We start from the raw sequence: 141,861 nt of genomic DNA, 5'->3' as shown, positions 1-141,861 counted from the left end.
TTTTTTGTAGGCAATCTTTTATTCAAACTTGATGCCTAAAATTTTATATCTACGTTTAATTCCATTTTTTACTTTCTATTTTTTTTTACATAACAATTTATTTATCTCTAGTTTATACCACTAGATATTTAATGTTTGATTTTTTAAATTATTTATTGTTTTGGAATTTCCTTATTGATAGTTTATACTACTTGCCTATTTATTTAATGTTATGGGTTTTACCTTTCCATACATTTATTATTATATATTTTTTGTTATTATCATTTTATTTTTTATTTATTCTTTGATATTATTTATGATTTGTCTATTTATTATTTTTTATTTATATTATATATTTTTTAAGATTTTGTGTTGTTAAAATTTTTATTTATAAAAATAAATATTTCGGGATCTCGAAATCGAGGCTCTCCCATCGTATTGGTGGAGCCTTAATTCAGATTCCGAACCTAGAGAAAATGGGCCCAGGATTGCGACTTCTCGCGTCCCGACCGACCATCCCATCATCGGTATATTATACTTGTAGTTAATATCATGATATATTTTTAGAGTTAATTTTCTGAGATTGATTCTCATACCTATTTTATTATAACTATTCTAATAGTTAATCTAATAATTTCCAATTTTTTAATTTAATATATATATTTTAGCCTATCATTTATTTGTTTCATTTATTTTATATTCATTATTTATTTCCATCTACATTTCTCTAAAAACACATCCCAATTTGCAATTTATCATTATTCTTTCTTTTTTTTATATATATATGTATATACTTCACTTACCTAACTCCATATATTTTTATAAATAAATATTCATCTAAGTTTAAATTCTCTTTATGGCTAAAACATATTTAAAACATTTTTTTGTTATTTTGCTATTATTATTATTATATTATTATATTTGTTTTAATTTCTTAACCCTAAAATATCACCTAAAATTTTTAAAATATTATATTGGAGTAATTTAAATTCACACTATATCATCAAATAATAGATCTTTCACAAAATAAAAATAGGTCAGACCTAAATGGCTTAAATCACAACTAGTCCACAAACATAAAGAGGAATGATTTACCTCTCTGAGCTAGGACTGGCCCAAGTTACACAACTTGCAAAAAGGCACCCAAACTTGTAGCATCGACCCACCAAGCTTCAAACAGTTTGTTCCAACTGCACCCTTGGAGCAACAAACGGCGTCGTTGGGCTTAGTGGGGTTCTTCTTTTTTTTTTTTTTTTTTTGTTATCTTCACTTCTCTTTCTTCTTCCCAACCGACAGCTCCCTCTCTTCCCTCTCTACCGTTGCTCGGCCTGTCTCTCCCCTCTCTTCCCTGCGCCGACACCTACTCCTTGGCCAGACAGCCCTAAAAACAAGACCCCTCTTGTTGCAGCCGATCAGCTCTTCAACTCTCCTTTTTTGGGGGACCGATCAGCTCTCTCTCTCTCACTCCCTATCCTATGATGGCACAACGCTCCTTTAAACCCACTACTGCCGCTGGTCGGGGACTCGCAGGCTACCCAAAATCCCTCCAAAAAACTCCCAAAAATCCACCCTAGAACAAACAGACTCAAAAAAAAAAAATCCCCAAAACAAAGAAAACCTCTCTCATCCCTCACCCATTGTGTATTTTTTTGTATATTTTTTTGTTTTTTTTTGTATTTTTTTTTTATTGTGGATGGGTTTCTTGGTTGCTAGACTAGGGATTTGCTTTGCAGGTTGCTAGGGATTTTTCTAGGTTTTTTTTTATTTGCAGGTTGTGGCCCTCCTCCGATGGGTGCTACAGTACTCCCTTTATATCGGGTTAAAGGGGGCATGCTCCCACTACCCTGCCGATGCGAATTTTTCGCGTCTGGCAAGGTGAAGGTGGCTCTTGGCAGGGTGCGGACGCACCCTGCCAGTTGTACATCTCCTTTCCTTTTTTTTTAATTATTTACATATTTTATATAGTTTATATTTATATATTTATTTTTTATTTTATTATTATTTTTTTAGTGACTACAAACATATGCAAAGGAGGGGATGGCAACCTTTGGACATGAAAAGAAAGAGTTAGAGAAACTAAGATAAAGATATGAAACAGGTAGAAGAATAATTCAACAAATGACAACATAATTTATGTATTACCGTAATTACATGTTGAAATTGTAAAGTGATCATGTAGGGTTCATGAGTAATTCATTTTATTTCTAATTTTTAAGATTTTGCATTGATTTTATGTCATGTCTTGAGTGACAAAAGCTTTTATATTTTAACGTAAGAGATGATATCTTCAAATTAATCTTTATATCATCAACAAAATACTAAAATACCAGTCCAATTAAGTAAAGTTTGATCTTATGATTATTCCTTTATATCTTTTCGCTCCTTTTTGTTCTAATCTCATTCCAGCACTACTGTTATTTTCTTTGATTTTAGTATCTTTTGTTTATTTGGATTTACATGTTTGTAGTGTATGAATTAATCAAAATAGAATTTTAAAATTTTACCTTTACCCCGTTTTTTTTTCTCGAAAAAAAAATTATGATCACGTGATTTTAAATCAACCCCTGCATACAAAAAATTATATAATTTTACTATTGAAAAAATAAATTGATGAATAAAATATTTTTATTTTAATTAATTTAATTAAAATTCTTATATCCTAATACAATTTTAATGAAGAAAATAAGAAAAAACAGAAGAAACTGAACTTTTTGAGGTATTAATAACGTGTCAAATATTGGCAGAAAAGGAGAAAAAGCTATAAACTTCACAACTACGTGACCATTATAACGTCACCTTCCCTTCCCCCACCACCTTTCATTGTCTTCAACTCTTGCTTTCCATTACCGGTACTTGACTTTGTGTATTCCATTTTTCATTTTTATTTTCAATTATTTTTTATTCATTTATACCCTAAATAAAAAATATATTTACACGTGATTAAAATGATATGTCAACGAACGAAGAAAAAAATCATGAGAAAAGATCGAATTTCGAACATATAACACGAGTTGCTGCGTTACGATTTTTCTTGTTTTTCTGGTGGAAAATACTTATAACTCAATTGATAATCTCCTTAGTTTGCTAAATCATTACATTCATATTAACTTTCAGCATAATAGTTATAGCATTAATTTGTTTGCTTTCCTCAAAGGAAGTAAAAAAAAGTACCCTTGATTATATGGATGGCATGTTTTCAAAAGAATGCCCTAGAGATATTGAGCTAGTCAGCTTTGCATTAATCAATTTGCTGCCTGCTTTCAAGAGGGACTTAAAGCTCATGCATGTAATCTATAATGTATTTTATTTCTATGATTAAAAACAACTTATTTCTAGCAAAAATTAAGTACAAAGACGGTCGGTTAAACAATTAGATAACTTACTTAATTTCAAATCCTTCATCGAAGTTATGGAAAAAAATGAAATTTAAATGTATTTAAAGTATTCATATTGAAAAACAAGCTAGGGTACATGTTGATTTTGATTGCAATGATCTGTATGGTTTATATTGTGCTACACTTTTTGTAGATATATGTCATCATATCATGAGTCTTATTCAAAAATAAAGTAGGAAAAGAATAGAAGGGTCTCTTTCTTTCCTCGATTTTCTTACATAGAACACCAAAATGATGCTAAAAACTGTCGATTTCCTTGTCCTTTTAACAAAATTATTTCAATGGGATTTCAATGTCTCGAAAAGCTGTATGGCACATGAAGTTTCCTCATAGAAATTGGTGGGTTTTGATGCATCATTTTCAGAAGTGAATGCTCCGTCCTTTGCGCAAACTTTTTTTGTCCAAAGTTTTCCTAGAGGAGTAGTGGACGATGAGCAGGGATCCAATCCATTGTGTGATTCTCTATGAAATTAAGGAACTACGTACTAATACATTGTTTCGGAATTGCTTTACGTAGAAAGATATTTCTTCATCAAGAAATGAATGTATCATCTTGTAGAGCATTGTTAAGGTATAAATATAAAATATTACTATTTAAAGTAGGGACCGATAATCCGATCTAATTGATTAATTTGTTCGTACAATTATTCTCTTTTAAGAGTATGCATTGGAAATTAAAAATTCATCAGACAATATAAATTTGACAATTTATTTTCGTTTTTAAGAATTTTTCGATAAATATCTCATCTTATACCGTATGTACCGAGCTCAAGACTCGAAATTCAACTCATTGTATTCTTGCAATTGGATCTTGTAGCAAGCAAAGGAGTGGAACATTTTGCATTGCAAAGGGAAGTCCGACAGTAAAACAAAGCTCTTGGAGTAAAAGTCCAAAGAAGTTTGCAGACAAACAAAAAAGGAAACTCATACAACGTACATGTACTACTATTTATAGTGTCATATATTCTTTTTTTTTTTAAGAATATTTTACGATACAACAGTTAATTAAGAGAGACGAATTGTGTCATTCACTTGAAAGATTTATTTGTTATTCTACAATGTTTTATTTTTCGGGTTTTTGTTATCTTTATGAATCTTAAGATTTAGACTCGATTTCTCTTGAAGATCATTATATGTTAATTGGTTTTTGAAGTAATAAACTCTATTAAATGTAAAGATGTAAACCTTTGACAAATGATAATCTAACTAATTAGGGAAAGAATAGGTATTAAAAGAAAAAGAAAAGCACAGCACTGCACTGCACTGCTAATGTTTACTCTAGCTTCTACATGTTAATCAATTACAAGAACAAGTCCAGACAAGACATATTTCTATATGTTACAAATTCAAAGCTCTCTCTTGTCAAAAGATAAGAGCATCGATTTTTTCTTTAATTTCTAATTAATATGAACATTAGTGAGTATTTTTGCTATTATTGTTTTACAATTTTTTCAACTCTCTTTTTTGACCTTTTAACATTCCTATATCAATATGGTGGACTGAAAATTGGATGACCATGTGGTTGTATGATTGATTCTTGTTTCGTTTACTTATAAATGTATGTGATGAAAATAGGGTTCACGTGTAATTCATTTTATTTCTAATTTTTAAGATTTTGCATTGATTTTGTGTCATGTCTTGAGTTTGATTTTGATTGCAATGTTGATTTTGATTGCAATGATCTCTATGGTTTATATTGGGCTACACTTTGTATAGATATATGCGATCATATCATGAGTCTTATTCAAAAATGAAGTAGGAAAAGAATAAAAGGGTCTCATTCTTTCCTTGACTTCCTTGCATAGAACACTAAAATGATGCTAAAAACTGTCGATTTCCTTGTCCTTTTAACAAAATTATTTCAATGGGATTTCAATATCTCGAAAGCTGTGTGGCACATGAAGTTTCCTAATAGAAATTGGTGGGTTTTGATGCATCATTTTCGGAAGGTGAATGCTACGTCCTTTGTGCAAACTTTTTGACACTACAAAAAAATTGAGTTTTAATCACACTTTTTTAGACGATATATTTTTTTGTATAATAAAATTTTAAAAAGTGTAGCTATTTAAACTTTTAACTTCACTTTTTTTACATTTAGTAGTAATATAAAAAAGTACAACTTTTGCTAATGTATGCAATTCCTATCGTTATATTTTATTCATAATGCATCTAAAAATTTATATAATGAGATTAGATCTACAAAAATGTTCTAAAAAATATAAAAAAAAGTGTTATTAAAAATATTTTTAGTAGCACATTTTAAAAATGTGCTGTCTTAGGTCAAATTTGTTGTAGTGTGATCCAAAGTTTTCCTAGGAGGAGGAGTGGACGACGAGCAGGGATCCAATCAATTGTGTAATTCTAAATGAAATTAAGGTACTACATACTAATACATTGTTTCGAAATTGCTTTACGTAGAAAGATATTTCTTCACCAAGAAATGAATGTATCATCTTGTAGAGCATTGTTAAGGTATAAATATAAGAGTTCTTTTTTTAAATGGATTCCATGCATAAGGTGTTTTTGACTATAAGCTTTTTTATAATTTGAACTGTTTTTTACCAAGAGAATTAAAATTTGGACAAAATTACCTTTAATGAAATCGACCCATTTATTTGGCTCCTCACCTTAACCCAAAACCTATTAATGGGTCAAGTATGTTTAAGTTTGCGTCTCAAGCCGACTCATATTCTTTAAGCTTTCCTTGCCAAACTATTCATTTCTAGAGTATTCTTTACTAAAAAAAAAAAAGTTTAAGCATTTTGAGCATTTTACAGCAGTTTTTGATACACAAAGAAAATCTGTGAGTGTTTTGAGTATTTTTAAGCATTTTGGAGTAATTTTTAGTATATGAAGAAAAACTTTTGAACATTTTGAGCATTATTTGTCAAGTAGGCATATTCGTTAATTATGTTATTAAATGAAATATGGTGTAACGTTTAAAGTTATTGATCTTATTAAATGGAATGCAGTAGTTTTGATGATTTTTAGAATTACGTGATTAGTTTTTAGGTATTGCGTGACTAACTTTAGATATTGCGTAACTGACTTTGGGTATTGCGTGACTAGTTTTTGATATGACATTGCGTAATTAGTTTTTGACAAAGCATTACGAGACTAGTTGATAGACATTACGTGACTAGTTAATAAGGCGTTGCATGACTAGTTAGTAAGGCATTATTTAAAAATTAGTCACGCAATACCTAAAACTAATTACGTAATACCTAAAAATCAATCACGCAGTGATTAAATCACATAATGTCTAAAAATCGGTCTCGCAGTACTTAAAAACCAGTCTAATCAATTTCAACTCCTTAACTTTGGGCTTTTATGAATAAACTAATAAACTCAATAACCTAAAATACATATTTTTTTTTTGCTAAGCCATGAAATTATGCATTTCATAAAAATAAGTTACAAAACTCCATAATCCTCCAAAGCAAGACAAAATAAATCCCTATCATGAGGGCCTTGCTCACTCTCCTTATGCAAAAACAAAATATACTCATTTACAAAATATTTCTTGAACAATTTAAATTCAAAATTTTACAAAAAAAATCAAAATTCCTAGCAAGCATGCTTAACAATCATCTCAATATCAGACACAACAAAACTGTAAACCACCATAAAACCCATCAAACATACTTTAGTTATTTCTTTTCCCTGAGCCCATCACCTTAACCAATTTAATCCAACTCATCAACACAGGCATCTCCATTGCAGCACACGTTTCGAAGCAAGTCATCACCAGAAAGCATCCAATTACCAAATTCATTATGCTGCCTGCAATCACCATAGAAGAGCAAAATCGCTGTTCATCGTCATTGAAAACCCCAAGATTCATCATCTAAAAAAATAAAACAAAATAAGAAAGAGCTTGATGTCATCTTTGGATGGCGAGATAGACAGTATTTGACCAGAAAGAGAAATCAAAATTTAATTTTAAAATTTTTGTCTGCATGGCGGGATAGAGAAAACTGAAATCATTTTAACTTGTCTAAAATTGTTTAAAAAGTATTGTTGTCAACTCATGTCAAAAATTGATTAAAAATAATTAAAATTATAAAAAATAATATTTTTGAATTGAGCTTAAAAAGAAAGTTATTTTTCACAATTTTCTCTCTAAATATAAAATATTACTATTTAAAGTAGAGACTGATAATCCAATCTAATTGATTAATTTGTTTGTTCAATTATTCCCTTTTAAGAGTATGCATTGGAAATTAATAATTCGTCAGACAATATAAATTGGACAATTTATTTTTATTTTTTAGAATTTTTCGATAAATATCTCATCTTATACCATATGTACTGAGCGCAAGACTCGAAATTCAACTCATTGTATTCTTGCAGTGGGAGCTTGTAGCAAGCAAAGGAGTGAAACATTTTGCATTGCAAAGGGAAGTCCGATACTAAAACAAAGCTCTTGGAGTAAAAGTCCCATACCCTTCCATAGTCGTCCTTCACGCACCCCATCCCCAATGAATTTTGCAGACAAACAAAAAAGGAAACTCATACAACGTACGTGTACCACTATTTATAGTGTCATATATACTTTTTTAATTTTGTTAGGATACAACAGCTAATTAAAAGAGATGAATTTTATGATTCACTTGAAAGATTTATTTGTCATTCTATAATGTTTTATCTTTTGGGTTTTTGTTATCTTTATGAATCGTAAGACTTAGACTCGATTTCTCTTGAAGATCATTATATGTTAATTGGTTTTTGAAGTAATAACTCTATTAAATGTAAAGATGTAAACCTTTGAAAAATGATAATCTAACTAATTAGGGAAAGGATAGGAATTAAAAGAAAAGGAAAAAGAAAAGCACTGCACTGCTATTGTTTACTCTAGCTTCTTCATGTTAATCAATTACAAGAACATGGCCAGACAAGACATATTTCTACATGTTACAAATTCAAAGCTCTCTCTTGTCAAAAGATGAGAGCATCGATTTTTTCTTTAATTTCTAATTAATATGAACATTAGTGAGTATTTTTGCTATTATTGTTTTACAATTTTTTCAACTCTCTTTTTTGACCTTTTAACATTTCTATATCAATATGGTGGACTGAAAATTGGATGACCACGTGGTTGTATGATTGATTCTTGTTTCGTTTACTTATTAATGTGTATGATGAAAGTTGAAATGACCCAAGGTTAATCAAATCAAAATGAAGTGATTTGCTTGGAAAACAAATTGCTAAATTTCTTCATGAATCATGATAGCAACCTAGCATGATTAATGTTGCCATTCAAACCATATATGGAATGGGACGACTTTCTCAGTCCAGAAAAAACGCAGTTTTCATACTAATTAGCTTTGAGTGTCCATTTGTGGAGCATGTTTTTCTGCAGCTGATCTTAATAGAGCCAAAGCCAAAGACACCAAGAAGGCCCTTGGTCCCCCAATGAACCAGGGCTCGGGGGAGGTCCAGTGTGGAAATGTGTTGGAATTGTGTGGAAGTGTGAACTCCTGGAAATACTTTTGTTCTTTTTTTTTTATATATATATAGCCAATTATTTCGTTTCTGCTGCGACAATGTTTTCCAGGAGAACCATGTGTGCTTGTCACTGGCCCCTGTAAGAGTCTCTTTATGGCCCTTTGGAAAAGCATTGCCTCGTGATGTTGGACGAAGATAAAGAACTTTTTCTGAAAGGGAAATGGGGTGCAAAAAAGTCGTGAGTGCATGTGAACAAGTTATACAAGTAACCACTAACACTAATCTAGATCGATGACGATGAGTTAAGAATTATACAAGAGCATTTCAATCTTTTCGCCTTCTTAGTGCTTTTGAGTTTTGACCCTTTTCTCTCTTTTTTTTTTGGTTGCTAAAAGTTGCTGTTGAGTATGCATGTTTATCTGAATTCCGCATTGAAAATCTTGGTATTTTGCTCCAAGGAATTCGTCTCAAGCCTCTTACAATTGAAGAGTTAAAGCAAACCAACCAAATCCCACTACACCTTATCCAAAATTTTTTACTGTGTAAACAATATGAGTTGCTTTCAATGATTGACCCGTAAACCATTGACGTATCTCGGGTGTTAGTAGGCAATAGCCCCTGAAACTTGACTGAAGATAAACTAATTATAATTTGTCGTGGTTGTAATTAAAGCAATGATAAAGAAATTCCAAGATGTCTAAATATTCATCTCATTGATTTTATATGATATTAGAACAGATGTTATCTCTATTCATTATTTCTTTTACAAACTCTTTTTATAGTTTATATCATATGATAAATCCGTGTTACAAAATTAATTATGAACGAAGAAGCCTTGTTGGTTTCTATTGATCTCATGCAGAATCCCGCTGGTTACTCAAAGTATTTCAAGTAGAAATTGATGCAAAAGGACCTTCATAGCCAGCAGCAAGGTGGCGACTGTGACTAATGGTATTTGTTTTGAAGAGAGAATTTCGGCAAGTTAGGACAGATTTGGCTCCTTCGATGTTGCTTGCAGTGCATGATAAAGACTTGAGAGGCACAACCTTTATATTCTTTTTGCGGCCTAACAAAGACTTTGAAGCATCTATGCAAATTACGAACAAAGCGTGAGGAGGAAAGATCTGCGTTTGTTCTGCTTGTCTCAACAAACTCCCATCCCTTTCCGCTTCTTTTGTACATTGGATTGCACATGCCTCGAGACGACGTAATATCTTGGCTACAGTACAAGGAAGAAGATTCGAAGTGCTATTATTTACTGCCCACATAGCTGGGTCAACATGTCAACGGTGAAAGCAGAACAGAAGAGAGAATAAAAGAAAAATGCTGGATGGCTTTGGCTTTTGGGTTTTACTGATTTCAGAAGCATCATCTTCATCTAGCGATGCACCAATAATTGTCAACATGTACAAAGTCATCAACATTCACAGCAAGGCAATCAAGTTTGAACCGAGAACTGATTGCAAGTTAGACCTTCCTTATGCCTGCCGTAGGCTAGAAAGATTCGGACAGAATTAACAGTTATATTTAACCTGCCGCTGAATCAACATTGAACCTGCCTACACACAAGAATCAACCTCTGTCGACAACTCTATCGACGCTAACGGAACAGTGGGCAAAAATCCACCTTCCAAGCTAATCTTGGGTTAGATAGATATGGTCAGAACTCTGAATAACGATCAAGCTTGCCCCAAGACCGACCCAAGAGTTAATCTTGGGCTGCAAAAACAGTCAGAATAATGATCAGCCAGCGCCCATCACCAACACAAGAATTAAGCACTGTCGGCTGTCGTTGACTTTTCGAAACCTATGGTCCAGTGGACTACTAAACAGTCTATACTGAAGCTTTATTCGACAATGGGCTGCAATCTGCCTTCCGAGCCGATCATGGACTGGAAAGGTGCGGCCAGAGCCTCCCAAGTGTGACGGCTGTAACGCAATTGGCAAGTGCTGAAATGACCCTACAAAGTGCCAGACATGTCCAAGCATGCCGATGTAAACTTCTATTTGGAACCCCAAACGCAAGAGGCAAGAGACCATATTTTCTTTAGACAAGAATATATTAAGCACTACACAATTCAATCCCATGCTGTCAACCAGAAACAATAATCAAAAAAGGTTGGTAGTGGTAAGAGAGAATCATACACCCCTAACTCTATGGCCACAAGGTGTTTTCCACGATTAACATTAGCAGAGACAAACAAGATGAACTTGGCCCCTCCATAATTCCTTGTAAAACCACCAGGCAAAAAAGACCCCATTCAATGCAAAGAGCCCTCCTCCGCAAATAATCACAAGAGAAAGCAAAGTCCAAAGATATACAAGGAATGATTCGGTACTTTTTCTTGCAAGGATGAACAAAACAAAGAACTGGTATGATGATGCCTACTCGTTCCCCAAGTTCAGAGAACCATCCTTCATCAGCTTCATGCTTAGACTGTTGAATCTCCCTCTTGAGTAATGTCGAGAAGCCTTTCTCCAATCTGTACCAGTTTTCATCATGGCTGTGAATTCATCATAGCTGATGCGTCCATCCTGCATTTACAAAAGAATTGTCAGTCAAATTGAAACATGCTTAATAAATTTATTAGTGACAAAAACATACAGGTCATCACCTTGTCTGTGTCCACTTCTTGGAAGATGTCATTTGCAACATTAGTACAATCATCTGCTCCATCCTCCATTAATGAATCCCGAAGCTCATCAGGCTCAATGTAACCATTGCCATCTTTGTCAAAATAGGAAAAGGCCTTTCGAAGATGCTCATCATTGGCCATTCTTTGAAGATGGAGAGATACAGCAAGAAATTCCCCATAGTCCAATGTTCCTTTCCCATTAGCATCAACCTGTTGTCAACAAACACATTTTTAGCATTCAAAATCAAAAGAAACACAAGCCTAGGCTATGATGCCACTATCAGTGTTAAAATTGGATATGTCAGAACGGACCAAGGGAATTTCAGCCACATTGAGGAAACATCTTGACAAGTAGGAAAACTGTTAAAGGTGTCTATCAAATTCAAAAATTGATCAACAGTTAAGGAAAAGAGATAAAAGGAGGGGAAGCAGCACTACCAATGGCCTCTACTATCAACACCAAAAAATTGCAACCTATAGGAACTACTAAAGTAAAAGCTCTAATAACAACTGTAGAACTCCTGCATAAAAACTAGTATTGGCTGACTAGCTGCTAAATACTCTCTTTTCCTAAAGACAGTCTATTCTTTCAAAAAACTAAAACGCATTCTTGTTTCTCTACTTGGAAAATGTAGTCACACTGATTCTAGGCAACCTCAGCCTCCCCATTATTATAGCTTTGTCTGTGCATGTTTACAATTGCAGGAGGTGATGACATTTGGTGGCCAAAGGCCACCTACTCCTTCGAATTCTTACTGTAAACTATCATCAGATATCCAACTTCTACAAGGCAGCTCTATCAATTGGACAAACATATTTCATAGGAGAAAGAAAAAAGGAAAGCTACACAGACATTACTGTTAATACTAATAAACAAAATCACAGTTAAAGACAATAAGAGATCCATGAATCTTTAAAAGAACTGCATAACATAATATATATATATATATATAAATATATTCTGATACCAAATGATTCAGCGTAAATTAGTTAAAGATCTGACATAGGTAGACTCCAACCCAATTGAAATAAGCTCCAATTATAACAAGTCTTGGTCAACTAGTAGTTCTTATGATCATATTGTAGGACTACACTTACAAAAAGTATATGTACTGAGAAAAAGAAAAAGATTTTTGACTGCTATTTTGATGAGAATTAGCACAAACCAGGAAAATAAAGTATCATAATACTTGTTAATTCATGGCAGAGTATAAACCAAAACACACTCACAGCTTCAATAAGCATCTGCACTTCAGACTCTGCAAGGTGCGAACCAAAATTTCTAAATCCAGCTTTCAGCTCTTCAATTGAAACGATGCCATCATTGTCAGTGTCCATTTTCTTGAACATTTCTTTGATGTCTTCAACTTCTTCAATGGATAAGAACTCAGCAATAACCTAATTCAAATTAACCTTTAAGATAACCCCAGCAAGGAAAGAAATGACAAAAGATCTAGCAGAATTCTTAGCATTAGTGAACCAACCCGCAGGGCTTTTCTTTTGAATCTGTTCATCATTGAAAATTGTTTAAGCCTTGACTTAACAACATCGCCAAGAGGAACATTGGGAGCTTTTGTAGCATTTTGGAGCCAAGGATGCTCTGTGAGAAGAGGCAACACACAGATTAGGCAAACTATCACTAGTTATTAACATTTAATGGAGCAAATTAGTAACATAGGTCTTTGTACAATTTTGAAGTAAACTGGGAAAGCTGATATTAAGAAGGTTTTATATCTTATATTTGAAGGTGTAGAAAAAGCCTATCAGAAGATCAAATAGAATCATCAAAGGCTATGACTACACGCCTACGCACCCCCAGTCCCCATCCAGCTCCCTCCCATGAAACATACACAAGTTCACCTAGGCATAGCACAGAGGAAATGTTACTACCAAGCACTTGCTTTGCAGTGAGACGAAGCTTTGGGTCCGGTTCCAACATTTGCCTGACTAGACTCTTAGCACTCTCTGAAATATTTGGCCATGGGTCCCGTTTGAAATCTATTAACCCTCGAAGAATTGCCTGTGCAACACCTTGTTCAGACTCTGCATCAAAAGCACACTTCAGGTAGGAATAACAATTCAACTTATTTTTGATGCATTAATGCACAACAGCACATCCAACAGATATGCACACACCTGCATACAGACAAAGAAATTCCACAGAAATATACTTACCAGCCCAAAAAGGAGGAACCCCACACAACAAAATATAGAGTATGACTCCTGCACTCCATATGTCTATTTCTGGTCCATAATTTCGTTTCAGCACCTCAGGAGCCATATAATATGGACTTCCAACAATCTCAGAGAATCGTTCACCTGAAATTTACAAATTATAGGCATTAAAACATAATATTAAAAAAAAACACACAATCTACATAATAGAAGGAAACGTGGTCAAACTCTAAGTACGCAGACCTTATCCTACTTATCATAATATGTTCCATCCTTACTATTTCATATCCCCACCAGTGTCCCCATAACACATCCAACCCAACCACACAGTTTTTGTGAACAAAACTGGGAAATTATTGATCAGACAGAGATAATTAGGCAGAAACTTTTTAGCACATGAAACCTTGGACTTATGGCTCCTGCTATACCAGTTTCCTGGAAATGCAAGTATTAAAAGAATTGATACAAGCAAACTCAGCCCCATCTTGAGTTATAGAACATGAAAATCTTCAAAAAACCTGAAGCAGACAGAACCTTTATAGCATACTAAACAATTACAAAAATTGGACCATTCATCGGGGGCAAGGAAAATCTACTTTATTTGAGACACATCCACTATAAGGCTAACCACTGCAGTACCCATGACAGCTCACGAAAAGGAAGCAGGAAACTTGTATCCATTCAATAAAGCTATAGTTCAGAGTTTCCCTAGTGTGACCATGCAAGATAACTTTAAGAGAAAATTCTTGTCACAAACATAACTGAGCATCAACATTGTACTGACAACTCAATGGCCATTGGTGAATGGATCAGTATGAAGAAAAAATTGAAGATTAAAAATCAGATAAAGAGCAGCAATTACCATATCTAAAACTTATAATGTTTCATCCTCAATTTGAGGTAAGTAATCAGTATTATAGATTTAAACCATGGAGAAAGATATATACAATATTCTTTTTTAGGAGAAGAAAAGAGAAAATCAAAAGACTCCAAAGTGTTCAACTGTGACAGATAATGAAAAAGAAAATACATAAACAAATAATAAAAACAAACCTACCAGACTTGCAAGAAAAAAAGTAAGCTTCCACCTTCCACAATAAGAGGAAAGGAACCAATAGTGATTCAAGTTGTAAAAGCACAGACAAAGTACATGAAAAATTGTTGTTAGCAAGGCTGAAACATGCGCAACCACATTCCTCTGTTCGTTCATTTCAGGCAATATAAGTGCCTAGTAACATTGCTTCAAAGGGATTGGACCTACTACAGTAGCTCATAAAAGCTACCTTAAAGTATAGGCATAGCCAAATAAAATTAACCAAAGTGCGTATTTCGTCACTACAAAAACCATAAACAAACAAATAAACAGATAAATGCACACAGGGTACACCACATCGGCATGTCCAATCCCACAAACTTAGATCATTCTTTCATGCACTTTTTCTTCAGGGTCAAATGTTTTCGTGACAAAATCAGAACCCAGCTTGGCAAAATACAATCTTTGCTGCATAATTAAATACTTCTAACCAAGCATTATCACTCATAATTCGAACTAAAGATGGTACATTCTTGAAAAGGCACTCAGTTATTTATACATTCAAACTGTGAACAATTTACCTGGCTTGAAAAATATTGATAACCCAAAATCGATAGCTTTTAACGGCGAATTCTCTTTCTTATTAGCGAACAAAAAATTCTCAGGCTTCAAATCTCTATGAATCACTCCATGCTTATGACAAAGCTGAACCACTTCCACAATCGTCCTCGTCACCGCCGCGGCGGCTCTCTCCGTGTAATGTCCTCTGGCCACGATCCTATCGAAGAGTTCACCACCTTCACAAAGCTCCATCACCAAATGAACCGCATTGTCATCCTCGCAAGCTTCTTTCAAGCTCACGATACTCGAATTCTTCGGCAAATGCTTCATTATCGCAACTTCCCGTCTCACATCCTCGATATCCACGGCCGTCCTCAGCTTCCTCTTCGAGATAGACTTGCACGCGAGCAACTCGCGCGTGCCGCGGTCGATGCAAAGGTAAGTAACCCCGAACTCACCTCGTCCCAGCTCGCGATCCACCAGGTACTTCTCCTCGATGTTCTCCTTCGGAACCCCGTTCAGCACCGTGATCGGCGGCTTCTGCTTGGAAACGGAATCTTTACGGGCGTGATCGTGTGCGGAGAAGTTAGATTTTACGTCCTCCCTCGCGACAGCCGCTGGAGATCTACAACAATTCCCCATTTCACTCCCCCACCCCCACCCCCACCCCCTAACAAAAACGCAGCCTTATCCCCCCCCTCCCTCCCTCCGGATCTCGTCGAAACCAACCACCACCTAAAAAAAAACGAACACCCCGCCCTAACCAAAAATGCTTAGCTAGGGTTTCACATTACAGTAAAAAGCCAAGCAAGCACTAGCTTTCTAGCTCCTATAGACAGGAATCAAAGCTAAGAGAGTGATTGAGAGACTGAGAGAGAGAGAGAGAGAGAGAAATTAGTGAGTACGGCAACGGAGCAGACACTTTAAGTGAGAATTCGTCGTTTGATATTTTTAAAATTTTTTTTATATAAAATAAAAATAATTTAATTTAATTTTAATTTATTTTTTTTAAAGCGTGGATGTTCTTTGATTCTGTGAACTTTGTCGGCTAATCGAAGAGAGAGAAACGGAAACGGGACGGTGGAGTGGGAAAAGAGACGGAGCGCTGAAGGTTGGTGGGGATTGGTTGAGTGTTTTGCGTTATACCGGGGGATTGTGCGCATTTTAACAAACAACTAGAAAACAGACAGAATGATAGGACTTTGAATTAATTAATTTTATTTTTATTATCAAAACCCCTTTTCTTTAATCATAATATTTTCTATTCCCAATGTCTAAGTCTCGTTCTTATAATAATAATATACACGCTTAATGTTTTTTAATATAAAAAATTAGGAAAAATAAGAATTTAAATGTTTTTTTATAAAGTATTATTTTAAATAAAGAAAAAGGGAGGAAGAAAGTATAAATTCGATGGACTATTTATTCAATGTGAAATCTCTTTTTACATGATAAATTATTTTTTTATTTATAACAAAGTGAGAAAACTTGGATTGTATTGTTGACTCTTGCAGTCAGACTTATGCCCATTGTTTAAAAATTTTGGGTAATAATTACTATCAAAACTAGGCGAAGGATAACAAAATTTTGGGTCAAATTTGAAATTCTAAATAATTATTATCAAATTGACATAACCTTTTAAAAAAATTAAGTAAATCAACAAAAGAAATACGAGAGGAAAAAAATACGAATTTAATTCTTTTTTAATATTTTATTTTTAAATTTCGTTACTTTCATAAAAAAGAAATTAGAGAAATACATGCGTATCTTTTTTTATTATTTAAATGACCTAAAATCGAATTTACTTATTAAGAGTAATTAAACAAGAATTATGCAGATGTTGGTGGTCAAAATCACAAATGAAATATGTCAAAGGGAATCATCAAGATTTAGGGTAATGGGTAGGACAATAGGAAAATGTAGAAAGGAAAGAGAACTATACAAGAAGAAAAGATGCCACTTTGTCTCTTTTCATTTGCTGACATTTGATATTGAGAAGGGACCTCTGTGTCTGTCTCTTTTGTGTTCATTAGTCTTTGTTGTAAGTCCAAAGGCGTGGGTCTCATTTTGACCCTCCATCAACCAGCTTCCCCTCCGGCCTGTTCCTTTGTTGCTTGCATTTGTGAGCAGAAACCTTGATAATTAAGAAAGAAAAATTCATCATTGTTTTTGGAATGGGAAGCTTGTTTTGATTGATGGGTCCTGTTTGATTTCACAAAGGCCAACTTACTTTTTTGTGCTAATTTTTTTTTTTAATTTTTTATTATTTCTTTTGTAAATACCGATTATCTTACTCCGATTTGATAATTTTAAACACGAATCATTTACATGACATAAAATTAAGTGAATTTTTTAATTTAAAATTATCGTATTTCATATCTTAAACGAATTTAGACACAATAATTTTCGCTTCTTAAATGAGTTAAGCTCGTTTAATTCACATATGACACATTAATATATTTAATTAATTGTATTATCATGTCAATTTATATAATATGACATATTTAACTTGTTTAATGAATTTATCGTATTATAATCATGTCATATAAAATTTAATTTGATTTGTTTAATAACTTATTAATCATGTTACATTATGTATCCCATATGCATTATACTTATCCGTATACATGTGTAGTATTTTAATTCATTTAATCAATTATATCTTATTTATATTTATTCATATAACTGTTAAATTCTACGTAAACATGAAATACTGGATGCATTCTTACTTGCTTCAAATTAAAATAAAAAAGTTAAATATTATGTATATTTATATATATATATATAATTTAATTAATTATATTTATTTATATTTATTCATATAACTGTTACGTCGTATCTAGAACGTAGACACGAAATTCTAAATTTATTCTTACTTGCTTCGAGTTCAGAGGGCAGAGAAGAAAAGTTAATACCACTAATAAAAACAGATGCAGGCTTTTTTGTATTTGCCTGTGCAGAGATGAAATCTGCTTCACACAACAATATGCTTGCTTTTAAGTTGGCATTCGGCTGATTCCTGGTGCAATAGTTGTCAAGTTAGGTGCCCCATACATTAACTAAAGACGGCCGTGAAGAAAAACTTTTAAGGATTATTTATGAGCAATAAAAGCAACAGAAACACAACCCTGATCCATATAATACTAGTGGCCCCCCAATAATCACATGGCCCAGTTCCATTCTCATTTCTTAACAAAATCAAAGCAAATGCGTGAGCATTTCAACAGCTTCGTCGGTTCGATTTTAAAATTTTAAAAATTAAATTAAATGAATTTTTTATGAAAATAATTAAAATCGATTGAATCGATTAATACCCAAATCAAAAACACGATTCAAATTCGATTAATTATTTCGATTTTAATCAAGTAATACTCATTTTTATAATAGATATGACATTAATTTTCAACCATACTATTCAAATTCGAACATGCTTCAACTTTCAACGCGTTTGTCTATATATTTTGAACAATTTAATTAAAAATTTTATTTATCTTTAATATGTTAAAGTGTAGGATATGTGTTTGATATGAGTAGACATAGATAAAACGGTCAAATGAATTAGTCAGGAATGGAGAACAAAAGGGTCCAGAAGCCATTAACACCCTTTATGAACCTATAGTCAATTGATTTCTCACCTTGCTTATAAAAATACCCTTTGGCCCTACACTCTCATTGAATTTGGGAAAAACCTGTAAAAAGTGAGGCAAAGTTGAGTCGTTACTGTGAAGATTGTAGGGGAGGGGAAATTAAATCAAAGAGAAGAACAAAAGATGGATGTAAGCTCTTATTCTACGTAAGCTAAATTAATCACCAGTCATTAACTGAGTTGATGTTGCTAGCAGCACGAGGTATCGTCACAGTAAAGCTAAAGACAAATTAATTAAAGGTATTGGAATTTCAATTTACTCTTGTCAACCAAAAAAATGAAGAAGAAACACAATGGTTTTTGGGGTGCTCCCTTTCAGATTTGGTGTTGGCATTTTCTGCAACACGTTATCTGAATTTTCGTCTTTAATAGTAGAAAAGGATACAAAAATTCAGCATCTCATCATCTTGGTCTGATTATTTTAATAACCCACATTAAAAAATGGTAGAGAAATTAAGGAGAGCAAAGGACAATGGGCAGCATTTAAGGTCAAGAACGACAAAGGGATTTGACTATTTAAGAGAGTTACAATAAGGTTGAGGGAACCCCCTGTTAAAAGGAAACTCTATAATTGAGATTTTACTTTTACAAAAAAATGGAGAAGTCATTTGTACGAAAGATTTCGGTTCTATCGATCTAACAATGAACGAGTTCGTCTCACTTAAAACGTAATTGAAAGACAAATTAAATGATTATTAGAAAAAAAATTCTTTAATTAGGATTTTTTTAAAAAAAATAAAAAAAATCACTTCCACGTAAGATTTCGGTTTTTACCAACTTAACAATTGATTTGCCTTTCTTTCCTGTAAATATGTGGCTATTCTTCTTTTTCCTTGCTTATGCAAGAAAACTTGGTATACTGTTGGAAGGATTATGAAATCCTGGAAACTAGACGTGCAACAGATGCATTGGTGCAATTATGCTTGTTGAACCAAACTTTTATTGGAATTATGGGAAAAAGACTATTTCAATGTTGAGAATTTGGGATGGCGAATGTTGAAGGGTTGCCAGGTCCACGAGCCAAGGTCTCTCCTCCATTTCCCAGGCAACTTCCAAGTCTATGACCTTTCCCTGTAGAAGAAGCAAACGAAAAATAAAGCCGATATCAAAATCCTGAGAAGATAACATTGCAATGAAATTGCAAGTAAGCTTCTAGCTTGGAGATGAGGATGAAATTTTGGGTTGTTTCAGTTAAAATTGGATTACCATTCACTGCCTTCTAGAAAGGGTCCAAAAGGACAAAAAAAAAGTCCTGATTTTTCCTTTCTTTTCTTATTATTGGGCATGTGCTTGCACATTCCTTAAGACCCATGAGAAATTCAAGGTGATGGAATTTAGCTACACTCTATTGACCACGTGTTGAGAGTATGAATTTTCTATAAATAGTCAAATTTTTCAATGTGGTTTACATTAGGCTAACATAATCTTTAGATATAGACTGATAAATTATTAATTATATGCTAGTGGATATTTAATTAATGTGTAACACATTTAATAATCAAACACTCCTCTCAAAAATAAAATTCAAATTTTCGTAATATAACATATTTTCAACAATTATATTTCATTAAATTTAGAATCTATTTCGTTTAAAGTTATCTTGTTTAATTTTAATTTAATATATTTTTTTTTATGTCGTTACCCATTTATCAAGTTCATTGTATTTATTTATTTTTATTGTTGATAATGAAGTTGTTCTTGTTTTCAATTTTTTTTATGAAATTATTATTTTACTTTTGCATATAATATAATTGAAAAATGTGGCTTACCTACATGATTTACATGGGGAAAACATAAATCTACCTTTAAGGTTGTTGAAAATGGACTATGCAAATCCCCATGTGCCATAAGTTTGATATGTTCTCACCATGTCGATGGAAGAGAATATATAATTAAACAAAAGGAAAATGGCTTCCTTCTAATAGTTCTGTTATAGGAAAGAACAAAGGAAAGTTTCTTTGCTCAACCTTTTTCCTTTTCTACTTGGCATGAATGGCCTCCATTTAATTTGGATTTCCATTTTCCACTAAGATGTTAGGTGTAACAACGATTTCGATTTCCTTTTTAAAATTTGGTCTACATGCTTTTGAAGTCGACTAAAAATCAATAGAGCCATGGAATTCCATAAAATCCAATTTCCTGATATAGTTTATCTTAAATTATACTCTCTTTTTTTTATTATTTGATTTTTAATAAATTAATTAGTTTTACATTCAAAATTAATCATAAAGGCTCCAAACACAACTGGTATTAGATTATTTCATGTTCATATGCGTAGATAAACGTAGCAAGGGATGCTTCGATCGCTCTGCATGCTGCTCTGTTTCATTACCGTTTTGTGATAATTTTTTTTAATAAAATTAAGAAATGAAATCAATTCTTATGCAAGAAGAGAAAAAAAAAAAAGAAGAAGGAAAAGACAGTTTTAAAGCAAAGTCTTAAGAGAAGTTTACATAGAGAAATGCTTTTTCTTTTGGATAAATATAGAATATGATAAAGCAGATCCATCAACTTTCCATTTGGAAATTACGTAATGTTGCATACTCTATATTGACATTGAACCTTTACAAGATTTCCACACCGCCACAAGATACACTCGTATGAACATCTTAAATTTGATCCTGGAAATATTTATATAGATGCTAAAAGATGGTTGATATTTGCTTTTTATCCACAGTTTTGGAATCTCATTCCTGTGGTTAAGAGGGGGGCAGTACAAGATTCAAATCTCTCAAAGAATTTCGCACCAAAATTTGTCTCAGAAAAGCCCTGCACCTGCATATATCCCTTTCACAGCTTATTGATTATAGTTAGATTCAATATTAGTTCCTATTTCTTGTTCACATAACTTAACGACTTGATTATATGATCTTTTGATATCAATTATCATATAACAATATATGTTACGTAAATAGAAAATAAATACAACTGTTGAAATGTCATCTTGTATAAAGCCGAATTGTCCTTTTCTTGCGTGTCTGTTTTAAGCTTACAAGAAAATTGGAACCCAAAGAGTAAATTAGTGATTCAGTTCTGAAAATGAACATGGAGTACACACGTGCCACTAGTGTTGAGACAATTTGCAACAATTCAAAGGGCAAACCGGCGACCATCTCCGGGGGCAGGTGATCCAACTTTGACAGAAACATTGCCAAACGTAAAGAGATAAAAAGGAGAACTGAAGAGAAGGAAAGGTCATCCCCCCACGAAACAAACTGTCTTTCGCTTCAAAAAAGCAAGAGAGAGAAATCCAGGAGACGGTCAACGGGAACGAATTTTACTACCTCCACCAGCCAATGGGAATTGGCAAAATTTAAAGTTGGTCAAGGTCTCAACAATGACTCACCCTTTCTCTATCCACTTCTGCCCCCCTCTCCGGTTCGTCCGGCGACAAACCGTAGCACGGTTCCACGTGTGTTTGCTTCCGGAGGAAATCAACATCAATTAGAAAATGGGAATTTTTTTTCGGCCCTTTTCCACTCGATGCCTTCACGAGTACATCACAATCTTTTCGCAATGTAATTTGGGTTTTGTCAAAACACACAGTGTTAGCCTTCAAAAGCCATTCTTCTTTACTTAAATGCTTGATTGATTTAATTTTCACGAAAATAAAAATAAAATTTTTAATTACAATATATTTTATATTAATTTTTGAAAAAAATTATAATATAAATACTCAATACTCTTTTATATGAAAAATAAATCTATTTAGACCGGTTGGGTTGCGATGACCTTGAATTAGTACTCCTTGAACATTTTTAATCATACAGGGAGTACGGAAAAATAAATATACTGATTAGTTTGATCCTAGTTACAATTAGAATTGACAAGTTTATGTTCATATACACAAACAATTGCCGGAAAGGATTGTTCTGCTCATACTTAATTATCGAGAAAAATTAATGGCCTTCCCCCTAAATTTATGTACACCAATAAATAGTATCAAAATTGGGTAAAATTAAAAAAAATTCAAAACACTAAAAATAACACTTTAATCCCTTTTATTTTAAAATAATATTTTTAGTCTTTGACGTTTAACATGATTAGTAAATAATCAAAAAAATTAAACGGAATACTATATAAATATTTTAAGATACAAATTATCTTGAAGTGTCTTTTTGAAATGTTTCAAAAAAATTCAATTTCGATCACTTTACATAATCAATTTTAATAAAAAAAACTCATAATAAGCATAGAAAAATAAAAAAACAAAATATATCCAAACTCGTTGAATATTAAAATACAAAGTGATGACGTAGCATTTTTGCATTAAGAAATTTCATTTTTTCAAAATTAAATATATAAATAAAAATTTCAAAATATTATAAATTGAAATGTCCTATTAATGACAATTTGGTATCCTCAAAGCAATTGCTATTGAAACTTCATTTTTCCTTTGAAAAGTATGGTGCATACGATGTTGAGATATCCTAAAGCTCAACTGCACACGCATACAAACTCGATCCAAACTCTTGGAAGGTAGAAGAAGGTGCCGGATTGCCAAATTCCACAGTTTTACTATTTTGCTATAAACTTTGATTAATTGTAGGTCAAGTGAAAGAAAGAAAGAAAGAAAGAAAGGAGAAAGGAAGCATGAAAGGAAGATGAGAATAGAAAATCAGCCGTTTAGATAAAGATGAACATTAGGTTTGATTTTATCCATTCAATTGATTTTATTTTAAATTTTGAAAAATTGTATCAATCGAATTTTCACAAAATAAAATCAAAATCTCTTGAATTATAATAAAAAAATAAAAATTTTCATGAAATTTTTTTAAAAAATAATTGATTATTTTCATTTCTATAAATTAATTTAAAAATGAAAATAAAAATATCTTTTTCTTTTTCCACCTTAAAATCTGGGTGCTACATATATAGTAATGATTACCGTGGCCACCCTTTGCATTTCCTTCCCATAAACAAAATTGATCATGTTCATATTACCATGATTATCCCCCAAAAATTTAAAAAAGGAAAAAATAAAGGAAGAAAGGTAATGGGTCAAAATGTCAAATACTTGGGAAAGGGGACTAGAGACTAAGGAATAGGTCATGGGTTCATAGGTGTGAACCATAGGTCAGTGGGTCCCTTCATTCTTTTTCCATCATTAAATATGTGCATGCATGCCACGTGGATGGTGATCGGAGGAGTCTACACGTGGGACATGACTGAATAACGCGTAGATGATGATCATTCAAAAGGCCAAAAAAAAAAAAGAAGAAGAATGAACGGCTTAAAGCTAAAAATATTTTAATTAAAATCATAAAAAATAAAGTAAAAAATATAAATATAACTTTTTTTTTTATCTTTTTCACTTTTAGATTTTTTGCAATCCATGCAAAAATAAAAATGCATTACCGCCTCCACGTACAGTCTTGGAAAGCCGTTCTTGTCACCTTCACACGGGTTCAAAAGAGAATAGACCACAAAGTTGACAATATGTTAATAATAAATAAATAAATAATATAGTAAAAAATTTCACCTACAAATTTTCCCCGTAATTTTAATATTTTTCACGTAATATTCTACGTTTTCAATAAAATAAAAATTTTATTTGATAAAATTATTATGTAAACGTAAATTTTATTTTAAAAAGATTAAGAAAAAAAGAGAAATGAATAAGCTTGTGATGCAAGTAATGTATGACTGGTTGCAGGGGAATAAAGCACCCACCACCAGGAAGACATGGTCGTCCGTCAGCGTGACGCCACGTGAACGCAATGGGAACAAAATGGTCCGAGATGGGGACAAAAAAAATTAAAAAAAAAAAGGGACAGGAGAGAGAGAGTTTCCGCGTAGACAGATAGAGACCGAGGGAGGGGCGAGGTAGGGGAAGAAAAGAGAAAAGAGAATGAGAGGAAAGAAAAGCTTTCCTTGGTTTCGTTTTCTTACATCTGAACGAATAATAAAAACGCTCGCTTTGACACCTAAGCTTAAGCAAATCTATCTTTCTTCCAATCCCTTTATATTTTTTTTTCTTTTTCTTTTTGAGGTTTCTTGAAGGGATTCTTGTGTTTGATCTTCTTGAGGGTTCACACTTGTTGTTCACACCTTCTCCATATAAATCTCTGCTGGTATTTCTCTCTCCATCTTTTCTTCTTTTCTTTTCTCTATTTTTTTTTTGGCTGTTTGAATGATAATCTTTTTGGTGGGTGCAAAAGGGAAGTCTCGGAAATCCTGTTTGCTTTGTCTGATTTGCTTGTGGTAGTTGGTCATGGAGGGACGCCATCACCATCCCCATCCACCTCAGCAACAGACTATGGGTGTTAACGTCGATGTTGATAGATTTCCTCAATGGAGTATTCAGGAGACGAAGGAGTTCCTGATGATCAGAGCAGAGCTGGATCGGAGTTTCATGGAGACCAAGAGGAACAAGATGCTTTGGGAAGTTATCTCTACAAGGATGAGGGAAAAGGGTTATAATCGCAGCGCTGAACAGTGCAAGTGCAAGTGGAAAAACCTCGTTACTAGATATAAGGTAATCTAATATTCGAATTTTCCTTTTACCCTTTTTAGACGCAACGAATTACGTTTCCAGGTAGCTTGTTTCTATTTTTGTTTAGCTAAAATAAATATGTATAACGAAAACCCTATTATCTATATATCACTGACATGGCAAGTGTTTATTTAATTGCCTGGTGATGTTCAGGGGTGTGAAACCATGGAAGCAGACGCCATGCGACAACAATTCCCATTTTACAATGAGTTGCAGGCCATATTCTCGTCAAGGATGCAAAGTATTCTATGGACCGATGAAGGAGGAGTGACCGGGTCGAAGAAGAAGGCAGTGCAGCTATCTTCAGAAGAGGATGAAGATATGGAGGAAAGCGAGTTAGATAAGGGTAGTGGCATTAGGAAGAAGAAAAAGGGGAAAACGGGTATTGGTGGGGGTGCAAGCGGAAGCAGCAATAATATAAAGGAGATTTTAGAGGATTTCATGAGGCAACAGATGCAGATGGAAATGCAATGGAGAGAAGCGTTCGAGGCAAGGGAAAACGAAAGGCGGTTGAAAGAGATGGAGTGGAGACAGACCATGCAAGCGTTGGAGAATGAAAGGATAATGATGGATAGAAGATGGAGAGAAAAGGAAGAGCAAAGAAGAGTGAGGGAAGAAGCTAGGGCTGAGAAGAGAGACGCTCTCATCACAGCACTATTAAACAAGCTCAGAAGAGAAGAACACATGTAGTACTAGTACTCCTCATCAAGTCAGCTTCTGAATCAGGTCACTTGTTTATTTTTCTTGTTTTTTTTGGAGAAGAGGAAGCTTTTCTGAGAGGTTTGTCCTGGAACTCTCATTCTGAGATCGATGTTTATTTTTTTAGTTCTATGGATTTCCCTCCTCCTGTTTTGCCCACCGAGGCTTTCTTTTAGCTAGTAAAAGAATATAGAGCTTCCATTTTCCTTAGTTTTATATTGTTATTTTCTTCTTCAAGCCATCCTGTTATCATTGAGAGGTGACCATGAAGGCGCATTTCAAAAGCATCATGAATAAAAAGCTCCAAGCTCTCTAGATATCTCGGTGGTAGTTAAAAGAAACCAACCTACACAGCAAATGATCCACAAACGATAGTGTTCGAGATAATGGCTAAGGAAAGTAAATATTCTATGGAACATCAAATAGATTCATAGTGGACACTGCTGAAAATGGTCCATTCTTGCTAATTGCCTCTCAACTTCTCCAATGTTCCGTACCTTTCACTTACCTATACATACACCAATCTCTTCATAAATGTCCCTGGTCTGCATGTCTACCAGTGCCACTCCAGCTTGTGTCGTGCTTTCCCTTGACATTCATCAACCCATTTGTGGGAGCTTCCAATCCCACAAATTTAAACCCCAAAGTTGTTAACAGCTAGCTTAGCTTTTTTACAATAACAATTTGGGTTTTTTCGTTACAATATCATCAGTATTTTCTTGCTTGACAAAATCGACCAGAACAGGCTGACCAAGAGTGATGGCTGTCAAAACATGTGCTTGACTTTCTAGGATTATTACATCCTTGTGTTTGTTTCTACATTCTTCTGATGAGGTAGGGTAAAACTAGTGAGTTCAATGAGTGATAAAGAAGGTTACCATATGGGAGCCATACTCACATAAATGATGCCCCTCCACGCAAAACTATAACAGGAAAACATGTCAAATTAGGGAGATTTAGATGAAAGGGTTCTATCTTGATAGAGAGTAGAGCTGAAATGGGTCTAGCGGATTTATAACATGTTGAAGCTCAGCTTCTTTGCTTTTGTTAATTTTTAGTACTAATAATCATTTGATTTTGTGCTTCAAATCACAAATAAAAAAATCATATAGTATACATTAATTATTATTTATTTATATGTTCATACTGAAGCCAGTCGTTATCTCATTTACTATTGCATTTGTCTCATTGTAAGATGAGTTTGAGTGGCTTGCAATGCAAGTTTTCCTGGATCATGTTTGTCACTGTGAGAATAATTCAAGACCAATTATTTCTTATACTCTTATAAATTATTTGATGTGAACCTAAAACCAACTTTAAGCTTTACTTTATATATATGAATATGAATTAGGCATATTTCGTTTGCATTCAATCAAGGTGTTTTAAGGTATGCATGCACTAAAATCAGACCAATACTTACTTAAAATTAAGGGAAAAAAAACCTTAGAATATACATTAATGGACTTCCTTTCTAAAAGCTCTTTCATTTCACTTTATGAATTCGAAAGTTAATATTAAAATGAGATGAGGATCTTATTATAATAATTAACTTTAAGATTTCACTTTTTCAAGGTGTTTAAGTATATTTTGTGTTAGTTGGTAAGATCATGATAGCAAATGTATCAGTATGTGGGGTTGATTTCTAGGGTTATATATGTAGCTGACATTCTGTGTCTAGCTAGCACCTTCAAACATGAAAAAAGAAAGAGAGAAAAGAAAAGAAAATTCAATCCAAAAAAAAGAAAGAAAATAAAATAGCATCATGGGCCATTATGAACAAGAATTTTCTACCGTATAGTCTTTTTGTTTTTGTTGATGAAGACAGTGAATTATGGTTAGACCCTCATGATTTGTATTTTTCAACTGGTGTATCAATTCAGTGAAAGTAGTGGAAGGTAGCTAGCTTGTTAGAGCTGACTCAAGGTTCTATCATGTACCAAAAGACTGATATTCATGCTCAAAATGATGTTTTGCAAAATGTACTAGAAATTATCTAAAAAGGTTTGTCCAATCAAAAATAAGAATAATTTGTTTTCTTATACTTTGTTTGAGATAATGGTTCATTACATGTAAGTTGTCTAAATATAGACTTTTTGAGTATTGTTTCTTGTCACAATGACAAGTTAAGGACTCATAAACTGTTTACTTTTACCATCTTGTTTACTTTATATGATTTGTACGTGGTCTCTTCTTAAAAGGCAAATAAAAAGTCTCGTATTTAAATTTAAATATGTGAAGAATATGAACTCGAGCAAAGAAAACTACAGAATAAGAAGAAATTTAACTTTGATTTGTGGATTATATCTGAAATTGATGTATGTTATGCTAGTAGTACTCGTTTGAATGCAGCAGACTTTGAAGAATTTCTACCATATGAAAAAGTGTGAAAGCAAGCAATGAGTCTTCATGCGGTTGGAATACAAATTGGTATGCTTGAGTTTGCTTTTCACATCTCTCAGCAATGAGTCTTCATGTGATTACATTTGCAAGTGATGATTCAAGTAATTAATGTCATGCTGACTCTAAGATTTCTTGAGTTATGGCTTTTTGTCAAACATTCTTTGCAAAGGTTCTGTGCTAGCATTCATTGCTGCATCTTTGCAAATCCCCTTATGTATGAACACTAATGATTTTGCCCTTTATTGTCTCTTGATCTTTTGCAACTGACTTGATATCATTTCATTCTTTTCCAGTTTACACTTTTACCTTATACCGTATTTATATATAAACAGTATCCTTAGCAAGTTCATAAATCAATTCATTTACAGCCTAAAACTGTTCAATTGACATTTAAAAGGTTCAGGATAGAATTTTTCGAGCATTACCCATTACCCTCCTCGCCATTGACTCTATTTTTCTGTCTGCAAAAAATATGAACTGGTTCCATTTTTGTCTGATTGCAAAGGAAACTATTTTCTCCACTATAGCTTTTTCATCATCACAGACGGATATATACCTTGTTTAGGACAACCAACGGCAAATAATTGTACTGCTTATTTGACTATATGTATCTTCTCTTTGGTTTGATTTTCAAAATGGGATTTCACCTATATCATTGCTGGTTGTCATGTATTGGAGACCACCAAAGTTACAGAAAATTTCACCGCGTTAATCCAGGCAACAGCTAGCTTGAGAGACATATCCTGAAACATGCAGACAACAAGGTGTCCAAATTTGCTGGACAGCTAACGTTGTAACCGTGTTTTTCTCTGGCAGGAGAGGCAAGAGATGATAGTTATAAAATTCACCGACGTATATCTGTATGGTGTCTTGTGCCAGGATTTACCAGTAGAAAAACTTTGCAAATAGTAGCTGCCATTTCCCAATCAGGTTCAGATTGCCATTTCTACCAGATTCAGGCTTGTCAATTTGCCTGAGCAAATGCATAGGAAAAGTTCAGTCGATCCGAACCTATAATAAATATATACGTATATTTCAGGATTTAGTTATCACCAACTTCTGCTGGTTTTCCATACCATGTTTCATTATTCTTGGAATGTTTTTATTTGCATATGCAAGAAAGTCAAAGCCAGCTAAATCTATACGGACTGTGTTGCATTTTAATTAATTACCATGTGAACCAAGAACCCACAATGCAACACTTTCTCTGACCAGACAAAACTACAATTTTGGAGATCACGGTTGTAGTAGAAAACAAATTCAATAAAGTATAAGCTTGGTTAATTAAATTAATTAATCTTTAACTTTGACTCTTCCTCACTCATGTGTTCCATACTACTTCAAAGGAAACCAATAAAAAAATATAATAAATAAAAAAATTTTATATAAACTTTTATTTAAATCAAATAAATTTTTATAATTAATAATTATTTATTTATTTATTAATTAAAATATTAATTATAAATACTAACGTAATATGTCAATATATTATAATAAATAATACTATAACATACTATAACACATAACAAAATAACTATATGATATTTTCACCCGTCATGTTAATGCGCGTAATATAAAAAATAAGTAACAAAAATTTATTAATAGTTAATCATGAAACACATCAAAATCAAATTTTTTATCTTCAATAAATAACAATTAAGCTACGCAAACCTTGACCTTGAAATTACTGGGATTGGCAGAATCATGGTAGCAACTAGCAACCATCACATCAAGGGTCACGGAAAATGATGTCTGGGGAGAAAGAAAGATTCTACACAAATCACAATTATTCAGTTCTAAGATACGACAACCTTTTCTCCCTTCACCAAGTTGACAACCTTTTTAGCAATCTCTAATCCAAATACATGTCCACCATTATCCTCACACATTCTTTTTCTCTCTTTTTTTTTCTTTTTAAATCATTAATTGAAAAAGCATATTATGAAGGATTATCATGGATGTTATTGTCAAATTTCAATCGTTCACACCATATATATATATATATATATATATATATATATATATGTAGTATTATTTATGATGCAATTCTTCCTGTCAAAAAGTTTAATTCAATAATTAATCGATGAAATTACATATATGTATATTTGTAAATTAAATTATGAATAAGTAACATTATCAGATAACGCGTGTGTATATGTATAGATTTTAATGAATTCAATTATATTTTATTTGTTTGAATTTTGACATTTCAACTCAAACATTAAAAGATGTAATTAATGTGTAATTTAAGTTGATTAAGATTTTATTTGAGTGATTATAACATATCTATGTTCTGTAATTAATAAAAATATCAAGTTTTTAAAAAAATTATTTTCTTTTAAAAGAAATCCTTTTATCATACCCTTTAAGAAACAACAATAATTTTATTTTTACTTAAAAAAAAAAAGAAGAAAAAAAGGTAATCACTTATTGCATGAGTCGGTGACCCTACAAATCCAAAGGAAATGTGTTGAGAGTGATTTCATGATTTATGCGGTTGGTGGGTCCAATCCAATGGGAATACATTTCATTTGTGCCCTCATTTTATTAATTATTTCATCATGCAATTCTTGGCTGATTCTGTTTAGGCAAATATATTTATATATATTATAGAAAACAAACAAAATTGGAGGGAACTTGGGCTGACTTTTACGCCCTTTTCCCTTAATGTTATCTATAAATTGGTCAAATATTTGGACTATATCTTTGTTTCCATTTTATTGAATACTATGCGAGACTTTCACTTTCTATTTCTTTATTATCAACATTAATTATATAGTAATATTTTGTTTGTTCAATTCTCAATTTGAATAACATTATATAACTATATAGTAATTGTATTAATTAAGTCTAACGATCCAGTTGATTTCTGATGGAGGAAACATCTCTACCTAAATTTGAATACAATGTTTTAGTTGAGTTTCACACCATGAAAGCACTAAGTGCATGTTTGGCTTAGCTTTTTTTTCAACTTATCTATCTCTTAAAAGTAAAAGTCAAATCAAACATGATTTTATGAAAAGCTCTTAAAAAAAAGTAATTTTTTTTTTAAGAACAAAATTTTTAAAAAAAAAAGCTTAAAAAAAAAGCTACAAATAGGAGCTTTTTCTTCTCTTCTTTTAAAAATATAAAAGAATTTTTATTTTGTTTCAAAAATATCCTCATTTATTAAAAATAATTATAATATTACCCTTTCAAAAAAAAAAAGAAATACCTTCTATGATAATTTTAACAAAAATTATAACTTATAAAAAAAACTTATAAAAAGAAATTTACCAAACAACTTTAATTTAATTTTAAAAGCTATTATTTTTCATAAGAGCTTCATAATAGCTTTTAAGTTAGAAAAAAATCAAGTCAAACAGACTCTAAAACAATTTACTTTGTATTATAACTTTATTAATTAATTACATTGTTAATTTTTTAAAAAAATAATATTTTAAAAAAAATACACAATTTTATTGTTAGGTGTCAAAGCTCAGATTGAATGAGATTTATAATACACTAGAATGAAAAAAATAAAAATAAAAAAACCCCAAACATATCCCACGCCCAAAATTGAAGATACTTGTACCACTAATAAAATAAATTTGAAATAAAATTAATGGTTAAAGATTTAAAATTCATTTTATTGTATATTAAAATTAGGAATAATCTATTGTATCATGCTAACTGACATGATTATTACTTGGTAAACCAAGGTCCCAAAAGCCCGAAAATTCAACTAAGAGCCATTAAATTCATAAAGGGCGAGCAGTTGACGGATTGTTATGCTACCTCACTAGTAAATGTTTGTTTGTAACAAATCATTTAGAGCTGCCCCTATGGCTCGATAATGGCATGTCTTAGTCCCTTTATAATTAAAAATGTAACCCTCTCTGAACTTGTTAATCATTGCACAAAAAGTAAAAATGTAACCGTCTTTGAACTTGTTAACCCTTGCTTCTATGGTTGTGTTTTTCGTAATTCCTTTTCTGTATGCTAAGCTCAGATATGGCAGAAAGAAAATGCGTCTTGATCACCAAATTGAAGATAAGCAACATGAACAAGGAGATTCTCAATGAGGAAGGGGCAAATCCTGTCGGTGATTCTAATGAAGAAGGCCACGACGTACGGTTGTGTTTATCGTAATTCCTTTCTGTGTGCTGATCTCAGATATGGCAGAAAGAAAGTGCGTCTTGAACACCAAGTTAAGGATGAGCAACAAGAACAAGGAGATTCTCAATGAGGAAGGAGCTGATTCTGCCGGTGATTCTAATAAAGAAGGCCATGGCGTAAAATTGAATGTGAACTTGGTAAAACTCGGGACAGATTCATTGAAAAGATATTGCAAGTTCTACAATATTGACAACATCGATTCTGATTCATCAAGGAACAAATGCTCAATGCTCAGTGCTGTGCAGCAGCATTTTGCCTCACAACCACCATTGGATGAGCAACAAGTGATTCCTAACTTCGTTGATGCAGCGAGGAGACTGCACAAGGATGGAAAGCCTAAAGATCGAGTGATTCATCATGCAATTGCTGGACTGATTCTGTTGAGGCAAATATATATATATATATAATTTATGGATTTTGGTGGTTGACGGATGATCTTGCTGCTGTTGGATATCTTTTACTTTTCTATGATGTTGAAATTTCTAAGGATCAGAATGATGCAGGTCCTTTTCTCTTTTTGCCTATCTAAATAGTTGTATAGTGCAGCATCTCTTTACTAATTTTGTGTGATAGTTGTGCCGCTGTGGAATGTTTCTTGCTCTGTTTCTTGAATATGTACAGGGGAGTTGTAGGAATTACTGGGGTATTGGACTCCGAAGGTTATGCTGTCCTTCCTTTTGTACAGGCAAATGTACAGGTTTCTGATGAAATGAAATGAAATTTTTATTGCCTTTAAATTTATATATAGAGATAGATAGAAAAGAAACGAAATTAGAAGAAACTTGGGCTGACTTTTGCACCCTTTTTCCTGTAATTATCTATGAGTTGGTCAAATAGTTGGACTATGCCCATTTTATTAAATATCATGGGAGACTTTCACTTTCTATTTCTTTATCAACATTAGTTAGATCTATATAGTAATATTTTGTTTGTTCAATTTTCAATTTGAATTCGAATAGATAACTATATAGTATTTGAATTAATTAAGTTTAAGTCAAGTTGATTTCTGAATGATCAAACATCTGTACCTTAACTTGTATACAATATTTTAGTCGAGTTTCACACCATGAAAGCAACTATTTTTTTTTAAATCAAAGCACCTAAACAAATTACTTTATATTGTAACATTATTAATTACATTGCTAATTTTTTATACAAAATAAATTAACGTCGCTATCTAGAATCTAGTATTAAATAATGGATGGATAATTTTGGTGAACTTTGAGTCTAACCATGCTGAAGTTATGGCTATTAAAACTGCTTTACCTTATTATGTTTCTTCTTCATGAATTGAAATCTCTGGTTTTAGACTCGGATTCTTCTGTTGCATTATCATGGATTTCTAAACTGGATGACAGGCCATGAGCCTTGTGGAAGATATTTACTGAAATTGACAGGTTGCAAAGGGCGATTGGAGGGGTTACTTACATCACCGCGTCCTCACCATCGCCGCAGGCTTGCATCTTCAACCAGTCGACAGTCGTCCATTCTCATTCCAGCTCAATCAACTGTGGCATTCCCCGTTTAATAAACTTCTATCCTCCAAGGCGCTTCATGGTAGTTAGCCATGTTTCTAGACAGGAAACCTACCCATAAAGTATTGAGGAATTTATGCGCCTGAAGATTGTAGCTTCTTGTCAATATATGTGTGAACAAAAGTAGACATTTTAATTTTAGATCCTAATGTTGGGATAAGGTAGGTTTTCTTCTGACATTCAAAAACCACGTTTTCCATCAAAATGACGATTGTTTTCTTAAGGAAGTATCTAGAGATCATATTCGAACATGTTCTGATCATAACAAAGCACACAGTAACTTGACCTAGACAAATCTTTGGTAATGGGGTTCAAGTTCGGTTTTTAGGTTCTGAATCAAAGTAATGGAAGTAATTTGGTGTTCAGTTTTTTGATTATTAAAATTAGATTGATTGGGTTTCAATTTTTTTAAAAAGAAATTCAATTTTGAGATTTTCAAAACCGATTTTACGGAATAATCGATTGCACAATTTTAAAACTCTCCCAACTCTCTTTCTCTCCCAACTCAATGTGATGTAAGCCTTGGGTTTTCTTGAGAATGTGATGTAAGCCTTGGGTTTTTTCTCTGCATTAGTTGCTTTCTTTGATTTTGCTTTAAAGGGTTTTGACTTTTGAAGAAGTTAGTACAAGAAAAACTAAGTATTATGTTATTTTCTTGCATCTTGGAGCTTTTTGTTATCCCTGGTTTGGTTTGCAAGAAACGTGGAATATATAACAAGAGAATGTTTGAAGGATTTATGTCAATTTTTGCATTGTTGTAACAAAACCTTGACATAAGCTAAAAATTCGCTAACCCTCCTAGACAGTCATGGAATATCACTTTATTTCTCTTGAAGGTTGTGGATTTACCAAATAATTTGCTCAACCTGCCCGAGTATGAACAAACAATTTTCTTGTCGAGCAGGTAAGTCTCCTTTCCATTAACATCCACTTCAAGATCACAGCAAACTGCCATAACGTAAAACAAACAAGACAAAAGGAAACAAAATTTTAAACCCAACTCAAATCAAGAGTCTTTTTATTTCTTTTTGGAACTTGTATCAAGGAAATATAAAAAAAAAAAAAAAAAGAAGAAAAGATTTTTTTAACTACCCAACAGATACAGATATTGAGTTCACATGGATTAGAGTTTGGTATGGATTAGAGAATCATAGATAAAGTCTTAACACCTATGATGAGTAGAATTAGAGTTTCACTAGGATTAGGAATTCACTGTATAGTTTATTATATAAAGGTAAAACTTAAATTCCCTGATAAGGGTTCTGTAAAGTCCAGTATTTTTTTTTTGAAACAACAAAAAACTCACTTATTGGAGAGGAAAAGGAAAATTTTAGTGCATTATCAGTTAATCTAGTATTATGAATAAAGAACCAGAGACGTTTTTATATTTTAAATTTAGTTAGTACATTTTTATGATGATACTGTATCAAATTACGAATAAAAAATTAGTTAGTACGTTTTTATGATGATTTTATATCAAATTACGAAAAAAAAAAATTAGATAAGTGTTTTTATATTCTAAATCTAGTTAGAATGTTTTTAAGATGATTTTGTATCAAATTATGAATAAAGAATCAGATACGTTTTTATATTCTAAATCTAGTTTGTATATTTTTATAATGATTTTGTGTTAAATTATGAATAAAAAATCAAGTACGTTTTTATATTCCAAATCTAATTAATACGTTTCTATGATGATGTTTTCTTTTGATCTTTTGCTTGGTAACTCTCTCAGGTGAATCTTTAGGTTGTGTTTATTGCAAATTTTTTTTCTAATGTGTTGAGTTTAGTAAAATTTTCTACCATTAAAAATTTTGCAGAAAGAATTAAATTGAAGATGAGCGACAAGAACAAGGAAATCCCGGCAAATTTCCATGCAGATTTGAACGTGAACTTGGCAAAGCTCTGGATAGATTCGTATGGAAGATATTGCAAGCTCTTCAAGATTGACAACATTGATTCCGATTCATCAAGGGAACAAGTGCTCGATGTTGTGCAGCAGCATATTGTCTCATAGTCGATTCCTAAATTCATAGAAATGATACATGAATGAAAAAGAAAACTAAAGACTGTTGAGCATTGAGTGGAAATTATCAGATTAAACTCTGTAATTGGATTTAAATCATTTTCTTTTTACTGAATTAATTTCGAGAGGCATCAGCCAACAGCATATGTTTCTCTGAAATCGTTATTGAATCCAACTTTTTCTTCTGGCCACACTCATTTTCACTCAAGTACTTCTTGAATCCATTTATTTATTTATTTTTATCATAATTAGATATAGAATACTTTCGAATAATTAATAATTAGATATGGGTCATTTACTGGCTAATTAATAATTAGAAGAGGCAGACTCACTGGCTAAGGAAGGCGTTCTTAAAGTTGTTTTGGGTCATTCATGCTGACTGAATCATCCATTTGTGTTGATGATTCTTTTTTTGGTTCATTGCCTGTTATCTCTCTCTTGGTTGATAGAATTTGCCAAGTACAGGGTAAAGGTTTCATGTATTGATCAAATGTATAGTTTTTTTGTTTGCTGGTATGCGTTGCTTCGCTGCAGCTTTATTTTTGTATGGGATGCGACTTCACTGCTCTGTACAGGGATATACTTATCCCCTTCTTTTGATATAACAATATACTCAATTTCTTAGCCTCTCAAAAAAAAAATAATTAGATATATAATACTTTCAAAGAACTCTAAATTGAATTGCCATGGTTGATAAAGATTAGCTAACTCAATGTTTAACCAAATTAAATGGTAAAGTCTTGAATTTATCAATTTTGTTTAGTCTTGAATTTATAGAGTTTAGGTGATCAAGATGGACTATGTTAATGGTAAAATGTAAGAATGTGGATGTGTATTTGTATTAGTATGCTTATCAGGTTGGCTTGAGGTTTTATTTTTTGGAATTGATTATGTCCAAGCTTTTGTATTAGGGGCTGTTAAAGCAGCGAATTTTGTGAAGTAGGCCTGTTATAGTCTTTTGCAAGTACTCAGATATCAATTTGCCTAGACCAGGTTCTTCCTTTAAAATAGAAAAGAGACTTAAAATGGTGTTCCTTTCAATAGTAAGAGACTTAGTGCTTATTTGGATTGACTTTTTTTCAGTTTATCTATTTCTTAAAAATAAAAATCAGGTCAAATATAAATTTTAAAAAGTTCTTAAAAAAGAGTAGCTTTTTTTTTAAATAAAATTAAAAAAAAAGCTTTAGGAAAAGAGCTTTTTCTTCTCTTCTTTTAAAAATACAAAAAAAAATTTTGTTTTTGTTTCAAAAATATAGTCATCTATTAAAAATAATTATAATATTACCATTTCAAAAAAAAAAATACCTTCTATAATAATTTTAACAAAAATTATAATTTATAAAATAAAATTTATCAAATAATTTTAATTTAATTTTAAAAGTTATTATTTTTTATAAGAATTTCATAATAACTTTTAAGTTAGAAAAAAACTAAACTAAACATACTCTTAGAATGATACATTGATCCTTAAGACAATTTGACGGCAGAAATCATATAATAAAATCCTTACAAGCCTAAAGGTGGCCTCTGAAGCATTCAAAGGTCTCTTTAATGTTTTTTATCCTTGGGCCGAGTCCTGATCGCATCAACGAATTCAGCAATCACTTGTTACTCGTGCAATGGTGGAGGTCTCTTTAATTTTTTTTATCCTTGGGCCGAGTCCTGATCGCATCAACGAATTCAGGAATCACTTGTTGCTCATGCAATAGTGGCTGTGAGGCAAAATGCTGCTGCACAGCATTAAGCATTTGTTCCCTTGATGAGTCAGAACCCATGTTGTCAATATTGTAGAGCTTGCAATATCTTTTCAACGAATCTGTCCCGAGTCTTGCCAAATTCACATTCAATTTTGCACCATAGCCACCGGTATTCTTGTTGCTCATCTTCAGTTGGTCAAGACACGCCTTTCTTTCTGCAATAAAGACATCCCAACCGTTAATAAAGACAACCCAACCAACTGTATTCACCTGAGAGAGAGTGTCACATCTCCACCTTTTTAGAATTGATTTGGTTCCTATGGTAACCGAGCAAAGATCAAAGGAAACAATATCATCAAATAAACACTTCTAACCAGTCAATACTTTTCTTTATTCCCTTCTAATAAATTCCTCTCTCTCTTATATTTTATTTCTTGTTTACCAAATAGAAAATTACAATTAAACGAAACCAATGTGCCATACATACTAGATCGTTGATCTATGATTTGATAAGAAAAACAATACTAACAATTGGGATTCAAGATGAACTAAGTTTTTCCAATCCCTAATAGTAGAATTTAGGTTTTACCTTTAGATACCTAATCCCTAGTAAAACTCTAATTCTACATTATAGGAGATAAGACTTTATCTATGAAGCCCTAATCTTACTCATCAGAATTTAGACTTTACCTTTACATAGTGAAACTCTAATTCATATGAATCCATATGTGAGGGAGAGTCCTCTCTCCAATGGACTTTTTTATTATTCTAAATCATGTTTTTAGAAACCGGTTGAATGAGTTTATTGGTGTTAATATTGGCTTGCGATCCATGACTACAATTTCATCAGATGGTCATTATTTACTGACCTTACAGTAAGGTCAAATATCATGACCACTGTAGAATTGGCCATCTTTGTGTCCCTTTTCTTTTCTATTTCTTTATCAACATTACTTAGATATAGAACACTCCCATAAATTATATAAAATTTTATAATTTCATAGAGTAATTAGATATATCTATGCATTTAATTACATGTGTTTAAATATTTTTATGCATGCTTTTCGAGAATCTAACGTTTTTTTATAGATTCTCTAGTTGACATGTTAAAAATGTTTTATGCTTTGTTGTAAATTTATAAGTTATAACTTTTTAATATTAACATAATATAAAAAATAAATATATTTATATTAAAAGTACATAATAGATATATAATTATACAATTATACATAATTTTTATAATATAATACATTACTATATAGGTATAATCATTATAATCTATTAATATGTAGGATATCTAATAATTATATATTAATATTAACATATAACTATTTAAAATATATAATTTGTAATTACATATTTCATCATCTTAGTGTATAAGCACATTATGTGTGTCATATATTTGAAAATGAAAATACCTATTATACAAGTATAATTGATTATTGTATTATTATATTAACCATAAAACTTTGCAATATATATATATATATATATATATATATATATATATATATATATATATATAATAGTTATATTCCTTGTAATATGATTTATATTTATTAATTTACAAGAAAGGAAGTTGATTAAGATGATTAAGATTATGTTGAAGGTAACGGAAATAAATGTTTGAAACTCATTACTTACAAAATTTTGTAATATTATATATATAATATTTTAATATTAATATAATCAAGTTCGTATTTAAAGTATTTTAAAGGTAATACCCGAAATTCATCCGAACCCGAATCGAGTATTAAAAATCCTATCCAAACCCATATCAAAACCGATTATATATTATCCAAACCTTATGTTATTGAATTGAATACTTGTGAATAATCAAATAATAACTATCCATTTACATCATATATTTACTGCCAAATAACAACTATCCATTTACGTCCTCATATTTAATTACCGTCCTGTTTGAATCTTCCAGAAACAGCAGCAAGGATCAAAGGTGTTCTCTTGAACACGGTGAGCCTATCAGATCCAATTGCTATGTATTTGAACGTAGACAAATCATCCGATAACAAACATTGGATCAACTTTTCATTACGAGATCTGATATATCTAAAGGATAGAGTGCTCTTTACATATTTATTGCATGCTTTGAAGGTCAGGGTCCAGATTACAAAGCGAAAGCATATCCCCAAACATAATGAAGAACTCTCTCCATTAGGTTAAGAGGTCTCCCTGTGGTTTTGTTCATCGTCCTTGCGTGAATTTCAAGTCGCACAACAGATTCCCCTTTAAACATTACTTTTCTTCAAATCCTGCATTCTCAAGCCAAATCTTCTAGTTTTTGATCCAATAACCTAAACAAGTAATCGAATCCCATCACTATACTGCCTTCAAACTCTTCCCTCAGCCCATCATGTTTTTAACATTATCGTCATTCGTTGTCAATCTCAAACTTAATCATGCATGGTATTAATGTCTACATGATTGTCCAATTTCTTAGAACAAAAGGCAGTCATAGAAATTGATTAATATTCACAAGAAATTTTGATATTTAAAAAAGGAAAAATAATGAAGAAATTAAGCAAAATCACTAATAAAGTACAAAACATTGGCACTGCACAGCATCTAATTCATAACATTTGACTTCATCAAGATGATTCTCAAACTCAATATAGAAAATAATAACAGCTATGAAAATACTAGAACTCAATTGCCTAGTGCCCGCTAAGCAAAACAAATGGCCCCCATATATACATAAAACAACTCTCAAATCTCACAGCATAATGATATACTTGCTACTCAGAGCATGTTTTCCCAATTTAACAACAAGCAGATAGTATTGACATTCAAAAAAGATGACACTTTCAGGACTATGAATCAAGAGGCACTGCCAAGTTGCATGACTATAAAAAGAGGGAATTTAACAATAACTCCAGCAAGTGTTCTTCCCAGACAGATAATCGAAACTTATTCTCTAATAAAAGCAAATATTGATATATTTTTATAATAGGCAATTTTGGATAAGCAATTATGTCTACCATTGCTAATATAGTAAATGGTTTTAATACTTATTTCTTACTCCATTCATTAAAGAAAAGCTTATTGACTGATATTTTTAATTAAAATAATTTTTTATATTTTTCAAATGTATTACCGATGTTAGGTTCATACAGGATTCATCGATCCACCACAAGACAGTAAGCAACCAAAACATTTTTATCACAATGAAAAGAAAAATCAAGCACTGCCATTTGCAGAATGAACTAAGTTCTGATTATTCTACCGAGTTCGATCTCATGATTGCAACGAAAATTCCAAGAGTATTGATGGAAAAAAGGTTGTGCTACTCTTTCTAATATAGGAGCTAACTTCTAAAATGGCACAGATATGTACTAATTCTTAGGGATTAGGTGGCCAGGCAACCCACCCTTGAGATCGGTAGACATGGTCAGCTCCTGCCATGGAAATCTCCTGTAAGCCTGCGAGCTATGTAATATGTGAGTCTAGAAGTATTAGCTGTAGTGGTATGGGTAGCCATGTTCTGCTCCTGCCCTGGAAATCTCCTGTTCAACTCGCCATGTTCAGAGCTCCCTTCCTCCCTATCTTGACTACTATTTTGACCGGTCTTTGCGTTGTTGGCTGTGGGAGGGATCGACGAAAAACTCTTCGAAGCAGAAATCAGTGCCTGAATGATTTTGGGAGGAGAGCCGGCAGAATAAGCACAGGTCAAGGCCGTCGCTCCATCTGAGGAAGAAGGTTTATCCACGTCAACTTGACCAGATTGAAGGATATAGTTTAACACATTGAAACTCCCAGACATGGCAGCAAGCATCAAAGGTGTTCTCTTCAATTCGGTGCGCCTGTCAGATCCAATTTGCCTGCACCCACAAGTGATCTCCTCCTCAATTTTACATCCTTCGTTCTCCACAATGTATATGAACGTAGACAAATCATCCGATAACAAACATCTTATCAATAGATCATCAGGAGAACTGAAAAAACTAAAGGGTTGAGTCCTGATCTCCATGGTCAAACTGACAGGTCAAAGAATTTACGTGAACGGTGAACCCAAAATCCCTTGTACACCTCTCTCTCTCTCTCGATAACCTTCAAGAACACTCAAGAAAAAGTTACAAGGTGTTCTCTTTAGACTCCCAAAGACCCACCTTTGGAATGAAATTAGGACTCTATTTGAGACAGGAAGTTTAAAATCATAAAACTACTTAATGTTATTACACAAATAAGAATCTTACTCAACATAAAACTCAACACTAACATCATGTCTGAGACAAGATGAATTTTTCTCTAACATGAGGTGAATTGTTATGTTTCAGACGTACACATGTTAATACCAGACCTCCTTCGTCTGTGCAATATGTTGTAACAAGCTGATCATTTAAGATCAGATATGCAATAAATTTCTTGATAATTGAGGGAAAAAAAAAAACCTGGATGCGTGATGCAGCATCTTTTAGTTTCATGGATTTTTTTCATTTTGGGTATAGAGTATCTACTAATTACTAATATAGTATATTATTTATGTTATTATGTTTTCAAAGAATAAAGGGGTCTGAATTCGACAGCGAGAGAGATTTGGGAGAAATCCTAGAGGAAGGGTGGGGCATCTCCAGACTTTTTTTTTTTCTTTTTGAAGCTAAATATTTATTAAGGAAAATTAGTTATTTATCCCGAAAAACAAAATTAAAATGAAAGGAAAAAAATAGAAGTGTGAGGTCATATGACAAGCTGTACAGAGGCCAGAGGCAATTTTTTTAAAGTTTTTTTTTGTATTATTTTAATTATCATTTTCATTTGTTCCTTCCCTCCTAAATTGATATTCACTTTATTGGCCAAAAAATTTTGATATTTATCAATTTTTTTTGAATTGTTTCAAAATTTTGTAAGCTACCGACAAATTAATAGAAATTAAATTTGAAACAATAAAAATAAATAAATCAATATCAATTATTTTTGATCGAGTACAAAGTGAAGGGTAAGAATAAATTTTATTATTATAATGATTATTTCCTTTTTACAGATCATTATATATAAAATAAAATAAAAAAAATTCTTAGTGTTTTCCTGTCAAATATGGCTTTATAATCTGCACTTACTTAGAAAATTTATAAATAAATTTTACAAATAAAAATCAGTTTTTTTGTTGTTTGAACTAACCAATGCCAATTCAAGAACCCAACTTAAAATGGGTACTACTGTACTGGGTCAATCCAAAACCAGTTAAAGCTTTAGATCTTGTTTGGGCTTGGGTCACTATTAATAATTTGGTGTTGACTAGTCATTATGCAGCCCAGATGTCCCTTTTCTTGTTTCTAATAAGAAATAAGTACTTTGAAGTATGGAAGCATTAATCCTCTGTATTGCTTTCAATCAATTATAGACAGATTAATTAAACAGTAAAAATAACTTGATTAAATAGTCAAAATGATTGGTTATAGGATTTTATAAATAACTTAGAGTATAAGTTGATTGCTTCCAAACTATGAAGTAAGGAGATATAGTTTGTAGGTGATAAAGAGAGCGGAGAAACCTAAGGGGTAGAGAAAAAGAAAGACGAAAAAACAATGCAAGAAAGTTGAACAGATGTGAGAGGAAGAAGAAAATCTAGAAGCCCCATGGCCATTTGAAAACGGATGGTTTGATAGAAAACTATCTTAGCAGCTGACACAGTGGCCTAAGGCCTCAATGCCTTATGCACCACTTGTAGAATTACAATCATTCTTCTTTTTTGCTTTTCTTTTCTTTTATACTCCTCTCTTTAATCTTTCATATTATAAGCAGCCAATGACTCCTAGTTGGTAGAGAATAAATTACTAGTAAAACTAAAAATCAATGATTTAGGTTAGTAATGTTGGTTAGAAGAAAGACATGAAAATTTTAAAGAAAATGTATATGTGTTAAAAAGTTAGCTGCTACCTAAGTAAAACATAGATGGCATATTTACTTTATCATATTAAGGCGATTTTTTATTTGTTAAAATGCCTAGCTGAAATTGAAAGGGGCAGAATTGGAAGCTCTGTTGAATTGAAAAGTTGAGATTGGAGTTCGCTTCTCAACAAAGAAAATTAGGGACAATATAACTTTTGTGCATATCATGCAGTAATATTAACCGTTAGATTAATAAGTTCAATGTGGATAAGTCCAAAAGGGAAGTGAATTGGACAACTTTGAAAATTTTGAAAGACCTTTTAATTTTTAAGAAAATAAACTCCCTTCTTTTAAATCAAATGCTGAGTTTGAAAATGATCAAGTTAATTGACCTCTTGTTCAATGAAAGAAAATTGAATTTCAAGTAAGAGAAAGAATAGAGAATTGACACAAGTGTTTTATAGAGGTTCGACTTCTTTACCTACGTCTTCTCTCTTAAGTTCACTAAGGAGTTTGAAATCCACTATTCAATCAATACTCAATACAATGCCTTTTGTGGATCAAGCATAACCATTCAATACAATGTCTTTTTATGGTTAAAGCAGAACCACTTTACATTTTCTATTGGTTAAGGTATAACCACCCAAGCAAGTACAATGAAAGCAATATAAGTACAGCAAATGTGCCTCTTAAAGGCTGAATGGAGAATTCGATACAATGGTTAAATGAAAAGATGAGAGCTTAATAAATACTTGACTAGAAGACTTTTTGAATTTGAGAAGAGTACAATGGGTTTTGAATGTAACTTGGTTGATTCTTCTTTTTTGAGCTGTGTTTTCAAGTCTTCTAACTTTCATAAATGTTGAAGAAACTTGTATTTATAGTTGCTAAAACTTCCAAGGTAATTGAGAGTGCATTTAATGTGAAAATAGTTGTTCTTCTCTTCATTCAAGGCTTCAATGACCACATTGTATCGATGCATATGTATATGTATCGATAAATTACTTTTTTTATTTTTGAATTCCTGTTGAGATGTATTGATACATTTGTAAATGTATCGATACATTAACTTGCCTACAAAGATTTTGACATTTGCCTAAAATGTATCGATACATATGTCTATGTATCGATACTTTTGAGACAATAAGCATTTATGTTGAAAATCTATCGATACATTTGTAAAATATATCGATACTTCTAGGTCAGTAAGCATTCAGTTTCAATTCTATCGATACAATTGAGAATGTATCAACAGATTTGAGTTTGACTTTTGAGTTTTGACTCTGCTGAAGAACATGTATTGATAGATGTTGGAATCTATTGATACTTATCTAAATGTATCGATATATGAAGAACATGTATCCATAGATTTGGACCAGAGTGCATTTTTTAGAGTCTTTTTCATTTCTTTTCTTTTTTTAAGCTTACTTGACATTGTTTGGGAATGTGAGAGCTTTGATCTTCTATAAGTAAAATGAATTTTGGTCATTTCTTTTTGTCATTTGAAAATAAGTAAAGAATAATTAATCTAACATTAATAAAAGAACTACCCTATGTCACTGATCTCACATCAGTAAGAGATGGAATGGGTCTTGAGTATATAAGCATGAGCCTTCCACTAGCTATCAGGCATGTCTTTTGGGTTAGTAACGTGGACTTGTGATTTATATGCTTACTTCAATTTTATTTTCAAAATTTAAGGCCTCACAAGATTGGGTTGAAATTTCGGCCCGTAACAAGTGATATTAGAACAAACCCGAATCTTCACTAATGTGAAGCTCCCATGAAAGATACAATGGTCAAAGTAGACTCGAACTAGTGTAAGAGTCCCTCTCTTCTACAGTGGGCGTTGCATAATTAGGTGAAGTAGAACGTCATAGATCGCACATCAGTAAGAGATAAGATAGGTTTTGGGTATAAAAACATGAACCTTCCACTACTTATCAAGCATGTTTTAAGTTCTATTTTTAGAATTTAAGTTTCAGCCTGTAACACCTTGAACCAATAAAAAAAGGCATAACAAACAAAAAAAAAGAAATTACCCAATACCTAGAAAAAGCTTAAAACCCATTTAATCACAAAAACTTCTTCTTTAAATAAAATACAAAAAAGAAGTTAAAACTAAAATATCTAAAAGCAAATAAGTAAAGTTGTGCTCAAAAACTTATTCTTTAAATTAAATAGAAAAAAGAAGTTAAAACTAAAATATTATATTATATTATATTATAATCAAACAAAGTATATTATATAAAGGCTAACTTTACAATAGAAATAATTAAACATAATTTATTGAGATTAAAAAATTATGACGATATCTTACCTTAAGAGAGAAGATCAAGAATTGACTTCTAGAATTGACTTCTTTTTTTCTCATACCAAAACAAAATAATGGGAGAGTCTAAGGGGGCTTTGCCTCTAGTTCTATTACTTTAACATACACATATTCATAAATTACCCATTAACTATGTGTACACATACTGGTTTAAATTATTAATAAAATTAGTACAATTCTTATAAAATTTGTGCAGAATTCGTGCATAATTGTTTTTCTATATGGTGTCATGACATTCGCTTTATGATGGTTATGATGGGAAATATGCAAAGAAGAGACTTGATGGAAGAGTTTTACTATAAATACCGATTCAAAAGAAATTGCACTGAATTTGTCTATTTTTATGCAAATGCACAATTAGAGAGTCTATTTCATTCTTTTCAATATCAAACCAATTATTGTAGATATAAATCCGCATGTGAACGATGGAATATCAATGTCTTCACTCACAATAAAAATGAAAAAACTTTTTTTTTTATAAATGATTTTGAGATTTTAATTACATTCGTGAATCATTTTAAATAAATTGGGTTATATATCAATTGTCGATCAACTGAATGAAACAATAGCCTCATTTACAAACAAATTAGATAATTACAAATATTTATTTTATAATTTTGAATTCTATTGAAAACAAAAGTAAATTTGATGCAAAAATCAAGGCAAAAATTTATAAAAGCGTTTATGGAAAAGAAGATCGAGAAGTTCGTCGGATTAGTTTTCAATCAGGAAAAGGTCCAAATCCATATGACCAATATATACTAAAACCTAACATGTGACCCAAGTGAAGATATTTTATATGCTCGAAAATATGATCTATAGAATATGTATGCTTATTCTTCTATGATGAGTGGTAGTTAAATGGCTAGTGAAATAGCGATTAGGATGATATTATTTGTTAAGACAATTTATAAGAATTGGGGATGTGTAAGGATTAAGTATGCTATAATAATTACTGAAAAATTTATGGATAAGATGTGGTAGCATGTGGGAATGGATGTCTTAATCCACTGAAAGCAGTAGATCTATATAACTTATCTCCTGAAGAGTTCAGAAGATACTTATTGAGTAATGAAGGTGATAAAAAAATATATAATTCGAAAAAGAGATCTTAGAAATAGATCTTAATATAATAATTTTTAGTTTGGTATTATATAAAAGGTCTGAATACATTTTTTTATTGTCTTAGTAAATTTTATAAAACTAAGATGAAAGTTTAGAAAAAAAAGTTCTTACTGTCATTTCTCAGAAAATCTTTGAGAGTCTAAGATTTGCTAAATATAAATAGATAATCGATAAGACATTGACAAATGTAGCTTTTTTTTTAATGTAGTTATAAGGTTGAAATAAAATTACATCTAATATACTTTATCATCAGGGTTGGGAGAATATTACCGGAGATATTCCTAAAGTTTATTGACATTTGTGTCGACACTAATGTGTTAGAATTTAATAATATTGAGTAACAAAAATACTTTACGTTGATAGTAAGAAGTTTAAGTTCACTGAAACAAGGTTGTTGGTGCGAGCAACTTTGACGTGGCATGAATAGAAAGAAAGATATGGAAGCGATCAAGTCTTGTTGTAATAATGAGTCTATGTCTTTGAGAACAGGCAAATGATTCTGTGTTGCTACAAAAGTAACTTGATGAACAAGGAAATGCTGCAACATCAAAAGGAAAATCAAATCATAAGAAAGACATATATGATGTAATTTGAATGCAAATCAAATACAAAGCAGTAACTTGGTAATTTTTTCAAAAATTGTTTAGTAAAAATATATATTTGATGTAATTTGAATGCAAATCAAATATAGTAGTAGCTTAGTAATTCTTTTAAAAAAATCATCAAAGGAAAAACAAAAGGCAATTAAGATATGATAGACTAGTGTGTTTTTTTACCATTAAGTTTTTATATTTTTGAATTTTCAGTACAACTATAAATAACATTTTGTGATTATGATTGTTACCTCATACTAATTTAGGGCACCAATTTTATGTAAAAAATTTGAAAATAGTAAGGATTTTGTTAATAAAAAAATTAGATTATAAATTTAAATGTATTTATTTGATATATATTATTTTTAAAAGATAAATACTCCTAGATTAGTGGATTCAATCCTAAAGTACTATATATATATATATATATACTGGTTTAAATTATTAATAAGATAAATAGAATTTGTGCAAAATTCGTACAAAATTTGTGCAAAGTTGTTTCTTTATATAGTATTAAAGTCTCCTACTAAATGCCACAATATGATACTAGTTTTATGATGTTTAGATATATGGTAAATGTACGCAGTAATGATCATTGATTTTGATATTTTTATTACAATTTTTTGTGGTGAATCATTCTAAATGAATTGAGTCATATCTTTATTGTTAATCAAGTGAACAAGTAGCCATGTAGAAGCTTAAAAATGACGAGTATGAATGGCCAACTAATTTTGCCATATCAATTTCTTCTGTTTCTTCCCTTTTACTCTTGCCGCTATCAAAGCTCTATTCCAAGATTGGCAAAATCGACTTGGTCATCCCTTTTACTCCATTTTACATCACATTCTCAACTAATTTCATTTATCTATATCTTTTATTTGCAAAAATTTTTCATGTAACTCCTGCAAGTGAAAAAAAATGCACAAGTTACTTTTTTATATTTCATTCATGACTACTAATGCTGCCCTTAAACTTATTTATTTTGACATATAGGGTCATTCACTGATTTCTTCTATGGATGATTTTACCAATTATTTATTATTTGTTGAACATTATACAAAATATACATGACTATTTACAGTCAAACGAAAATCTAAAGTTTTCACTATTTTTCTCAGATTTAAATCTATAATTGAGAAATATTTCCAACATCTCATTATTTGGATGAATTTCTTTTATCTTCACTCAACTTTTGAAAAATATGGTATCTTTCTCCATTGTATTTCACCGCTCACACTTCATACTTTCTTCGATGTTGATTGAGCTGGCAACAAAGATGATCACACATCCACAAGTTCATATATTCTATTTTTCGACAATAACCCAATCTCGTGGAGGTCGAGGAGATAGCGTTCTATTTGCACGTTACTCATAAGAAGCTGAATACTACGTCACCATGACTGAAATATACTGGGTTCAATCTCTTCTGCGCAAACTCTCAATTCTGCAATCTCAACAACCGGTAGTGTATCGTGACAATATTGATATTACATACCTGTGCGCCAACCCTGTCTTTCCTTCCCGCATGAAACACATTGAAATTGATTTCCGCTTTGTTCGGGACAAGGTTTAACGTGAACAGCTGCAGATCTCTCATGTTGCCTCTACTTATCAACTTGCGAAATGAAAAAGATTGTCTCAGATTTTACATAGACTCCAAATGAATTTCGAAGAAACAAAAAGATTCCAAATACTGAAACAAGCTAGGAGGAACTCGACTTGGAGCTGTCAGACTCTTCTCTGCTAGAAGAGCAATAGAGAGCACTCTGTTTTTCTGAAAATCCCAGGTTAAGAATCCAATATTTCTTCTCTCAAGGTACGGTCATCTTATCCCATGCTTTCATTTCAATTTCTTGAATTGAAATGTAATATGAAGCCTTGGCTTTTTCTTTGTACTTCCACTTCCTCAAAGATTTTTCGTTGCGTACTTCCCTTAAACCGCAATATTTTTTTGCCCCCTTGTTTGATAAGCCTTTTATATGCAGAGACTAAAATAATTTCCGCCATAGTCGGTTGTGGCTTGCATTGGTTTTGAAACTTTTGTTTCAAACTATTAAATTTCAATACTGTTTCACTTCTTTGTACAAGTTTGATGTAGACAGTAATTCTGGGGTCGAGACAGTTCTTGATTCAATCTTTCAACCTGAAGTATTCTTCTTCTTCATTTTCTTTTCTTTTTTTGTTCTTAATCTGTTGCAGGTCCTGAAAGATTTCATTATTGTACCTCTAAAGAAGCAAGATAATGATGATACTACAAAAACTCGATAGAAAACTAGAAATGGAGTTATGGTTTTATGAAAAAAAGGCTTACTAACTTTATTTCACAGGTTGAAGTTAATCTTTCTTCTAGATATAGCTAAAAGAGGCTTCCTCGTGATCTGAAGACAAGTACTGCATAACTTGGGAGTTGGGGGCGGGGGTGGGGGGAAGAGAGAATAAGTTAAGATACTTGGCAACTCAGTTTCACCATGGCGCAAGCTGCAAACGTTCCTCAATGAGATTTGGCTGCATCATGTATCTTGGATGATCTGACAAATTTCAGACGCATGGTGGAGAATGAAGGATATAAAATTGATGAGGATATAAGTTCAAAAGTGGTGCAATATACACTAGGATATGGTCGTGTCAATGTTGATAAACCTTCTCCTGAAATTATTGAGATGCTGCTTAGTGCTTCGAGGAACCAGGAACCAACCAAACAACCTGGACCAGAACAATGGGAATCGTGAGTTAAAGGGCCCTATATTTATCATGTTTACATACAAGGTAGGACTTTGCAAATAAGGGTGTCAGGTTGAGAATGCCCTTAACTGCATCCAACGGAGAAGGATGGAAGAAGGGACTTAAGGAAGCACTATTACCGGGCTTGTTCCTGCAAGTATAACTATGCAGTGGAGAGTGGAGGTTGGCAGAGGAGATCAATGCCCGTTTGCACATAGAAACTGGGAGAGATGGTACCACCCTTCTGTATATCGCACGACCCTAGGTTGCATCGAAGGACCTTCATGCAAACGACAATTCGGCCACTATGCTCACAATGCAGAAGAAAGACGCAACCCTGATCCCTATGCTCAGATGGAGGAAGAAAACGTAAATTGCGGTCCAGATCTTCTGCAACTCATATTGATGCAAACAACATGACTGTGGTACTAAAACAAGAGGGGCAGGAACTCGACTAGGAGACTGTCAGACTCTCCCTTCAATCTCTCTGCCATATTCTCTGCAACTAAAACTGCAGAGAGAGCTCTGTTTTTTGAAAACCCAAGCTTGAAAATCCAATATTTCTTCTCTCTCTCCATTTTTTGGTCCTAGATGAACTGCTTCATAACGAGCGGTGTTACTTTTTCTTCAATCATCTGTTGTGATACCACTGTCTTCAGGAAATCAGTAAAACTTCTTGACTTTTTACAACCAATCTGACGTTTCAGGAATCAGGGGCAACCCGTGTATGCTCTACTGTTAGATTTTACAATGGGTAAAAACCAACCCCTTTCTTCTAAAGAAATGAGGGCCTTTCCTTTGCCTTTCTCACAATGTACAATCAGTTTTGGCTTCATGCTTTACAATTCCTCGTGAGGTTATAAGCATACATGTCCTTCTCAATCGGTTTGGCTCCACACAAAATAGTGAATCAGTCAAAGATGAGTACACAAGGAAGCACCTTGGGAAAAGAAACTTTGCTGAAATTAGGACCGCAATGCACAACCTGGAGGTCATTGGGAATGGTTTGATTCCTGAGTGGTCCATTATCTATTGCCTGATATTAGAGATTTGTATTACAAAATATGCAAAATCCATCACTTGGCAGCTTCAAATTAAGACCCCGGGAAATTTTAGACATAAAAAAATGACTCGCAAATCAATGTCGAACTCAACCACAAGGAAGAGTGGAAAATGTACATTCTGTGCCTAAAGCTGCAGTATGAAACCCACAGGTAACAGAGTGGAAACATTTTTTGACCAAAAGGAATCTATTACTAATTTATTACTGAACATGGATCACATTATTCCTACACATCCGTACGCCACGTGACACTAGATCCTTGCTGCAATCTGCTTGCGGAGACAACTGGTCCTGTAATCAAAGTCGGCGGACTCCTTTCACACGAGATTTCCCCCTTCAAATGTTATTTTCAGGGTTTACCAGTTAGAGATTTTGCATGGAACAACTCTGCTTTACAAGCCAGTGATTTGCATGTGAAATCCCACAAGTTCATCTGCTACCTGGTGCATCATGAGATCAAGTAATTGCTCCCCAAACTCCGCACAGATATCTTCAAAGTCCTCAAACGTGAAAACCGTCTTGGGTTCTATCCAATTTGAGAATTTTATATCTTCTTCTGTCAACTTGCAAGGCTTTCCCACCAACTCCATGTAATACTCAGTCTCCTCGATACCCGTTGACTCGAAATTCCTTTTAGTATATTCCTGCTTTCCAAGACCTTCAGTGATTGAAATGCGAGCACTAAAATTCATAGCAGGGGAGTCATGTTTCACTGACTTTGATGACCATTTCTTCTCTGACTTCAGTTCCAAGGACCTTGACTCTGCTGTGAGGAAAATGTTTAGAATAATCACGTTAGGTAGCAAGGACAGCACCAATTTTGCAGTATTCACAGAAGCGGAGATGGCTTAGAAGTTTAGAAACACAAACCTGAAATGCCATTTTCTTGGTGGGCAGTAAAATCATCTACATTGAGGACAGAAACAGGGCTTGAACCCTCTGAGTTATTCTCAGAGTACTCAACTTTCTTCAGTTCACGTTGATTCTTTTTCTTCCTTGTCAGAACAGACGCTTCCTTTTGATTTACCATCTTCAAGGGACGTTTTGCCTTTGAATTGGCACCACGATTAATCTGAACATCCTTGGCTCCACTAATGCAGCTACCAGCCTTCAAAGAATGTTGACCAGAGACTCTCCTCCGCTCATTCTTTAGCTTAGCTATCTTCTTGTTTTTCTCTTGATTCTCCCCCTTACAAGCTACTTTCTCTCTCAAATTCTCCTTTTGCTTATCATGCTTACTACTTGATCCATCTCCTTTCTCAGATTTCCTCGGCTTAAGCCCTGCTTCATTACTTTTATCCGCACTATCCAAGTACACAACCAAGAAATCATGATTATGATTATGCTGCAACAGTTGCGGACCTTGCGGTACCTCACGAAACGACGCTGATGTTTTCACACGGCGGTGCTTGGCATTTGCCAAATCAAACTCCAGCATATAATCCATGAAATTGACTGACCTGCTCCGTGTAACAGGGCCTGGATTGTTACCTTTCTGAACCCAGTTTTTCTCTGGCAATGAGTCTAGCCCCATTAGCCTCGCCACAATTCCAGGACCACTTTCAGAAGCTTTGACTTGAACCTTAGCTTCATCACCAACAAACCCGTTTGTAGTTGACTCTTTAATGTCCTCCGATGGATGTGTCTGAGGACTCCCTGAACAAAGAAGCCGGCGGACAACGGCCGAAAAACACCCAGAACTAGAACTTTGTGTGTTGCTCATGGTTCCAACGGGAGAAAAAACAAACAGAAGCAAAAGAATGTAGTGAGAGAGACTAGCTTGGTTGTATACAGTGAGATGATTCTTGCTAGGGACAAGGGTTCAAAAACTAGTCAGCAAAAAAAACCCTGCGAAAGAAACCTAGAGGGGCGGGCTTTGAGTTTAAGTTTTTGTTTCGATTTCATAGGATTAGGAAGGAGGTCGGTCCACGTATCATAGGGAGAAGGCTTTTGGTCGTCGAATTCACAGTGCAAAATAAGCATAATGCTAAGACCTAGGCGCAATTAAGTCACGTATAGAGTGTACGATAAAGTGCATGGAGACAAAATTTGTCTGCACATCTGTCTTCGCTCAGTTTTTTCAGAGTATATTTATTGATTCACGTTAGCCTACGCTCCCATGCCATGCTTAGAGGATAAGAGGATTGCCCAAAGAGGAGGACCACGCTGGCTATCTTAGGCTTATGTTTTTTTTTTCACCATTGAAGAAGGTAGGACAGCAGTTCTGGGGCAGCCGAAGTTGTGGACTTTTTGATGTTCAAATCTTGCTGGGGTACGAATTTTGACAGCCACCGACTCACTCAGGTCCTTGCTGACAACTTCCAGGAAAATTCTTCTCTGTTCATACAGTTCTTTTGGGCCATGATTGGCCTTTCATTTTCATGTAGATTCGGCGTTGTATTTAAAACTTTTTGCAGTTGAAATCTTGGACCAGAGTCTGTCATTAAAAGCCCAGATTATAAGGGCCGGAAGTTCAATCTAGGACCATAAGGGTATTCTTTAATAAAGTATTTTATCTTATTCGACCCGGATACATCAGATTTATATATAATTCCAGTCTGAGTTTGGAATGAATTCGGATTATATTGTCAGACGCATTTACAAGGGCAGTGGGTGAAAGAACTATTTCCAAAAGAAAATTTAGTGTTTTTTATGTGAAATGTAAGAGGAATACTCCATTGTTACCAGTAACATTTAGCTCCAGCTCGAATTTGGGAGTGTCAACTCCATATGTATCTAGCAGGCTGCAAGACTTCACTTTGCCTAAACATTAGAAACTAGTAGTTTATAGTATCAAATAGATTTCAAGTTCGTAGAAATTTGTATATGATTTTCTTTTGGCTGTGAATCAGGGGGCAAGAAAAGGAAGAGAATCTTTCATTTGTTTGCAAGTGATTTCCCATGTAACAATCCCTTTCACGTGCAAAATGAAACTATAACATTGAGACTTGAAGGGTTTTCTGTTCTTGCTTGATGGTAATTAAAGAAAAAATAATCCTTTAAATAGAGATATTTAAATATAAAAAACTGTCCCAACTTGTGACATTAGGTGTATCTAATGGAAATGGGCAACTTTGGACGTCGTCTTATTTTCCTCGTGAATGCACCAAGGAACAAAAGGATACTGACAAATCAGTTGTCAGAGGATTGTAGGTAATGATATTTGATTGTTGATAGTGATTCATCACCAAGAAAAAAGAGAAAAAAAAGCTGCTAATTTCTCATTACCACATCAATAGAATAGTAGAGACTGATAATGATGTATGGTAGTGATTCGCTTGATCACTTCTTCTGATCGGGACCACTTCCGAAAGTAAAGAGGTAACTTGATGTCTCCATTTCTCACATATCCAAGGGTAAACAACAAGAACTCATTCTTTTGTGAACTCCTTTTCTCCATTTTTGTAGAGGATTTAATCAAGCAATCAATGTTTAATTTAGCTTGAGCAATTATTTCTCTTGTAAAGAATAAATATATATTTTCCTTTAGAAGTAAAATGGCAATATAGAAAGAAAAAAAATACCCTGCATTATATGCTTTGCCACCCCCCAAAAAAGAAGGGCTCCAATTGCCCTTGTTAATTCTACTTCACAACTTAAATGGTCTCTTACGCAAGTTCTCTGCTGTTCCAGCTGAGGAATGTTATGAAGAATCATGGCTTACTTAGAAGGGTCTTTAAGCTCTGGGTCACTTTGGTAGTACACAACATCTCCAGTGTCACTAACATAGTGATCTTTCTTCAAGCTTCTTATCAAACTTCCAATCAGGTGAAAAGGTAGAGGACCTGATTTTTCTGGCTCCCGGTAGTATTTTCCAAGAACTGGCTTAGCTGCCTCAGTCTATGAGATCAAAACAGGAAAAAAAAGACAAAGGAACAAATGGATTAGAAATTGTATTCAAAGAAATATCAGAGTCTCAAAACTATACGAGAGAGGTACTCACCGCGTCTACCAAGTGGTAGTGAGGGATCTGAGGAAAGAGATGGTGTATGACATGGGTTCCAATGTCATGGTGGATGTTATTGATCCATCCATAGTCACGGTCAAGTGTTGTAAGCCCTCCCCTCAAGTAACTCCATTCCTGTCAAAGATTGTTTCAAGGAAACATTCAAGTCAACCTTGGAATTCCATACAAAACATTGTCTGAATATCGGAATTTTCAACCTTAAAAAAACACTTCTCTGACGGCATTGCATTAGAGTTTGGTAGGGAAATTATACCTTTCCACGGTACCAAGGAAGCTTCTCCTCATGACCATGGTGATGCAAGTATGTAACGCCATCCAACCACATTACAAATATCTAAACAACAAAGCAAAGACGAGTCAAATTGAATTCTCTAACTGGTGAGGAGATACCTACGCTTGCATCATTTCTACAATGGATGAAATAGATGACCAAAAGAAAATCGAAAGCTACCCAGTAGGGAATGCCGTATAGTTTAAGCAACTGCGTAGGACCCATTGTGAAGCCTAACCCAACAAGAATAGCAGCCATGGCCGTCCAACATAAGGTGGAAGTAATCACATCTTTTCTCTCACTTGGGACAAACAGATCACTGTTAGGGTCAAAGTGAGAACCTGTCTTCCCTGGACTTCTGATCCACTGTAATTAAAATTAACAGCCATTAATTTCTCACCATCTAGGATCAAATTTATCAACCAAGCTCCAACACACTTACAAGGTAGAAAGGATATGCGAGCATGGGAAAAGGCAACATGAACCGCAATATTCGAGTTACATTATCCAAACTCCGGTATATCTTCTCAGATAACTGCAAAAATTAACCAAAGTTTTACATTTTAGACTAGGTGGAAAGGAAGAACAAAAGGGTGGTAATAGACCAAAACCAACACCAGAAAGAACAGAGAAATTTAACCAACCGGGTGCCATGATTCATCATTCTCAACATGCCCATGGTTTTGATGATGAGTCCTATGGCTAATTCTCCTGTAAAGTCAAACAGAATTAAAATGAATTTAATAAAAACTTCCTGATAAGTATAATGCAAACTTGGCTATAAAAAAAAAAGTATAATGCATACATGCTAAAATTACATATACAAATTGAAAAACGAAAAATTTCCAAATCTATAGCATACCATCCATGATAAGGCACAAGAATCGAAGAATGCAAGAGATGCCCCACTACACTGTTTAGCTTGGGATTGTTTGAAAAGCTCCCATGGCCGCTGCACAAAGAAATCCAGAGCATCCCAAATTAAGCAACAATTAATGAAAATAAACATATAAATTCAGAGAGGCAAATCTAATAACAGAAGGCTGTGCTGCAAATTGTGAATTACCAATCATGACCAAGAACAAAAAGACCCCAAAACATGGTCCCTTGAGCAGCCCAGTAAAGAGGCCAAACAAGCCAGTTGTTGAGATAAGCCGCAGCAGCAGCAAGGCCAAAAACCACAGCAACATCCCTCACCACGTAGCTCATAGATTTCCATGGATCCTTTACCCAACAATGCTTTGGTATGGCAGCTCTTATATCAGATAATTTGAACGGTGGCGGCGCCCCTGGGTCGAATCCTGACTCTTCTTCTTGTTCTCCAAACCCGTTAACATAACGGATTCTCTCTTCTCTTTCCTCATCTTCTTCTATGGATGCAACTTTCAATGGAGCACTCACTTTCAGCCCCCAGTTTCTGTCTTCAAAAACCCCAGTAGAGAATTTTATCGAGTTTGTTGTTTTTAGATCTGAAAAGTTCTTGCTTGTATGTAAAAATCTGGGTTTTGCAGAGTTCCTCGAGACGACTCCAGCTCTGGGTCTAGCGTAGATATGAGGAAGAGGCTTTAAACCACATTCTGATATCACAAAACTCGCCATTAAGAACCCCACAGTAAAGGCTCAACCAGGGACAGGTCTAGGCTACAGAGAGAAAAGGAAAACAAAAAAGGAATATGTAACAGAAACCAAATACTACTAAATAAGTTGCCAACTTTAAGGTGAGAGAAACAAAAACAGTTCTTGATGCTATCAATCTTGTTCGAACAACAACCTCACGATTCTTGGATGTTCTCTCTCCTCAGCAACAACAGGTCACAATATTTGTGAGTGTTTCTGTTCCTTGAGAAGAGAGAGAGTTAGGGAAAGTCCGGGACTTTCTGCCCCCTTAAAAAGGAAGGGAGGAAGGGGGTGCCGGAACGAGTGAGAGTCAGCCTGTCAACATTTTTTTTTTTTTTAAGATTTGTGGACTTTGGGTTATGGTTCGGCCGGTGCAGTCCATCTCATTGGAGCGTGTTTCACTTTTCCCATGTGGTAGAATTCGCGTGAAACCACTTTCCAGTGCATATGACAGTGCCATTGTACTTGGACCTGTTCACGCATTCATGTCTTCCATGGTCATGGACGGAATTTCCTTGGTGGTGGGATAATATTAAATATAAAAACATTTACGATTTTTTTTCCCATGAGCTTCGAAAGGTCGGTATTCTACTGAAGCCCATAAGGACCACAGCCACAGAGATTGAAAGAACAAGTACCAGCATGCGTATATCGTGCTGGCTTTGTCAAAAGAGTACGTTTTTAGTTGGATGACTACGATTTCCATTTGCTTCCCCTGTTGGGGTATCCTGGTTCTTTGTGGGAAATCTAAATCTATGAGTGAACGGTCTTAGATTTTCATAAGACATGAAGAACAAACTACACGTATCACGTGGTTTTACCAACAAAATTCTATTCTTTGATGTGAATCTGAAGTACTTTCTCCCTGGGTCTAATTAATTATTTTATTTCATGCCATTCAGAAGGAAAGAGGAATTGCATTTCTCTTTTAAGATAATATTTGGTCAAAGCCAACAATGGGAACCCATAAGTACCGAACTTCCTAGTTTTGTTATTTTAGTGAAAGTTCGAGTCAATAGCCATAGCTTCTCACGTTTTTTATGTTCTTTGAAATTTTATACTACATCCAATGGGACTTGCTAATTGGTTGTTGATTTGTTTTAGACTTTAACAAGTTTACGTGATTAATTAAATGTATCATGTGTGAGTTCAATGAATTTAATTCATTTTAAACGCGAAATTGTCGCTTTCTTGTTCATTAGCTTTTCTGATTCTGTTTTATGGTTCAATCTTTGAAAAAGGGTATAGTCCCAAAGTTCATGCAGACACAGTTCCTGCTTACCATTCTTTGTTATTAATGGAAAGTTCTGATACTAGTAGTAACCTGCCGGGAAATTCTGCATCACTGATATGGATGGTAGATTGTTCCAAAATAATGATTTTACACCTCTATACTTCATCAACATCAATCCTTTTTTACATTCACTCTTCAATATGCATTGCATAAAAAGAAATCTATGATTTTCGACCCCATGTATTTTTATCAGCATGAATCGTATTTAAGCAGCTGCAACATATATTTACTTTACATCGGAAACAGTGAACTCGTGAATGCTGTCGTCTGTCGAAGCTGCAACCCTCAATTTTCCACTAAGCAGATCATATGCTTTGCAGAAAGTTGGTAGTGTGCAATGATAATGGCCATCAAAGATCCTCTTGGTTCAAGTCTCCTGTTCCCGAAAGTGATCAAGACATTGAACATGAAAGAACTAATCTCAAGATCATTAATCCCCATTTGTATCCCCTTATATCTGCCACCACTTTCGATTTTCCATTGCCTTGACAAGCTCATCTGCCAATGATGCAAAGTTTTCAGCCCCACTTTGCAGCTCTTCAGTACGCCTGCTGATTCTCTGGTACAATCACACGTAACCAGAAAGAAGCTAATTTAGAGGTAAGCATTAGAATATGCTACATCAATATTTTATTAAATTAATAGCACTAAAATATTCATCTTCTAGCATAAATTAGTTCTTCAGGGAAATATTTCTCCACAGCTCTGTTCCTTTGGTCTCATTAAGTATGAACAATTAAAGGGTAAGCAGTTCGGTTTCCAAGTCTAATGAGATTTTATCCATACAAATGCTGAATGCATTCTAAAGGAAACCATTTTTACCTCTAGCTTTTCCTGCCTTTCCACCAGTTTATTTCTTGCATGCGCAGCTGCTGAAGAGGCATCCTGCAATAGCAGATAGTGGAGTCTTCTCAGGATGCTGCTACTGCGAAAAAGATGAATTGATAAAACCAAAAGGTGTCAAGAACTGTTACCCCAGTTTTTCTATATTTAGCAATAATTTCTTGAGGTGTTCTAAGTCTGGGCGTTGTATCATCTGATGCACCTAACAGTTTTTCTCTGTCTGTTTCCTTCTCTGCAAGTAGAGAGAATATTCTGACAGTTCATTTTGAGAAGTTTAGAAATCATGAAAAGTGAGTTAGAAAGTCAGATTTACCTCCTTTTGTTTTAACAACTTCATGAGATGAGGAGCTAGTTACAGGTGGCATTTCATCTATTTCAATGTCATCTGTGCCAAAAGAAAAAGCATGCTGTCAGAGAAAAACCAAGAAAAAAGAAAAAATGTGGATCATAGGTGTAGACAGAACCTATATCAAGCTCCACATCTTCCTGCGTATTTATAGCATTCTGGGCTGTGTCTAAGAATGGGGACATCAAAAACTTTCTCTCCAAATGAGAAAAATCAGATTCTGGCGTTGGAGAAGTATTCACTTTTCCTCCTTTGAAGCCTTTGGCTATACCCCTAAGAATCCCTGGTGCTGCACCCTGCAGTAATTTTATAAACTGTATAAGCAAATTTGTTTCTTCAGATATAAAAACCAAGAAAGAGATTTTTCCATGGACCTGTTTTTTGTTCTGATTTGAAGAGAAACTAAAGGCAGCATCAGCAGCCGCAGCAAGAACTTTATCATGGAGACAAGGCAGAGATTCTGGAACCCTAGATCGGCAGAGCAAGTTCTCAGATTCTTTTTCTTCATTAATGATCTTTATGCTCATTTTTTAACTTTCACCATGCATTAAATTAAAAAAGTGACAGTAGTACCTGAAATCATTTTCACCATTCAAGAGAGAGACAAATGCCACTTCACATCCACTTGCCTATTATATAACAACGTCAGGCATTTATCATCAGATCAATTATTGAGAATACAAATATATTGACCCAAAAAAGGGTTATAACTAGTAGAGGTAATTTTGGATTTGTGTAGCATATGTTAATGAATGTTCTTAAATCTATTTTTTATATGTCATCACGCACTATGGTAAACATTGAAATGGCTTTCTGAAGATAAAATTCCAAGAGAATGTACCAGTGTAACTTGTGCATTATCAGAAGTCATCATCTTATCCATGTTTGCCTTGTAGTTCCACCTTAGAATTGACATTATGGAGCTTTCTTTAACCAATTCCAAGTCTGGCAAGGATCTGCATGGAGATAGGTACTAAAATTATCAGTCATTTGATAAACATTAATAATAATAATAGTGATCATCATCAGAGGAACAAAATCTCTATTTAAAACATGGGAATTAAATGACACAATAACGGAATCAACACCCTAGTTAAGGACCAAAAAAGAAAAAGATACACTATCAACGTTTCACCTTATCTCCATATCCCCTGTTTGAAACAGCAAGACCAGTCCACAAACTCTTCCATCTTTCTTAAAAGTGGTCGTCCAACAGCAAGGTTTTGCATGTTTTACTTTAAGAATGGTTTTATCCTTCCCCTATAGAAACAATATCCCCTTAGCATACAAAAGGACGCAAAATAACATTTTGAAGTAAAACATAAAGAAGGCAATAAATGCACCTGAATCACAGACTTCATGGAGTACAAGCGCAATGAATTTTCACAACAAAGCAAAAGAAGTGCATCAAGTGAGTGCTCCTGAGAGGATGCAGTTTCTGAAGGGGGGAGATGTTCAGTCCCAGTTGAAGAAGCATTAAGCCTAGGCTCACCCTTGTCAGTGGTATCCTTGCTGGATTCCTCCAGCTGCTTTTCACAGTTTAATTCAGATACAGAAAAACTGCTCTCTGGAGTTGAAAATATTATCAGAATTCTATTATCCATAACTACTAAGTACGAAAAAAGGTAAACTATAAGCATCCAGGTTTATTATGGTACTTGCCTATAATGTACATGGAAAGTGCAGTTTCTTCTTTTTTCAAGTGCCATGGATGAGGGCGTATCATCGCACCATTACCACCATCAACAGAGACAATTTTTCCATCCTTGGTTAAGATAAATATTATTTCCTCTTCAGATTTGACTGCAGCTTCTGTTTCTGAATGCTTTGAGCTTTTTACAAGGCTATGAGCATTTTTAAACTCTAACCAAGACACTGAAATGATCGGAGATGACGAACTAGATACACAGTCAGTAACAAACAAAACTGATGATGAACTCACATCAAGTACAGCGACCTGTTGTGGAAGCATGAAGAAATATGAATCCTTCTCAAATAGAAAGCTGGAATAACCAGCAAATCCCCTATGACCTAGCTTCTTAGAAAAATGAAGAGGATGCATCAAACAAAGAGAAGACACATGAAACTTACATGACTAAATTCAAATCCAACAGCAAGCTTGGCTCCACAATTAACAAACTGCATGGCCCGAACTGGTGAATTAAGAAGGGAAAATACAGCTATACACTGAGGTCCTTTTCCTTGGGGCAAACTCTGAACTGGAAGGCAAGTTGGATGACATTAATTTGAGAAAATAAAGGCTCTAATAAAAGTATCATAAGATAGAAGCTTACCTTCACATTTCGTCTCAGTGACATAGTGAAAGCTTGTTTTACCTGAGCTGCCGTTGAGGTTATAAATGCGAACCTATACAAGGCAGACTGTTAAAAACATATATAAAGCACCAGCTTTATGCCAGCTTTTGACACATCAAAGAGGAAGAGAAAATGTAAAGAAAAGGTTCTGACCACGCCACATTCATTTCCAACAGCCAAACTTAAAGTGAGCCAACAGAAGTTCAGGGTGGTCACTGGAGCACTTAAACCAGCCACATTTGTACCTTGCACCTGCCAATCATAAGAAATTATTTGGTGCAAACAAAATTGCATTAAAAGGACAAAACATTGCTGGAACTCACTTCTCCTTCTAAAACAGAGATAAGCGTCAGGACAGGGTATGACGCATCCCATATCCGAACAGATCCATCCTGGTAACCTGCTATGTACACTTGGTTGATACTTTTGTCTTTGGCAACAGATAGTTGTGTGGGTACACCCCCTGTCAAGGGCCACTTTATGCCACCAGCTGGGGTTGGTGTTGAGCCTGGTTTCATCATTGATGCAAGCTGACGGAACAGAAGGAAAACATAAGACAAGAAAAACTTTATAGAACTCAATGACTTCAAATAATAAACATATTTATGAGAGAAGTGCAATACCTCTGACAGACCTTTTGGTGAGTTTCCTCCTTTGGGTAGCACGCTGAACTTTGCCACAGTCATTGATGGGTCAGCTGTAGGTATTACCATGGGAAATTCCACTGGACAGGAAAATTGTTTCCTCTCATGCTCAGATAACAAGGTAGACAAGATCGTATCATCATAAAGATGCAGTTGTCCAGGGTTTGTCAACACAAAAAGATCAGCTTTGTGATTGCCCCCTGTTGCCCCAGCAGTTGGCAACAAAATCATGTCGGCAAAAGAGCCAGTGAGGGTAAGGTCCACACGACCAACACATCTAACAGTCTCCATCCCAGATGACCATTCAAGACTCAAAACCTGTAACAGCCATATGAAGCTTTAAATTCAGCTTCTTCTTCGTTTATTTTATTTTATTTTTAATGGTAGACAGCTTCCAAATAGAGACTAGAAATAGATACAGTTATCATTTTGCAACAAAGTACTATAACTAACTTAAGACAAAACAACACTCATCAAAGTTACATTTTACACCACCCAAAAGCAAGATAAAACTAACTTGACATAAAAACTTAAAATAGACTATTATTATCATGTTAAAAATAGGAATTCCTACCCAAGCAAAAAATAAATAAAATAGGAATTCCTAAATTAAGTATATTTACTAGAAGTTATAGCCTCTTAAATGAATAAATTACTTCATAATGGATGACTATTCTTTTAGAATCTAACAAAACGCTAGTGAGAACTTTACACCCTTTAAGAACATATGTCTACACATTCAAATTATTTAACTTCATTATATAAGATCCAGCAGACATTTTACAATTACATAAATTTTAGAATATAAAGTGTCGAAGTGCAGTCAAATGCCTAACGCACCGTTAGAACTTCTTCAGATCCTATTTCATCACCACCATAGATAAAAAGTTGGCCATTACAATCATTGCGGGATCTATTGTTTGAGGACCATTGTAAGACAATCACAGGAAGTCTCCTCTCAGCAGATGACAATTGCAGCTTAACAACATTTTTGTTTTGTCCATTTCGTTCACCTTTAGAAGAGGCAATACTTGATGTATTCCAGAACAAGATATCCCCATCTATGTATCCCACTGCAAGAATGGTTCCATCAGAAGATGCCCAACAAATAGCACTTATCTCCTTTTCTTGTAGATGATGCTCAAATGTATCATCTTGAACATCAGACTCCACCGCATCCTTTAACTGAAGATCCTTTCCACCTCCAATAAAAAGAATTTGAGCTTCAGAAACATCCCAAAGAATTATCAAACCATTTGCATATGCAATTATGACTCTGCAAAAGAATATAGTTGAAAATATTAAAGTGATGAGAAGACACTCAAATAATATTGATTGCTTGCTTTTTCCTTACAGTCTAGGGGAATTAGGTTCTAACCTAAAATAGCAGTTCCATGCTAGTAATGCTGCAGCCATACTTAGATGCTGATGGAATCAAAGATTAGATCCAAATGTACACCTTGGACTAAAATATGTTATTTTGTGGTAATGCATCAAATTGTCCTAAGCTTTTTTCACATTTACCGTACACATAAAAGTAAAAGTGAAGGTTCAAATTCAAGCCTTACGGATTGGATGCCAAAATGATAGATAAAATCAAATGGTCAAAATTGACTTAATATTAAGTTGAGCCTCAGTCCTTATCAATTCCAAAAGTTGACCTAATTTAGGCAATTGCACTTACCTATTCCCAGAAGAATGGGGTTGAGGAAGAATCCCAACAACAGGTTGGTCATCAGGAAATGAAAACCCAGCTGCTTCTGTGAGCCAGAACCAAACAGTCTATTAAGAGGATAGAGAACCTAAAAGCTTAAAATAATATATCTAGCAGACTTCAATATAACTGTGAACCAAAAGATCGATACATAAGAAATAATATTTAAGAAGTCCAAGTCATATAGGCCAAACTGCCAAAGAAGAAACATGAAAAGTAATTTAATTATCCTAATCACAGTTCAAATTATTTATTGACCACTAGTAAGGAAAGAAGAAAGTACCACTTAAAGAATTTGCTGATATATAATAGGGCAACTGCAAAAGTTTTCCATTTTCAGCATCATACTTAATCACTGACATCAAACCATACTCATCTCCAATGTACCTGTGTGAAAAGATAGAGCAACAACGTGATGCAGCTTTCACCAAATATACACTTCCATAACTACCACACTTGCAGCTGATATAGAAATATATTAAATCATTATTTTGTAAACAAATTATACATGAACTGTGAACCACTGATGAAAGAGAAGGCAGTAACGTTGGATTCCCACTGTAAACAACATGCTAGACACCTGCTTTCCAGATTCCAAACCTGTAAAAATTGGGAAGTTGTTTAACATACAGATATATGAGTCCGTAGGACCTAACCACCGCAAAGTTGATAAAGAATCAATACCTGAATATCATTGTCATTGGAGATGCTGATTAAGAAACCCTGGTTTTGTATGAACTGCCATAAAAATAATAAATTTTAGTTCATAGCTGAATGTATAAGAAAATGTACCTGAGGTTTTAAATAGATTAAGGAGTTAATCAAGTCACAATCTTCAATATCTCATTGTTTTCCAGAAGTCCCGAACATGATGTCTAAAACGGCTTTCATAGATGGACAATCAAATTTCTCTCAACAGAAAAACATTTCATCTTGAAGTTCTTAGAAGGAATTCACATTTTTTTTTATCTTGGAATTTTCTAAGGATTAAAGAAATACTGATATAGCCAGCAAGCCTTAAAAGCATTTTGTGCGGTACATATGCAAACCTCCAAATACTTGAAAGGCAATTGCTTCGGAGATATGAAAAGTGCCTCAATTCCATCACCACCAATAACTTTAATCCGGCCATCCCTATAAAATAAATGGGAATCGATATACATATACAAAGAAAGCAAGTAATTAAAACATTTGTAGATGAAGCAATTCTTCAAGATACTATGGGCATTTTGGTTTGATGAATTCAAACAAATAACAATCACAATTCAAAACATTCTTACATCCAACAACCTCCCAACAGCAAATAATACTAAAAAATTCAAAAAAGCTATCATATTCGAAGCATTGACATGACCATCTAATCCCAGCAGAAAGCTTAAAACTTTACTCACAAAGTCCCGATAGCCAAGAGCCGCTGAATAGGATCAAAAGTAAGGAGTGATGCAGTAGATGGGATCCCATAGTGGATAGCAACTCGCAAATCCAAGTCTTCTGATTTCAAATTCTCATGCTGCACATTTTGTTGAAACCATTTTTTTTTTTTGCAAAAACAGAAACCGACCCAAGAAGCTCCATCAGATGTTTACGCATAAAACAGAGAAAGAATCTGAAGAATCTAAAAGCAATATGGGAATTTCGTTTTGTACCTGAGAATGGTGAACCGCTTTCTGAAGCAAGCGTTTGGCAAACATGGTGAATCCAGATTGAGGTGAAATGGAATCTGAAGAAAAACTTTCCTTTCTTTTATGTTTCGGATTGATGCTTGCTTTGGGTGTTAAAGACTTTTTCTTTGCTTAGTTGCAGTGATTAACCCGATGAAAGATGTAAAAGCTGAGACTTTGTCATGCTTGGGTCAATATGGAATATTAGCTTGTTTCATCCCAGATAAAATTAAAACATGAAATTCGAATAGCTATGCTGCCATTGTCGACATGTCTTGGGTGTTAATCTTCTGCATTCAGCCTTCTCATTAGCTCTCCAAAATCTGCACTTTAAACTTGAACTCAATAGCTTTCTCTGACAGCTGTCAAGATATGATTTGTTGAAGAACGTGATTGCAGGAATTTCCAAATAAACTCATTTGCAGGAGATATGACCCCTTTTGGCGACTTTCTTATTTTAGACGATGACTGTTTGTCTCAGGCTAAACTTTTTAGAAATTTACCACACTGGATTTGTAACTTTGCAAGTTCTTCAAGCGGGGATGTAGCTCAGATGGTAGAGCGCTCGCTTAGCATGCGAGAGGTACGGGGATCGATACCCCGCATCTCCATTAAGAATTTTTTCCTTGCTCATTCATTCTTCTAATCTTCTCTGCCTCTGTTCATTGCAGTATTGAAGATGAAGGAAACTTAAGCTAACATTCACCATAAAAATGATAGCTTGTGCATTAATGGAGAAAATTTCTGCAGCTGCTTTACCAACTTTTGCTTGGCAATGGATAATAGCAAGAACAAGCGGCTGATTTAAAACAGCAGAACAAGCTGATTTAAAACAGAGAACTTGGGCTAACAAAGCCAACTGCATTACAATTCTGCACCAAAGGAGACCTTGGACTTAAAATTGAGAACTTTTGCAGCTTTTAGTCTTACTTTGTATATGATGTTAGATTCATGGTTGAGTATTATTCAACAGAATTTCTGGGAAAACCCAGAGAATTTTAAAGAAGATTATTTGCTACCTCATTGAGTCATTGGCTGTTCTATCTATGTTGTCATTGAAGTTTCTTACCTTGTTTGCTTAATCCCAATGGTTGGTGGAGAATGTTCTGTTCCTTAAAAGAGGGAAAAAAGCGGCCGTGATAGTTAGAATGTTCTGACATTGCTGAGATTCTGAAGTTAAGCTCTACTCTGACTGTTAACAGGGGATGTAGCTCAGATGGTAGAGCGCTCGCTTAGCATGCGAGAGGTACGGGGATCGATACCCCGCATCTCCACTTTTTTCGGAGTTTCAACTTTTTCTTGTACCGCAAGCACGGACAGGAAAGAACAAGTGGGAGTTCTAAAATGATTTTGAGTTCTCAAGTTTTCTTGTCTTGAGCCCCAAGAATAATGCAAGGCCTAGACACAATAAAGAATTGAAGATTATCAAGTGGGAAGACTGCATATATCATTTAACAATTCATTTTGATTTGAATATTGGAAAAGACCAGGAAAGGAAGTGGAGGCAGTCATCCTTTCTCTATAATTAAATTGGTTATGGTGAAAAGGAGGGGAGAAAAAATGTCTGAAAAGGAAAACCTTTTGATTTAGTTGACTCAAATGGAGGATTAGAAGAATGTTTTCTACTTGCAAGCATAGAGCAAGACAATTTTATATACCACCACAGAATTATATATAGCGTTTCTCTCATCAGCAACAGCACTGAAAGAACTACAAAGCAGTTATCAATGGATTCATTTGTTTCAGAACCTGAACCAGCTTCATCTGAAACTCTCAGCAAGAAGTATTGCTCTTCATGTGCTTTACTTTCAGTGTAAATTTCTGAGTTGTTTGCCTTCTTCAGTGACCTTCTGGTGACTAATACTACTTTTTTTTCCTTTCTGCTTTCTGTTTAGTGCTCTTAAGAGAGAAAGGAGGGCAAGAGAGAGGCAGGTCAGAGAAGAGGAGAAAAAGAGGCAGGTTAGCACAATCAGGACATCACAGAATCAAAGACAACAGGCTGCAGACGATGATACCATTGATCCTACGGTAGGTTTCACCAAGTTCACTACTTTTTTCTAGAATTCTCAGCTTCCCTATAGATGCTTAAAATAAAATTTGGTGGCAGCAATATCTGAGGAACAGAATAAAAAGCTTGGCATTGCTGAAGGAATCCGGTTTCAATCCATACCCTCATAAGTTTGTGGTTTCAATGTCTATCACTGAATTTGTTGCCAAATTTGGAAGCTTGAGCATCGGTGAACACGTTGAGAGCACTGAAATCTCCTTAGCAGGTACTCAGCGTATGAGTAGGTTTAATTTCTATGTTTGTCTCTTAGGTGAGTACTCTGATCATGATTACAATCTTTTAAGGGAGAATAATGAACAAGAGATCATCCTCTTCAAAACTATACTTCTATGACCTTCAAGGAAATGGTGCTAAAATTCAAGTGATGACAGATGCAAGGTATATCTTCTTTTTTCCTGTCTTGAATTCCGCCAGTGATCCTCTTAGATAGGTGTTATTAAGCTTCAAGGTGTTGTTACTGATATTGAAATCAAGCTGCTTAGAAACTTCCTGTTTCAACCAACATCATTTGCTGTGGGAGAATTGACCTTTGTCTTGAACTTGATTCTGCTAGGCATTCCAACATGGATGAAAATGAGTTCTCTAACTACCACTCAGGGGTGAAGCGAGGTGACATTGTAGGGATCAGTGGTTTCCCTGGTTAGTTTACATCTATATTTAGTAGGATTGCTCTTTTTCCTATCAAATTTTTTCATTGGAACCTACCATTAGCATTTGGAACAGCATGCTGTTTCGTATTCTGGACCAAACTTGTCAGTTGAAAGCTCTTTGCACCTGAGCATGTTGCAGGGAAGAGTCAAAGAGGGGAATTAAGTATTTTTCCCAAGTCATTCACGGTACTCACCCCATGCCTTCACATGCTACCAAGGCATACAGTCACCTCCAATTGTGATGAAGCACAGTCTAAGGTAAAAGATCACAAAGGAATTTTTATGTTCTTTATAATTCTTTTACTAATGCTAACTAGATACTCATGTCTCTAGAAGAAAACAACTGATCATTTATGGACCCCTGGAATGACAAGAAATCCAGAAACTTACACTCTCCGAGATCAGGTACGTAATTCTGCTTTATGATTTATCTTTCCTTGTCGTGTGTGCCCCGGAATTAGCTTCTACTCTCTACTCCCCTAGTATGTTTATTGCTACTAGCAAGTTATACAATATGAAGGGTCAGTTTGCTTGCTAATCTTTCAATGACCAACACCAGATACTTCTGCTAAGAATTTGTCAAGTCATGTGTCTTTCATCTGTGCAGTTGATAACAACTTCTTTAATGTTAGGAAACTCGAAACCGTCAACGTTATCTAGACCTGATGTTGAACCCAGAGGTTCAGAAAGTATTCAGGACCAGGGCCAAAATCATATCTTACTACAGAAACTTCCTTGACAATCTTGGATTCATAGAGGTATGAAGCTAGTCCGGCATGGTGATCAAATATCTGGCAACATCTTTTGAACTTTCCCTGGTGTTTAGTTTGCTATAAATATTCTATCCATCCCTCTCAGGTAGAAACTCCTGTGATGACTATGACTGCTGGAGGAGCTGCAGCCAGGCCATTCATTACACATCACAACGAATTGGATATGAAGCTCTATATGCGTATTTCTCTAGAACTGTACCTCAAGAAACTGGTTATCGGTGGGCTTGATCGTGTTTATGAGATTGGGAAAGTATTTAGGAATGAGGGAATGGATCTAACTCATCTTCCAGAATTCACAATGTGTGAATTTTACATGGCCTATGCAGATTATAATGACTTGATGGACCTAACAGAGAAGTTGTTATCAGGTAAGCTTCCAAAAGCATTTAATCCAACTTGTTTTATTTCAAATTAACACCCTAGCACTCTTATTTAACTTGACCGGGAATTTACTATAGCCATCTTGATTCACTTTGAGCACTGATGCAACTGTAACTTTTCTGTTCGATTTTGTGCATAACATATCTATTAGGCATGCCAGACAGTGAACGATTTTGCAACATTTTAAAACTTGCAGGTATGGTGAAGGAGCTGACAGGGAGCTATAAAATAAAGTACCATGGTAATGGCTTCGACAGCGAACCTATAGAAATCGATTTTACTCCACCTTTTAGGTACAAGTACTAGTATGTAACATCAGTTAGGTTATCAGTATAACTATTCTGTCAGATACTGCTTTGTGCTTTGAAGGGTCTAATGGTTATTGTTTCCCTAACTTCTGTAGAAGGATGGATCTGATAGAGGAGTTGGAATCTAGAGCAAACCTCAGCATACCCAAGGACCTTTCCAGTGAACCTGCCAATTGGTATTTGTTGGAAGCTTGTGAAAGATTTGATGTCAAATGCCCTCCTCCGCACACCACAACCCGGTTGTTAGACAAGGTCACTTCGTTCCCTAGTTGACCAACAATCACCATCTATCTATATGATGCAATGCAAACTGGATTCATGTTAACAATGTCACATCCATATGATGCATGTTGATGCTCCATATCTGACTCTGGACATTGGAATACATACGAAATGTTGATATCTTGATACCTTTATTCTTTCTTCATATTTCCTGTGATCAATTTCAATAACTTGAGATGCACCCTTACCTGAATTCGATGAACGCAATGCACTGAATGTCTTTTAATAGCAGCTTGTAGGCCATTTTCTTGAAGAAACTTGCATAAATCCTACTTTCATTATCAACCATCCTGAGACCATGAGTCCACTGGCAAAGTGGCACAGATCAAAACCAGGATTAACCGAGCGCTTTGAATTATTTGTCAACAAGCGAGAGGTACATTCCAAGTGGTACATAGATTTTTTTTTTTTCTGCTTAGTTCATGCTATTGACTACTATTTTTACCAATCAATCCTGTTCTCATTTGCAGCTATGCAATGCATATACCGAACTGAATGATCCTGAAGTGCAGCGCCAGAGATTTGCTGAGCAGCTGAAGGTAGCAGCTCTCTATCTCTGCAGCTCCGATGCAACCATAGGTTGCAGCAACAAGCTAAGGATTAGATCTACCTAACATAACTTTTACTTCTTTCAGGATAGACAATCGGGTGATGATGAAGCAATGGTTTTGGATGAATCATTCTGCACTGCTTTGGAGTATGGACTGCCCCCAACTGCTGGACTGGGAATGGGGATTGATCGGCTAGCAATGTTGCTTACAGATTCACCAAATGCTAAGGTCAGGGGCCTTCAAAAGGGAACAAGAAATACATAGTTGGACTTGGAACTCAATGTAACAAGTCTTTATGTTTTTTTTTTTGCAGGAAGTTCTCCTGTTTCCCGCCATGAAGCCTCAGGATTAGAACCCTCTTAATTCTTATTCTTACAAGTTATAATGGCGACCCTTATATTGAAACCAGACAGAATATTTCACTTTAATCACTTGGCAGATTGCTGTATATGTTGTTGTCTGTCACTAATTGGCCAATCCTCTTTGGCTAATTGGAGATAAATATCATATGTTAAAATAATATGGTTGTTATTAAACAGTTAAGGCTGTAAACGGGGCCGAGTTGATTTTCTACAAATATCTATAATATTTGATTCAATAATATAGAGTTCGGATATCTTATATTTAATTATGGAATAGATTTAAATAAAATTTTAATATCTGCTCTAAGTTTAGATAAATTTATGATATTACCCTTAAAATATTTGTTACTCAAACCTAATTATATTAATTTTCAAATATTATAAAATACCCTAACGCTCTTAACCCCGATTATACATATATATTAAACATTGTTATAAAATAAATCTTAAAAGAACAAATAAAGATAACTTGAAAGAATAATTAAAGAGAAGAAAGAAAGTGTTTAGGGGAGAAAAGAGATCTTATTGAATTGTATATTTACAAATAAAGTGAAGGGGTCTATTTATAAGCTAACAATCCATTGAATCATAGTCCTAATCTAATTATATTTAAGAGTTCAAATCATATTACATTCCATGTATCTTGCCTTTTAGGCTGTTTGACTTGGTCTGTACTTCTGGGGTTATAATATAATGGGCATTCACATATTTATTCATAACACTCCCCTTGAATGTCCATTGTATTAAGAATATACCTTGTTAAAATCTTACAAAGAAAAAACCTCATGGGAAAAAATCCGAGTGAAGAAAAAATAGTACATAATTCTTTTCAAGAATACGCTTTTAAATTACTGCCTTATTAAAAACCTTATCAAGAAAAACCCAGTGGGAAAAACCTTGATGAAGAAAAAGAGTACAGTGCGTATTTTACTCTACTGATGACTGCAATATAGAGATCTTTGAAATGATGCATTCCAACTTTTCAAATGTTGCAATAAGAAGGGCTTTGGTGAACAAATCCGTTAGATTGTTACTTGACTGAATTTATTGAACACTAATATCACATTTTCTTGAAGATCATGAGTGAAGAAGAATTTTTGGTGAACTATGTGTTTTGTTCGATCGCTTTTAATATATCATGCCTTTAGCTGTGCTATGCAAGCAGTATNCTTTTAATATATCTTTCCTTTAACTGTGCTATGCAAGCAGTATTATTCTCATATAATATTGTTGAAATTTTCTTCTTGATTGACATGCCACACATTTCTCGAATATGTTATGTTACAGACCTTAACCAGACACATTCATGACTTGCTCATTAATTACTAAAATTTCTGCATGGCTAGAAGAAGTAGCAACTATAGTTTGTTTTATAAAATGTCATAAAATAGACATACCTCCATATGTGAACAAATAACATGTCTGGGATCGAGCTTTATGTGGATCAGATGAATATTCTGCATCTGCATAACTAATTAAAATTTATTTTGATGCATTTGAATTATATAAGTCATATCCATTGTTCCTTGGAGATATCAAAGTATATGTTTAATTTCATTCCAATGTTTTCGAGTTGGAGAAGAACTATATCTTGCTAATAAATTCTCAGCAATTGATATATCAAGTCATGTATTGCTAACAAGATACATTAGTACTCCAATTGCAATAAGACATGGTACTTCAGGATCAAGAAATTCTTCATTATCCTCACGAGGTCAAAAAAGTCTTTTTTTACATCTCATAACCTTACAACTATTTGTGAACTCAATAGATATGCTTTCTCCATATAAAATCGTTTTAGCACTTTTTGCTATAAAATTAGATTAATGGACAAATATTTTATTTGTCAAGTGTTTAATCTAAATACTCAAACAAAACTTTGTTTTTCTAAGATCTTTCATCTCAAATTCTCTCTTTAAGTAATCCACGGCTTTTGATAACTCTTCAGGAGTTCCAATAATATTCAAGTCATCAACATAAACAACAATTATAATAAATTCATATATAAACCCCTTTTATAAAATACATAGGCGTATAGGATTATTACTATAGCCTTCTTTCAACAAATTTGCACTAAAGCGATTATACCACATGTGTCTGGATTGCTTTAATCCATATAAAGATTTATTTAATTTGATCGACGAAATCTCTTCGGATTTCAAATTTTGTGCTTCAAGCAACTTAAATCCTTCAGGGATTTTCATATAGATATCGATATCAAATGAGCCATATAAATAGACTGTAACTACACTCCTTAGACGCATTTTCATTTTCTCATTTATTGTTAGACTAGTTAATATAGAATTGAAATTATGCCCACCACAAAAAATATCTCTTTTCATATTTAATATTAGATCTTTGAGTAAAACATTGTGCGATAAGCCGTGCTTTATATCTCATAATCTCATTTTTCTCATTTCGTATTCGCACAAATACCTATTTATATCTCATTAGTTTTACATCTTTTGATGTACGAACTACATGTCTAAAAACTTCACGTTTTTTCAATTAAATTCAATTTCACTTTGATTGCGTCTTTTCACATTGGCTAATAATTTATATAAATTCAAGATCCTCGTTTTTCTTTCATAATATTGAGCTCTATATTATATACAAAATATCGTCGACGTTTATTTACCGGTTCCATCTTTTCTCATTATGACATAATTGATTGAGATCTCTTCATTTTCAATGATTTCAGATATTTGAATTTTTTCTGAAATTTTCTTAATTATGTCAGGGGTCTCTTTTAAAGTTTATACTTCCTCTTTCTGACCATCTTAAATATTTGCTCCTTTTCTTTTTCTAGGATTTTATCTTTGGAACCGATTGATTTCCATGCTTCTGACGTGTCTTGTCCTACAAGGATATCAATGCTAATAAGAGCATTTGCAACTGGTATATAAGATTTAGTTATTTCTTTTAGGTTAGTAAATACGTCTGACAACTGATTTACTATATTTTGCAAAATAATTATCTTTTGAACTTCAAGTTCATATTGCTTTGTGCAAGGATCAAAACTAAATAATTAATTCACTATAAGAAATTTCCTCTTTCAGTTGCTTATTTTCTCCCCTTAATATTGAAAAAAATGTTTCATCAAAAAAACAATTGACAAACTTTGTCATGAATAAATCTTCTATCGATAGTTCTAAATATTTAATTACAAATGGAGATTTGTATCCAATATATATTCCTAACCTCCTTTGAGGACCTATCTCTATGCGTTGTGGTGGAGCAATTGAAACATATACCGCACATCCAAAGAATTCTTAGATGAGAAATATTTGGTTCCTAACCATAAACCAATTGTATAGGGAGAATTTATAATAACTCGTTTGGCCTGATGCATACAAATGCTGCTGCATCCAAAATGGCATGCCCCCAAGTTAACATTGGGAGTTTGAATTTCATAAGCTTGCAATCAGTTGGAAGCATTTAATAAATAATTTTGCTAAACCATTTGTGTATAAGCATAAGCAACAGCCTGTTCAATAGTTATTCCAATTAATATGCAATATTAAAGGCTTGAGATATAAATCCACCAGCATTGTCAAGACAAATAATCTTAATTACATAACCAAGAAAATGTGCTTGCAAATGAATGGTTGTAAATGTCAAATTGCAAGCTATAATAAGCACCCATGTGACCATCTAGTCGATGCATCGATTAAAACTGTAAAATATCTAAATGGTTCACATGGTGAATGTATCAATCCACATATAACCTTGAATATTATTAAAAAACGTAGGAAATTCAGTCCCAATTTTAGCTGGTGTTAGCTTTATAATTTATTTACCTTTAGAGTAAGCAGCACATAAAATTCATTAGATTAAAAAATCTTCTGATTTTTCAACGAATGATCATATAAATTTTCAATCATTTTTTTTGCATCATTATTGATCCAGGATGGTCCAACCGGTCATGCCAAACATCAACATCATTAGTAAACTTCTGGTTTACTATGAGTTTCAATTATTCTAATATTTGTATAGTTTAATTCTGAGAACAAAGCGAGTAATTTTTTTTCAACACACACTTTCTATTTGAGATAATTGCAATATAGAGGTATTAAGTGTCTCATTCATTCGTTGTCTCAATATGATCTATTCAAACAAATATCTTAATAAACTTCTTTGAGACTTAATAGAAAATAATACATCCTCTATTACTTTATTCCTCCAGGTAGTAAAATATTAGCTCTTCTGGAGTCTTCAATTAATTTTGTACTATCAGTTATTGAATTGATATTGATTTTTTTTTGTTAAGTAGGAAAAAAAATTTCTTATCTTTAAATATAGTGTGTGTTATAGTAATGTCTGCTAAACATATATTTACATCATAGATCTTGGATCCAACAATATGAATATCCATATTTATAAGTAATAGAGGAACTAACATTAAATAAGAACATATATACAATAAGCAATTTAGAAGTTAAAATGAAATAACATTAAATATATAATTAAAACACATAATAAGAACATATCCTTTAAATATAATAAGAACATATTAAAATATCTTCATAATATAATTATACTAAAACATACCAATTACTATTAAGTTCATTATCGGATATTCCCATTACTAATTAAATGATCAATTCCTTCTACAGGACAAGAAAATCAACCATGAATATTTTCGTTACCAATCATATAATCAAGTCCTTTTTCAAGATGGATAAATATCTTGATGTGCTATATCATCTTGTCTATAATTAAAATCATCGCAAGATGTTATAGTTTTCGGTGATGCTTGATACAATTCAAGATGTACAACAAGTACGTAACTAATGGTCTTTCATGCCACATCAATGACAATATGTTTTCTATATTCTTCCTTTTTTTTTCTTTACTCTATTTTTGTATTTTCATTATTCATCCACTTCTAGTGGGTTGAAAGTATTTATCCACATCTAGTGGGTTGAAATTATCCATCCACTTCTGGTGGGTTGAAATTATCCATCTACTTCTAATGGTAAAATTATCCATCCACTTCTAATGGTAAAATTATTATCCACTTCTTCCATATACATGATCATAATTATTAAATGATGTGGCATTCACTTCAGGGAATAGATGGATTTATGAAGATAGATTCATGACCATGACCATAATTATTAAATGATGTCGCATTCACTTCAGGGAATGGACAAATTTATAATTTTTTTTATTAGTAACTCGTTTGTCACATTCACTTCAGGGAATGGACATTATGATTTTTCATTAATAGTTATATAATAGCAAATTCACTTTCCAATCAAGTGACAGAATTTAATATATACTATATGATAGTAAAATTTACATTTAAGTTAATTTTCAAGAATGATGACATCGAAGAGATATCAAGTCACTTACCTGATTTATTAAAACCAAANTATAAATCAAAACCGAATCGTTGAAATCCTTTTGAAGCTTGAAGATGATGCGAACAAAATAATTCTAAAACTTGAGAGATCAGAGAATCGTGCTGATAACGTGTTATGAAATAAATCTTAAAAGAACAAATAAAGATAACTTGAAAGAATAATTAAAGAGAAAAAAGAAAATGTTTAGGGGGAGAAAATAGATCTTATTGAATTGTATATTTACAAATGAAGTGAAGAGGTCTATTTATAAGCTAACAACCGCTTCAATCATAGACCTAATCTAATTCTATCTAAGAGTTCAAATCATATTACATTCATTGTATTTTGCCTTTTAGATTAGTTGACTTGTTTTGCATTTATTGAGTTATAATATAATGGACATTCACATATTTATTCATAACAAACATAGCAATTTGACATGTTAGGTATTTTATTATTCTGTTACGTTAAAAATTAAATGAAAATTGTACCAAACATTTTTTTTATTGATATGATACATTAACAATTAAAAACATGCAAACACTTGTCGATATTTGATTGGATATGATACTATATTCAATTTATATTTTAATTTTTTCACCAAACAATTTATCCTTTTTCTTCAATTAATCTCCATGAATAAAATTTATTTTTTAAAAAAATTATATCTTTAATTAAAATATCTTTAAAATCCATCTAAATTGTAAATTAAAATATTATGATAATTTACTTATTGAAATTAAGGTATTTTTTTTAATAATTTATCTATCACGAGTATTTTTTTTGCATAATATTTTGTATTTCTTTTAATAATTCATCTTGCATAATTTTTATTTTTTAAATTTTTTTAATAAATTTAGAAAAGCATTCTTTGAATGTGAACTAATTTTTAAAATTAAAATATTTAATAACTTTATTAGATGAGATTAATGTCGAAGTTTAGCTCTTTAAGTATAGCATTTAATAAAGGAATTTAGGAGCCCAAACTGTGATTACTAAGGTTTGACGCCCACCGTTCGACACTGTCAGTTCCTGCCTTGGTTTTTTGTTTTGTCTCAAAGCAGAAGCAAAACAGCCTAAACTTGCGTGCCAACTCTATCTTCCTCCAGCTGTGGATCTGTCACTTTCTATTTTATCCAAAAACCGAGAGAAAAAACCTCTCCTTTCCATCACCATGGCCCTTCTCTCTAAGTTTCGAGGTTCGTCCTTTCTCGTCGTTTGGTCTTAATTTGGCTGTTAAATAATATGGAACACTGAATTCGTGTTGCCAATTTGACTTAATCAAGCTGTTAGTAGTTGTTTAAGCAAATTCTGGGTTTTTTTTTTTCTCTAAAAAGTTTGGCGCTTTACATATTATATCTGGGTCAATATGTAATTTTCATTTGCTGTTTTTTTACCTATGACATCTGCTAAGTGATCGTGCTTTTATGATTCCTGTGTTGTTTGGTTTGTTGGGTTTGATGTCTGACAGATGAAACTGACAAAAGTGCCAAGAGTTCTTATTTCAACTTACCACCCTTGGATGTTTCGGTTGCATTCCCTCAAGCAACTCCCGCATCTACTTTTCCTCCTCCTGGTAAGAATTTCGATCATTGTTCTCTGTTTTTAGCTCTGGGTGATATTTGTATAGCTTCCATTTATGCATCTGGAACTTGTTGATAATTGTTCTGGATTAGTGTATGATTTGATCGGTTTTGATAATTGTTCTTTTTGTTATTGAATGAGAAATCTTGATAATTTCTGCTTATATATAAATGCGTATTTTGCTCAAATTTACAGCTTCCGACTATTATCAATTTGATGATCTATTGAGTCCTGAGGAGCAGGCGATCCGTAAGAAAGTAAGAGAGTGTATGGAAAAAGAAGTAGCTCCTGTGATGACAGAGGTACTCTATCTTAATGTTGTTCATGAATTTTTCTCACAACATGGATAGATGAATTGGTTTTAAGTAGATGACCGCTAAATGCTGTGATTTTTGGGGTTTAATAGCTTTTTTTTTTACCTATATATATTCACGAAGAAAGTCACTGATTTGTGATTTTTCTCTCAGTATTGGGAGAAAGCGGAGTTTCCATTCCAAATTGTTCCAAAACTTGCTGCTCTTCGTATTGCTGGTGGTACTATCAAGGTACTTCCTACATAGTTTTTCGGTTTTTAACTTATTTCTTTCTTTCTTGATGTGGAAATCAAGTCGGTATGATGTTTTGGTTTACATCTGACTTGCAGGGTTATGGATGCCCTGGTCTTTCCATCACTGGAAGTGCTATATCTACTGCAGAGGTCGCTAGAGTTGATGCAAGCTGCTCAACTTTTATCTTGGTTCATTCATCTCTAGCCATGCTTACTATTGGTGAGATCTATAAACAACTTTTGATTTTCTTTTCCTATGAATTTTTGGCATCATTTTTCTTTTGATTAATTATTCTTTAAAAAAAAGATAAACCATGAATTTGGACCTTTCAATACCTTGTCTGGACCATCAAGAATAGCATTATGCGGATCAGAGGAACAGAAGCAGAAGTATTTACCTTCTTTGGCACAACTCAAAACTATAGCTTGTTGGGTAGGTTTTTCTTTTTAGCATTAGAATCTTCGGAGGTCTTCTTGTATCTTTTTTCAGCTATAATTGAAGGAATTTTGAAATTAGTGATAACTCTAATATTATATTTAGGCTTTGACTGAGCCTGACTATGGAAGTGATGCTAGTGCTCTGAAGACAACGGCAACAAAGGTCCACCCTCAACCTTGTATATTTGCCTTCACTTGTCTTCTTTAAGAATAGCTGATTACAAACACTGCTCAACAGTCTAAATTTTCTGTTGTATCATGTTTGCTGTCATCTCAAACATTCAGGTAAAGGGAGGTTGGATGCTTGAGGGACAAAAGCGATGGATAGGGAACAGTACTTTTGCAGATGTGTTGGTTATTTTTGCCAGGAATACCACAACCAATCAGATAAACGGGTAAGTGAAATAGCGTATAAGACATAGGATTTAGCATTTGTTCTTACACACAAAAGAATCCATCTAAGCCTAAAGATAAACATGCTTGTATGTTCACCAAAACTGAAAAAGTATTAGCATTATCAAACATAGAATGAGAACCGAAGACTAATAATTCCGTTAAGAATTTTTGTTTTAAACCACCATATAGGACCTAATGATCTTGAAGAAGTAGAATTGTTGAAACCTAGGAATAAGTTTTTAAAAATGGTAAGTCATATATTCAGGACCTTCGGTCCGTGTTGAGTTTACTAATCGCTAGGTTGAAAAACAAAGATGGAACTACCACTGGTTGCAAACCTAAAGACCACCATGGGCATGAGCCATAATTGCCCAAGTTTATGGAAATTGTAACCCAAGAGAGAAGCAATGAGATTGCAAATCAAAAGGTGGTTAGATTTCAATGCATGCTCGTTTTCCTTAAAACATGGAATGCTTCTGCTTTCTGTTTCAGATATCTAGTTAAGAAGGATTCCCCTGGATTGACAGCTACAAAAATTGCAAACAAGATTGGGTTGAGAATTGTTCAAAATGGAGATATTCTTTTAAAGAAAGTCTTTGTTCCTGATGAGGACAGGTTACCCGGTGTAAACTCTTTTCAGGATACAAGCAAGGTTCGTTCTAATTACCTCCCTCAAATAATGATATCTCATCTCAATCTTTCTTCTTGCTATTTGGTTGTTTATATCCGGTCACTCTATAGAATTTCACCATTCATTTTACAGTGACAACTCTTAGTAGATCCTGCTGTATCTTATGCATTTATTTTAATCAATTATGAATTGCCACCACGGAAAAGCAGGTACTGGCTGTTTCGCGAGTAATGGTTGCATGGCAGCCTATTGGCATATCGATGGGTGTCTATGACATGTGTCAGAGGTATTGCAATGGGTGCTGTTCTCCAATTTGAGTGATGACATTTCAAGCTTTCAAGATGACCTGCTCTGCATTTGCTATGATGTAGGTATCTGAAGGAGAGGAAACAGTTCGGAGCACCATTGGCAGCCTTCCAAATTAACCAGCAGAAACTTGCTCTCATGCTAGGTAATGTTCAAGCAATGACCCTAGTTGGTTGGCGCCTTTGCAAATTGTATGAGGGGGGTAAAATGACTCCCGGTCAAGCCAGCTTGGGAAAGGTATACAAACATTCTCGAGACATAGAAGCCCGTGATTTCATAACAAGGTTTTATTTTTGAACTTCTTAGCCATAACAAACTTTTATGATCTTCAGTCATGGATTACCTTGAAGGCAAGAGAAACAGTCTCTCTCGGGCGGGAGTTACTCGGCGGCAACGGAATCTTGGCTGATTTTCTTGTTGCAAAGGTTTTCCATTCTCTGCTTTCAACACAAAAATCACTTTCTCACTTCTTCCTGCTAAATAGTAACATATTGGATTAGCTCTAGGTTAGACCAGAATGCAACTTGGGAACATAATCCAAACCAGAGAACCCAATAGTCTATGCTTTCAGTGAGTTATGGAGTATTAACACAATCTGCCTTTGTTTTTGAAGAAAGAAGTTGTTCTACAAACATCTTGAGTTTTCTTTCTTTTGTCACCATGCAGGCATTCTGTGATTTGGAGCCCATTTATACATATGAAGGCACTTATGACATCAACAGCTTGGTCACTGGTAGGGAAATTACTGGTTTTGCCAGTTTTAAGCCAGCCGCACTGAGCCAGCGCAGCCGCCTTTGATCGTGTAAACCTCCTTCCTGGACTCTGTATAAGGTCTAAAACAAAGTCGATAAACTTCTCACAGAAAGTTAAATAAGTTCAGTGCCTTTGCACAATTGTAATAATAAAAGAAATAGTGCAAATATTTCTGCCATTGCTTGCTTAATGCTCACGTAAATCAGCCTTTTTATTCTTTTGTGCTCTTTTTGTCGTAACTTATGTTATCTTAGTCTCCATTAAAATACAAAAAAGACCGCACCATAATTAATTACTTGGGCACGTAAATAAGCAAACAACGACGAAGGCGAGATTAAGGGTAGATGTCAGGTCATCAACCGGCCGGACAATCGACGAACTTAGCTCCGGCGGAGACTTTCCTGGACCCTGATCCGTTGCCCTTTAAGACTTTCGAGTTGTCAAAAATCCCCTAAACAAATACAAAGATATTACTGCCAGCTATCTGTACCGTATAGTCTTACCTACCTATATGACACACTGTCCGGGGTTCACTGGTTCGTTCCTTTCTCTCGCCATCTTTTTGCAACCCCCAGTTCCTCAGCTTGACCAACAGCTGCGTCGCGGCTGTCAGGAAATTCACATTCTGTACCGGGTTCAATATCTCCACCACCCTCATGGCCGTGGTCATCCTCAACAAATCAGCGGCCGCCACCACTTCCTCCACTGCCTTCCTCAAGGAGGCCAGTGCTGCTTGCTCCCCTGCAATCTCCGCATTCATCAGTCGTGCTCGTTTCCTGGCTATCTCAAGCAAAGGCGGAGCCGCAATGCTCTCTTGAACCCTCGCCAACTCGTCATTAAGCACCCTCTCTTCAACCCTTGTCTCCGCCATCAGCCTCTTTATCCTTTCGCTTTGCTCTTGAGACAGGTCTTGCACGGAATTGGAAACAAGCTTCAACGCAAACCCGGGCTTGAAACCAGCTATCCAAAGCGAGGCACGCTCGAAGGAAGAGAGCCATGTTGGAGAGAAAACAAGGAAAATGTTGCGGTGGGCTACGCGAGATTTTTCTTCATAGTACTGTTGGTGGTGGGAGAGTACTCGGGTAATAAGGTCCTTGAGATCATCTTCCCGGGCTTCATGGCTACGCTGTTGAACAGAGAGAAGCTCGTCGAGGTATTGCTCTTGGCGTTCGAGCCAAACCTGGAAGAATGCATCGAAGGAGCCAGCATTGTGGTTCGTGCTGGTGCTGCTTCCTCCCGGAGTCATACCAGGGCAAGCAAGCAACAAAAAGGGAAAGAAATATTAACAGACGAGAAGATCAGAAGAGTGATGGGTGTGAAAAAGAGTAAAGCAAACTGTGCTTTTTATAGCAGGGGGATTCTGCAAGGTGGTTGTAGGACTGAAGTTGATCAGAGTTTTTCTTGCTTGGTGGGAAAGTAATTTTTTCCTTGAGCCTGGAAATGCTTCAGGGTTTCAAGAGAGAGAGAGAGAGAGAGAGATCTGAGGTGCTTCAAGCAGAAGTTCATGGGAGACGTGTGCATATATGGCGTGAGATAGACAGAAATAGAGGGGCAGGCACTGCCTTGAAGTTTGCAAGAGAAGGGGAGTAGGGGGGGATGAATAGCTGTAATCTTTGGTGTAAAAAGGCCACCGACCCAACAGACAAAATGAGAGGGCGAAAGGGGAGGCACAGGCGAGATTGATGAGTGTTTGGTCGAGACAACGTGCATGCGGTGAGTTTTGTCGTCAAGCGAGTATGTTCTAGGCAGCACGTTTTGCACATGCGGGAATTAGAATTCAAGGAAAGTGCTGCTTCACAGCCATGGCGGGGAAAGCCAAGGATTATTTTTTTGTTTTTGATGGGTAAGTGGGTGGGTTTGGCTGATGCTGCCTTCCAGTTGTTTTAACAAGAATAAGCCACGTTTCTTGAAGCTGCAAAGTGGAGGAACATGATGAAGCCAAGTAAGACGTAGATGCCAACCCATTACTCTCATATGAAAAAAACCAAGGCAGGAGTTTGCTCGGGTTAGCTTTGATGGTAATCCAAGTCATCCTTGATAGTATGATATGATCTTAAGTTGCTAAATGCATACTAAATTTCGAGACCTTTTCTACATTTTTAATTTTAATTTTAAAACCAAACCCGAAAATGATAATATAAATCCATAAAAACATAATTATACAATCCAAGTAAAAAATGAAATTGCATTCACTAGTAGAGAATGTATAAAAAATTTGCGTGTGTTTAAGAGTATGTCTAACATAGTAAAAAAGCTTCAAAACTACCTGAGAATTTTTCATTTTGTACACGTTTTGTGCTGAAACCACAATCTGGAGAAGTGGAGAGTAGTTTACAAGAGGCCACACAAGCGAGGCCTAGAACAAAACTGCCTTCCATTAGCTTTCACCAGAGCCATGACCCCAGCAGCCACTCCAGCCCACACGACAGAAGATACATATTGCTGTGCGTTTCGACCCGCTGCAGATGTTAAAAAGAAAAGTGGTTCGACAGTTGTTAGTAAACAGTACAACAATGTTAGTACCTGGTTCTCAATATCATGATTCGAGAAAAGAAATCTCACATCAATTAAATTACAAGTATTTCGAGATAATTTTAAGTTGGATAATATCAGATTGTAGATTGAATGTTCGTCTATAAATTCGACAAAATGATACCTTGCTGAATCGTGAAGGTTGTCACTGTCAAACCTCCTATCAGCAAAGCGGATGCCACCGGAAGATACTGCAAATTTTCAATCAAAGACGCATATTAGGTAAAAAGAATCATCCAAGAAGTAATCTAGTAACAAAGATTTTCTGACATAAATATTTAACTAAATATCAATGGGAAATGATTACACATACAGAGAAAGATTCAAAACTATTAAGCTGGAATGGTGAAGGATTATTTCTGCTGACGGTATAGCGACCACTAACAAGATCCAATGCATCCTGAGAAAACATGTTTATATAAATATTTTCAACAATTTATTGTGTGTAGTTGGGTCTATTTCATTTCATTGATTGGCAAAAAAAAGTTCAGACTGAAGAGGCAGCATGCCTGCCGAATTCCATCGTGAAAATTGTTCAAATAGTATCTTGATAATGCACTCATCCCATCTTTGAGAAGTCCAGCTACTGTTTGTTTGCCATATCTGCAGCATTATTGGCATCCGAAAACAATCATAAATGAGATACGAATGGATACTGATTCTTTGCAAACATCGACCTAAAATTCCACGTACCTAACAAGGTCCCCTTTTAGCGCATGAGTCCCAGCATATTCGAGACTTATCTCATCACCTTGCTCAGCCCACACTAACAAAAGCATTCAGGATGAATATAAAGGCATTATGAACTCCTATATTACGATGTAAAATTAGCAAAACTGTATGCAAAATACATACATGTTCTGAACTTTCCGTAGTCCTCTGCAAACATAGAAATGCACTCAGTAGAAGTAAATACCCCGATCCTTTGCAATTGGATATTTAAAGACTTCTGAGCAAGGTAACTCTGTTCAACAGAATAAATAAACAAAAAATGAAAAACAGAGTTTAAAAGGTCCAGACGTTTGAAATATTATAGAAATTACAGCATATAAAGATTAGTTGCTCAGCATGGATATTTTATACTGAAAGCATTATATGTGATAACAAAGAACAACGCAAGTAGATTGTCCACAAACCTGGGTCACATTTGTTCGATCAAGGCAATCAATACAGTTAGATCTAATAATGCCTTTCTGCTCCTCCAGGATGTTACCATCTGTGTCTATGAGAAAGTATCTGCTCAGCTGGAATAGTGATGGTTAACATTTTGGATAGCTAGCACCAGTATCATGGCATACATTCAATACATTATATATATAACATTTCAATTGTTCTTCGTACCCTTGCTTTTCAAATTCCTGAGAGATTTGATCATATAGTATGTGAAGGTTATCAAAATTTGAGTTCCCACAAACATGATGAAAGTCAAATGATACGTATCTGCAAGAAAGACATGCAAAAGATTAATCTGTACCAATCAAAGTTCTCGTATAGGCCCATCAGATCTTAACTTAGTAAACACGTGTATCACTTTCCATGGAATGCTATTGACATCAAGGAGACAGAGAGAAGTTGCCCAAAAAGAGGGCCAAGGCGGGCTTTTCCAAGTTATGTACTATCATGGAATAATAAAACCTATGAACTAGTATCAAAAGTGTGTCAAGTGAAAGAATCTTCACAATCAAAAATCGGCAAATAGATACTCAAAGAATCAATGGTTATTCATGGAAAATTATGCTAAGCAAATAGCAAAGCAGACAGTCAACAATTATCTAGAAATAGCAACAAGCCAACTATTAGAAAATCAGTCACAAACTAATATATTGTAATATATAGGAATGCAGAATGTCACCTCACATTTGGAAGCTTTTGCATCTCAGCTGAATATGCAGCACTTAGTTGACCTTCGTCACCATGCTACAATATCAAAATAAATGAAAGTTGAAATATTTGCTAGTTAGGAATATAATGAAATATTTGAGCTTTGCATAAAAGAGTCAAAACTTGTATAAAGTCAGTAAATACTATTAAACATTGCAGCTTCCTATGCATTTAAATATTTCCTATGCCTGGCAAAATAAGTAATGATTACTTTTTCTATGGAATGCGGATTAGTTTGCAATTCTATCCAGCAGGTCTTAACAACAATTTTCCAAGCAAGATATGTAAAACCATTTTATGTCACATGCTATTTTATGACAATAATGAGGAGGGAGAATGAACACATACTTTATCTGTCAGATCCAGTGCTATAGTTTCTCCATATCTTTGAAAAAGATCATGGAAATGGCGCTCCACAACTTGTGGCTGGGGGAAGAGTTGAAAGTGCACAAATGCACAAATGCTAAATCGTAAGCACCATTATTCAGTGAAAATGATTAAAAAAAGAAAATTGCTGCATTTTCAAGAGAAAATCTACCGTCTGCTCATGATTAATAACTCTAAGTTGGGGTTTATAGCTTAAATCAACAATTTGCTCCCAAAGCAGTGGAATAGATCCTCGTATCTGAGATAAAAAAAGAAAATAACTTTACAAATTGAAAGAAAGTTACTTCTTCTCCATTTGTTAGAAAAATAAACTTAATGAAAATATGAAGTGAAATAGGGATGTATTTGATTATTAACAAAAACCAAATGGTGCTAAATATTGGTGGAAGCACAAGAAGTATGAACCAGGAAGTTTAACAGAACATCCAAAAAAGTCAAATTGTATCACTTCTTCCTTCTTTACCAAATAAAATAACCACGAAGTTTGGATAGAGAAAGAGATTCCAAAACACTTTATAATGGAAAAATGAGACCTTGGATAATAGTAACTGATCGGCTTTTCTGAAGTCATATAAGACAACACATACCTGCAATAATGAACACCTGAAACCTTCAAGCTCCAACAACTGTTCAGTTTCAATAAAGTTAGCAGTGTCTCCTTCAAGGTTAGCTCCCCTTCTCCACATACGTGTTCCTGCATTACCATATTACCATATTTTAGAGCGGTTCAGACATAGCAGCATTAATAATTAAAAGGATGACTCATTCAAAAACATTTTACCTAAACGTCTTGTACACCTCCTTGAAAGTAACGTAAATGTGGCAGGTGAATTCTTCAACTTTAGCTGAGCAACTTGGAAACTTAAACCTAAGTTAAGTAGAAACAAGAAATATAGATTTTCAAAGATAGTATAAAAAAAAATGTACAAGAAAGTTTTCATGAATATACATGAGAAGTACACACAGTCATCTGCTCATACATATACATGCACATGCCACACACATGCAGATCAGTTCAAAAGCACGAGGAAACAGAAGTTTAAGGATATTTCCTTGTAGGAGAGGAATAATGAACCCATCAAGCTGCCATAGCAAAAGTAATTGTGTCAAAAAGGTGGAAAAAAGAAAGAAACATGCGATTTCATGATCCTATTTGACGAGTTCAAATCATTTAACATTTTAGAGTGTTTTCTTCTTAGGACAAATGTAGAAGTCACTTGGTATGGGTAACAAAGAAATACTGACAATATAAGAAGCTTATAGTGTTATAATATATGTGGGGAAAATTTATAACCTTATACTCAATAAGTTCCTCCAAAAGATGTTTATTCCAAACAAATCGAGGATCAGCCTGAAATTCACAGAAAATTGAAGTTAGAAATCGATTGCAAGTACTGACTAGGTATAGATAGTACTACAATATTTACATACAAAGTAATATTACATGCAACCAAAACGCAGCCTCTCCCATGAGCATAGCAATCATTTTTCAGAAAGGGAACTCATTTGGAATCACAAAATAACAATGGGTGAGCGAAGAGTCATGCTTTAAATAAAATGACTCCCTCTTTTTCTTCTTCCTGAACTAGTTCAGAAAAGAGAAAAATGTATAAAAATGAAATTAAGGTAGTTTGAGTGTTTGACTTCAACTACAAAGGATCTCCAGAAACTAGCAGCTACAAAGAGTAAGCACATGAACAATATTCACCTCTTAAAACTACAAGTTCTCACTTGTAACATTAACAAACCAAAAACCAATATTGACATCCAAAAGATTTGTAAAACACCAGAAGTGGATTTCTTCAATAAAAAAAGCTTAACAAGCTTTCAATGATGATCGAAGTATGATAACTAACCTGCTTCCATATTGATTTGCTCATCCACCCTTCCATTAACTTGCATCTTCTTTGCAAGCTGGTACATGATCAAATGCATCTTATAAACTTATTACTTCAAAAACTCAGTGACTATAACTCAAAAGCACACCGCAAGGCAAAAGAATTTACTTCAATGTTATATCTGTTTCATATGAATAGTACAATCCAGGAGTTGCTTCCACTGTTTTTAACAGAGTCATGAAGTAAGCCTCATCTCTTTTCTGCTCAAAATAAAGAATCACTTAGTTTTATAAAAAAGGTTCAAATATTAACCATCAAAATAGACGTCTAGATAAACATTTTAAAGACCGGAGTAGAACCTTACTTCTTGAGAATTTGAATACCTCAAGGCCTCATTGCAAGCCAGGAATTTCATAGATTCAACTCGGTAAACAGGGTAACCTAGAAAACTTCCAACTTCCTTTCTTGAAGTTATAACAAGTACATATATTCCTGTATAAGTGCAAGAAGAATTCATGAGAAGTTGAGAACTGACTGTAGGTTCATAGATACTAACACATAAAGGTAAAATGTTTTTACACAATTGAAAATTTCACTTAATTAGGATAATTATGTACCTGCAAGCAATCTAATTGTTCCAGCCACGCCGTAAATCGTAGAGATTTTGGACGGCCTTCCAGAAGAAGATTCATCTGCAAAAATTATAAAGTACATTAAGCTCTCCAAATCAGGGAAACCAAAAATAAATGGTAAAAAATTAAATTATCTATATTCTGATTCAGAAAATACCTAATCATTCATTTCATTTACAAAAAATTAACTCCAAAGACTTCATTTCCAAATGCTAATCTTTACGTTACTAGTAATACCATAAAAACAAACAACAAAATCCATAATTCAAAAATGGCGCCGATCAGGATTCTTAAAGTACAAGCCGTTCCATAATTAAAATCTCAGCAAAACGAAGATATAAAAAAAATAACAGGATCAAAAACTTGCCAGATAGTGGCTCGATGTTTCCTTCACGACGGCAAATCGAGAAGCCTTGATCGGGAGATTCGACGGATTTGATCACGAACTTATCTTGATATTCCAGCAATTCCAGTCGATCGTAGAGCTTGAAATTACCTGAAGAAGATCCGATTTCCATCTTCAACGAGTATTTTGATTAGTTATTGTTTGTTTTTTCTATGGAAAGGAAAAAAAAATCATCAATTTTTCGATGATGGATTAAGGATGATGATGAAGAAAGGAATAAAGGTCAAAGGTCATAACGACCGGTAGTTAATTTTTTGACTTTCGATACGGCGTAGTTTTCAAAAAATGACGTTTGTAACCCTAATTGATTAGTATAATTTTCTGATTACTATGCTAATGGATAATGATTCCCTAATAAATTTCATGTTGTTAATGTCTGGTAAGATCTTTGTCTTTACATGGGGGCAATGACAAGGTAGCCCCAGGCCCCAGCTAAGGTAAAGTTGTAGTATAACATAATGATATTTTATATTTGAGTATCATATATTAATTAATTAAATAAAATTAAAGTATTTTATATTCGTGTTCAAGAAATGTCAAGTAATAAAATTATTATTTTTTATTTTAATTTGATTATAAATAATAATTTTTAATATTAAATTTTAGTTTTATGTATTATTTTTATTTATAAATTACTTAATGTAATACTTACTAAAATTTATTAATTGTTTAAAATATGATTTTGAATTTTAATTTATTTTTTATAAATTAACTTTAAATTTTAATTTAATTTTCATTAAAAATACACCTAAAAATTAATTTCAAGTTTATTATTTATTTCGGATTTAAGTTTTGATCTAGTTTATTTAACAAATACTCATGTTATTTATAATTTAATTTGTCGAGTTCCAGTTTTTTGCGAATTATTAATAATCGAAATCAAGTAGGGTAAGAGTCATTAAACTTTTATCAGATTTAGGTTCGGGTTTGAGTATTTTAAAATTGGTAGGTACCTTATAGTTGCAATAGTGATTAATTAACACAAGGAATGCAGTAGTGATTAATTAATACAAGGAATGAAGTAAAGGGATCCCTTTTTTTGATAATTGAGTTTTAGATGTTAACACTTTTTAGTTTTTAACCAAAAAGAAAAGAGGTTGATACTTTAACATCATTTATTAATTAATAAGTACTTAACTACTTTGATATGGCTATAATTTCTTTTTTCTCTTTTCTTTTTTTCACATTAATTAATATAACATAATTTTTTCTTCCAATTAGTAAATCTTTTCACATATTGCCTTTGGGCTAAACTTGATCTTACCTACAAGGCCGAAAAAGGCCTGCTTCTCTTTTTAGTTATACCATAGTGTTAACCCACACAATCACAAGCAGGATCGATGGGCCAACCCCATAGTTTATGAGCAGTTGCCATTGGCCTAGAAGACATGATCCAAAGATTCATAAGCTACTTTTCAGAAAGGAGAAGAGAGTACAGTCAGAAATGGATTCTGTAGAGAATTTGCATTAGATCATGATCCAGAGATTGTTCCCATATCGTTAAAATGGTGATGAAACGTTACAACTTGGATGACTATATGCAGTCTTACAATCTCTGCTAACAGGAGAATCTAGTTTTTGAACAAACCAGCAAGCTCCCCCTTTTCATACATGGAGGTCAGAATATCACACCCTCCAACCAATTCTCCATTCACGAAAACCTGAGGGAATGTGGGCCAGTTGCTATACTGCTTCAGTGTATCCCTCAACCCATAATTATACTCTTCATCGAGCACATCAACACTCTCATAATCTACTCCTTGGCTTTCAAGGATGGCAATCACTCTCTGTGAGAATCCACACATCGGGGCACTTCTAGACCCCTTAATAAAGGCCACTACCCTGTTCTCCTTCACCAACTTATTAATGAGTTCCTCGAGCGGAACTGTCAGTTGGACATGACGACCAGGTGTAAGTCGGAGGTCTGGCTTCGTTTTCGGAGGCTGTCGAGCCCAAGTTGTGTTCCCTGATTCATTTCCTGGTGGGACCTTTCCAGTGGTTTTTATATGTTCTTCCATCCATGACTTCCAAGCTTGAGTCAGAGCTGCTCTATCAGGTTCATTGACAACGCCAACCTACAGAACGCTTAAAATGACATAATAAATATCAGACGAGTAATAACTGTTTGATTGCATTCACATAATCAAGAAATACACCAGCAGAATTACCATAACATGACCTCTGAACAAAGTGGATTAAGAAAACGATAGACAACAAACAAAGCCAAGTGGATTTGGTGGGGATTCCAATTCAGTTTGCTTGGTAAGAATTGAACCAAGCTCTGGTTATCCTATTCAAACCTCATGGATGATTCATGCTGAAAATTCTCAAACTACAACATTTATATATAATCCACCCACCTTGGGGGTACATCATTTGACTTCCAATTCAATCTAGTCCCTGTCTAATTGATTTTCCATGATGAATAAAACCGTGATAATAATCATTCACCTTAAATTTCTGGTCACTAAAACAATCAATTCCAGCACATCAGATAAGAACAGGCCACCAAAATCAGTTGTGAAAACATCAAGATTCACCCAATGACAAATAGCTACAACCATCACAACTTTGAGAACATAGAACATCAAAATCTTGTAGAAAACTTGGCACTCGGCAACTCAAGACTATTAACTCCAATGAATTCATGGATACGGGATTCCCTCAAAACGACAAAAGAAATCCAAATTTTGTTTCAATCAGAACTGGTAGACAAGACACAGATCGAGGAGTGGTTAGAATTACTCAATTACAAGGCTCGAAAAATCCCAAAAAACAATGAAAATTTCCAAGAATTGAATTGTACAATCTTTATTCTGTTAAAATCCCATTAAACTCGCAACTTCAAGCATCAAATTGGTTCAAACATCCCCATCCTTCAACCCAGCTCGTTCAATTATTTCTGGTCAAGTCTTATTAATTTCTTTCACTTTACATATCGCAATTCATTTACTCATAAATGACCAAACTCAGCAATCATCATCCAAAGAAATAGTACTAATAATCATTGATCAAGAAAGCAAAGGAGCAAAAGAAGTATTGATTAAACGTACCTTAACGGAGCCGCAAAGCTCCGACACCGATTTTTTATGATTAAAAAGGCTGCCAGCAATGTTACGCGAGATACCGATGAATTGAAGATCGTCGTTTTGATCAAAAACGGCGTAGACTCCGGCATCCGACGGAAACTTGGCGACGAATTCCTCGGGTTTTTCCGGGAATGAAACCGGTTCCACCTCCGAGAGGTTCTTGAGAGCTGAAGAGATGATGCAAGAGCGCGGTTTTTTGGAGGTGAGAGGTCTCAGAGAAACGGAAGGGAAAGAGAGAGAAGGGGTGAAGCGTGAATAGAAGGACAGGGTGGGGGTATTTCGGGGATGATGAGATGAGAGTACGCGAAGTGAAGAAGAAGGGAGTGGAGAGAGATTAAATGCGGCCATTCGAAACAGAGCTTTGCTGAAACCCGGATTTTTCGCGTCAGCTTGGAAGTTGGAACTCGAAGGCAAAGAGTTTCCATTTTTATTTTTAATTTTTGTCCTAAGGAAAATGGGCTTAGCTTCAATTACCCAATCTATCCATGTAGATTGTAGGGTGGGCTTGATTTGGTTTTAAAACTTGGCTCAATTGGTCAAGATGGTTAAAAATAATTGAATAAATTATTCATTTTAATTGATTATTAGGAAAATTAAAAAAATCGATTTGAATTAATCAAATTCAATAAGTTTCGATTTAATTGATTAATATAAAAATTAAAAAACCCGAATCAAAAGCACTTTTAGAAATTGCTATTTAGCCTAACTTTACCATATTGGGATAGTGTAATAAAAAATTTATTGCTCTACGTTAGGCAAAACAATGAAACATGCACTTGATCTTCCAACCAAAATCCCCCAACAAAATGATATTCATTTAACTATTTTGTAAAGAGAATGGATGTGATATGTTAGATCCTTGCTTTGTCTAACAGAAATGATTTGTCAAAACCTCAATAGTTTATTGACTATAACCTCTCTAATTCATGTGAATTTCATGTAAATTTGAATAGGGAGCAAGATAAATTATTCATGACCTCATTCGTCACTTTTTAACAGCACTATTACTTTTTTTTAAAAAAAAAATTAACTTGATAAGATATGTAACGCTTACATTTATAATTTTTTTAAAATTATTTTACTTGTTCGATATAAAATTAAAATATCTTATTTATTTTTTTTGAAGCATTTGATGTGATATTTATCTTTATTTAATTTAACGATCCGTTTGTCATCATACCTGTCTTCTCTTTAAATGTGTTTGACATATATAAGATTTTAATCAAGTATATTTTAATATTATTTTATCATGAAATAATTACCTTCTATCCAAAAGATTAACCTGGTAGATACAATTTCTTTCATTTTCTTTCTTGGATGAGACACCCTTGAAAACTAAAAGCAACTTACCCACCTCACCAAATTGGATTTTCCCCTCCACTGAAAGAATGCATGGAAACCCAGGAACCACTATGGCATTATTGCCTATTGTTGCAAAAGCAAATTGCATGAAAATATTCCCTTAACCATACTTAACTATTTCCTTATTAACTCCGAATGCACCCAACCTCCCTTGTTTAAACAAAAAAGGAAATAAAAATAAAAAGGGGGGGAATGGGGTTCGAGTAAAATGGCAGCGAAACAGCAGGCCCCTGTTGCAGTGAGACAAAGCCTCCTTTTTTAGGACTGTTGTCACTCAAAGAGATGTAACATGAATACCTGAATTGGTTTAATTCATTTTCAAGCGACAGAGTCACCTTTGACATCACCCCAGTATCTAATTTTCAAGCGATATTAACATCCTCAGCCTGTCGACAACGAAGCAAAGGAACCCTTTTTTTTCCCTGTCCAATTCAATGCATTTCAATGGGTTCTTAGGGGATGAGATGATCCCCTTTCTTGTTATATCTTGATAATCAAGCAGTTGGAGATATTCCTGCATAGGTTCTTGAGTCGAAATCAAACCTGTAAAATCTTGGGGGCCAGAGGAGATTATTGAAATGTTTGAATTTGAAGAAGCAATGATAGCAATGAAGATGGGAACTTGTGTGTTATTTCCAGTAGAAAGGCTGCATCCATGATTGGTTTCTGCATACCATTATTTTCCCCGAATAGCTACGCATTTACAGCCCCCTCATGACTACTACCAGCTAATGAATAGAGATGGGATTTCTGCATGTGAGCTAGTGGATTTAATTATTGATTAGAAATAATAGCTAGGGACACCATGCTTTCTTAATTCTTCATCAATCTCTGCTTCTCCCATTTCTCTGAAAATAGAAGTTAATTAACTCGTAAAATTAATTATAAAAAAACATGTCGATTGATTTGCAGGACATACATCAACTTTATTCATAATGCCGATTATCGATCTTAAATTTTGTAATGGTACCAAAAAAGAATATGATTAATTGTCAAGGAATTAATTACAATAACCACCTCATATGTAGTCCATGTAACAATAATTAGAGCTTTTCCTCTCAAAATGTCATTTCTTTTATAACAATTTAAAGCTAGGAGTGGAATTTTTGAGCCATTGCTTTTTGCTTAATGTTACTCCCAAAGGCAAGTAGATTTCAACCCAATTGAGAGTGAGTGGAGAATTATTCACCTATCAAGGTGAGATGTGTTCAAACCTGAGAAGGTTTTTCTTTTTTTTCTTTTTTCCTTCGAGAGAATTGAAAATTGACCATGAGGATAGCATGCAGATATTCCCACAATGCCTTGTTCTTGGGGCTTGGAGGATTGGAAGTTTAAGACAAAAGGCATTCCCAATTTGTGGGATTTCCCCTCTGCTTCTCCCTTTACAGTATGTAAATTTATATATCGAAGTGAAATACATGGCCATGGGGTTGTAAAAAGATACTGCTAGGCCATGAGTCCAAATCAAGTTCCGCCAGGGAACAATACGATTGGTAACTTTCACCTGCTACAAAAAGAAGAAAACTAATCAATTCAGCAATGATATATACATGTATGACCACAAAAGTCAAAAGAGAGAGAGAGAGAGACAGATGAGACATTGCATTAACACTCCTGACCACTGTTTTTAACAAATTGTTCATTAAATTTTCCCCCCACCTAACGAAAATATTCATAAACATATAAAATATTTGATGGCTATGAAAGCATGTAGCTTGCACCATAGGGAGAATTTCCCATAGATGTTAGCCTTTCAACTTACTCCTAAACCCCCCATTATTTTGCTAAAAATGAAGTTAAAGCCCCAACCATACTTGGCTTTAGCTTTACTCCTACTCAAAACACTCAATAAAATTTTAAAAAAAGAAATGGGGGAAAAAGGAAGTTCTCATCATTCTATTGCACCAGCTCATACTCTTTATCCCACCGTTGAGCTTAATTGCTCTCATGCTCTCCCTCCAACCATGAGCTTTGCAGCATCTCCTTCGACCATCATGATGAAAACTTACAAAGGAAAGCTACCTCTTTCTATTATCACAGTCATAGTCTGCAGTTTTGCTTTCCTTGCTCTCTTATATGCGGAAAGATTAAGTTTTCATTCTTCAAGTTCTATTCTGAAATCCACGTCCTGTGCTAGAAGAAGTGTTGTTGCAACGGCTAGTAAGTTTTATAGCTAAGAAAAAACTCAACAGGAGTTTTGTTAATAAATTGAAAACTTTTCCTGTTCAGATCGTTCTAGTGAAAAGAAATTCTAATGTTGAGTTGTCATTGTCTGATCAACAGAGGATAAAACTGCAGAGAAGAATGTAGAAAACCCCGAAATCGATGACAGGTTCGAGTTTGACCCTGAAGAGTGCAATGTTGCTAATGGGAAGTGGGTGTTCAACCGTTCTGTCAAGCCTTTGTACACAGATAGGAGTTGCCCATACATCGACATGCAATTTGCTTGTGTCAGAAATGGTCGGCTTGATTTCGACTACCGTCACTGGGAATGGCAGCCAGAGGACTGCAACTTGCCACGGTAAGAAACTTTTTTTTGGTTCATGCATGGAAATGGAACAGTTTCTTGTAATAGTTTTCTCCTTTCTCTTTCTTCTAATGTTTCGATGTGTGCAGATTTAGACCGGAACTTGCACTGAAAAAGCTTCGAGGAAAGAGGCTAGTCTTTTCAGGGGATTCGCTGCAAAGAAATCAATGGGAATCTTTCGTTTGTATGATAGAATGGACTATACCTCCAGAAAAGAAGTCTATGAAACGGGGCAGAGTTCGTTCTGTCTTCAAAGCTAAGGTATTGAATAGACTTCCATGTCCATTGCTTGAATGGAAAGCAAAAGGCTATCAGAAAAACAAAGCTAATGCTTCCCAATCCCCATTGTCAGGAATATAATGCAACCATTGAATTTTACTGGGCTCCATTTCTTATTGAATCCAATACGGATATCGATGTTTTAGAGCCAAAGAAGAGGATTCTAAAAGTTGATTCAGTTGCCAATCACTCCAAACACTGGGAAGGAGCTGATATTCTTGCGTTTAATACTTATGTTTGGTGGATGAGCGGCCTTAGGCTCAAGACATTGTAAGTTCTCTGTCAATCCCTCTAGTTTTAACGAAACAATGCCTCTGTATCTGAGTCAATCAAGCCAAGTTCTTCAGAACATATCAAAAGTGGAATTAACTCGTGAACCCTGCAGCTTGTTTCGTGTGATACAATTGTTCAAAGCTTCTTTGAAGTATTAAGACTTCACAGATTGGAATTTGAGTAACATTATTTTCTGTTAAAAAAAAAAAACAGATGGGGTTCCTTCGCTAATGGTGAAGAAGGTTATACAGTGCTGGATACACCAGTTGCCTACAAAGTTGGTCTGAAGACATGGGCTAACTGGATTGATTCAACCATAAATCCCAACAAGACCCGAGTTTTCTTCACAACCATATCCCCTGTACACACAAGGTCTCTCTCTCTTTCTCTTGCAAACCTGCATAAATCTTGATAGAACTTTCCCTTTTGCCGATTGTAACAAATTCTAATCTCTTTCTCTCCAGGAGCCAAGACTGGGGCAAGGAAGATGGGCTGAAATGCTTCAACGAAACGAAGCCAGTGATGAAGAAGAAGTTCTGGGGTAGTGGTTCAGACAAGAAGATGATGAGCGTGGTGGACGGTGTGTTGAAGAAAATGAAAGTTCCTGTCACGGTCCTCAACATAACACAGCTTTCAGAGTACAGAATCGATGCACATTCATCGATCTATACGGAGACAGGGGGAAGGCTCTTGACTGATGAGGAAAAAGCAGACCCACGACGCCATGCAGATTGCATCCATTGGTGCCTGCCTGGAGTTCCTGATACCTGGAATCAAATCCTTCTTGCACATTTGTAAATTTTTTTTTCTTTTTCCACCTATGTGTTCAAAAAGTTCTTTCATTTGTATCTGCAAGTTGTATTTTTTTAGCAAATTAAGCAATTTTTTTTTTTTTGTTTTTGACAACCTGTGACAAAGAAAGAACTTCCAAAGGTCCAATGAATCATCTGTAAAATTGTATCTTCTGGGTTCAAAACAAATAATACTAAAGATGTTTCAATGAAATCTACATTAAAGAAGAAGACAAGAAAGTTGCAAAGCAAAATAGTTTCTCCCCATTCCTCTTTATCCAGTTTGACCACCAAATCCAATCATTTTTTGGGAAAATTGAAAATTTCTCATGGGATGTGTCCTATCAAATTTGCTTTGACCTTAGCTTTCTTTTCCATAAACTTTCTTAGAAAACAAACAAAATTGTTGCAAATTCCATTTTTTTTTCTTCTAAAATTTGTTCTTTTCCAAATTAACTTTCTTTTTTTAATAGTAGGCCAAAAAGTCAAAACTCCCTTTCACCTTTTTCACTTTTTTGGATAGATAATTTTAATAATAATTCTATAACTTTCAAGTTAGTTATTTGTAAATGATAAATATGTAAAGAACAATATTGAAATTGCATAATTAAAATGTTTTCCATAAGGTGATGCCATATAATTAAAATTGTGAAAATGAAATTTTCTTTAAGTAGGTCAAAATAAAACTTATTGTTGAAAAATTGAAAATTACTTTCTTCTTCAATTTACTATAAATCCAACCAAACACTAGACTTGATAATTTTGGAAACGACTGATTAACACGACGACATGAATTTAAATGGGTTCGAATCAATAGTTATCATGTATAATATGTTAAATGGATTAAACCTACTTAACCTACAAATGATATATTTAATTAGTTTAATTAATCGTATTATCATATCAATTCATATAATATGACATGCTTAACTTGTTTACGATACTATTTAAATAGGTTAAATGTGTTAATTATAATTCTTTTATCATAATCATATTGCGTGATATAAAATTTAATTTAGTATATTTAATAAACGTGTTAATTATATTGTATTCATGTAACATGCATAGTAAACATATCCATATACATTTTCAAAATCTTAACTCATTTAATTAATTGCACCGTATTCTTATTTATATAATTATTAATACTCTATCTAAATATGATTTGATTATGACAAAATAACAAGAATTGTTATGTCTACTAAACGGAACGCATACAAAACGAATCAAGTCTCATCAAAAAGCCCAATAACAGTTTTCAGGCCGAATAATAAAAGCCCATGATCCAATAAAACTCGGCAATTGAACTCTAGAGCCCTAGCTCGAGCCCGAGCCCCTGACCCAGGTTGAACCCAAAAGGACATCAAAAACTCCAGCGGCTGCGCGCGACCCAAAATAGCGAAATTCAAAGCTCACCTGAATAAAAACCAGGAAACTTCCAGAAACAAAGGGGCCTGCTTCTTCATCGTCTGGCCGGTAAAATTCTGCGTTTCCTCCTTAAATATCAAAATCCCTTTGCAAGAATTTTCTTTATTTTACCTTTTTGTGCAGTTATCATAACTTTTTTTGTTGTCAAAAAAGGTTAGGGTTTAATTGAATTTGGGCTTTCTTAATCTGATATTTGTATTTAATTATTTTGATTTAAGGATTATCAGATTTTGAATAGCGGATCATGGCGGGAGGGAATTTCATGCACAGAGTTATATCCTACGTCGTCAATGAACTTGTCGTTGATAGACTAGCAAACAGGTAACTAACTTCTCTGTTTATTTTTTTTTTTTAGTATTTTTCATTTTTTTAAATCGTATTTTCTGATTTGCTGAAGATTAGGAATTTTTAGACTATAATTTTGTGTGCTGATATATGATGATTGATTAGATTTTTTATGGTAAAGAATATTGTTTGATTGAAGCTTAGATTGAGGCAGTTGTGAGTTTAGGTTAATGGTTCCTTATTTGGTTTAGCAGAAAACAAATAAAGCTCATGACCTCCAAAAGTTATTTCCTTTATGAATTCTGAGAAAATTTTGCCATAATTCTCAGTTTTTCCTCGGCCTGTTGCCTTTTGATTCGATGATCATTAAGACATCATTAGAGCTTCCTTTGGTATTCTTATTATATCTTTTGTTTGTAGTTATAAGTGTTGACTTTGAAGCAGTGCAATTAATATTTTCACTTGCATATTTTGATTACCACCAGGATCAATATCCTATTGGTAATATCTGGACAAAGGTTGAGTATATGGGAAGTAAATGAGTGTGATGACTTGATAATAGGTTTGTGAGATAATGTTCTGTTAACAACTTAGAAGCTTCTTTCCCTGGCTGCTGGGACTAATTTGTTACCCATCAGCTCGTTCCCTTGAAGCAAGAGTGCCTCAAATCTTCATATATATATATATATATGCATATACATATATATATATACATATACACATTTATACACACATATATATACATATATATATACACATATATACATATACATATACATATATGTATTGCAATATGTCATGCAGTATGGATTAAGGAAGGTTGAGAAGATTTTACCTCAAAGCACCTGTCCCATCTTTGTTTTTGTTCTTTATGGATTGGAAATACTACCAACTTTGTATTTAGTGGATCTGTTCAAACGCCTGAGGGCTATTTTTGCTTAAGTTTTGTGAATCATAGGCAAAAGGATTCAGAAAATTATGTTATAACTAACTTTAGTTTGCTTTGCTAGACATCGTAGGCATATGTACAGTGTAAAGTACGCATTCAGGAGGTTTGAGAAAAGTTTTCTATGAACAAAAAAAAGAATTGCACTTTGATCTTTAATGGCCTATATAAAGTTTTGTCATAGTTTGATAACCTTCCTTTTTATGAGCTCATAGTTTGATAACTTGAGTCTAGTTTTTGTTCATCTAGGTTCATTAGTTAATGATTTACTTGCATTCTATTGGTGTGCTATATGACTTTTATGGAGGACTGACAATTTACTTGGTTTTTGATTTTTCAGTCCTGCCTTCCAGAGGTTTGCTGTGAGGACATCAAAGAAGATTGAGGATATTTCCAGTATGGGTATGTGCTTGTTTCCTTCAGTTACTGCCATCTTTTTCTAAATTCTATCTTGGAATTTGGCTCATTATTATCTAACATAGAGCCAATGGCTGATGTTGATTGTTGGCTATGGTGCATGCAGCTGTGCAGAAGAGGCAAGAACTTGCTGAACAGATGAAAGAAATCACGAAAGATTTTGAGGTCAGCTGCTACCATTTAAGTTGATATTAGATATATTCTCTTTGGTGGATGTTTTATTGTTTCTAACCACATCTTATCTTTGTTGCAGTCTAAAAACCATTGATGCGGTGGATATGCTACTACTTTGCATTTGTGTGACTGTCTTTGATAATCTTAGCTCATTTACTGCTGCTTGTCTTCATCACGTGAAATAGAGGGGTGGACTGTGGCGTTTCTAATCCACAGGAGCTATATTAGAAAGGGTTTTGTTTTTTTTTTTTTTTTTAGTTTTCTCTTTGGACTGAGCCAGAGAATTTCTTTGTAAATTTTACAGTAGATGATGTGTACCATTTCGAAATAGGGTTCATGATTTCGAATTTCTGGTGCCATTATGTACATTGTGCTTGTGCCGATTGTGCTTTTGTTCACTGCATTGATGAATGTTATGTTAGCATAAAATTGAGAATCAGTAAGTCTAGCTCTGGTTAACAGACTTAACTCTGAAAGAAAAGAGTGGATATGAGTCTTGTATTCTTGTTCTCTTTGGGAAGAGGAAAATAAGAGCAAAAGGTGACAAAATTATGTCAAAAATCACATGGAGTAACATTTCCATGTAGGGCTAAAGCCTTCAATTCATTGATGTGAATGATATTAATTTTCCTTTTCTTAATACCAAACAAAGAAATGGGAACCTTTCTGAATTTCCTTTAATCCATTAACATCATCTGAGTGAAATTTCTACTCTTGGTGCTACCTAAGAAAATTTTTCAGAAAAAGAAAATAATGGAAAAATGGCCGAGTAGAGCATAAGCCTCGTGGGCTTTGATTCTACTCCAGATTCTCACAAGTTCCAAAGGGGCTACCGGCCATTGTGCTCACTAAAAGGAAGCCCGCCCGAAATCCAAATAGAATTTCCTGGAAAATGGAAAAGAAAAGCCCAAAAAATCTAAGGAGTGTTTGGTAAGAGGGTCGTCGTCTTCCTTTTAATGTCATTCCTATTGCAAAACCCTTTGACGCTTGGATTTTCTGTGAAGGGTTTATCAAAACACTGCCAGAAAAAGCAAAGGAATTAGATTCATGGCTAGTCGTGCTATTTGGAGAAGCGCAAGTCGTTTTCGTAACTTTCATGTGTGCCTTTGTACCCACACTCTAAGGCAATGCGGATCCTCCGTTTCATTTTCACCCACGATCGCCGACTATCTTCGCCGTCCATCTCTCCCTTTCTTGCAACCGGTTCGTTTTCCTCTTCATTTTTTTCTTTTGCTTTCGAGAAAAACCAACAAAATTCTTTCAAATTTATGATGATTTTTTTAACTTGGGGTCACAGGTTATTCCTGTTGGAGCTGGATTCAAATCTTTAGGAATTTGTGGGAGATATTTATCTAGTTCTGCTGCTGCTTCTACTTCTACTTCTGACAATCAAGACAAATCGTCATCATCGTCGAAAGCTAATTCTGAAGGAACCCAAAGCTCTGGAGGTTCACAACAGAGCGGTAGTGATGCTGGCAAACCTGTTCGCGGCGGGGTGCTGTCTTTTGTTTTTCAATTGGTTCTTTTTCTAAATTCTTTTGCCCATTTTGGATTTTGTGACGATTGAAATTTGGGATTTTGCAGCCTGTTTCATGGTTGAGTTTTCTGTTGCTGCTTGCCACTGGAATGGGAATTATCTTCTACTATGACAAGGAAAAGAAACGGCATATTGAAGGTACACTTCTATGGTGAGTTGTATTTTTGTGTTTTTGAGTTCTGCTGGGGAACAAAACATAAGAATAAAGAAGCTGTGTCTTCTATATATTGTAACTTGCGTGTTCGAGCATCATAATGTGTCTTTCTTAAATGTCTTTAAGTTTCATGGTTATGAGATTCAAGTGTAAGGCTTTAGCTAAGAGTAGTAGTTTCATGAAAACTTAATTGTAATATTTAGGGTGGAAAGAGTTGTTTTGATCCGGCTTGTTGATGAACGAAATATCTCTGATTTTTAATTATTAGTTAGTGGTATTATCATGTTGTGTTTTCGTTCCTGCATATACTGATTAAGGATTACTGCTGCAGAAATAAGTAATGCTTCAAAGGCTGTAAAAGAGGGACCATCAGCTGGAAAAGCAGCCATTGGCGGCCCGTTTAGTCTTATAAACCATGATGATAAACCTGTTACTGAGAAGGACTTTTTGGGGAAATGGACTATGATATATTTTGGCTTCACTCACTGCCCTGATATCTGCCCTGATGAGCTACAAAAGCTAGCTGCCGCTGTTGATAAAATTAGTAAGTTGTTGATAGTTTCATTTGGCAGGAACTTATTAGTATGGATTTAGGATTACAGAAAGGAAGTGGTGCTTCTCTCTGATGAAGCAAATCATGAATTGTGTTTTTGTTTAGTTACTTAAACTTGTTTATAATCAAAGGAAAAAATCTGATTCTGGATTTAGTATAGAAACAAGAACATGAGACAAGAACTTTTCAAACTATAAATATCTCTAGTGATCGGTACCATTTGTAGTATCTTTAATTTCTATTTGCGTCTCTTTTATTTTAGAGGAAAAGGCGGGAATAGAAATTGTGCCTGTATTTATCTCTGTCGATCCTGAGAGAGATACCACTGAGCAAGTACGTGAATACGTGAAAGGTACTTCTTAGTTTTTTTTAAAGCCGGCTATTTTGATCCAGTTGCATATACTAATTATAATTTGGTTCATCAAAAATTTTTTGCTCTGTAATTGTTTTCCACTTTTGCAGAATTTCATCCAAAATTAATTGGGTTAACTGGTACCTCTGATGAGATAAAGAAAGTTGCTCGTGCCTATCGAGTTTATTATATGAAGACAGCAGAGGAAGATTCAGACTACCTCGTTGATCATTCCATAGTCATGTATGTATTAGCTTCTTTGTGCATTGTTTGGTTTGACCTGCATCTGTAGTTTGTATCAGCATGATGTTCTATTTGTAGAATATGAAGACATTAGCATATTGTATATGTTGATGAACACAAATAGCAGAAACTCAAAATAGAAAAAAGATGGAAAATTTTTCAGGCAAGACTTGTTTGATTAGACAATGAGATAAGGAACCTATTTTCGATGTGAACACTCAATGTCATGGCAAGGGAAAAATGCTTTGCTATTAAAGGGAAAGGGTGGTAGTAATTTTTTAGCTTGAATCTTGTTCTTACAATAACACTTGTAATAATCTGATTTTCATTCTTACATGCTAAACTACACATGTAATCAAACTAATCCTGATACCAATAGCTTGAGTGACACCTTTTATTAATTCTGGCCTTTCTTTCTTGTGCAGGTACTTGATGGATCCTAATATGGAATTCGTAAAATTCTTTGGGAAGAATAGTGATGTCGATTCACTAACTGGTGGTGTAATCAAAGAGATTAAGCAGCGCAAACTAAAGAGATGAACTTTTGGCTTCATTTGTTGGATTTGGATTATCCTCATCAAAGGGTAGAACACTATTCAGTTTCTCCTGATGCTTTTTTGTTACGGTTATAGACTAGACAACCCATTGTCATATGAAGTATCTTTCTGTTAATGTCCAATTACTCTTATGGATAGTGCTGGAGAGTTAAAGCAATAATGGAGCGAAAGAAGAAAAGGGAAGTTAAAATGGAATAGATTGCAACTGTGCTTGAATCCAAAGCTTATTTGCTTGGACGAGATTTGATAGAAACTGATATTGTGACTCACTGAGATTTTTCAAGGTATCTCATGGAAAGATAAACCCCTTGGGTGCATTTCAGTTCTGGAAGAGTTTGAATCAACTTAAGCATGCTCACTCTGCCATCCCACACTTATGGTTCATGGTTGATGGCAACGGGATTGCTTTGCTGAATCGTAAATATAGACAAGAATAGAATTTTTGGCAGAACATTTCCTGGATTTTACACTCTTTTCTTACCAAAAAATCTAAACAGGTTCAAATTTGTGGGTTCCATCCACCCTGGTGGATGCTTAGAAATATTTGGGGAAAATGATGCAAGCAAAACTCTAGTAACCTTTAAAATGTCAAGGCCACAAAGACCTTGTTGGGGTAATTTACCTTTTCACTTGGAAGGAAGAAACACAAAAACAAGAAAGGGTTATGGCAAGCATGTTTTGCTCGTAATTAATGCACTATCAATGTACAGACATTCACTCGAAAAATGAGATGAAAGAAAAGTAAATTTATTCATGACGTGTGAAGTGTTCCATGAGATGTCCGCACCCCTTGAAATAAATTTGGGTCAAAATTTTGTTGATGCAAGAGAGCATTCTTCCCATCTTGCGATGAGTATAATAGCATACACCGTAGTAAACTGTAACAGAGTATTATATAGCCTTACACTGGACATCATTATTTTGGTTATTTTGTCTCAGTTGAATGTTTCATGTTTGTAATTTGCTACCCCGTGTTCTAGGCTTGTATTTGATTTGGTTATTAATACACCCTGCTCTGAGAACTGGGATACTGCACAACTCTCTGACGATTCCATCACGTACAACAGGGTTGAACACAGGCTCTAGACCTTTGTTAAATTCAATGATCCATCTTGTTGCTTGTCCCTACCATTTCTCTGTTCTCGTCGAAGTCGTCATCCCTTTTATCCAGGGTGTAGGTAGAAGGCAGGTTCTTTGCCTCCTGGTACAAATAAGAGAGATGCCAGCTAATCCACATTATCAATTAAATTAGTTAAGAAACTACTCAAACATGATCAAAAGGTATCAGCTGGCTACCTCCTAAAATAAGTGTGATGTTCAAGAATGGACCCTGTGCAGTATGATGCACGTTACTTGTCCACTTCTTGAGAGATAATGGCCTTGCCCAGATAAACCTGCTGCATCTCCTCTTTCCAGATCTGCAGAAGAATTAACATGTCGAATGCTTTAATTACTCACTGGGCAGAGACCAGAAAGGAGGAAAGTAGGAAACAGGAAACAAAAGGAAGATCGAAGAAGGATAACAAAGGAAAATAATCCATGCATATACAAATTAAAGTCAGGGCCCTACAGTGTCACGAAATTCCAGCCGGATATGAGGTACATTTGTCCTGTGTATATCATTTCCATCAGGTCCTCTCTTGTAGTACTCCTTTCCGATCCAGTGAGACTGAAACAAATACCACTGATTTCAATACATCAATCATTTCAAAGAGGTGTCCACCAAAGTGGAAGGGACAGCTCACTAATCTAACCAATAATAGTAGATTGAGCCAATTTCCCTATAAAAACTCAATCCTTGTAAAGCTATTGAGTTTGTGACCAAAAAAAAAAATTCACTTCCACACCCGCAACATTTCATGAATACATCAAGCACCAAATTAGATCAGCGCCCGTTGGAACAGAACATGTACATTCTTTGTGTACAAAGTCATTCCTTCCCCACTATTCCAAGAGAGAGGGGCAACACCAGATTACTCCCCTCCCCAACCATCAGCATCACATGTCAAAACAGAAAAAGAGCACTTGCCTTCAGAGCATGTGAAAAACCTGACTGGTAGACTGAATTACGGGCAATCTCACATAGATCACATGAACTCAGCTTCCACACCTGCAAGTCAAGCACTTTAATTTATTTGAACCTTAAGGTAAAAGTATAAATTTTACATTCTTGCCTAGAGAGAGGGGGAGAGAATTACAGAAGCAGCTATGCTATACTCTTCCACCAAAGGCTCCTTTGTTAGGTGTATTTGAAGTGGATCATCCGTAGAAAGGGAAACATTCAGACCCCGCAGGAAAAACATTGGAAAAGGGTTCCGATGATAGTCCAAAAACAATGAATTGTTGCTCAAAGGAGACATAGCCAGGCCAATCTAATAACCAATGTGCCATGACAACAATTAGAAATTCCAAGCTTATTGATTAACTAAATATTTTTAAGTGTCTTTTGTTCTTACCTGTGCCAAATAATAAAGATACTGTAGCACAGGAGATTTCCTTAAATTGATTCCATGAGCAATATTATGAGCTGTTAGAAATGTTGCCGCCAGGTGGTCAATGTCACCAGCCTGAAAATATTATATATATGAGGGACATAAAAAAATTAAAACATTCATGAAGGTAGCATATAACTTTGATCAGTACCTCCCCAGAATGTGGCCTGAATTTTATGGTTGTCATGCCTTTGGACTCACGAAGCTGGAAAAGTCATGCCACAAAGTAAGCATTTATATACCAAAAACAAAGTGGTTGCATCTAGTCCTAATTGCACTCAGTAGTCATCAATAGTGTTTAAGAAGAAAATTTAACATTAACAATAATTGGGGGAAAGGCCAATTTATGTCTAGAAAGAAGCTATAAAGCCAATGCTAAGGAAAAAGTAACTAGCTCAGAAATAGAAAAATGAACAAAGAGAGGTCTTCAAATAACCATCCAGAAACAATATTTTCTAGTAAAGATAAAATCGTATCCAATTATAGAATGCATACCTTGTTTAAGGTGTAGAGGTTAGCATAGCAGTAATATACATAGTAGGAGTATGCAGGATTAAATACATTAGTCCATTGATCCGGTGTAGGCATGTGTTTTGTGGGGCGTCTTTCAGGCTTACTTTCATCATCCACCAAATCCAACCCTACAACCTGAATGGCCCACAAGATGCAGATGTCATGGTAAACAACACAAACCGAGGTGCATGTGTCCAAACAAAAACATTGCAATACACAAATAAGAAGAGTTACAAATAAAAGATAGCAAACCTGCTTCAAGAAAACATGTAAATGAGGATGTGAATCAGGATCCACAGTAACCTCAAATAAAGGAATAAAGATGTTGTCAAGAATGTTCTGAAATGACGTAACAATTCCCATCTCCTTGTAAATATTGTAAAGTCGAGGGATCTGAAGCAAAATAGAGAAAAACATCATATATTCAGGACTAAGAAATATTGTCTGGCCAACATTCAACAATTTTCTTCTGTGGAGTTCTAATCCACATAAATGGACCCTTATTTATAGGTTCACAAGATGCATCACAAAAGAAGCTAATGACTAAGTACTGAGATTTCAAAGAGATTATTTGCACCTGAATTAACCAAACAACATTCTCACTGTACAAGTCATTATTAACGATCCAACTAGCCAGTTGGTCCCACTCACTTTGCTTCCTGCCATATATTGATATTCTGTATTCAGCCATCTGCAGCAATCAAATTGAACATCAAAACAAGATAAAATCCAGAGAACCGGTTTGGTGTATTTAAAAAGAGTGAGCATCCTGATACTTACTATGAAAAGAAAATATTAACATTTTCTAATATGGTTTGGTGATTACATATAGCTCCACAAAGAATGAATTAAAACATGTCGAGTAAATTTATTCGAGAATCTTCCTCCATATAAATGGTTCTACTAAAGTGCTCCTAAGTTCTGTCTCTAAGTCTGAAAAGCCAAAACAGAATTTCTTCTGCAGGATAAAATGTATTTGTGCACAGAAAAAGTACCTGATATTTGCTTGCAGCAAGATCAGAAAACACTTGCTTTGTCAGCTCACCAAGGAATCGACCTGCACAGATAGAACAGTCTCGGTGTAATTTCATAATAACAATCACCACAAAAAAAAAACAAAAAGATGCTTTCAGAGTAATAAATCAATCAAACACAAGACACAGAATCATGTTTATAGTAAAAGAATTGGAGCACACCTCATAACATATAATTCATATATAATGATGGCCAGCTATGAAGAAGAGTTACTGATAGTTCATTCATAATAAAATTGGAAGGACTGTAGGATACTAGCATTCAGCACCATATCTAAATCTTAGTACATACTTCAAACAAACACATCTCATAACAAATTAATAGAAATAAATTGCTTATTTTCAAGTTGATTTTAGCATAATACTCCCGTGTCCTTATGATCAAGGAAATATTAAGGATATACCTCTCATAACAAATTAATAGAAATAAATTGCTTATTTTCAAGTTGATTTTAGCATAATACTCCCGTGTCCTTATGATCAAGGAAATATTAAGGATATACCTTGGATAAGATTGTCTTGCTTGAGGAAAATCTCCCTGAGTCTACTTTGACCACAGGGATTATACTTAAGATTGAATTTATCAAAGCGATGAAAGGTACTCTTGTCTGCATGAACATCAAGAAGGTCCACATTTAGATCATACCTGCTCAAACAAAAGCAAGAATGAATTATAATCTAAACATTAGTCACATAATCTCCCTCCCTTTTTAAGCAGAAAATAGGTAAAAAAGAAAAAGTTATTACCCAGTTAAATCCAAGCTCTCAAAAACTTCTTTCAGGGTCAAATATGTCCCATCTCGAAATATTACAACCTGAACAAAGAAAGAATACAGTAAACACAAAACTTTTGGGCCAAAATGTTTCTTCACATGCATCATTTTCACACACTTTTCACAATAATGAATGAGGCTATTCCTACATCAAACATGAAGTTATAATTGGTCAAACCAAACAAATGAGCTTGTTTGCAAATTCCATATTAGAGAGAGAATATCAAAAAGCATTACAATTTTCAAGGAAAGAGGGCACAACACACACATTTACATAGCACCTAAGGCCTCCTTGCAGTGAAGAATGGCCAAATCATAGAGCATAAATGCATCAACTTGGAAAGAACTTCATTTTACAAGGAGAAAATGCATACTATAGCAATTTTAGTTGTCATTAGTATAACTAAATGGGAAAAACACACCAGAGGACATCCAGAAGAATAAAAGTTACCTCATCTGGCTCCTTCCTCAACTTTGACTTTATAAACCTTAAAAGATGTTTCTGGTTCATGCAAGCTGAGTGATGAACGTGAGTATCAACTTTCCTCACATTATAAAAGTCCCGATGTGGTGCACTTTTCTGAGCTAGAAATTCTCTATCCGCATTGAGCATCAAATGAAGATTGAATTTCTGAATGATATCAAAATGAAAAAGTATTTTAATGATCAAAACTAAAAAATTACAAAATTAGCATGCACTTCACAAACAAGGAGAAGTATTTACCTGTTCTAGAAGATTTAGCCGGTGATGACATAGAGTTCTAATATTCCCTGCCGCTATAACACGAAGTATGTGATGCAAGTCAGTGAAAAAGGTTGTCGCATCAGCTACAGGAAAGAGCTCCTCTTTTGCTGAAATAAAACAGAAAAAAAAAAAGAAAATGCTTAAGCAAGAGATTAGTTCAGATCATCACAAGTAAGAAATTTTAGTATCAGGTCTCTTAAAGCTTACAGTCTTTATTTGCATAGACATGAATTACTCCATCCTGCATCTCAAAATAATGCTGCAAAAAAGATAGGCATGCCTCAGCAAGAATGAATGCAAATACAAGTAACTTGTGGCACAGAATCTAGGTTTGCAAGTATAAACTTACATCAGATTTTTCCTCAGGAGCATAAAAAAATGGCTCTGGATTAGGTTTTGGTGTACTGGGGTCTGATATAACTTCTTTCTCCCAAGGAGCAACTGGTTCCTTGAATACATATCTTTTCCGCATTTCAAGGCATTCTTGCAGAACCACATAGGCCTCAACTTCATCTGCTGATGGTACCTCTGAGTAGAAAATAAAAATAAATTAAGAAACTAGATTTGCAAACTGTACTTACAAAATCTAATATCATACCCTTAAACTAAAACAAACAAGGAAATACATACATTATTTTAGGTCAATTTTGAAGCATTCAAAAGTGACCTTTTTAATAGTTTATATCTTCTTAAAGAAAGATTAGCATGTTTTAATAAATCATACAGGAGTAAATTTTTAGGTCTACTTTGAATGTTTACCCCAATTTTTTTTTTCTTTTTTAACTTTCCCTCCTTTTCTATTACATAAATAAATTGCTAAACATTCAACATGTTGAGAATTTTATATGCGCACATGATCTAAGCATTAGGACACAAGAAAGAGTGAGAGTGGTGTATGAAGTAAGAACAAAAATTATAATGCAGAACTATTAAACACAAACTTAAGTTAGCATACAATAGACAGAACCAATACCAGTAGGGGCAATTCTAAGTCGTGCAAAAGTTTCTTGCTCTGGCTCTTTCCTTAGGATATCAGCTGCAATAGGATCAGGCTGAACGCCATGGAGGTCACCGGATACACTATGGGATCGAATCATGCTTGAAGCAGCTATTTGGATTGCCTCTCCATTGGCATTAATGTGGTCAGGCAAATTTGGGCCCTACATATGTGAGATTTAGGTATAACTCAATAGTTTGTTTAAATTTTCAAGAAACTATAAAGCAAAGCAGAAGCAAGCTCTGTAAGAGAAGGGAGTAAAGTTGACTCACGGCTTTTCCATTAGTATGCAGATAAGTAGTGTCTATCTTAGAATTGTCAGTCATATTATCTTCATCATCTGATCCTTCTATGCTCTCAAAGGCACTTGCACTAGCAACAGGGGACTTGGGAGAAGTAGGTCGGATAAGACTTGAAGATCTCTTAGCTGAAGTTGCATGGGCACCAGACTTCCCTGAAGCCAAAATAACTACTGTATCAGAAAACATATTGATAACAATATATAAAAACATAAAAGAAGACACAGAATACTAAGTGGGGGAAAAAAAGACAAATCTTATTCTTTCCAAGCCCTGAAACTGGAACTTTCTCATGAGTGAAAGTTGTGTTATATATCGCAAAGAGAAGCAGCCAACAATCTTAAAAGACAAAAAGAAGCCCTCAATTTCTTTTATTTCGATTTTACAAGTGTTTAATGATCTTCGCATATCTTGATTACTTAAATATTTCAGATTCCCGCAGAGCAGCAAAATTTAAAGTCAGATTCTCTAGAAGATATGGCTGATCCTCCCCTGAAGTACTTCCAAACAAAGAGTACTGAACTCTTGCCCTAAGGTATCAAATTTTTGTTTCCATCGCTAAAGGTAATAAAAAGCAGCACTCTTTGTAGAATTAATCTGGTAATAAGTTCCATCCTCTTGTCATAAAACAAGAAACGAGAGAATTATACAAAGAAAACAAGTTTCCAAGCTGCTAATTCTGAAATGTGCAAAACTTCATTTCACAAAGTATCAAGCTGCTTATATCATTGAATAACACATCAAACCTCCTGACTTCAAATCCCAAGTTTACCTTGAGGCAGCGTATGGAGCCTCGGCAACCCGGGGGGAATCCCGTCAACATGGATAGCACCGTTGCGTTTCTCTTCTCCATCAATCCCGCCGGATATCACCGTAACATCCGGCAGAGAAGCCGAGCCACGGCGGTAGTATCCGTTCCCCTTCCGGCGCGAGTGGTGTCCGCGCCGTTTCTTGGAGTGCTGCGGCGACTCTCCGTCCGAAACCTCCTCCCTCTCTCTCTCAACCGTCTTGGCGAACTCCAGCAGCTGACTCAGCGTTTTCCTGTGCATATAATACGCCGACACAGCCACCAGCGACGCTCCGACCAGAGCCGCCATCGCAATATGGACAGTGTACGTGTCCATCTAGCACTCTCCACAAAATTTTCTCCTCACTGTCCTTCCCACTCTCAAACAAAAGAAAAACAGAGAGCAGAGAGAATTGTAAATCCAAAAAACCTACTAAAACTCAACAGTCTTCGGCAAAGGAAGAAAACACAGAGAGAGAAGCTCTGTTTTATTCGGGACAGAGCCCAGCCTGCTGTCAGAATTTATAGGGTAAAAAATTTTATTGAGTGGCGGTTTGCTTGACCTTTTTGCAAGTCTAATTATTTTTTAAAGTCAAATAAACATTATGAAAAGTTTTTTTAAAAAATAATTTTTTTTAAATAAAATAAAAAAAATTTAAAAAGGTTTTAGAGAAAATTGTTTTTTTTTTTAAAACACATCTCATTTTAAGGTGAATTTTTTATTTTGTTTCAAAACTTTCTTCATTTATTAAAAATAATTTCAACATTATTTATTTTTATTTTTATATAATTTAATATTAATTATAAATTTCTTATTATATAAAAATATTTTTATATTTTTAAAATTTTATTTTAAATAAATAAAAAATAAAGTTAATTTTTTTATTATCAACAAAAAAATTTATAATTAATAGAAGATTATTTATTAAATATCTTCTATGATAATCTTAATTAAAATTAAAATTTATATAAATTATTTTATCAAATAATTTATCTATAAAAAAAAGTTTATAAATGTAAATTTAACAAATAGATTTAGTTTAATTTTAAAAATTATTATTTTTCATAAGAGCTTAATAATAACTTTTAAGTTAAAAAAAAAATCAAACCAAACAAACTCTTATTTATTTATTTTTTACTTTTCTCTCACCCTACTTTTTGTAGTGGAAAAAAAATTAAATGTGATTCAATGCTTTTAACCCTTTAATCTTTTTATTAAACATGTTTAATTCGTTTAATTATTAAATTATTAATAATTTAAATTTATAAAATAAAAATCGATAAATGATAATCAAGATTCAAAGATGTGATAATTATTTAAAATGCATGAATTATGTTTTTCATGGATGAAAACTTTATGTGAATTAAATATTCAAAAAATCGAAAAAGCTTGTGATTTTATTAAAACTTTAACTAAATTTTAGTTAATTTTTTAATAAGCAAGTTGAATTCTTTTAAATTGATATTGGATGTTAATTAATATTTTAATCTAATTCATTATTTGATCCTTGATTTACTACAAAGTCAAATGGATTTTTATGAGTTTTAAAGGTAAAAAAATAATAAAAAATGGGTTTTCCTCTTTTATAATATTTTTCTAAAAATTATTTTTAAATAATAATTGTTTAAAACACGAAAAAAGGAAAAAAATTATCAATTATTAATCATAAATACATACAATTAATTCTAATTTATCTTTATTTTATTGTTATCAATGTTGACACTAAAATTTTAATTTGTATGTATTTTATATTAAGATTTTCAATGCTTTTTAAAATAAAAAATAAAAAAAATAATTTCATAAAAAATAAAAAAATCATTTTAAAATATCTAAAAAATAAATAAAGGAGAGGGATAATAATATTAGTAAAGCTCTTACCCCAAGGCCAAAAAAAAATAATATTAAAGAGGGGTGGGGGAGGGGGGAACCTTGTCCGGTTAGAGGAAGTGGGGCCGGGCTCGAGCCCAAGGTGGGGTGGGAGGATTCGTGTAAAAGCCGGTGTGGATCGTGGGTCGCTCTCGTTATCCAAAACGAGGTGTATTTCCAGTATATGCCGAGCAGCTGCAACACACCCAAAGTAAATAAATAATAAATAAATAAATAAAAGAAGATATTGCTTCGGACCAACATTTACCATATTAAGCAAAAGAATATTAAATACTGTTTGATTTTCCATTATCATTTTAGGCCAATTTGAGCCACCCAAATGGGCATATAGTTAGTAGTATGTGGGCAAATTGCGTGGGATCCCCGCTACCTAATCTATGTCTTCCACTTTATTAACCTCTTTTAACCTTATGATTTCTCACATTTTTACATGTTAGAAATGTGGTTTAATTAATCCTAACTTGTTTCAAGTTTCGATATTTGTTCTGGTTCGATGTAAAGGCACAGTGCCAACTAAATAAAGATTACCAATTGAGCAAACCCAATAAACCTGAGAGCCAAGATTTACTTCTAATTTTCTTAGCAATTCAATTTGTATGTAGATATAATTAAAACCGACATCTTAAAATTGGATAATTCGGGTCTTGATTTTTTTTAGCTTTATGGTGAATTTCAGATTACCAGATTCAATTAAAATTTTACTCCACCCCTTTTTCTTGCTACCTCCATTGACCCTGTTTCAGAGAAAATTCAAGAAAAAATTGTGAAAAATGACATTCATAAAAATATGACTTAAAAAATGACTGTCTCTATAATTTTAACTGTTTTTAACTAGTTTTTTTTGTATGACTTGATAATAATACTCTTTAAATAATTTCAGACAAATTAAAATGGTTTCAGTTTTCTCTCTCCCGCCATCCAGATAAAAATTTTAAAATTAAATTTCGATTTCTCTCTCTACTCAAATATGTCTATTTCGCTATCCACTGCGCAGATATGATATCAAACTCTTTCTTATTTTGTTTTATTTTTTTAGATGGTAGATCTTGGAGTTCTTAAAAGCGATAAACAGCGATTTTGCTCTTTGCAAGTAGCGATTTGGCTCAGAAAAAAAGAACAGCTAAAGCATGTTTGATAGGTTTTATGGTGGTTCACGGTTTTGTTGTGTTTAGGATTGGGATGATTGTTAAGTATGTTTGCTAGGGATTTTGATTTTTTTTATGAGATTTTGAGTTGAAATTGTTAAATAGCTTAGTAGTTTAGGGAATTTAACAAAAATTTATTCATTCATTGGCCTGCCCAGCTCACCAGGTCAGTGAATAACAGTAGCTTGATTGGAAGGACTCCCTCTAGGGAAAGAAACAACAAAATTCAGTGTTACTCAAATGCATCAATTCACCACTGTTGTAACGTGATATCATGCACATTTTTTCAACATATTGTCGAGTGATATTACACCATTGTGATCTTACATTCAAGTTTAATCTCTTTGTTTTTTTCAATCAACATATCAATCAAACTTTTTGTCTCTTATAAGTTTATCCATATCGAAAATTCTTTTATTCGTGAAGTTTTTTCATTAATTATCAATTGATTTTAATCTCTCATTAATTTTAAATTTTAGGATAAAAACAAACTCAAATTTTCAAGTAATATAGTTCAAAATCTAACTATTTCATCTCAATTCGTAACTTCTTTGACTGTGTAGGTCTCCAATTGACCATGAAATCGACCAGCCAAAACCCAAGTTAGACCAGATGAACCCATTAACTTGGCTTGAGCCATGAGATAAGGTTAACTATTATAAATAGGATTTGATGATGATTGACTCTCGTGGCTAAGATAGCAAAGTTCAAATTGTAATCTTTAACATGAAGACAAAACACCAGAAAGGATGCCCGATTTCAAGGAGATAAGCTGCATAGCCACATAGGGATGCTGGCAGAAGAGATCAGAACATGCGTGGATAGTTGATACTGTGCTTTGTAGTGAAGAACGTGGATCTTTTTCTTTATATATTCTACTTACCTATCTCGATGCAACACTAGGGTAGGTTGAAATTTTGTAAGCATTAACACTTTAACACTACCAGTTTATCGAATTCGTGCACGGAAAAGTGAAGAGAATCTCCCATGCTTGGATTAGAAGTCGATGCCAAAGATAAAAAAATATGAGCTAAAAGTGCTCTTCCTAAAGAATTTCGTCTTTAGAGTCCTTTATGGTCTGTCCTTATTCAATGTTGCCGTTGAATTTTGTCATTATATTTTTATTTAACCAAACAAAGAATTTCACCCTTAGAGTTCTTTAGGGTCTGTCCTTTTTTAGCTTTACTATTGAGTTTTGTCATCATACTTTTATGCAACCAAATAAGCGTGTGTCGTTTTCACCACCGTAGTTGCTTTAGTGGAATATGTCGCTGTTGAATTTTGTCATTATACTTTTATTCAACCGGATAAACATGTGTCGTGTTCACCGCTGTAGTTGCTCCAGTGCAATATGCAACATGGAACTTGCGTAGGGTATATTACAGATTGATTTGAACCGTAAGCCAGCAACCAGGTAGAATATGCTTGCGTTCTGCCCTTTATCAGTTGCTTTCCATGTTTGACAAAAGGAAAATATCAGTTGGATTTGAAGCGTATAAACCCCATGTTTTCCCCTAGAAGGTTTACATGGAAAAGTTAAGGAGTGCGAATACAAGATGATGATGACATGAGTTGAACCTGGAATAGAATTATTGAAACCGACACGTTTCCGATAAAATACAAATTTGTCAAATTTCAAAATTTTCTATATAATGTGGACAAAAGGTCAAATATAATTTATCAACTTTTACTGTAATTGATGGTGTCTTACTTGATTAGATGGTTTTGTCAAAAGAATTTTTTCTAAGTCTATTGGTACTGAATACTCTAACTATTGATTCTGGCAATGCTATTTTTTGAACTATTAATCATGTTGTTGTTCATCAAAAGATGAAACATATATTGGAGATCGTCTCTTTCTGCAATTTTTGTTTGCAGACAGCCCTCTTGGTGTATTTGTTTCTTTTCACCAAGGCTTGATAGACAGTTTTTCTAATTGATTTACAATTTCTATATCCCCTCTGGTTGTATTGGAATAAAGATGTAAAAGTGAGCAAGAGGTTTCCTGTCTCCTATCCCTATGCTTGAAGCCAAATGGCAACAACCCCCGCCATGATGGTGCTTTTGGCTCTTATACATAATTAAATAAACTGAACAAACACCAGCTAGTTTTCGTAAGCCTGTGAAGTTGTGATTGACCAGGAAAAGAAAATACAATACATGTGTGCATTCCATTTGGACTTTGCAACAATAATGATTCTGGTGAGTGGTGACCCATCATTGTAGCTTAGAAATGGACATGGTCCATGTGAGCCAAAGGAGTCCATGCCACAATGTCCCAGAACAATCTCTATCTCTCTCTGATCTCTGCATGTATAGAATACGTGTATGTTGTCATACATATAATATGTATGTTTATACGTATATATATTTGATGTATACATATCAACACATAGATTTGACAGAACAATAATGATTCATGTACGTGAGGTCGCCACCAACCATTATGTCACGTGAAAAATTTGTTTTAATATCGAATTATTTCGATTGATAGATCTTGTGTCGAAGAATATATATATAAGTAGGGACATTTATCTAAAACATGCAAGCAGACAACTTATGAGATATATACTAATATACTTAATTTCGTTACATAATTTAATCACAATCATTCTGACGTAAACGAATTTATAAATAAACAAGAACGTAAAGATATGGACTTAAGTATAATCAAAACATTTTTCTCCTATTCCTGAAAATGATTAGCTAGCACAAAGAGATGCTCCTTCGTTACAGCTGGATTGACTGAAATGGATCATACAGCCGGGGACCATTTGCAGAAACAAACGAAACAAGGATTTGGAACAATGACGTTTGTTGCAAATAAGTTACCCTTGCAACTACTATATGTTGATTTTACAGCAATGAGGGGGTGATGTGGTATTCCACTTTCCATGTCAGGTTGGAGTTTTTACAGATATACTTTGCTGTTTGCCTCCTTTGTTTTTACTCGGAAAGGATTAGCAGAAGTCGACAACAAACCTTAATTTTGTTATTGTTTTAGGTAGATTTATAGTAATTGATGCTGATACACCTTCTTGTGACACTGGTTATCCATTCTTATTCCATTAGGGTGCATGACAGATATTGCAAGAAAGTTATGGTTTTGAGGCAATTGGAAGCTTAGAGGAAATCTTTGAGATTTCTCAGGTTCATATTTCCCATGTCTTAACATGTAATTTCTGTATAATTGTATGTTTAAAGCCTGCACAAAACATGTGCAGGCTGAATAAAAAAAATATTTAATAAACTTTGATCAGCATACCAGGATATTTTTCATGGTACAACTATTTAGGGTGCTAAATCTGATCTTGGGTTGTCAAATATATAATCATGTTAAAATCATGTTAATCATCTAAAAAGAAGGATGTCTTCAAAGGAAAACGTGTGTATTAAAATACGATTGGATATATATCAAATGCTTGCTTCCCTTGAGATAATCTGGAAATTGAAAACAAGAGAGTAATTATTTGAAAAACTCCTCTTTCTTAGGCTGAAATTAGTTGATTGATGATGATTTTTTTTAATTTAATTTCTCCTTTGGCCTGCATTTGTGAAACCAAATCAAATTGATTAATATCACATTATTTAACATGATATATTATGTTAATTTTATAATCAAGATATTTCATTGACTAGGGATAGTATCCTGGGAGAAATTAAATTATTAAGAAACCTATAAGAGAATGGACTCGAGAAGAAATTAAGTTATTGAGAAACTTAAATGAGAATGGACTCGTACATAATTGGCCACCCATTTAAATAAATATTTATAAAGTGAAAGAGGTCAAGTTAAAATTAATGCAATTAATATTGACTACAATTCTACCTCCTAAATCCAACTGTTATTAGTATATTTTTTAAGGGGATAATAAAATAAATTTAAAGCTATATATCTATCCAGAAAGGAGTTAGAGTTACTGACTAGTTCTATGATTGCAGTAATAACTTAACTAGAGCATCAAGGAACAAATAACAGTGATCTGCAATTTTGCTAACAGTGTGTTTTCCTCCTCGTTACCAGGCATGTTTTCTTTGTTTTGATTCAATTTACTTCCATTAGATTTTTTTATGCCAATTTAATTGTGTAGAATATAAGCAAGCTAATGCAGGATTACTATTAAACAAATCCAATTCTATATGTACAATTTTTCTCAGGTCAATTGAGATAAAAATGAAGCATGATGAAGAAGAAAATCCTCCTCGGATTTATGTAGCAGCTTACATCATCATCATCGGAGCTCCCAAATTCTTTGGTTTGATGTGGTTCAGCTTATCATTGTTTAAAATGGAGTTGAAGCTTCCGGAAGAGAACCACGCTCAAACCCCATTGGTATTGGCCATTATCTTATATTATGGCTTTGCCTTCGGTTTTCTTATGCCCTCGATCATTGTGTATGGCGCGGGTTCACTGTCATTGTTCTTTAACTACCTGTGGCATGGAAGTGACAAAGCGGAGTGCAAAGAAACTGGAAGATTTCCAGTTTGTTTTACTGCTGCAGCATCCATCTTGTGTTATATCTTGGTTCCAGCATCCTGGAGGCTGCTTAAAAACTTCATTGGAAATCTTGTGAAGCATCCAGATGCTAATGGAGCCCTGGCGACTGCCCTTGTCTTGCCTTTTCTTCTTGGATTCTGTATCATTCAGATGTTGCTAAGCATTCCTCCAAATTCAGATATTGAGAAGAAATCCTCAGAGATTGTAAAGAGTTCTCCAAATTCAGATATTGACAACATTCAACCCAAATCCTGAGAGAGTAAAGTCGAGCTTTATTCAAACCTCTTATAGGAAATACTTGTTTGAATTATTCATATGTTTTCTTTTTATAATTCCTTTACGAGACGAAAATTCTAAATAATATTTACTGAGATTAAGTCGTTGTAAGGTCTAATGGATTGTTGACGATGACCTCATCGAGGATCATTTTGTTCTATTCGCTGTAGGGGGGGTGGGAACTGGGGAAGAATAGGATCTTCAATTCATGCATCTTGTGCTCGTGTCCATCACGACAAAATCTGAATATGAGGATATGAAGTGAAGAATTTTGTTGATGAACGGTGCCAAAATCTGCCCAAATTTTTCTCGCGAAGAAAAATTCCCGTAATATTCTTTTCTTTTTCCAGGTTTCTGTCAGGTTGACAACAGCATCAATGGAGGCAAAACGCCTCTGTTGTTGATGGGTGGAGTCAGGAATCACATTCCTTTCCAACTGCGAGAATATTTTATATTTGAGAGCTTGAAGTTGGAAAAGGAATTCACAAAAGAAAACAAAAAGCTGATGGGGATAGAGGAAATTTTAATAAGAGTGGATTCAAGTGGGAGCATCTTTGCTTGAACTCTAAAAGGCTTGATTCTGGGCCAATCATCATCAGGCCTGGAAGATTTAGGTTTCCGTCTCGAGTCAACACAAAAGCGAATCAATTTAATATTCAGAGACGTTGATTTGGATTAGCTTAGTAAATTTTCGGATTAAACTTCGGGTTTCATTACCAGAAATTAAACAAAAGATTGATAATAATCAATGATATCTTGCTAAGAATCTCCAACAGCAACTTAGAATTTTATTTTATTGCAAATACTTTAATCATAAAATCCAATTGCTCTAATTGAAAGATTTCAAATCGAAAAGGGAGAGTTAGTGGGACACAAACACCTTTGTGCACTAATTGTTTTTTATATGTTCCAAAAGGATGCACCATTACGTAATTAAAGATTAGTTGATTATTGTATAGTTTAGGTCGATTCAGATAAATTAATTCGAAAGATGCACCATTATGTAATGAAAGACTAGTTGTTAACATAATTGTATAGTTTAGGTCCATTCAGATAAGTTAATTCAAGTGGATTCAAGTTGAGTTGGATCAGATTCAGATGAGTTTCTCAACTTCCAACTCAATTAATTCCATAGAAGTGATTTAAATTTTTTTTCTTTTTGGTCAAAATAAGGGTGAAAAACATTTTATCTCTTTAGTGAATTGGGCCCCATGGGCCCGGAACTTGTGGTTTGACTCAACTCAAATTGGCACTGAACCTGCCCAATTACCTTTCTCTAAGCCTTTGGGCTAATCTGGGTTATGAATAAAATGGGCTTGTAGGCCTTTCAACGGTTCCTCAATACCAATATCCTGGAGAGCAGCTGAGTTGATAGTTGCATGGCAGTGACACTAGAGGCTAGAGCAGTCACTTCCTAGGCTCCCATGGAAGACTACGGACAAGGTTCGAGTTTGGAAATTAGAAAAAGGAATTAAAGTAAAAATTGCTATTGTATTATATTTTAATTTATTATATTGTTAATTTTGTTAAATTTTAAATTTAAATAACAAAAAATCAACGAAACTTATGATTTGTATTAACAAAATATTTTATGAAAATTAAAAATAACATCCAGGAAGATTGGGACACATAGTGGAAGACTGCATCACGTTATTGGAGAAAACTTGGTGTACGCAAGTCCGTCATTGCTCAATGGAGGAAAATAGGGTAGCTCACACAATAGCACAACATGCAAAATATACATAAGAAGGAATACTGCTATGGAAAGAAAGCATGCAATTGCCTTCTTGTAGGGGCCGTGTCGTGAGTCAGGATCAAGACTCATTGTAATATCCTGTCTTGGTAAATGGGGGCAATATAGGTGTATATTAGGATGAGTACTCTTTTTTTCTTTTGAATTAAATTTATTATTATACTTTTAAATTTCAATAAAGTTAAAATATAATAAAAAATTTAATATTCAATAAGAGCTAAATTTGTCCTAAATCAATTCGGTATTTCATTTTAATTTTTTCTACATAATTCCTTTAACGACATATTTCTTAGTAAATATTTAAATTCTTGGAATTTAAAACTCACTTAAGCTTTTAGTGCTGAAACAGCTAAATGGATTTGTGAGGGTGCTATCCACATAACGCAAGTATTATCACGGGAATATATATTCAATAACTGAGAGATTACGATAAATAATACCATAAATATTAGTCTTAATCATCTAACTGAATATTAAAAAAACAGCGAAATACATTTTAACTAAACTAATTAAAACTACATTTGCCAAATAAAATGGACTTAAACAAAATTAGGAAAATGTTTCCAAAAGTCTTTAATTAACAGAAAATTAAATTATCCTTCACTGTAATTCTTCTTTCTTGTGAGTAAGTCTCACCGCGACGGGTTTTCACTTCACCAACAAACATAAAATATTTTCGTATTTTTACATTAACTGTAGAGATCAATTATATAAATTAAAAAATCTTCAAACAAGAAATATGTTAACCCCAAATAGTCAACCTGAAGATGAAGAAATAAAAGTTTTAGTTTGTGGTGTAACTAAAACTTTTATTTCTTCATCTTTAAGTCGACTATTTAAAGTTGACATATTTCTTTTTTGAAGATCTTTTAATTTATTTAATTGATATCTACAGTTCATGTAAGAATACGAAAATACTTTGCATTTGTGGTGAAATGAAAGTCCGTTGTGATGAAACTTACCCACAAAGAAATGGTAGACAATGGAAGATTCAGATTTTTATGATACTCTTGAAATGCTAGTTGAACCATGCTTATTACAATAAGAGCACCAGATAAGACAAATTGTAACACTAGTCTAAGGTACATTGAGAACATATCTCACCACGGAGGCTGAGCTTTCACTCTATAGCAGCAAACGTCAGGACTAATAGTATTGATGAACATCCATCTCCAACGAAAAGACATGATATCAATAGCAAAGCCAGCAGCTTCAATAATCGGCATAATTAAGGTACCAAGAATGGACCTATGCTTCCGCATCCAAAGCCCAATAAAAACTGCAATGCCCTTTATCTGTAAATCAATTATTGTAAAAAAAAATATTAGGAATTTTAAAGAAAAAAAATTAAAAAGTATAGAAAAGTATCAAACAAATTTAAATAGCTTACCCAAGAAAAACATAGACCACATTGAATCAAACACGTTGCCAAACAACCTAAAACAGGACCTAAAGCTTTGCTGAAGTTAGGAAGTCCTCGGAAAAAGGCTATTGCAGCTGCAGTAAAAGTAACCATTAAATCAGTCCATAAACAAGTCTGAACGAAGAGAAAGTTACATATATGAAGGGAAAGAGAAAGAAATTAAAAGAAAATTAAAGCTTAGGAAAATACCCTGTTTTAGTTCAAAAATGGTCTGCTTCCTCCCCCAACTTCTTTTTATAGGGAAAGTATTTGTAATGGAGTGGAGAAGATTTTGGTTGAGGATTCTCTTTTAATTTTAGCTCTGTTGAGACCTGCTTTAGCTCTGTGGAGAAGATTTTGGGTGAGGATTCTCTTTTAATTTTACCTCTGTTGAGACCTGCTTTAGTTCTGTGGAGAAGATTTTTACTGCATTTTGTTTGATTTAGCTCTGAAGAAGAAGAAAGGGGAGATGATTTTGGTTGGTTTGGGTAACTTCGTTTAAAGCCGAAGACAGAGAGAGAGCACGCTAAAGATGGAGGTTTCTCAGCACAATAAAGAGAGCACGACAAAGTTTAAATTCAGCCATTGATAAAAACAAATATTAAAACTTGTAAACTGAGTAAACCGGTTTGAACCAATAAAAAATTTAAATGAAAAAAAAGAAAGAAAATTGGGCAATTAAAACTATTTTTTTTATGCATTGTAATTAATTTTCTGCCGTTGGTGGATTTCTGAACCCTAATATTAGAATATTTGGAAGTTGATTGATAGAAGAAGGTACATGAGCTTTATACAAAGTCAAAACCAGCAGAACTCCATTAGAGATTATAGAAGAGCCATCAGCACGTGATTGATACAATGCAAAACAAGATTTCCTATCACATATGTTTAATTTTAATTTATATAATAATATTAATTTTAATGTATATAAATTAATATAAAATATTATATATGCTCAACTGAATTTTATATATTATTAATGTAAATATATCAGAATTAATGTAAAATATCATATATGTTTAATTTAAATTTATATAACAATATTAACTTTAATGTATAAAAATTAATGTAAAATATAACATATATTTAATTTAAATTTTTATATTATTAAAATAAATGTAAAAGAATTAATGTAAAATATCATATATGTTTAATTTAAATTTATATATTATTAACATAAATATATAAAAATTAATATAAAATATCACGTATGTTTAATTCAAATTTATATGTTAACATTAAATATTTTATTAACGAAAATATATAAAAATTAACATAAAATATGGCACATCCTTAATTCAAATTTATATATTATTAATGTAAATGTATAAGAATTAACATTAAATATCACATATGGTTAATTTGAATATATATATATTATTAATGTAAATGTATAAAAATTAATATTAAATATCACATATGCTTTATTTGAGTTTATATATATATATATATTATTAACTTAAATATACAAGAATTAACATAAATTATCATATATGTGCAATTTAAATTTACAAATTATTAACATCAATATATAAAAATTAAACTTAAATTTTCCATATACGTAATTTAAATTTATATATATATAAAAATTATGTAATTTTGTTGCTCAATGTCATAGTTGAATTTGCTACGGGCCTAATAATCACATTATTTGTAGAAAAATAAATAATAACATAAATTCAAGAAAAAAAATCCCTAAACTCCTATTTCCCGGAGTTGGGAATATCCGGGAACTCACTAGAGTTGTCCACGCTCTCTCAAAGCCCGGTTGGTACAAGGCTGCAACATAGAATAATATCCAGACAACCTATATTATTCCTCTCTCCGAGTGTTCAGCGCTTGTCATTCAATTTCGAAAGATATTCAAAACAGCTTCACACAACGGCAAGGACTCAACCCGCCAATGCCAGATGAAATTCGAATTGTAGTTAAATTCCGACTTAATTTACATTTAACCTAAATGTATAAAGATTAACAAAAAAGAAATCATATATGCGTAATTTAAATATATATATATATACATATATTATTAACATAAATGTATAAAAATTAACATAAAATATCGCAACTATTTTTTTAAAAGGTAAAATGTCACATATATATACTAAATTTAATTTATATATTATTAATATAAATATATAAAAATTAACGTTCAATATTGCATATGCTCAATTTGCATTTATATATTATTAATGTAAATGTGTAAAAATTAAGGCAAAATATCACATATGTTTAATCCAAATTTATATTTTATTAACATAAATGTATAAAAATTAAGGTAAAATATCACATATACTTAACTCAAATTTATATATTACTAACATAAATGTATAAGAATTAACGTAAAAATATTACATACACTTAATATGAATTTATATATTATTAAAGTAAATATATAGGAATTAACATAAAATATCAATTATGCTCCATTTGAATTTATATATTATTAACCTAAATGTATAAGAATTGACATAAATTATCACATATGCATAATTTAATTATAAATTATTAAAAATTAACATTAAATATCGCATATATGTAATTTGAATTTATATATTATTAAAAGTATGAATTTATATATTATTAATATCACATAACGTAAATGTATAGCAATTAATGTTAAATATTACATATGCTTAATACGAATTTATATATTATTAACATAAATGTATAAAAACGAATGTAACATATCACATATGCTTAATTTGCATTTAATATTATTAACTTAAATGTATAAGAATTAGCATAAAATATCACATATGCTTCATTTGAATTTATATACTATTACCATAAATGTATAAAAATTAACATAAAATATTACATATGTGTAATTTTAATTTAGATATTATCAACCTAAATATATAAGAATTAACGTAAAATATCACATATACTTAACTTCAATTTATATATTATTAACCTAAATGTAAAAGAATTAATGTAAAAGATCACATATTCTTAATTTAATTTTATATATTATTAACGTAAATGTATAAGGATTAAAGTAAAACATCACATATGCTTACTTTGAATTTATATACTATTAACGTAAATATATAAGAATTAACATAAAATATCACATATGTGTAATTTGAATTTATATATTATTAACATAACTGTATAAAAATTAATGTAAAATATAACATATATTTAATTTAAATTTTTATATTATTAAAATAAATGTAAAAGAATTAATGTAAAATATCATATATGTTTCATTTGAATTTATAAATTATTACTGTAAATGTATAAGATTTAACATAAAATATCACATATACTTAATTTGAATTTATATATTATTAACGTAAATGTATAAAAATTAAGATAAAGTATCAGATAAGTTTAATTTGAATTTATATAATATTAATGTAAATGTATAAGAATTAATATAAAATATCATATATGTGTAATTTGAATTTATATATTATTAACCTAAATACCACATATACTTAATATGAATTTATGTATTATTAATGTAAATGTAAAATATTACATATGGTTAATTCTTGACTGAAATTTATAATACTTTACATAAGCAAACAATTATAAGGTTAAAATAAGTATTATTAAAATATTGACGTAAGTGTGTAAGAATTTTGGTAACAAGTTAATTGAAGCAAGAATAAACATATTTTAAGTAAGAATTAATCATTTCTATTTATATTTTTGAGTTAAAAAAATTTAATCAATTATAAATTTTAATTTATAAATGTATAAGAATAAAAATAAAAACACTTGTAAATAAAATTAACTAGTTAAAAATATTGATATAAATTTATCAGAATGAATGTAAAAAAATAATAAAGTTGAAATAAGTATTACTAAAATATTGACTTAAATGTGTAAGAGTTATTGTAACAAGTCAATTTAGACAAAATAAAATACCTTTAGTGAATATTGATCATTTATATTTATATTGTCAAGCAAAAAATATTTAACCATTTAAAAATTTTAATTTATAAATGCATGATAATAAAAATAAAAACACTTACAATAAAAATTACCATTTAAAAATCTTGACTTAAGTTTATAAGAATAAACTTAAAAAATCATAAAGTTGAAATAAGTATGGTTAAAATATTAACGTAAATCTATAAAAGTTACCATAACAAGTCAATTAAATAAAGTAAATATACTTTAAGTGAAAATTAATAATTTATATTTATATTTTTGAGCTAAAAAAATTTAATCATTTAAAAGTTTAAAGTTATAATTGTATAAGCATAAAAATAAAAACACTTGTAATGAAAATTAACCATTTAAAAATTTTGATGTAAATTTACAAGAATGTATGTAAACAATCATAAAGTTGAAATAAATATTATAAAAATATTGATGTAAATGTATAATAGTTATTGCAACAAGTCATTCAAATAAAGTAAATATACTTTAAGTGAAAATTAATAAATTATATTTATATTTTTGAAGTAAAAATTTTAATCATTTAAAATTTTAATTTATAAATGTGTAAACATAAAAATAAAAACACTTGTAATGAAAATTAACCTTTTAAAAATCTTGATGTAAATTTATAAAAATACAAGTAAAAAGTCATAAAATTGAAATAAACATTGTCAAATGAGATATAGTAAAAATCATTAGACCTAATACTTTTGTGATTATTAAAGATTTTTCTTCTTAGTTATAACAATTTTAAGCACTAATATTTATTTTTGTGATTATTAAATGAGATATTGTAATTTTGGTGAAAAAGTTACTAAGAAAATTAAATAAGAATGAATTTATCCATAATTGATTATTTGTGATGGTGCAGGGTACAGATTGTACTATATGGAATAATTGGTTTTTTACTACTCAACTTCCTAATATGACATTGATTGAATTAAAATAATTACCATCCAAAATTAACGGAGGATGTACCTACTCAAATAGATTTCTTTTTTGACTTGTTACTTTTTTTTCAAGCACTTGTTTTGGAACATCCGTTTAGATAAAAGTGGAAAAGATTGAGTTAAAATTAATGCAATTAATATTGGCCACAATTCTACCTCTTAAATCCAACTGTTATTAATAATAGATTTAAAGCTATACATTTATCCAAAAAGGAAGTTAGAGTTACTGACCAGTTCTATGACTGCAGTAACTACTTAAGTAAGCATCGAGAGGTGGTGGTTTCAATTCGTAATTTTGTTAACTGTCTCAGTGTGTTTTCCTCCTCGTTAATTACCAGGTATGCTTTCTTTGTTTTGATTCAATTTACTTCGATTATAATTTTTTTATGCAAATTTAATTTTTTAGAATAAGCAAGCTAATGCAGTATATATGATTAATCTTTAAACAAATCCAATTCTATATGTACAATTTTTCTCAGGTCAATTGAGATAAAAATGACGCATGGTGAAGAAGAACGTTCTCAGTGGATTTATTCTGCAATTTTCTTCTACACATTTTCCCTATTGTTTGGTTTGGTGTGGTGCTGTTTATCATTTCTTAAAATGGAGTTGAAGAACCCGGAAGAGAACCAATCTCAAATTCTACTGGTGTTGGTCATTATCTTATTTTATGGCTTTGCCTTGGCTGCTATGCCCTTCATTATTGGGTCTGGCGTGGATTTACTTTCGCTGCTCTTTAACTACCCGTTGCTTGAAAGTGAGTTCAATCGTAGTGACAAAGCAGAGTGCAAAGCAACTAGAAGATTTCCAGTTTGGTTTACTGCTCCAGCATGCATCTTGTGTTGTATCTTGGTTCCAATATCCTGGAGACTGTTTAATAACTTCGCTCGAAATCTTATGATCCATCCAGAAGATGATGGATACCTAGGGGCTGTCCAGCTTAATGTTTATACCTTAGGCTTCACTTGTGCCCTTGTCTTGTCCTTTTATTTTGGATGTTGTATCACTAGTGAAATTGAGAAGAAATCCTTAGAAAAGAAATCTTTAGAAATTATAAAGATTTCTTCAAATTCAAATACTGAGAAGAAATCTTTAGGGATTGTAAAGATTTCTCCAAATTCAGATACAGAGAAAAACTCTTTTGAGAATAAATTTTTAGAGATTGGAAAGATTTCTTCAAATTCAAATATTGATAATGTTTAAGATAATTACAAATATTTATTTTAATTTATAATTTTTTATTTCATTTAGATCAATTTGAATTCAAATTATTGATTTTTCTAATCAAATTGTAAAGATTTGGTGCTGCCACTGATTTTGGATACAGTCAATTTTCACCATTTTAACTTTTCGCTCTGTGGGATTCTCTTTTGATTTTAGCTCTGTTGAGACCTGCTTTAGCTCTGTGGAGAAGAGTTTTACTGCATTTTGTTTGATTTAGCTCTGAAGAAGAAGAAAGGGAAGATGATTTTGGATGGTTTTGGTAACTTTGTTTAAAGCCGAAGACAGAGAGAGAGAGCACGCTCAAGATGGAGGTTTCTCAGCATTTTGTTTAAACCGGTTTGAACCAATAAAAAATTTAAATGAAAAAAAAAGAAAGAAAATTGGGCAATTAAAACTATTTTTTTTATGCATTGTAATTAATTTTCTGCCGATGGTGGATTTCTGAATCCTAATATTAGAATATTAGGAAGTTGATTGATTGAAGAAGGTACATGAGCTTTATACAAAGTCAAAACCAGCAGAACTCCATTAGAGATTATAGAAGAGCCATCAGCACGTGATTGATACAATGCAAAACAAGATTTCCTATCACATATGTTTAATGTTAATTTATATAATAATATTAATTTTAATGTATATAAATTAATATAAAATATTATATATGCTCAATTGAATTTTATATATTATTAATATAAATGTATAAGAATTAATGTAAAATATCATATATGTTTAATTTGAATTTATATATTATTAACTTAAATGTATAAGAATTAACATAAAATATCAAATGTGTGTAATTTAAAATTTATATATTATTAATGTAAATGTATAAAAATTAACTTTAAATATCATATATATGTAATTTAAATTTATATATTATTAACATAAATATTTTTTTTTCATGTTAAGGAGGGTATTGCTTCATGCCAAAGCTTAAATTAGCTTTGTGCTTTATAATTACAAAAGATAGTAGATAAAATAACCTATAAAAACATCAATAACCCCTATTTTCCTGCAAATATCCAGCTTTGGGGATTACTGGAAAAAGATAGTATATGTGTGCTTGTTGAATTTCGTCTTTAGAGTCTCTCTTAATTTAAAGTTGCTGTTGAATTTTGTCATTAAATGAGCTGAAAGTGCTCTTTCCAAAGAGTTCCACCTTTAGAGTTCTTTAGAGTCTGTCCTTATTTAGCGTTACTATTGAATTTTGTCATTATATTATTCAGAAATTTAAATGAGAATGAACTTGAGAAGAAATTAAGTTATTGAGAAACTTAAATGAGAAAGGACTCGTCCATAATTAGCCACCCATTTAGATAAATATTTATAAAAGTGGAAAAGATCAAGTTAAAATTAATGTAATTAATATTGACTACAATTCTACCTCTTAAATCCAACTGTTATTAGTATCATTTTTTAAGGGGATAATAAAATAAATTTAAAGCTATATATCTATCTAAAAAGGAGTTAAGAGTTACTGACTAGTTCTATGATTGCAGTAATAACTTAACTAGAGCATCAAGGATCAAATAACAGTGATCTGCAATTTTGCTAACAGTGTGTTTTCCTCCTCGTTACCAGGCATGTTTTCCTTGTTTTGATTCAATTTATTTCCATTAGATTTTTTTTATGCCAATTTAATTTTGTAGAATATAAGCAAGCTAATGCAGGATTAATATTAAACAAATCCAATTCTATATGTACAATTTTTCTCTGGTCAATTGAGATAAAAATGAAGCATGATGAAGAAGAAAATCCTCCTTGGATTTATGTAGCAGCTTACATCATCGCAGCTTACAAATTCTTTGGTTTGATGTGGTTCAGCTTATCATTGTTTAAAATGGAGTTGAAGCGTCCGGAAGAGAACCTCTCTCAAACTCCATTGGTATTGGCCATTATCTTATATTATGGCTTTGCCTTCGGTTTTCTTATGCCCTCGATCATTGTGTATGGCGCGGGTTCACTGTCATTTTTTCTTTAACTACCTGTGGCATGGAAGTGAGTTCAATGGTAGTGACAAAGCAGAGTGCAAAGAAACTGGAAGATTTCCAGTTTGTTTTACTGCTGCAGCATCCATCTTGTGTTATATCTTGGTTCCAATATCCTGGAGGCTCCTTAAAAACTTCATTGGAAATCTTGTGAAGCATCCAGATGCTAATGGAGCCCTGGCGACTGTCCTTGTCTTGCCTTTTCTTTTTGGATTCTGTGTGATATTGCTAAAGCATTCCTCCGAATTCAGATATCGAGAAGAAATTCTTGAAGATTGTAAAGAGTTCTCCAAATTCAGATATTGACAACATTCAACCCAAATCCTGAAAGAATAAAGTCGAGCAGGAAATATTTGTTTGAATTATTCATATGTTTTCTTTTTGTAATTCCTTTACTAGTACGGTATCCATTGCATGCCACAAGGATACGAAAATTCTAAGAGGATCATTTTGTTCTATTCGCTATAGGGAGGGTGGGAACTGGGGAAGAATGGGATCTTCAATTCATGCATCGTATACTCGTGTCCATCACGACAAAATCTGAATATGAGGATATTAAGTGAAGAATTTTGTTGATGAATGGTGCCAACATCTGCCCAAAGTTTTCTCGCGAAGGAAAATTCCCATAGTATGCTTTTCTTTTTCCAGGTTTATGTGGGAGCATCTTTGCTTGAACTCTAAAGGCTTGATTTTGGGCCAATCATCATCAGGCCTGGAAGATTTAGGTTTCTGTCTCGAGTCTACACAAAAGCGAATCAATTTAATGTTCAGAGACGTTCATTTGGATTAGGTAAATTTTCGGATTAAACTTCGGCTTCCATTACCAGTAATTAAACTAAAGATTGATAATAATCAATGATATCTTTCTAAGAATCTCCAACAGCAACTTAAAAGTTTATTTTATTGCAATACTTTAATCATAAAATCCGATTTCAACAAATCTACAAGGGAGAGTTAGTGGGACATAAAAAAAATTATTTTTTTAGCATAAAACAATGAAAACCACCTGAGATTAGTCTTAATACCATAAATATTAGTCTTAATAAGAAATACATTTTTTTAAATGGCAAGATAATTCATTAATAACAAAGCACAACAGCAAATACCATAAATATTAGTCTTAATAAGAAATACATTTTTTTTAAAGCAAGATTACATAGCTGGACAAAGGGTGACATGCAGCCATCAACGGAAAACAGTCCTTGAAAACTAAACTAACTTCCCTGAAAGCTAAACTAACTAAAACTCCGAATAAACTCCTGAAAACTAAACTAACTAAAACTCAGAATAAAATGGACTAAATTAACAAAATTAGGAATATATTCCTACGAGTCCATACTTAACATAAAATTAAACCATCTAGAAAGTATTAAACTTGTGGAAGTTGCTGTGGTGTACAGTCACAAATCAAGGCTTCAATCTCCAGGGGTTCATTATTTGGGACTGGCATGTTCCTTGATTGAAGATCTTGTAATTTGTATATTTGATCTCGACAATTGAGGTAGGAATTGCAAAACCTATGCTTGTTAGTAAAGTGAAAGGCTGCCTCGGTAACACTTACCAATAAAGAATGGTAGACAGAGGAAGATTGAAATTTTTGGGATCACCTTGAAGTTTCACTTGAATCCCACCTATTACCATAAACACTAAACATAACACAAATTGGATAATTTGTGTTATGTTTAGCCCTTATGATACTAGCTGTTGGTTTCACTTTTTGTTGTCGTTACTGTGTTCTGGCAGAGGAGAGCACCAATGGGTGGCTGATCTCGAAAGATATGGTGCTGCCTTTGATTTTGGATCTGATCAAGTTTAACCATTTTAGCTCTTCGTTCTGTGAAGAGGAAAGAATTTAGGATTTTGGTGTTTTGGCTGAGGATTCTATTTTGATTTTGCTCTGTTTTAATTCTGTGGAGAAGATTTTTGCTGCATTTTGTCTGATTTAGCTATGAAGAAGAAGAAAGGGAAGACGATTTTGGTAACTTTGTTTAAGGCAAAGCTGAAGAGAGAGAGAGCACGATGAAGATGGAGGTTTCTCAGCGCGATAAAGAGAGCACAACGAAGTTTAAATTCAGCCACAGATAAAAACAAAAATTAAAACTTGTAAACTGAGTAAACCGGTTTGAACCAAAAAAAAATTTAAATGAAAAAGAAAAGAAAATTGGGAGATTAAAACTAATTTTTTATGCATTGTAATTAATTTTCTGGCGATGGTGGATCCCTGAATCATTAATGCATTTCGTGTTAACACTTTCAATGTCAAATAAAATTATGCAATGCAAAACAAGTTTTCCTATCACATATGTTTAATTTAAATTTATATAACAATATTAACTTTAATGTATAAAAATTAATGTAAAATATCATGTAAGCTTAATTGAATTTTATATATTATTAATATAAATGTATAAAAATTAAAATAAAATATCACATATGCTTAATTTGAATTTATATAATATTAACGTAAATTTATAAAAATTAACATAAAATATCAAATGTGTAATTTTGAATTTATATATTATTAATGTAAATGTATAAAAATTAACTTTAAAATCATATATGCTTAATTTGAGTTTATATATTATTAACATAAATATAAAAAATTAACAGTTAAATACGCATATATTATTAACATAAATGTATAAAAATTAACATTAAATATCACATATGTTTAATTTAACTTTATATATTATTAACCTAAATGTATAAAAATTAAAAAAAATCACATATATGTAATTTAAATTTATATATTATTAATATATATATATATATATATATATATATATATATTCACATATGTTTAAAGTTATGCAGGGCATTGCTTCATGCCAAAGCTTAAATTAGCTTTGTGCTTTATAATTACAAAAGATAGTAGATAAAATAACCTATAAAAACATCAATAACCCCTATTTTCCTGCAAATATCCAGCTTTGGGGATTACGGGATGATATAATGCCCACTTCCATCCCACCGAATACGCTCAGCTTCAAATAATACACATATCGGAACACATTGACTTTGTCCAAACCAAACCACCGTCACAACTGTCCAAAGCTCACAGGTGTTCCTGGTGAATTAAATGCCCGAGCACTCTTGCGATTGAGATGTAATTGCAGTCCGCTCCATTACTGCTGTCCGAACTTTAAATTTTGTGGACCTAAAGCTGTCAAGAGTCGCTTCTTAATTAAGGTCGAGCTCGACTGTATTAATGAGCTAAATGGGAGAACAGGCTTGAACACTTGTGGTTTTCCTTTGGATGTTTGTGCCAGCTTATCCATGTTGTTTTGAAAGCTGTATATAATTTAATTTTATATACACCTTTTTCCTTTGGAAAAAAAAAAAAAAAAGCTGTCCATTCCTCAATTTATGTTCTTCTCCAATTCATCTTTAACTGTTTAGTAAAATCCCACTCATCAGGACAAACTCCTCCAACTAGCCAATTCAAATTTAACTGAAATACCATGTAGAAGCAGACGAGTTTGTGTGGCACTCTACGCAGAATCCTCCCTAGCGGGAGTCCTTTCACCTCAAACTACTTGACTATATTCGGAATAGACTCCTTCATAAACTTGAGCTTATCGTATAAACAAAATATCATATAAACTTATTTTGAATTTATATATCATTAACATAAATGTAAAAAATTTAAGGTAAAATATTACATACGCTTAATTTGACTTTGTATATTATTAACTTAGATGTATAAAAATTAAGATAAATTATCATATATGATTAATTCAAATTTATAAATTATTAACATAAATGTATAAGAATTAAGCTAAAATATTACATCTACTTAATTGGGCTTTATATATTATTAACCTAAATGTATAAGAATTAGCGTAAAATGTCACATATACTTAATTTGAATTTATATATTATTAACATAATGTATAAGAATTAACGTAAAACATCACATATGCTTAATTTGAATTTACATATTACTAACCTAAATGTATAAGAATTAACATAAACTATCACATATGCGTAATTTAAATTTATAAGTTACTAACACAAATTTATAAGAATTAACGTTAAATATCGCATATATGCAATACGAATTTATATATTATTAATGTAAATGTATCACAATTAATAGTTAATTCAAATTATAAATTATTAACGTAAATGTAAAAAAATTAATGTTAAATATCACATACGCTTAATTTGAATTTATAAATTATTAATCTAAATATATAAAAATTAAAATAAAATACCACATATGTGTAATTTAAGTTTATATATTATTAACATAAATATTAAGAATTAATATAAAATATCACATATACTTAATTCGAATTTATATATTGTTAAGGTAAATGTATAAGAATTAACATTAAATATCGCATATCCTTAATTTGAATTTATATATTACTAACAAAAATGTTTAAGAATTAACATTAAATATCACATATATTTATTTTGAATTTACATATTGTTAACATAAATGTGCAAAATTAACAGTAAATAACATCTATGTTTAGATTGAGTTTATATATTATTAACCTAAATGTATAAGAATTAACATAAACTATCACATATGCGTAATTTAAATTTATATATTATTAATGTAAATGTATTGCAATTAATGTTTAATTCAAATTTATAAATTATTAACGTAAATGTAAAAAAATTAATGTTAAATATCACATACCCTTAATTTGAATTTATAAATTATTAATCTAAATGTATAAAAATTAACATAAAATACCACATATGTGTAATTTAAATTTATATATTATTAACATAAATATATAATAATTAACGTTAAATATCATATATGTTTAATTCAAATTTATACATTATTAACATAAATGTATAAGAATTAACATTAAAATCACATATCCTTAATTTGAATCTATATAATATTATCAATATAAATGTATAAGAATTAACATTAAATATCACATATGTTTAATTTGAATTTATATATTATTATTATCATAAATGTAAAATAATTAACATTAAAAAACACATATGCTTAATTTAAATTTATATATCACTAACCTAAATGTATAAGAATGAACATAAACTATCACATCTGCATAATTTAAATTTATATATTATTAACATATATGCATAAGAATTAATATAAAAAACCACATACACTTAATTCAAATTTATAAATTATTAGCATAAATGTATAAGAATTACCATTAAATTTTGTATATTCTTACTTCAGATTTATATATTATTAACGTAAATATATAAGAATTAACGTTAAATGTCACATACGCTTAATTTAAATTTATAAATTATTAACTTAAATGTATAAGAATTAACATAAAATATCACATATGTGTAATTTAAATTTATATATTATTAACATAAATGTATAAGAATTAATATAAAATATCACATATACTTAATTCGAATTTACATATTATTAATGTAAATGTATAAGAATTAACCTTAACTATCACATATCCTTAATTCAAATTTATATATTACTAACTTAAATATATAAGAATTAACGTTAAATATCACATATGTTTAAATTGGATTTATAAATTATTAACTTAAATGAATAAAAATTAACATAAAATATCACATATGTGTAATTCAAATTTATATATTATTAACATAAATGTAAAAGAATTAATATAAAATATCACATATGTTTAATTCGAATATATATGTTAACATTATATTTATTATTAATGAAAATGTATAAAAATTAACATAAAATATGGCACATCCTTAATTCAAATTATATTTATATTTTTGAAGTAAAAATTTTAATCATTTAAAATTTTAATTTATAAATGTGTAAACATAAAAATAAAAACACTTGTAATGAAAATTAACCATTTAAAAATCTTGATGTAAATTTATAAAAATAAAAGTAAAATGTCATAAAATTGAAATATACATTGTCAAATGAGATATGGTAAAAATCATTAGACCAAATACTTTTGTGATTATTAAAGATTTTTCTTCTTAGTTATAACAATTTTAAGCACTAATATATATTTTTGTGATTATTAAATGAGATATTGTAATTTTGGTGAAAAAGTTATTAAGAAAATTAAATAAGAATGAATTTATCCATAATTGATTATTTGTGAGGGTGAAGGGTATAGATTGTACTATATGGAATAATTGGTTTTTTACTACTCAACTTCCTAATATGACATTGATTGAATTAAAAGAATTACCATCCAAAATTAACGGAGGATGTACCTACTCAAATAGATTTCTTTTTTGACTTGTTACTTTTTTTAAAGCACTTGTTTTGGAGCATCCGTTTAGATAAAAGTGGAAAAGATTGAGTTAAAATTAATGCAATTAAAATTGGCTACAATTCTACCTCTTAAATCAAACTGTTATTAATAATAGATTTAAAGCTATACATTTATCCAAAAAGGAAGTTAGAGTTACTGACCAGTTCTATGACTGCAGTAACTACTTGAGTAAGCATCGAGAGGTGGTGGTTTCAACTTTCAACAGTGATTTGTAATTTTGTTAACCGTCTCAGTGTGTTTTCCTCCTTGTTAATTACCAGGTATGCTTTCTTTGTTTTGATTCAATTTCCTTCGATTAGATTTTTTTTTTATGCAAATTTAATTTTTTAGAATAAGCAAGCTAATGCAGTATAAATGATTAATCTTTAAACAAATCCAATTCTATATGTACAATTTTTCTCAGGTCAATTGAGATAAAAATGAAGCATAATGAAGAAGAACGTCCTCATTGGATTTTTTTTGCACTTGGCTTCAACGGATTTTCTCTATTCTTTGGTATGATATGGTGCTGCTTATCATTGTTTAAAATGAAGTTGAAGCATCCGGAAGAGAACCAATCTCAAATTCTACTGGTGTTGCTCATTATCTTATTTTATGGCTTTGCCTTGGCTGCTATGCCCTTGATTATTGCGTTTGGCTTGGGTTTACTTTCGCTGTTCTTTAACTACCCAAGTGAGTTCAATGGTAATGACAAAGCAGAGTGCAAAGAAACTAGAACATTTCCGGTTTGGTTTACTGCTCCTGCATGCATCTTGTGTTGTATCTTGGTTCCCATATCCTGGAGGCTGTTTAATAAATGCGTTCGATATCTTATGATCCATCCAGAATATGATGGATATCTAGGGGCTGTGCAGCTTCATTTTTGTACCTTAGGCTTCACTTGTGCCCTTGTCTTCTCCTTTTATTTTGGATGCTGTATCACTAGCGAAATTGAGAGGAAATCCTTCGAAAAGAAATCTTTAGAAATTACAAAGATTTCTTCAAATTCAAACACTGAGAAGAAATCTTTAGAGATTCTAAAGATTTCTCCAAATTCAGATACAGAGAAAAAATCTTTTGAGAATAAATCTTTAGCGATTGTAAAGATTTCCTCAAATTCAAATATTGATAATGTTTAAGATAATTACAAATATTTATTTAATTTATAATTATTTATTTATTTCAATTAGATCAATTTGAATTCAAATTATTGATTTTTCTAATCATATTGTATTGGATCAAAGTCGGATCAATTTTTTGAATCGGTTTAGAAAGAAAATAAAAAGTTACGAACCTCAATTATGTTTACCCAAGCTTACACTTTATCGCTTTACTTTGACCAACTCAATTTAACGCTAGAGAGGAGAAAATTTTATTTTGTCAAAATAAGCTTGAAAATATTTTATCTCTTTAGAGATTCTAAAGCTTTTTGCAAATTCAGATATTGAGAATAAATCTTTAGAGATTGTTAGCGTTTGGGATAATTACAAATATTTATTTTATAATTGTAATATGTAATTTATTTATTTGATTTAAGTTAATTTAGATTCCAATGTTGATTTTTTTAATAAAATTGGATTGGATCAAAGTCGAATGAATTTTTCGAGTTCGAGTTGTTTTAAAAAGAAAATAAAAAGTTACCAACCGCTCAAACTTACCTTTGATCACTTTACTTTGACCAACTCAATTTAATCGTAGAGAGGAGATAATTTTTTTTTTCAAAATAAGCGTGAAAATATTTTTTCTCTTAACTAAATTGACTCCAACGGGCTTGGAACCATTGGAATTTGACGGACTATTGGCACTGAACCTGCCCAATTAACTTTCTTCAAGCCTTTGGGCTCCATTAGGCCTATGAATACTATGAGCTTTCAGGCTGAGTTAATCATTTTTATTATTAATAATAAGTAAATAATAATGTTTAATCTCGTATATAAAGTTTATATATTAGCAGTGAGTTAAATGTTACCGTTTCATTAATAAATAAATTTAGAAATCGATAACCTCAAAAAAAAAGTACTCATAATTTTAAAAATATTTACTTTCAAAGACTTTTGAACTCTTAACTTTAAATATTTACAAAATAATATTATATGATTATGCGATAGTGTGTAGATATTATTAATTGATAATGTGTCAAATATAAGTCTTTTTTAAAATATCATTTTTAATCTAATGCCGATATAGAGCAAGAAATTTTGATTTCACGCATTGAATTCCTTTTATCGTAATAATGCATAATATTTATCGTAAAGTTTAACTAAATTGGGTAGTTTAAAATTGCTTCACTTACACTTTGAGATATGAAAAACTCATAATGCAATATCAAAACTTAGGATTAAATCAAATTGACTGAAACTATATGGACTTTGGGCTTAATCTTTCATTTTCAGGTAAATATGATTTGAGATTGATGATTTGATATGCTTAAAGTTATTAAATGAGTATTGAAATAAACAGATAACTTTATTTGTTTGCTTCAAATATTTTAATCCGTCGGTGTCATAAAGTAGGTAGGCTTTGGTAAAATCATATTTGAATTACGTGTTATACCCTAATTTTTTTTTTCATATTAAGAAATTTAAAAGTTTTAAATTACATTTATATTTTTGAGCTAAAAAATTTAACCATTTAAAAGTTTTGAGTTATAAATATATAAGCGTAAAAATAAAAACACTTGTAATGAAAATTAATCATTTACAAAATTTCATGTAAATTTATAACAATGAACGTAAAAAAAATCATAAAATTGAAATAAAAATTATATAAATATTAACGTAAATATATAAGAGTTACAATAACAAGTCATTCAAGTAAAGTAAATATACTTTAAGTGAAAATTAATAAATCTTATTTATATCTTTGAGTTAAAAAAATGTAATCATTTAAAAATTTAAATTTATAAATGAATAAACATAAAAACAAAAACACTTGTAATGAAAATTAACCATTTAAAAATCTTGATGTAAATTTATAAAAATAAAAGCAAAAAATCATAAAATTGAAATATGCATTGTCAAATGAGATATAGTAGAAATCGTTAGACTATAGATTTTTGTGATTATTAAAGAGTTTTCTTCTTAGTTACAACAATTTTAAGCACGAATATATACTTTGTGATTATTAAATGAGATATAGTAATTTTTGTGAAAAAGTTATTAAGAAAATTAAATTAGAATGAATTTATCCATAATTGATTATTCGTGATGGTGCAGAGTATGGGTTGTACTATATGGAATAATTGGTTTTTTGCTACTCAACTTCCTAAACTAAGGTAATTTCATATGACATTCTCAAATTCTACCGGTGTTGATCATTATCTTATTTTATGGCGTTGCCTTGGGTGTTATGCCCTTCATTATTTTCTGTGGCGTGGATTCACTGCCGTTATTCTTTAACTACCCCAGTGAGTTCAATGGTAATGACGAAGCAGAGTGCAAAGAAACTAGAAGATTTCCGTTTTGGTTTACTGCTCCAGCACGCATCTCGTGTTGTATCTTGGTTCCGATATCCTGGAGGCTGTTTAATAACTTCGTTCGAAACTTCGCTTCGAAATCACATGATCCATCCAGAAGATGATGATTACCTGGAGACTGTCCGGCTTAATTTTTATACCTTAGGCTTCACCTGTGCCCTTGTCTTGTCCCTTTATTAGAGATTATAAAAATTTCTCCAAATTCAAATATCGAGATAGAAATTGCAAATATTTACTTAAATTATGAGAAGAAATCTTTAGAGATTGTAAAGATTTTTCCAAATTCAGATATGAAAAAGAAATTTTTAGAGATTGTTAAAATTTCTTTAAATTCAGATATTGAGAGTGTTTAGGATAATTATAAATATTTATTTCATAATTGTAATGTGTAATTTATTTATTTGATTTAAATTAATTTGGATTTAAGTTATTGATTTTTTTAATAAAATTGGATTGGATCAAAATCGAATGAATTTTTCGAGTTCGAGTCGGTTTAAAATGAAAATAAAAGGTTACCAACCTCAATTATGTTTGCTCAAACTTACACTTAACCCCTTTACTTGACCAACTCAAATTACTTGTAGAGAGGAGATAATATACCTTTTTTCAAAATACGCGTGAAAATATTTTATCTCTTCACTAAATTGGCTCCAACGGCCTGGAATCATTGGAATTTGACGGACTCGGTTAAAATTGGCACGGAACCTGCCCAATTAACTTTCTTCAAGCCTTTGGCCTCCATCTGACCTGTGAATAGTACGAGCTTCCAGGCTGGGAGATGGCCCATTAATAGTGGATAGTATGGGCTCCGTGGCTTCCGGGTTGGGTTAATAATTATTATTATTATTATTAAGTAAAGTAAATAATTATATTTAATTTCGTAACATGAATTTTATATATTATCAGTTAGTTAAATATTACCGTCTCATTAATAAAATAAATTTAAAAATCGATAATCTAAAAAAAAAACTTATAATTTAAAAATTTTTATTTTCAAAGACTTTTGAACTCTTAACTTTAAATATTTACAAAATAATAATATATAATTAAATGATAGAGTATAGATATTATTAACCGATAATGTGTCAAATATAAGTCTTTTTTAAAATATCATTCTTAATTTAATGACTATATAGAGCAAGAAATTCTGATTTCATGCATTTAATTCCTTTTATCGTAATAATGCATAATATTTATCGTAAAGTTTAACTAAATTGGGTAGTTTAAAATTACTTCACTT

The 141,861-nt window shown here is 32.9% G+C and overlaps 16 protein-coding genes, 1 long non-coding RNA gene and 2 other non-coding genes across 26 annotated transcripts; 10 read left to right on the top strand and 9 right to left on the bottom strand.

Moving 5' to 3' along the window:
- LOC108660414 (calcium-dependent protein kinase 13) lies at positions 10,845-15,886 on the bottom strand. Its single transcript, XM_018121914.1, has 7 exons — positions 15,248-15,886; positions 13,634-13,777; positions 13,349-13,501; positions 12,943-13,058; positions 12,689-12,856; positions 11,438-11,668; positions 10,845-11,357 (listed from the first exon to the last, which is right to left on the bottom strand). Exons 1-7 carry the CDS (start codon positions 15,867-15,869, stop codon positions 11,208-11,210), a joined length of 1,584 nt encoding a protein of 527 aa, XP_017977403.1. The 5' UTR covers positions 15,870-15,886; the 3' UTR covers positions 10,845-11,207.
- Positions 24,674-26,387, top strand: LOC18597532 (trihelix transcription factor GT-3b). Of its 3 annotated transcripts, none has more exons than XM_018120802.1 (3): positions 24,674-24,947; positions 25,040-25,351; positions 25,523-26,059. In XM_018120802.1, the coding sequence occupies exons 2-3, from the start codon at positions 25,088-25,090 to the stop codon at positions 26,057-26,059; spliced, it is 801 nt and encodes a 266-aa protein (XP_017976291.1). In that variant the 5' UTR covers positions 24,674-24,947; positions 25,040-25,087. The 3 variants fall into 3 exon arrangements, with proteins under 3 accessions (XP_017976291.1, XP_007026681.1, XP_017976292.1); XM_007026619.2 differs by having other exon boundaries at positions 25,035-25,351; XM_018120803.1 differs by lacking the exon at positions 24,674-24,947 and having other exon boundaries at positions 24,968-25,351; positions 25,523-26,387.
- On the bottom strand, positions 51,568-53,534 carry LOC18597528. Of its 2 annotated transcripts, none has more exons than XM_018122449.1 (2): positions 52,436-53,534; positions 51,568-52,331 (listed from the first exon to the last, which is right to left on the bottom strand). In XM_018122449.1, the coding sequence occupies exons 1-2, from the start codon at positions 53,286-53,288 to the stop codon at positions 51,958-51,960; spliced, it is 1,227 nt and encodes a 408-aa protein (XP_017977938.1). In that variant the 5' UTR covers positions 53,289-53,534; the 3' UTR covers positions 51,568-51,957. The 2 variants fall into 2 exon arrangements, with proteins under 2 accessions (XP_017977938.1, XP_017977939.1); XM_018122450.1 differs by having other exon boundaries at positions 51,568-52,328; positions 52,436-53,528.
- Positions 54,761-57,917, bottom strand: LOC18597527 (omega-3 fatty acid desaturase, chloroplastic). The gene is made up of 9 exons (XM_007026612.2): positions 57,575-57,917; positions 56,870-57,444; positions 56,666-56,755; positions 56,448-56,514; positions 56,246-56,338; positions 55,984-56,169; positions 55,786-55,866; positions 55,509-55,646; positions 54,761-55,405 (listed from the first exon to the last, which is right to left on the bottom strand). Exons 2-9 carry the CDS (start codon positions 57,400-57,402, stop codon positions 55,226-55,228), a joined length of 1,368 nt encoding a protein of 455 aa, XP_007026674.2. The 5' UTR covers positions 57,403-57,444; positions 57,575-57,917; the 3' UTR covers positions 54,761-55,225.
- On the bottom strand, positions 58,741-66,538 carry LOC18597526. Of its 3 annotated transcripts, XM_007026607.2 has the most exons (24): positions 66,223-66,534; positions 65,968-66,086; positions 65,626-65,710; positions 65,261-65,314; positions 65,085-65,176; positions 64,860-64,963; positions 64,547-64,622; positions 63,703-64,138; positions 62,842-63,180; positions 62,542-62,748; positions 62,372-62,470; positions 62,198-62,270; positions 61,995-62,122; positions 61,566-61,860; positions 61,247-61,470; positions 61,039-61,163; positions 60,745-60,859; positions 60,477-60,532; positions 60,278-60,371; positions 60,022-60,199; positions 59,871-59,942; positions 59,689-59,789; positions 59,537-59,599; positions 58,741-59,273 (listed from the first exon to the last, which is right to left on the bottom strand). In XM_007026607.2, exons 1-24 carry the CDS (start codon positions 66,265-66,267, stop codon positions 59,166-59,168), a joined length of 3,288 nt encoding a protein of 1,095 aa, XP_007026669.2. In that variant the 5' UTR covers positions 66,268-66,534; the 3' UTR covers positions 58,741-59,165. The 3 variants fall into 3 exon arrangements, with proteins under 3 accessions (XP_007026669.2, XP_017977466.1, XP_017977465.1); XM_018121977.1 differs by lacking the exons at positions 65,968-66,086; positions 66,223-66,534 and having other exon boundaries at positions 63,703-64,064; XM_018121976.1 differs by lacking the exons at positions 58,741-59,273; positions 59,689-59,789 and having other exon boundaries at positions 59,548-59,639; positions 66,223-66,538.
- Positions 66,775-67,119, top strand: LOC108662207. The gene is made up of 2 exons (XR_001928011.1): positions 66,775-66,820; positions 66,909-67,119. It is a non-coding gene; the product is annotated as an uncharacterized LOC108662207 (long non-coding RNA).
- On the top strand, positions 66,776-66,848 carry TRNAA-AGC. Its single transcript has one exon. It is a non-coding gene; the product is annotated as a tRNA-Ala (tRNA).
- Positions 67,439-67,511, top strand: TRNAA-AGC. Its single transcript has one exon. It is a non-coding gene; the product is annotated as a tRNA-Ala (tRNA).
- LOC18597525 (lysine--tRNA ligase) lies at positions 67,965-71,800 on the top strand. Its single transcript, XM_018120870.1, has 15 exons — positions 67,965-68,050; positions 68,133-68,265; positions 68,345-68,510; positions 68,590-68,683; positions 68,859-68,944; positions 69,095-69,213; positions 69,292-69,360; positions 69,588-69,713; positions 69,814-70,096; positions 70,306-70,402; positions 70,513-70,669; positions 70,932-71,075; positions 71,170-71,238; positions 71,335-71,478; positions 71,564-71,800. The coding sequence occupies exons 1-15, from the start codon at positions 67,965-67,967 to the stop codon at positions 71,600-71,602; spliced, it is 1,812 nt and encodes a 603-aa protein (XP_017976359.1). The 3' UTR covers positions 71,603-71,800.
- Positions 77,959-81,832, top strand: LOC18597524 (acyl-coenzyme A oxidase 4, peroxisomal). Of its 2 annotated transcripts, none has more exons than XR_001928183.1 (13): positions 77,959-78,159; positions 78,432-78,536; positions 78,740-78,846; positions 79,012-79,089; positions 79,188-79,311; positions 79,451-79,524; positions 79,633-79,692; positions 79,815-79,924; positions 80,418-80,577; positions 80,766-80,842; positions 80,928-81,099; positions 81,195-81,432; positions 81,529-81,832. XR_001928183.1 is itself a non-coding variant. In XM_018121886.1 (13 exons), the coding sequence occupies exons 1-13, from the start codon at positions 78,135-78,137 to the stop codon at positions 81,658-81,660; spliced, it is 1,317 nt and encodes a 438-aa protein (XP_017977375.1). In that variant the 5' UTR covers positions 77,962-78,134; the 3' UTR covers positions 81,661-81,832. The 2 variants fall into 2 exon arrangements, 1 of the variants encoding a protein (XP_017977375.1); XM_018121886.1 differs by having other exon boundaries at positions 77,962-78,159; positions 81,195-81,287.
- LOC18597523 (transcription factor HBP-1b(c38)) lies at positions 81,876-83,648 on the bottom strand. Its single transcript, XM_007026604.2, has one exon. It carries the CDS (start codon positions 82,859-82,861, stop codon positions 82,115-82,117), a length of 747 nt encoding a protein of 248 aa, XP_007026666.2. The 5' UTR covers positions 82,862-83,648; the 3' UTR covers positions 81,876-82,114.
- Positions 83,787-89,488, bottom strand: LOC18597522 (phosphoinositide phosphatase SAC8). Its single transcript, XM_007026602.2, has 20 exons — positions 89,253-89,488; positions 88,871-88,945; positions 88,618-88,745; positions 88,422-88,513; positions 88,272-88,329; positions 87,710-87,766; positions 87,465-87,498; positions 87,197-87,277; positions 87,003-87,109; positions 86,567-86,653; positions 86,377-86,454; positions 86,000-86,064; positions 85,489-85,587; positions 85,284-85,383; positions 85,003-85,111; positions 84,841-84,913; positions 84,657-84,750; positions 84,461-84,547; positions 84,272-84,338; positions 83,787-84,074 (listed from the first exon to the last, which is right to left on the bottom strand). Exons 1-20 carry the CDS (start codon positions 89,401-89,403, stop codon positions 83,947-83,949), a joined length of 1,770 nt encoding a protein of 589 aa, XP_007026664.2. The 5' UTR covers positions 89,404-89,488; the 3' UTR covers positions 83,787-83,946.
- LOC18597521 (bifunctional monothiol glutaredoxin-S16, chloroplastic) lies at positions 90,725-92,810 on the bottom strand. The gene is made up of 2 exons (XM_018120616.1): positions 92,345-92,810; positions 90,725-91,366 (listed from the first exon to the last, which is right to left on the bottom strand). Exons 1-2 carry the CDS (start codon positions 92,726-92,728, stop codon positions 90,863-90,865), a joined length of 888 nt encoding a protein of 295 aa, XP_017976105.1. The 5' UTR covers positions 92,729-92,810; the 3' UTR covers positions 90,725-90,862.
- On the top strand, positions 95,596-97,767 carry LOC18597520 (protein trichome birefringence-like 3). Its single transcript, XM_007026599.2, has 6 exons — positions 95,596-95,902; positions 96,026-96,263; positions 96,359-96,530; positions 96,622-96,818; positions 97,035-97,193; positions 97,286-97,767. The coding sequence occupies exons 1-6, from the start codon at positions 95,611-95,613 to the stop codon at positions 97,617-97,619; spliced, it is 1,392 nt and encodes a 463-aa protein (XP_007026661.2). The 5' UTR covers positions 95,596-95,610; the 3' UTR covers positions 97,620-97,767.
- LOC18597519 lies at positions 98,982-101,330 on the top strand. Of its 2 annotated transcripts, none has more exons than XM_018121484.1 (5): positions 98,982-99,088; positions 99,268-99,361; positions 100,612-100,673; positions 100,795-100,853; positions 100,942-101,330. In XM_018121484.1, exons 2-5 carry the CDS (start codon positions 99,285-99,287, stop codon positions 100,954-100,956), a joined length of 213 nt encoding a protein of 70 aa, XP_017976973.1. In that variant the 5' UTR covers positions 98,982-99,088; positions 99,268-99,284; the 3' UTR covers positions 100,957-101,330. The 2 variants fall into 2 exon arrangements, with proteins under 2 accessions (XP_017976973.1, XP_007026660.1); XM_007026598.2 differs by having other exon boundaries at positions 98,985-99,088; positions 99,259-99,361; positions 100,942-101,325.
- Positions 101,818-104,589, top strand: LOC18597518 (protein SCO1 homolog 1, mitochondrial). Its single transcript, XM_007026597.2, has 7 exons — positions 101,818-102,065; positions 102,160-102,357; positions 102,447-102,537; positions 102,885-103,097; positions 103,369-103,458; positions 103,569-103,701; positions 104,127-104,589. The coding sequence occupies exons 1-7, from the start codon at positions 101,910-101,912 to the stop codon at positions 104,239-104,241; spliced, it is 996 nt and encodes a 331-aa protein (XP_007026659.2). The 5' UTR covers positions 101,818-101,909; the 3' UTR covers positions 104,242-104,589.
- LOC18597517 (AMP deaminase) lies at positions 104,985-112,409 on the bottom strand. Its single transcript, XM_007026594.2, has 20 exons — positions 111,884-112,409; positions 111,085-111,266; positions 110,789-110,975; positions 110,165-110,343; positions 110,023-110,074; positions 109,795-109,922; positions 109,522-109,701; positions 109,045-109,112; positions 108,801-108,943; positions 108,259-108,320; positions 107,841-107,954; positions 107,516-107,656; positions 107,246-107,398; positions 106,902-106,955; positions 106,715-106,825; positions 106,457-106,630; positions 106,288-106,368; positions 105,829-105,927; positions 105,555-105,676; positions 104,985-105,459 (listed from the first exon to the last, which is right to left on the bottom strand). Exons 1-19 carry the CDS (start codon positions 112,233-112,235, stop codon positions 105,608-105,610), a joined length of 2,529 nt encoding a protein of 842 aa, XP_007026656.2. The 5' UTR covers positions 112,236-112,409; the 3' UTR covers positions 104,985-105,459; positions 105,555-105,607.
- On the top strand, positions 118,851-120,258 carry LOC18597516. Its single transcript, XM_007026593.2, has 2 exons — positions 118,851-118,955; positions 119,090-120,258. Exon 2 carries the CDS (start codon positions 119,106-119,108, stop codon positions 119,682-119,684), a length of 579 nt encoding a protein of 192 aa, XP_007026655.2. The 5' UTR covers positions 118,851-118,955; positions 119,090-119,105; the 3' UTR covers positions 119,685-120,258.
- Positions 122,440-123,446, bottom strand: LOC18597515. Its single transcript, XM_007026592.2, has 4 exons — positions 123,411-123,446; positions 123,071-123,167; positions 122,849-122,955; positions 122,440-122,753 (listed from the first exon to the last, which is right to left on the bottom strand). The coding sequence occupies exons 1-4, from the start codon at positions 123,444-123,446 to the stop codon at positions 122,559-122,561; spliced, it is 435 nt and encodes a 144-aa protein (XP_007026654.2). The 3' UTR covers positions 122,440-122,558.

Source organism: Theobroma cacao, chromosome 5, assembly GCF_000208745.1.
Source record: "Theobroma cacao cultivar B97-61/B2 chromosome 5, Criollo_cocoa_genome_V2, whole genome shotgun sequence".
Classification (NCBI taxonomy): domain Eukaryota; kingdom Viridiplantae; phylum Streptophyta; class Magnoliopsida; order Malvales; family Malvaceae; genus Theobroma; species Theobroma cacao.
Note: the sequence above shows the minus strand (reverse complement) of the source record. Positions and strands in the feature narration are given on the sequence as shown.

Bases quoted from the DNA above. Each gene is read 5' to 3' on its own strand.
- LOC18597528 (XM_018122449.1), bottom strand. From the start codon at position 53,288: ATGAGCAACACACAAAGTTCTAGTTCTGGGTGTTTTTCGGCCGTTGTC. The intron at 52,332-52,435 runs GTTTGTGTTTCT...TTTTCCTCACAG, and splicing joins CCAAGAAAATGGCATTTCAG to CAGAGTCAAGGTCCTTGGAA.
- LOC18597527 (XM_007026612.2), bottom strand. From the start codon at position 57,402: ATGGCGAGTTTTGTGATATCAGAATGTGGTTTAAAGCCTCTTCCTCAT. The intron at 56,756-56,869 runs GTAATTCACAAT...TTCTTTGTGCAG, and splicing joins TTTGTTCTTGGTCATGATTG to CGGCCATGGGAGCTTTTCAA. The intron at 55,867-55,983 runs GTAGCTTTCGAT...TTTGTTGTTTAG, and splicing joins TATACGGCATTCCCTACTGG to ATATTTGTAATGTGGTTGGA.
- LOC18597520 (XM_007026599.2), top strand. From the start codon at position 95,611: ATGGGGGAAAAAGGAAGTTCTCATCATTCTATTGCACCAGCTCATACT. The intron at 96,819-97,034 runs GTAAGTTCTCTG...AAAAAAAAACAG, and splicing joins GGCCTTAGGCTCAAGACATT to ATGGGGTTCCTTCGCTAATG. The intron at 97,194-97,285 runs GTCTCTCTCTCT...CTTTCTCTCCAG, and splicing joins ATATCCCCTGTACACACAAG to GAGCCAAGACTGGGGCAAGG.
- LOC18597518 (XM_007026597.2), top strand. From the start codon at position 101,910: ATGGCTAGTCGTGCTATTTGGAGAAGCGCAAGTCGTTTTCGTAACTTT. The intron at 102,358-102,446 runs GTGCTGTCTTTT...GGGATTTTGCAG, and splicing joins GCAAACCTGTTCGCGGCGGG to CCTGTTTCATGGTTGAGTTT. The intron at 103,459-103,568 runs GTACTTCTTAGT...CCACTTTTGCAG, and splicing joins AGTACGTGAATACGTGAAAG to AATTTCATCCAAAATTAATT.
- LOC18597524 (XM_018121886.1), top strand. From the start codon at position 78,135: ATGGCCCTTCTCTCTAAGTTTCGAG. The intron at 79,312-79,450 runs GTGAGATCTATA...CATCAAGAATAG, and splicing joins TCTAGCCATGCTTACTATTG to CATTATGCGGATCAGAGGAA. The intron at 80,843-80,927 runs GTATTGCAATGG...GCTATGATGTAG, and splicing joins GTCTATGACATGTGTCAGAG to GTATCTGAAGGAGAGGAAAC.
- LOC18597525 (XM_018120870.1), top strand. From the start codon at position 67,965: ATGGATTCATTTGTTTCAGAACCTGAACCAGCTTCATCTGAAACTCTC. The intron at 69,714-69,813 runs GTATGAAGCTAG...CATCCCTCTCAG, and splicing joins ACAATCTTGGATTCATAGAG to GTAGAAACTCCTGTGATGAC. The intron at 70,097-70,305 runs GTAAGCTTCCAA...TAAAACTTGCAG, and splicing joins AACAGAGAAGTTGTTATCAG to GTATGGTGAAGGAGCTGACA.
- LOC18597521 (XM_018120616.1), bottom strand. From the start codon at position 92,728: ATGGCCGCATTTAATCTCTCTCCACTCCCTTCTTCTTCACTTCGCGTA. The intron at 91,367-92,344 runs GTACGTTTAATC...AGCGTTCTGTAG, and splicing joins AGCTTTGCGGCTCCGTTAAG to GTTGGCGTTGTCAATGAACC.
- LOC18597519 (XM_018121484.1), top strand. From the start codon at position 99,285: ATGGCGGGAGGGAATTTCATGCACAGAGTTATATCCTACGTCGTCAAT. The intron at 99,362-100,611 runs GTAACTAACTTC...TTGATTTTTCAG, and splicing joins GTTGATAGACTAGCAAACAG to TCCTGCCTTCCAGAGGTTTG. The intron at 100,674-100,794 runs GTATGTGCTTGT...TGGTGCATGCAG, and splicing joins TGAGGATATTTCCAGTATGG to CTGTGCAGAAGAGGCAAGAA.
- LOC18597515 (XM_007026592.2), bottom strand. From the start codon at position 123,446: ATGGCTGAATTTAAACTTTGTCGTGCTCTCTTTATT. The intron at 123,168-123,410 runs GTGCTGAGAAAC...TAAAATTAAAAG, and splicing joins TTTGTCGTGCTCTCTTTATT to AGAATCCTCAACCAAAATCT. The intron at 122,754-122,848 runs GTAAGCTATTTA...ATTGATTTACAG, and splicing joins GTGGTCTATGTTTTTCTTGG to ATAAAGGGCATTGCAGTTTT.
- LOC18597523 (XM_007026604.2), bottom strand. From the start codon at position 82,861: ATGACTCCGGGAGGAAGCAGCACCAGCACGAACCACAATGCTGGCTCC.
- LOC108660414 (XM_018121914.1), bottom strand. From the start codon at position 15,869: ATGGGGAATTGTTGTAGATCTCCAGCGGCTGTCGCGAGGGAGGACGTA. The intron at 13,059-13,348 runs GTAGTAACATTT...CTCTTCTCACAG, and splicing joins CACTGCAAAGCAAGTGCTTG to AGCATCCTTGGCTCCAAAAT. The intron at 11,669-12,688 runs GTGAGTGTGTTT...TGTTGACAACAG, and splicing joins TGCAGATGCTTATTGAAGCT to GTTGATGCTAATGGGAAAGG.
- LOC18597532 (XM_018120803.1), top strand. From the start codon at position 25,088: ATGGAGGGACGCCATCACCATCCCCATCCACCTCAGCAACAGACTATG. The intron at 25,352-25,522 runs GTAATCTAATAT...GGTGATGTTCAG, and splicing joins ACCTCGTTACTAGATATAAG to GGGTGTGAAACCATGGAAGC.
- LOC18597526 (XM_007026607.2), bottom strand. From the start codon at position 66,267: ATGTTTGCCAAACGCTTGCTTCAGAAAGCGGTTCACCATTCTCAG. The intron at 60,372-60,476 runs GTACTACTGTCA...CTGCCGATCTAG, and splicing joins AATGGTGAAAATGATTTCAG to GGTTCCAGAATCTCTGCCTT. The intron at 60,200-60,277 runs GTCCATGGAAAA...AAATTACTGCAG, and splicing joins CAAATCAGAACAAAAAACAG to GGTGCAGCACCAGGGATTCT.
- LOC18597522 (XM_007026602.2), bottom strand. From the start codon at position 89,403: ATGGAAATCGGATCTTCTTCAGGTAATTTCAAGCTCTACGATCGACTG. The intron at 85,588-85,999 runs GTGACATTCTGC...TCTTTCTTGCAG, and splicing joins CAAAAGCTTCCAAATGTGAG to ATACGTATCATTTGACTTTC. The intron at 84,751-84,840 runs GTACGTGGAATT...ATAATGCTGCAG, and splicing joins CTAAAAGGGGACCTTGTTAG to ATATGGCAAACAAACAGTAG.
- LOC18597516 (XM_007026593.2), top strand. From the start codon at position 119,106: ATGAAGCATGATGAAGAAGAAAATCCTCCTCGGATTTATGTAGCAGCT.
- LOC18597517 (XM_007026594.2), bottom strand. From the start codon at position 112,235: ATGGACACGTACACTGTCCATATTGCGATGGCGGCTCTGGTCGGAGCG. The intron at 111,267-111,883 runs GTAAACTTGGGA...TTTTGGCTTCAG, and splicing joins GCTCCATACGCTGCCTCAAG to GGAAGTCTGGTGCCCATGCA. The intron at 105,928-106,287 runs GCAAGTGCTCTT...TATTTGTTTCAG, and splicing joins GTTTTTCACATGCTCTGAAG to TCTCACTGGATCGGAAAGGA.